This window comes from Ranitomeya imitator, chromosome 10 (assembly GCF_032444005.1).
Source record: "Ranitomeya imitator isolate aRanImi1 chromosome 10, aRanImi1.pri, whole genome shotgun sequence".
Lineage (NCBI taxonomy): Eukaryota > Metazoa > Chordata > Amphibia > Anura > Dendrobatidae > Ranitomeya > Ranitomeya imitator.
The window spans coordinates 4,127,168-4,269,096 of NC_091291.1; the positions used below are offsets into that span (position 1 = coordinate 4,127,168).

The 141,929-nt window shown below is 55.1% G+C and overlaps 11 protein-coding genes and 1 long non-coding RNA gene across 15 annotated transcripts in view; 5 read left to right on the forward strand and 7 right to left on the reverse strand.

Annotated features, from left to right (window-relative positions):
- The first annotated feature begins 3,702 nt into the window (after positions 1–3,702).
- LOC138651575 (claudin-8-like) lies at positions 3,703–4,341 on the forward strand. The gene has a single exon (XM_069741872.1). The coding sequence runs from the start codon at positions 3,703–3,705 to the stop codon at positions 4,339–4,341; it is 639 nt and encodes a 212-aa protein (XP_069597973.1).
- Positions 4,342–12,903: 8,562 nt separating this feature from the next.
- Positions 12,904–15,004, reverse strand: LOC138651576 (multiple epidermal growth factor-like domains protein 10). Its single transcript, XM_069741873.1, has 2 exons — positions 13,886–15,004; positions 12,904–13,814 (listed from the first exon to the last, which is right to left on the reverse strand). Exons 1-2 carry the CDS (start codon positions 13,932–13,934, stop codon positions 12,904–12,906), a joined length of 960 nt encoding a protein of 319 aa, XP_069597974.1. The 5' UTR covers positions 13,935–15,004.
- Positions 14,882–18,173, reverse strand: LOC138651577 (uncharacterized). Its single transcript, XM_069741874.1, has 4 exons — positions 18,169–18,173; positions 17,808–18,026; positions 16,622–17,369; positions 14,882–16,504 (listed from the first exon to the last, which is right to left on the reverse strand). The coding sequence occupies exons 1-4, from the start codon at positions 18,171–18,173 to the stop codon at positions 14,882–14,884; spliced, it is 2,595 nt and encodes an 864-aa protein (XP_069597975.1).
- CPLANE2 (ciliogenesis and planar polarity effector complex subunit 2) lies at positions 18,147–45,740 on the reverse strand. Its single transcript, XM_069742063.1, has 5 exons — positions 45,418–45,740; positions 19,135–19,287; positions 18,740–18,864; positions 18,526–18,662; positions 18,147–18,440 (listed from the first exon to the last, which is right to left on the reverse strand). The coding sequence occupies exons 1-5, from the start codon at positions 45,533–45,535 to the stop codon at positions 18,173–18,175; spliced, it is 801 nt and encodes a 266-aa protein (XP_069598164.1). The 5' UTR covers positions 45,536–45,740; the 3' UTR covers positions 18,147–18,172.
- A 3,391-nt stretch (positions 45,741–49,131) lies between these two features.
- On the reverse strand, positions 49,132–67,459 carry FBXO42 (F-box protein 42). 2 transcript variants are annotated; one of them, XM_069742054.1, is made up of 10 exons: positions 67,326–67,459; positions 62,014–62,262; positions 55,559–55,675; positions 55,130–55,264; positions 53,095–53,248; positions 52,909–53,019; positions 51,586–51,682; positions 51,456–51,512; positions 51,265–51,381; positions 49,132–51,186 (listed from the first exon to the last, which is right to left on the reverse strand). In XM_069742054.1, exons 2-10 carry the CDS (start codon positions 62,252–62,254, stop codon positions 50,143–50,145), a joined length of 2,073 nt encoding a protein of 690 aa, XP_069598155.1. In that variant the 5' UTR covers positions 62,255–62,262; positions 67,326–67,459; the 3' UTR covers positions 49,132–50,142. The 2 variants fall into 2 exon arrangements, with proteins under 2 accessions (XP_069598155.1, XP_069598156.1); XM_069742055.1 differs by having other exon boundaries at positions 62,045–62,262; positions 67,326–67,416.
- LOC138651671 (uncharacterized) lies at positions 56,601–59,602 on the reverse strand. Of its 2 annotated transcripts, none has more exons than XM_069742059.1 (2): positions 58,464–59,602; positions 56,601–58,388 (listed from the first exon to the last, which is right to left on the reverse strand). In XM_069742059.1, exons 1-2 carry the CDS (start codon positions 59,481–59,483, stop codon positions 57,879–57,881), a joined length of 1,530 nt encoding a protein of 509 aa, XP_069598160.1. In that variant the 5' UTR covers positions 59,484–59,602; the 3' UTR covers positions 56,601–57,878. The 2 variants fall into 2 exon arrangements, with proteins under 2 accessions (XP_069598160.1, XP_069598161.1); XM_069742060.1 differs by having other exon boundaries at positions 56,601–58,100; positions 58,314–59,602.
- On the reverse strand, positions 63,133–63,939 carry LOC138651578 (circumsporozoite protein-like). The gene has a single exon (XM_069741875.1). The coding sequence runs from the start codon at positions 63,937–63,939 to the stop codon at positions 63,133–63,135; it is 807 nt and encodes a 268-aa protein (XP_069597976.1).
- Positions 67,460–95,486: 28,027 nt separating the features above from the next.
- On the reverse strand, positions 95,487–99,711 carry LOC138651679 (uncharacterized). The gene is made up of 2 exons (XR_011315515.1): positions 98,114–99,711; positions 95,487–98,057 (listed from the first exon to the last, which is right to left on the reverse strand). It is a non-coding gene; the product is annotated as an uncharacterized lncRNA (long non-coding RNA).
- Positions 99,712–99,910: 199 nt separating this feature from the next.
- Positions 99,911–111,521, forward strand: SZRD1 (SUZ RNA binding domain containing 1). Of its 2 annotated transcripts, none has more exons than XM_069742066.1 (4): positions 99,911–100,063; positions 107,018–107,067; positions 109,713–109,964; positions 110,141–111,521. In XM_069742066.1, exons 1-4 carry the CDS (start codon positions 100,013–100,015, stop codon positions 110,241–110,243), a joined length of 456 nt encoding a protein of 151 aa, XP_069598167.1. In that variant the 5' UTR covers positions 99,911–100,012; the 3' UTR covers positions 110,244–111,521. The 2 variants fall into 2 exon arrangements, with proteins under 2 accessions (XP_069598167.1, XP_069598166.1); XM_069742065.1 differs by having other exon boundaries at positions 99,912–100,063; positions 109,710–109,964.
- Positions 111,522–119,502: 7,981 nt separating this feature from the next.
- NECAP2 (NECAP endocytosis associated 2) lies at positions 119,503–128,484 on the forward strand. The gene is made up of 8 exons (XM_069742064.1): positions 119,503–119,731; positions 119,798–119,898; positions 123,217–123,321; positions 123,406–123,487; positions 124,449–124,557; positions 125,376–125,514; positions 125,599–125,686; positions 125,775–128,484. The coding sequence occupies exons 1-8, from the start codon at positions 119,640–119,642 to the stop codon at positions 125,815–125,817; spliced, it is 759 nt and encodes a 252-aa protein (XP_069598165.1). The 5' UTR covers positions 119,503–119,639; the 3' UTR covers positions 125,818–128,484.
- LOC138651672 (uncharacterized) lies at positions 126,768–128,484 on the forward strand. Its single transcript, XM_069742061.1, has 2 exons — positions 126,768–127,871; positions 127,913–128,484. Exons 1-2 carry the CDS (start codon positions 126,768–126,770, stop codon positions 128,069–128,071), a joined length of 1,263 nt encoding a protein of 420 aa, XP_069598162.1. The 3' UTR covers positions 128,072–128,484.
- Positions 128,485–133,602: 5,118 nt separating this feature from the next.
- CROCC (ciliary rootlet coiled-coil, rootletin) overlaps positions 133,603–141,929 on the forward strand; it is a 49,846-nt gene continuing 41,519 nt past the window's right edge. Inside the window, exon 1 of the mRNA XM_069742044.1 lies at positions 133,603–133,670. The gene's annotated coding sequence lies outside the window, so the exon portion shown is untranslated. The remainder of the gene's footprint in view (positions 133,671–141,929) is intronic.

Here is a 141,929-nt window from a genome sequence, read left to right on the forward strand (position 1 = left end):
GTTATGGAGCAGTGGATGTCGGATTATCGGACATTATGGTGCAGTGGATGTCGGATTATCGGACGTTATGGAGCAGTGGATGCCGGATTATCGGACGTTATGGAGCAGTGGATGTCGGATTATCGGACGTTATGGAGCAGTGGATGCCGGATTATCGGACGTTATGGAGCAGTGGATGTCGGATTATCGGACGTTATGGAGCAGTGGATGCCGGATTATCGGACGTTATGGAGCAGTGGATGTCGGATTATCGGACGTTATGGAGCAGTGGATGCCGGATTATCGGACGTTATGGAGCAGTGGATGCCGGATTATCGGACGTTATGGTGCAGTGGATGCCAGATTATCGGACGTTATGGTGCAGTGGATGCCGGATTATCGGACGTTATGGTGCAGTGGATGCCGGATTTCCGGCGCTGGTGGTGCAGTGACACCCGTTGCCTCTTCTCCGCCCCGTGGCTCGGCGCCTCCATTGTTTCCATATCTGGGTGACTACGCCCGTCGCTGGATTCTCGCCCTCCCGCTGTTGTATGCAGGAATCTGCCGGCAGGAATGTCGTCCTCGTCCTTCACACTAATTGCTGCAAACATCTAAATAAATCTCATAAAACGTGATCAGGCGACGAGCTGCAGATCATTGATGGTTCCGGGCGCCGGCCCACTGATCGCGGGGAGAGGTCACCGGCTGCTTTGTTCTCCCGGAGATAAACTGTCGGCAACGATGTCGGAGTCTCCTCATAGAGAACCCAGGAGCTCGACCAAGCAAGGGAGGCCCAGATGGCGGAGGGCCGGCGGAGGGCCGGTGTGACCGCCGTCCACTGCTGCCTGCACCGCTGGTCCCCGCTCCCTGGATCCCTCCTTACACAGGGAGGACGTTCCCCACTTATCCCATTCTGAGCCTGATGAAGGGTTATGGCCCGAAACGTCCGTAGGGTGTGTGCCCATGATCCGGACCTAGTAGCACATGTCCTTTTGAACGCGGGTGATTCCGCATGGATTCATTGACTCGTGCGGATTCACCAATACATTTCCTGAAATCTCATGCACTGTGCTGTAACATCTGGACCCTGCACAAGTACAGAGCGTCTGACCCGCAGCGCTTCCTCACCGTGTGCACCGACCCTTATACTTCCCCTTGTGGGGTCTGACCCGCAGCGCTTCCTCACCGTGTGCACCGACCCTTATACTTCCCCTTGTGGGGTCTGACCCGCAGCGCTTCCTCACCGTGTGCACCGACCCTTATACTTCCCCTTGTGGGGTCTGACCCGCAGCGCTTCCTCACCGTGTGCACCGACCCTTATACTTCCCCTTGTGGGGTCTGACCCGCAGCGCTTCCTCACCGTGTGCACCGCACCGACCCTTATACTTCCCCTTGTGGGGTCTGACCCGCAGCGCTATCTCACCGTGTGCACCGACCCTTATACTTCCCCTTGTGGGGTCTGACCCGCAGCGCTTCCTCACCGTGTGCACCGACCCTTATACTTCCCCTTGTGGGGTCTGACCCGCAGCGCTTCCTCACCGTGTGCACCGACCCTTATACTTCCCCTTGTGGGGTCTGACCCGCAGCGCTTCCTCACCGTGTGCACCGACCCTTATACTTCCCCTTGTGGGGTCTGACCCACAGCGCTTCCTCACCGTGTGCACCGACCCTTATACTTCCCCTTGTGGGGTCTGACCCGCAGCGCTTCCTCACCGTGTGCACCGACCCTTATACTTCCCCTTGTGGGGGAATAATGGTTTTGGAGATGAGGGAAAAAAATAAAAAACATTCAAAAAGCGTTTCTCTATTCCCAGTGTAATAATCCTTTATCACTATTCATTTTCTGCATGCCGGTCTCAGTCCTTTACTCGAGTGCTCAGGTCAAGGCAAAGGCCGGGATCACACATACGCGAGATACGGCCGAGTCTCGCAGGTGAAAACCCAGCTCTGGTGCCGGTACTCCGGAGCGGAGCGTGCAGCCGCACAGCAATACATGGAGCCGCACGCTCCGCTCCCAAGTGCCAGCGCCAGAGGAGGGTTTTCACCTGCGAGACTCGGCCGTATCTCACATGTGTGATCCCGGCCTAAAGCTTTAGGCCGTAGCCTGAGGATTGGGCCCAAGGACTGAAACTGAGATTAGGATCTGTAGATTGGATCTGACGATGGACCTAAGGAATGGAGCTCAGAACTGCAGATGGGGTTAGGACCTGAAGACTGGACCAAAGAATATACCCAAGGACTAAATGCACTGCCTGGATCTAAGAGAGGGACCTGAGGAATACATGTGAGAACTGGACTTAACCCAATGGGATTCAAACCCTACAGTATAGTTAAAAATTGAACCCTAGGACCAGAGCGGAGAACTGTTACTGAGGACTTGACCTGGGGATCTGACCCAAGGAGTGGGAAGAAGCAGAGCTGAGGACTGGAATTGTAGCATGGACCCAAGGACTGGATCCCTAGATGACTAGACTGAAGCGGAGTACTGGACCCCTGGACGAGATATGAGGGCTGGAATTGTGGCATGGACCCGATAACTAGACTGGAGATAAGGAATGGACCCGTAGACTAGATCTGAGAGATGGAATTATGGCACAGACCCAAGGAGTAGACTGGAGCTGAAGACTGGACCCCTAGACATAATCTGGAGGCTGGAACTGCGGCATGGACCTGAGGATTAGACTGGAGCTGAGGACTGGACCCATAGTCGAGATCTGAGGGCTGGAATTGTGGCATGGACCAGAAGACTAGACTGGAGCTGAGGACTGGACCCCTAGACGATTTCTGGGGGCTGGAATTGTGTCATGGACCTGAGGACTAGACCCCTGGACGAGATCTAAGGGCTGAAATTGTGGTATGGACCCAAGGACTAGACTGGAGCTGAGGACTGGACCCATAGATGAGGTCTGAGGGCTGGAATTGTGGCATGGACCTGAGGACTAGACCCCTGGACAAGATCTAAGGGCTGAAATTGTGGTATGGACCCAAGGACTAGACTGGAGCTGAGGACTGGACCCATAGATGAGGTCTGAGGGCCCGAATTTTGGCATGGACCCGAGGACTAGACTGGAGCTGAGGACTGGACCCCTGGACGAGATTTGAGGGCTGGAATTGTGGCATGGACCCGAGGACTAGACTCAAGTGAGGATTGGAACTGTAGACCAGATCTGAGTGTCATTGATCTAGGAGACCACTTGTGGCTGTGGGGCTGATTTTGGAGCTGCTCCTCTACAATCTGCGGCTACTAATATTCTGCTTCCCTCCCGCTAATTCTGGGGATTATTCATGAGGTTCCCGCCCTGCGTTGCCTGAAGGAAATTCCTGACAATTATCAATTCTCCTAGAGCTGAAGACAAAGAGATGAACAATAGTGAAGACCCTGTGGCCCCTGCACGTGTGATGGGGAACTAAGGGCGATGCTTAGGTCCTGGCCCCTTCTCCCTCTCGTGGATCCTGTCTCCCGTGGCCTCTATTGTGTGAGATAATTGGTGTCCTCATTCTGGAGAGTAGTCATCATCCCGACATTCCTCCCATTGTCTCCAGCACGTGACCTGATGTATAAGTTTGTGGCACTGGACGGAGCAGTTCAGTCGCTTCTGGAAGCTCGAGCTCTGTATCTGAAGGAAAGTCTCCGACTTGACAGCCATGATCTGCTGCCTGCTCCACATTATCGGCCTCCTCTGCGGAGCCATCGGTATGATCCTCACCTGGATCGTGACCATCATGCCTTACTGGAGGCTGGTTGTTCTGGCCGAGAACAACGACCTGATCATTGATGGTGGCCGGATTGACGGTGAGTGGATCAGCCGCTGGGACGGGCTGTGGCTCACGTGTCTGAAGCAGTTCCGGATAAATATGGAATGCAACAACTATGGCTCCATGGTGTCGCTCACCGCCGACCTGAAAGCTGCCCGCATCTTCATGAGCTTCGCCGTTGCCATGTCGGTCCTCGCCTTCATATTCTCCATCGTCGGCTTCATTCTCACCCAGTGCTGCCGATGCGACGACAAAGACAATGAGCGCAATTGCTTCACCCTGACCGCCGGACTCCTGTACTTCCTCAGCACCATCCTCGTCCTCATCCCCGTCATCTGGACTACGGTTAACATCTCGCGCCGCGCCTATGACGCTTCATTTACCCGGGGGGCAGTGCGGATCGAGATCGGACAAGCTCTGCTGCTGGCCTGGCCCAATATCATCTTCCTCCTGGGCGGAGGGATAATGCTGAGCTGCCTCTGCTGCTTCTGCGCAATGAGCACCTGCTGCACCAGGGAACCCTACAAACAAGGGACCGCTGCATGCAAGCCGTACGCAGCCAAAGAGGAGCGAGTCAGCTGCAGCCCCCGCATGGAGTATATATAAGGACAGCAGAAAACGCAGCCTTGGACCCACTGAAGTCATCTGTCAGCTGTACAGGTGGAGCAGAATGGATTGCATCTCTGCTAAGTCAATGCACGGGTTGGACTCAAATTTGGACTGCAGCGGGTGGTTGGGCCCAAGGGTCTTATGGGCTCCGAATATCCCCTCGTACGGCGGCAGAGACGGTTCTGGACCAGCCGCCATTGTGACATGTCATGTATTCAGTACCTGTGCGGCGATTACCATCTTTCCACCCATAACACTGTGGACTATAGATGTGGCCCCTCGGGGCCCAGGACCCGCACTGTGTATTCCCATCATGTGATTACATGGACTGACCCCAGATTTTATTATCATGTCTTATGGCGGACAGCAGGGGGCGCAATGCTCATGACCATCACCCCCACTGTGACCAGGGTCAGCAGCCTGGAGCCGCGGCATCGACGCGTCACTACATTTCTCTATTCTGTAAAACATCTGCTGCTTCCTGGAAACCATCAACAAGTAGGTGACTGGCTGATACCTGCAACATCTCAGTACAGCCACATGGTAAGGCCAGCCGCTGACGGCCTCCCGTCTGCTACTGCCCCGTCAGAAGTGGCTGATAACAGGAAGCAATAGACGTTATCTCTAATCATTATTACTGACCCCCCATCATGTAATTATTTATTTATTTCTGTGATTATTATGTACCGGAATGTAATAGCATTAAAGTTGATGAGAGTAGTAGTCCTGTGTCCGGTGGAGTTGTTCTTATGTCCCAACAAGCTACATGATTAAAGAAAGACATCAGACAATATTCCCTGATCACCGCCGTATTCTGGGAGTCACTCTCCGTTTTAGGCCACGTTCACACGTTCAGTCTTTTACATCAGTATTTGTAAGCAGGAGAACAATCAGGACCAGTAGAAAAGAAACCCGTCACCACTCCTGTAGTATCTCACAGCTACAAATAATTATGTAAAATACTGAACGTGTGAACGTGGCCTTAGTCATATACTCTGCAAATCTGACCTTCATGGAAGAGCGGCAAGACGGAAGAAAGCCATAAGAAGTCCCACGTGGGGGGCACAGCAAGGATGTAGAGGAAGGGGCTCTGGTCAGATGAGACCAAAATGCTATGTATGGTGGAAGACTAACCCTGCACAAAAACCTGAAAAAAAAACATCCCCACCGTCACACATGGTGGGTGCAACATCTTGCTGTGGGGAGGCTTTTCTTCAGCAGGGGCAGGGAAGCTGGTCAGAGGTGACGGGAGGATGGATGGAGATAAATATAGGACAATCCTCGAGAAAAACCTGATAGAGACTGCAGAAGACATGACACACGGGTGTAGGTTCACTTGGCAGCAGGACAACGACCCTCAACATCCTGGCGAGCTACAATGGAGGGTGTAGATCAGAGCATATTCCTGTGTGTGAACAGCGCAGTCACCGTCCAGACCCAAATTCCAGAGAATCTGTGACAAGACGTGAAAATGACTGATCACAGAGGTCTCCATACAATGTCACGGAGCGAGGGGGCAAAAACGTCACCTCTAGATGTGCAAGAGACAGACCCCACAGACTGCAGCAAAGAAAGGAGCGGTACTGTGCAATATATATATACAGGACAGGAGGAGTGGTACTGTGCAATATATATATACAGGACAGGAGGAGTGGTGCTGTGCAGTGTATATATACAGGAGGAGCGGTACTGTGCAATATATATATACAGGACAGGAGGAGTGGTGCTGTGCAGTGTATACAGGAGGAGCGGTACTGTGCAGTGTATATATACAGGAGGAGAGGTACTGTGCAGTGTATATATACAGGAGGAGTGGTACTGTGCAGTGTATATATACAGGACAGGAGGAGTGGTGCTGTGCAGTGTATATATACAGGAGGAGCGGTACTGTGCAGTGTATATATACAGGACAGGAGGAGTGGTGCTGTGCAGTGTATATATACAGGAGGAGCGGTACTGTGCAATATATATATACAGGACAGGAGGAGTGGTGCTGTGCAGTGTATATATACAGGAGGAGCGGTACTGTGCAGTGTATATATACAGGACAGGAGGAGTGGTACTGTGCAGTGTATATATACAGGAGGAGCGGTACTGTGCAGTGTATATATACAGGACAGGAGGAGCGGTACTGTGCAGTGTATATATACAGGACAGGAGGAGTGGTACTGTGCAATATATATATACAGGACAGGAGGAGTGGTGCTGTGCAGTGTATATATACAGGAGGAGCGGTACTGTGCAGTGTATATATACAGGAGGAGAGGTACTGTGCAGTGTATATATACAGGACAGGAGGAGTGGTGCTGTGCAGTGTATATATACAGGAGGAGCGGTACTGTGCAATATATATATACAGGACAGGAGGAGTGGTGCTGTGCAGTGTATATATACAGGAGGAGCGGTACTGTGCAGTGTATATATACAGGACAGGAGGAGTGGTACTGTGCAGTGTATATATACAGGAGGAGCGGTACTGTGCAGTGTATATATACAGGACAGGAGGAGTGGTACTGTGCAGTGTATATATACAGGAGGAGCGGTACTGTGCAGTGTATATATACAGGACAGGAGGAGTGGTACTGTACAGTGTATATATACAGGAGGAGTGGTACTGTGCAGTGTATATATACAGGAGGAGTGGTACTGTGCAGTGTATATATACAGGAGGAGTGGTACTGTGCAGTGTATATATACAGGAGGAGTGGTACTGTGCAGTGTATATATACAGGACAGGAGGAGGGGTACTGTGCAGTGTATATATACAGGAGGAGCGGTACTGTGCAGTGTATATATACAGGACAGGAGGAGTGGTACTGTACAGTGTATATATACAGGAGGAGTGGTACTGTGCAGTGTATATATACAGGAGGAGCGGTACTGTGCAGTGTATATATACAGGAGGAGCGGTACTGTGCAGTGTATATACAGGAGGAGTGGTGCTGTGCAGTATATATATACAGGAGGAGTGGTACTGTGCAGTGTATATATACAGGAGGAGTGGTACTGTGCAGTGTATATATATACAGGAGGAGCGGTACTGTGCAGTGTATATATACAGGAGGAGTGGTACTGTGCAGTGTATATATATACAGGAGGAGCGGTACTGTGCAGTGTATATATACAGGACAGGAGGAGCGGTGCTGTGCAGTGTATATATACAGGACAGGAGGAGCGGTACTGTGCAGTGTATATATACAGGACAGGAGGAGTGGTACTGTGCAGTGTATATATACAGGAGGAGTGGTACTGTGCAGTGTATATATACAGGAGGAGCGGTACTGTGCAATGTATATATACAGGACAGGAGGAGAGGTACTGTGCAGTGTATATATACAGGACAGGAGGAGCGGTACTGTGCAGTGTATATATACAGGAGGAGTGGTACTGTGCAGTGTATATATACAGGAGGAGTGGTGCTGTGCAGTGTATATATACAGGAGGAGTGGTGCTGTGCAGTGTATATATACAGGACAGGAGGAGTGGTACTGTGCAGTGTATATATACAGGACAGGAGGAGTGGTACTGTGCAGTGTATATATACAGGACAGGAGGAGTGGTACTGTGCAGGGTATATATACAGGAGGAGCGGTACTGTGCAGTGTATATATACAGGAGGAGCGGTACTGTGCAGTGTATATATATATACAGGACAGGAGGAGAGGTACTGTGCAATGTATATATACAGGAGGAGCGGTACTGTGCAGTGTATATATACAGGACAGGAGGAGTGGTACTGTGCAGTGTATATATACAGGACAGGAGGAGTGGTACTGTGCAGTGTATATATACAGGACAGGAGGAGTGGTACTGTGCAGTGTATATATACAGGAGGAGTGGTACTGTGCAGTGTATATATACAGGACAGGAGGAGTGGTACTGTGCAGTGTATATATACAGGAGGAGAGGTACTGTGCAGTGTATATATACAGGAGGAGCGGTACTGTGCAGTGTATATATATATATACTGTATATACAGGACAGGAGGAGAGGTACTGTGCAATGTATATATACAGGAGGAGCGGTACTGTGCAGTGTATATATACAGGACAGGAGGAGTGGTACTGTGCAGTGTATATATACAGGACAGGAGGAGTGGTACTGTGCAGTGTATATATACAGGAGGAGTGGTACTGTGCAGTGTATATATACAGGAGGAGTGGTACTGTGCAGTGTATATATACAGGAGGAGTGGTACTGTGCAGTGTATATATACAGGAGGAGTGGTACTGTGCAGTGTATATATACAGGAGGAGTGGTACTGTGCAGTGTATATATACAGGAGGAGTGGTACTGTGCAGTGTATATATACAGGAGGAGAGGTACTGTGCAGTGTATATATACAGGAGGAGTGGTACTGTGCAATGTATATATACAGGAGGAGTGGTACTGTGCAGTGTATATATATACAGGAGGAGAGGTACTGTGCAATGTATATATACAGGAGGAGCGGTACTGTGCAGTGTATATATACAGGACAGGAGGAGTGGTACTGTGCAGTGTATATATACAGGACAGGAGGAGTGGTACTGTGCAGTGTATATATACAGGACAGGAGGAGTGGTACTGTGCAGTGTATATATACAGGAGGAGAGGTACTGTGCAGAGAATATATACAGGAGGAGTGGTACTGTGCAGTGTATATATACAGGAGGAGCGGTACTGTGCAGTGTATATATACAGGAGGAGCGGTACTGTGCAGTGTATATATACAGGAGGAGTGGTACTGTGCAGTGTATATATACAGGAGGAGTGGTGCTGTGCAGTGTATATATACAGGACAGGAGGAGTGGTACTGTGCAGTGTATATATACAGGAGGAGTGGTGCTGTGCAGTGTATATATACAGGACAGGAGGAGTGGTACTGTGCAGTGTATATATACAGGAGGAGTGGTACTGTACAGTGTATATATACAGGAGGAGGGGTACTGTGCAGTGTATATATACAGGAGGAGGGGTACTGTGCAGTGTATATATACAGGAGGAGGGGTACTGTGCAGGGTATATATACAGGACAGGAGGAGCGGTACTGTGCAGTGTATATATACAGGAGGAGTGGTACTGTGCAGTGTATATATACAGGAGGGGTACTGTGCAGTGTATATATACAGGAGGAGGGGTACTGTGCAGTGTATATATACAGGAGGAGTGGTACTGTGCAGTGTATATATACAGGAGGAGCGGTACTGTGCAGTGTATATATACAGGAGGAGCGGTACTGTGCAGTGTATATATACAGGACAGGAGGAGTGGTACTGTGCAGTGTATATATACAGGACAGGAGGAGTGGTACTGTGCAGTGTATATATACAGGACAGGAGGAGCGGTACTGTGCAGTGTATATATACAGGACAGGAGGAGCGGTACTGTGCAGTGTATATATACAGGAGGAGCGGTACTGTGCAGTGTATATATATACAGGAGGAGTGGTACTGTGCAGTGTATATATACAGGAGGAGTGGTACTGTGCAGTGTATATATACAGGAGGAGTGGTAGTGTGTAGTGTATATATACAGGAGGAGTGGTACTGTGCAGTGTATATATACAGGAGGAGTGGTACTGTGCAGTGTATATATACAGGAGGAGTGGTGCTGTGCAGTGTATATATACAGGAGGAGTGGTGCTGTGTAGTGTATATATACAGGAGGAGTGGTACTGTGCAGTGTATATATACAGGAGGAGTGGTACTGTGCAGTGTATATATACAGGAGGAGTGGTGCTGTGCAGTGTACATATACAGGACAGGAGGAGAGGTACTGTGCAATGTATATATACAGGAGGAGCGGTACTGTGCAGTGTATATATACAGGAGGAGTGGTACTGTGCAGTGTATATATACAGGAGGAGTGGTGCTGTGCAGTGTATATATACAGGACAGGAGGAGTGGTACTGTGCAGTGTATATATACAGGAGGAGTGGTACTGTGCAGTGTATATATACAGGAGGAGTGGTACTGTGTAGTGTATATATACAGGAGGAGTGGTACTGTGCAGTGTATATATACAGGAGGAGTGGTACTGTGCAGTGTATATATACAGGAGGAGTGGTGCTGTGCAGTGTACATATACAGGACAGGAGGAGAGGTACTGTGCAATGTATATATACAGGAGGAGCGGTACTGTGCAGTGTATATATACAGGAGGAGCGGTACTGTGCAGTGTATATATACAGGACAGGAGGAGTGGTACTGTGCAGTGTATATATACAGGAGGAGTGGTACTGTGCAGTGTATATATACAGGAGGAGTGGTGCTGTGCAGTGTATATATACAGGACAGGAGGAGTGGTACTGTGCAGTGTATATATACAGGAGGAGTGGTGCTGTGCAGTGTATATATACAGGACAGGAGGAGTGGTACTGTGCAGTGTGTATATACAGGAGGAGCGGTACTGTGCAGGGTATATATACAGGAGGAGCGGTACTGTGCAGTGTATATAGGCATGGTCAAAAGTATTGGCACCCTTGAAATTTTCCCAATAAAATTTTTAGAATTACACATTTTGTTATACTCCGGTTTATTTCCTTTATGTGTATTGGAACACACAAAAAAAGAAAAGAAAAAATGACAAATTGGACATAGTTTCATCTAAAATCCCCAAAAAGGGCCGGACAAAATTGTTGTCACCTTTCCAAAATTGTGGGTACTCAACTTTGTTTCAAGCTTGTGATGCTCGTTCACCCTCTCCTGTGGCAAGTAACAGGTGCGGGCAATATGAAAATCACACCTGAAACCAGATAAAAAGGGGAGAAGTTGCCTCAATCTTTGCATTGTGTGTCACGCGAAGCGCGGAGAACAGAAACAGGAGAAGAGGACTCTCTGAGGACCAAAAGTCTTGAACAATATCAGCAATCTCCAGAGATCTTGATGTTCCTTTGTCCCCTGTGCACATAATCCAGATGTTTACAACCCATGACGCTGCAGCTAATCTCCCTGGACGTGACGGCAGAGAATAATTGATGAAAGGTTGCAACGCAGGATAGTCCGGATGGTGAATAAGCAGCCACAGTCAAGAAATTCCAGCTTTCCTGCAGGCTCAGGGTGCATCACAGTCAGCACGAACTATCCATCCGCATGTGAATCAAAAGAAAAGCTATGGGAGGAGACCCCACTGCTGACACAGAGACATAAAGCTAGACTAAAATTTGCCAAAATGTACGCAAGTCAAAATCCTTCTGGGAAAGCATCTTGTGGACAGATGAGACCAAGATAAAGCTTTTTGGTAAAGCACATCATTCTACAGTTTATTGAAAACGGAATGAGGTCTACAAAGAAAAGAACACAGTACCTACAGTCAGACATAGTGGAGATGTGTTGGTGTCTTGGCTGTGTGCAAGGCATCATGAAATCTGAAGATTACCACATAATTTTGTGTGGCCCTGTAGTGCCCAGTGTCAGAATGCTGGGTTTGTGTTCTAGGTCATGGGTGTTCCAGCAGGACAATGACCCCAAACATACTTCAAGAAGCCCCCAGAAATAGACGAAAACAAAATGCTGGAGAGTCCTTAAGTGGCAGCAATGATCTAAATCCTATTGGGGGGTTGGTGTGAAATTACATTTTGCCTTTTCTCTCAGTTTTCTTTGTGTTTTTACAATACACAGAAAGGAAATAAACCTGAGAATAAGTAAGTGTGCGGAACTGGGAGAATGTTCTGGGGGAAACACGTCATTTTCCTGAAGAATTTCAAGGGTGCCAACACTGTAGTCCCTGACTGCACACATGGAGGTGCCAACACTGTCGTCCCTGACTGCACACATGGAGGTGCCAACACTGTCGTCCCTGACTGCACACATGGAGGTGCCAACACTGTCGCCCCTGACTGCACACATGGAGGTGCCAACACTGTCGCCCCTGACTGTACACATGGAGGTGCCAACACTGTCGCCCCTGACTGCACACATGGAGGTGCCAACACTGTCGCCCCTGACTGCACACATGGAGGTGCCAACACTGTCGTCCCTGACTGCACACATGGAGGTGCCAACACTGTCGTCCCTGACTGCACACATGGAGGTGCCAACACTGTCGCCCCTGACTGCACACATGGAGGTGCCAACACTGTCGCCCCTGACTGCACACATGGAGGTGCCAACACTGTCGCCCCTGACTGCACACATGGAGGTGCCAACACTGTCGCCCCTGACTGCACACATGGAGGTGCCAACACTGTCGTCCCTGACTGCACACATGGAGGTGCCAACACTGGCGTCCCTGACTGCACACATGGAGGTGCCAACACTGTCGTCCCTGACTGCACACATGGAGGTGCCAACACTGTCCTCCCTGACTGCACACATGGAGGTGCCAACACTGTCCTCCCTGACTGCACACATGGAGGTGCCAACACTGTCGCCCCTGACTGCACACATGGAGGTGCCAACACTGTCCTCCCTGACTGCACACATGGAGGTGCCAACACTGTCCTCCCTGACTGCACACATGGAGGTGCCAACACTGTCCTCCCTGACTGCACACATGGAGGTGCCATCACTGTCCTCCCTGACTGCACACATGGAGGTGCCAACACTGTCCTCCCTGACTGCACACATGGAGGTGCCATCACTGTCCTCCCTGACTGCACACATGGAGGTGCCAACACTGTCCTCCCTGACTGCACACATGGAGGTGCCAACACTGTCCTCCCTGACTGCACACATGGAGGTGCCAACACTGTCGCCCCTGACTGCACACATGGAGGTGCCAACACTGTCCTCCCTGACTGCACACATGGAGGTGCCAACACTGTCGCCCCTGACTGTACACATGTAGGTGCCAACACTGTCGCCCCTGACTGCACACATGGAGGTGCCAACACTGTCCTCCCTGACTGCACACATGGAGGTGCCAACACTGTCGCCCCTGACTGCACACATGGAGGTGCCAACACTGTCGCCCCTGACTGCACACATGGAGGTGCCAACACTGTCCTCCCTGACTGCACACATGGAGGTGCCAACACTGTCGCCCCTGACTGCACACATGGAGGTGCCAACACTGTCGCCCCTGACTGCACACATGGAGGTGCCAACACTGTCGCCCCTGACTGCACACATGGAGGTGCCAACACTGTCGCCCCTGACTGCACACATGGAGGTGCCAACACTGTCCTCCCTGACTGCACACATGGAGGTGCCAACACTGTCCTCCCTGACTGCACACATGGAGGTGCCAACACTGTCCTCCCTGACTGCACACATGGAGGTGCCAACACTGTCCTCCCTGACTGCACACATGGAGGTGCCAACACTGTCCTCCCTGACTGCACACATGGAGGTGCCAACACTGTCCTCCCTGACTGCACACATGGAGGTGCCAACACTGTCCTCCCTGACTGCACACATGGAGGTGCCAACACTGTCCTACCTGACTGTACACATGTAGGTGCCAACACTGTCCTACCTGACTATACAAATGTAGGTGCCAACACTGTCCTACCTGACTATACAAATGTAGGTGCCAACACTGTCCTCCTGACTGCACACATGGAGGTGCCAACACTGTCCTCCTAACTGCACACATGTAGGTGCCAACACTGTCCTACCTGACTGCACACATGGAGGTGCCAACACTGTCCTCCTAACTGCACACATGTAGGTCAGTGAGATCGCTATGTGGATCACATTCCGGTCAGACGTCTCAGCTGATAGAAATGTCGTCTTTCCACTAATAATTAGATGTTGTTCCTCCTGATACAGAAGATTCCGGCTCTGAGTCACGCCTGTAATGGCCGAGTCACCCGCGGGCCCACGGCGGCTCCTGTGTACACAGACGTGATATCCTCCATTGTTCCCAGCAGATAATGATCTGTTTATGTGAAAACAATCACAGCAGCACAGAGGATTTCTGGAGACACGGAGCCAACGCAGCGGTGATCACATCTGCAGATGATTGAGGCGGCGTCCTCACCTCCAGGATGCTGCATAGCGGCATACACAGAATGGAGGTCACAGCAGGGGTTAACGATGCCTGAGTCACAGCAGGGGTTAATGACCCGTCAGTCACAGCAGGGGTTAACGATGCCTCAGTCACAGCGGAGGTTAACGATGCCTCAGTCACAGCGGAGGTTAACGATGCCTCAGTCACAGCAGGAGTTAATGATGCCTGAGTCACAGCAGGGGTTAATGACCAGTCAGTCACAGCAGGGGTTAATGACCTGTCAGTCACAGCAGGGGTTAACGATGCCTCAGTCACAGCGGAGGTTAACGATGCCTCAGTCACAGCAGGGGTTAATGATCCGTCAGTCACAGCAGGGGTTAATGACCTGTCAGTCACAGCAGGGGTTAACGATGCCTCAGTCACAGCAGGGGTTAATGATCCGTCAGTCACAGCAGGGGTTAATGACCTGTCAGTCACAGCAGGGGTTAACGATGCCTCAGTCACAGCGGAGGTTAACGATGCCTCAGTCACAGCAGGGGTTAACGACGCCTCAGTCACGGGATCCTGAAGCCTCTGATCGACGTCTGTAATTCTGAATAAAATGCTAAAACTACAGTGAAGACTGACACAAAGCAGCTGAGAAGAAAGCGGCGACGGCCACTCAAAGGAGAGCAGAATACTGGGGGTCCCTCTGAGCTGGTGGAGGGCTCGGGGTGGGTGCAGAATACTGGGGGTCCCTCTGAGCTGGTGGAGGGCTCGGGGTGGGTGCAGAGTACTGGAGGTCCCTCTGAGCTGGTGGAGGGCTCGGGGTGGGTGCAGAATACTGGGGGTCCCTCTGAGCTGGTGGAGGGCTCGGGGTGGGTGCAGAGTACTGGGGGTCCCTCTCAGCTGGGGGAGGGCTCGGGGTGGGTGCAGAGTACTGGGGGTCCCTCTGAGCTGGTGGAGGGCTCGGGGTGGGTGCAGAGTACTGGGGGTCCCTCTCAGCTGGGGGAGGGCTCGGGGTGGGTGCAGAGTACTGGGGGTCCCTCTGAGCTGGTGGAGGGCTCGGGGTGGGTGCAGAATACTGGGGGTCCCTCTGAGCTGGTGGAGGGCTCAGGGGTGCAGAGTACTGGGGGTCCCTCTCAGCTGGTGGAGGGCTCGGGGTGGGTGCAGAGTACTGGTGGTCCCTCTGAGCTGGTGGAGGGCTCGGGGTGGGTGCAGAGTACTGGGGGTCCCTCTGAGCTGGTGGAGGGCTCGGGGTGGGTGCAGAGTACTGGGGGTCCCTCTGAGCTGGTGGAGGGCTCGGGGTGGGTGCAGAGTACTGGGGGTCCCTCTGAGCTGGTGGAGGGCTCGGGGTGGGTGCAGAGTACTGGGGGTCCCTCTGAGCTGGTGGAGGGCTCGGGGTGGGTGCAGAGTACTGGGGGTCCCTCTGAGCTGGTGGAGGGCTCGGGGTGGGTGCAGAATACTGGGGGTCACTCAGAGCTGGGGGAGGGCTCAGGGTGGGTGCAGAGTACTGGGGGTCCCTCTGAGCTGGTGGAGGGCTCGGGGTGGGTGCAGAGTACTGGGGGTCCCTCTGAGCTGGTGGAGGGCTTGGGGTGGGTGCAGAGTACAGGGGGTCCCTCTCAGCTGGTGGAGGGCTCGGGGTGGGTGCAGAATACTGGGGGTCACTCAGAGCTGGTGGAGGGCTCAGGGTGGGTGCAGAGTACTGGGGGTCCCTCTGAGCTGGTGGAGGGCTTGGGGTGCATGCAGAGTACAGGGGGTCCCTCTGAGCTGGTGGAGGGCTCGGGGTGGGTGCAGAATACTGGGGGTCCCTCTGAGCTGGTGGAGGGCTCGGGGTGGGTGCAGAGTACTGGGGGTCCCTCTCAGCTGGGGGAGGGCTCGGGGTGGGTGCAGAGTACTGGGGGTCCCTCTGAGCTGGTGGAGGGCTTGGGGTGGGTGCAGAATACTGGGGGTCCCTCTGAGCTGGTGGAGGGCTCAGGGGTGCAGAGTACTGGGGGTCCCTCTCAGCTGGTGGAGGGCTCGGGGTGGGTGCAGAGTACTGGTGGTCCCTCTGAGCTGGTGGAGGGCTCGGGGTGGGTGCAGAGTACTGGGGGTCCCTCTGAGCTGGTGGAGGGCTCGGGGTGGGTGCAGAGTACTGGGGGTCCCTCTGAGCTGGTGGAGGGCTCGGGGTGGGTGCAGAATACTGGGGGTCACTCAGAGCTGGGGGAGGGCTCAGGGTGGGTGCAGAGTACTGGGGGTCCCTCTGAGCTGGTGGAGGGCTTGGGGTGGGTGCAGAGTACTGGGGTCCCTCTGAGCTGGTGGAGGGCTTGGGGTGGGTGCAGAGTACAGGGGGTCCCTCTCAGCTGGTGGAGGGCTCGGGGTGGGTGCAGAATACTGGGGGTCACTCAGAGCTGGGGGAGGGCTCAGGGTGGGTGCAGAGTACTGGGGGTCCCTCTGAGCTGGTGGAGGGCTTGGGGTGGGTGCAGAGTACTGGGGGTCCCTCTGAGCTGGTGGAGGGCTTGGGGTGCGTGCAGAGTACAGGGGGTCCCTCTGAGCTGGTGGAGGGCTCGGGGTGGGTGCAGAATACGGTGGGGTCCCTCTGAGCTGGTGGAGGGCTCGGGGTCGGTGTAGAGTACTGGGGGTCCCTCTGAGCTGGTGGAGGGCTCAGGGTGGGAGCAGAGTACTGGGGGTCCCTCTGAGCTGGTGGAGGGCTCGGGGTGGGTGCAGAGTACTGGGGGTCCCTCTCAGCTGGGGGAGGGCTCAGGGTGGGAGCAGAGTACTGGGGGTCCCTCTGAGCTGGTGGAGGGCTCGGGGTGGGTGCAGAGTACTGGGGATCCCTCTCAGCTGGTGGAGGGCTCGGGGTGGGTGCAGAATACTGGGGGTCCCTCTGAGCTGGTGGAGGGCTCAGGGTGGGTGCAGAGTACTGGGGGTCCCTCTGAGCTGGTGGAGGGCTTGGGGTGGGTGCAGAGTACAGGGGGTCCCTCTCAGCTGGTGGAGGGCTCGGGGTGGGTGCAGAGTACTGGGGGTCCCTCTCAGCTGGTGGAGGGCTCGGGGTGGGTGCAGAGTACTGGGGGTCCCTCTCAGCTGGTGGAGGGCTTGGGGTGGGTGCAGAGTACTGGGGGTCCCTCTCAGCTGGTGGAGGGCTCGGGGTGGGTGCAGAGTACAGGGGGTCCCTCTCAGCTGGTGGAGGGCTTGGGGTGCAGAGTACAGGGGGTCCCTCTGAGCTGGTGGAGGGCTCGGGGTGGGTGCAGAGTACTGGGGGTCCCTCTCAGCTGGTGGAGGGCTCGGGGTGGGTGCAGAGTACTGGGGGTCCCTCAGCTGGTGGAGGGCTTGGGGTGGGTGCAGAGTACAGGGGGTCCCTCTCAGCTGGTGGAGGGCTCAGGGTGGGTACTGGGGGTCCCTCTCAGCTGGTGGAGGGCTCGGGGTGGGTGCAGAGTACTGGGGGTCCCTCTCAGCTGGTGGAGGGCTCGGGGTGGGTGCAGAGTACAGGGGGTCCCTCTCAGCTGGTGGAGGGCTCGGGGTGGGTGCAGAGTACTGGGGGTCCCTCTCAGCTGGTGGAGGGCTCGGGGTGGGTGCAGAGTACTGGGGGTCCCTCAGCTGGTGGAGGGCTCAGGGTGGGTGCAGAGTACTGGGGGTCCCTCTCAGCTGGTGGAGGGCTCGGGGTGGGTGCAGAGTACTGGGGGTCCCTCTCAGCTGGTGGAGGGCTTGGGGTGGGTGCAGAGTACAGGGGGTCCCTCTCAGCTGGTGGAGGGCTCGGGGTGGGTGCAGAGTACTGGGGGTCCCTCTCAGCTGGTGGAGGGCTCGGGGTGGGTGCAGAGTACTGGGGGTCCCTCTCAGCTGGTGGAGGGCTCCAATATCATGTAACAATCAGGATTTATGTCAGGAGAACGACACGAGCGGCTGATGACACAAACATGGAGGTGCGGAGCCGCAGAGAACATTGCCAGAATGATGGACACCAGACAATCTCGCAGGAGAAGGATCTATTACAGCATCAGTCACATCCTCCACGGCCGCCATCACTACCGCCGGCCGCCATCCTGCAATCCCCAATGTCGACCAGTCCCGCCGTCATCTGGTCTCTGCGCCAAAGGACCTCCGCCAACCCGTCCAGCACGGGAGCAGCGTCTGCCAGCTCTGCCCACCCATCACCGGCCCGAGCACCACGGACGCTTCTCACCCGCATGACCGGCAGCTGCCACGTCTGCTGGAAGTCCCGGATGTCCTGCTCGGTCACGTCCGTGTGCATGAACTGGTCCAGTCTGGCGGGTGGAGGGTTAAGGAATAAACCTGTGCCCCCGGGTGTGGTGAATTGTGCCCGCGCCTCGCGGCTGTGTGGAAGGATACTTGGTGCCGATCACCACGCGCGCCGCCTTCTCTTCGGGGCTCAGCGTCCGGGAGATCAGGGCCGGCACATCCTCGAACGAGGAGCGGTCGGTGAAGGAGAAGAGGAAGAGGACGGCGTCGGCATTCTCCTTACAGGCCTGCAGAGACAGAACCGGATCATCAGTCGGACACAGCGGAGCATAACCCTCATCATCCGCTCGGCAGCGCCACCTACAGGCAGAATGTGGTCAAACTTCTTCAGCGCAGACTCCCCACAATCCCAGAAGTGGAAGGCGAAAACGATGGGACGATCGCTGTCTGCAGGACGCACCGGCCAGAACACACAGGACGTCTGGATCCCTGAGACGAAACGATGATAGATCAGGATCAATCTGAACAAGCTAAGCTGCAGTGTAAAGCACGGAGGACGGACAGGCCAGCGCCCACGGCCTCTGAGGAAGCAGAAGGTGAATTTCACACTTTAAAGATGGCCCAAAAATGCACACTGGAGACAACGGAGCTCGCATGTTTTATCAATGGGGCCAGGGGAGTGCGAGACCCCTCTGACCAGAGACAGCAATGATCGTCAGCGTCCCTGATCCATCACCTTCTGTGCAGTCCAGACCTCACCTGTGGTCTCATGGTGCATGGGGGTCACCTCCAATCCGCAGAGTTTAGCAACCAGGGACGTCTTCCCGACACCACTTTTACCACAGACGAAGATTTTGTAGCTGGCGACATCAGCGGGAAACTGCGGGGGAAGAACCGGCCGCTCGATCAGCCCTGTGCAAATACACGGATCACAATGGTGTCACCTAAAGAAACCACACGGACCAGCAGAGGGCGGTGCAGGGATAATACAGGAGATGTAATGTCACACAGGGACCAGCAGAGGGCGGTGCGGGGATAATACAGGAGATGTAATGTCACACACGGACCAGCAGAGGGCGGTGCAGGGATAATACAGGAGATGTAATGTCACACAGGGACCAGCAGAGGGCGGTGCAGGGATAATACAGGAGATGTAATGTCACACAGGGACCAGCAGAGGGCGGTGCGGGGATAATACAGGAGATGTAATGTCACACAGGGACCAGCAGAGGGCGGTGCGGAGATAATACAGATGTAATGTCACACAGGGACCAGCAGAGGGCAGTGCGGGGATAATACAGGAGATGTAATGTCACACAGGGACCAGCAGAGGGCGGTGCGGGGATAATACAGGAGATGTAATGTCACACAGGGACCAGCAGAGGGCAGTGCGGGGATAATACAGGAGATGTAATGTCACACAGGGACCAGCAGAGGGCGGTGCAGGGATAATACAGGAGATGTAATGTCACACAGGGACCAGCAGAGGGCGGTGCGGGGATAATACAGGAGATGTAATGTCACACAGGGACCAGCAGAGGGCGGTGCAGGGATAATACAGGAGATGTAATGTCACACACGGACCAGCAGAGGGCGGTGCGGGGATAATACAGGAGATGTAATGTCACACAGGGACCAGCAGAGGGCAGTACGGGGATAATACAGGAGATGTAATGTCACACAGGGACCAGCAGAGGGCGGTGCAGGGATAATACAGGAGATGTAATGTCACACAGGGACCAGCAGAGGGCAGTGCGGGGATAATACAGGAGATGTAATGTCACACATGGACCAGCAGAGGGCGGTGCGGGGATAATACAGGAGGTGTAATGTCACACAGGGACCAGCAGAGGGCAGTGCGGGGATAATACAGGAGATGTAATGTCACACAGTGACCAGCAGAGGGCGGTGCAGGGATAATACAGGAGATGTAATGTCACACAGGGACCAGCAGAGGGCGGTGCGGGGATAATACAGGAGATGTAATGTCACACAGGGACCAGCAGAGGGCAGTGCGGGGATAATACAGGAGATGTAATGTCACACAGGGACCAGCAGAGGGCAGTGCGGGGATAATACAGGAGGTGTAATGTCACACAGGGACCAGCAGAGGGCGGTGCAGGGATAATACAGGAGATGTAATGTCACACAGGGACCAGCAGAGGGCAGTGCGGGGATAATACAGGAGATGTAATGTCACACAGTGACCAGCAGAGGGCAGTGCGGGGATAATACAGGAGATGTAATGTCACACAGGGACCAGCAGAGGGCAGTGCGGGGATAATACAGGAGATGTAATGTCACACAGTGACCAGCAGAGGGCGGTGCGGGATAATACAGGAGGTGTAATGTCACACAGGGACCAGCAGAGGGCGGTGCAGGGATAATACAGGAGATGTAATGTCACACAGGGACCAGCAGAGGGCGGTGCGGGGATAATACAGGAGATGTAATGTCACACAGGGACCAGCAGAGGGCGGTGCGGGGATAATACAGGAGATGTAATGTCACACAGGGACCAGCAGAGGGCAGTGCGGGGATAATACAGGAGGTGTAATGTCACACAGGGACCAGCAGAGGGCGGTGCGGGATAATACAGGAGGTGTAATGTCACACAGGGACCAGCAGAGGGCAGTGCGGGGATAATACAGGAGATGTAATGTCACACAGTGACCAGCAGAGGGCAGTGCGGGGATAATACAGGAGGTGTAATGTCACACAGGGACCAGCAGAGGGCGGTGCGGGATAATACAGGAGGTGTAATGTCACACAGGGACCAGCAGAGGGCGGTGCGGGGATAATACAGGAGATGTAATGTCACACAGGGACCAGCAGAGGGCAGTGCGGGGATAATACAGGAGATGTAATGTCACACAGTGACCAGCAGAGGGCAGTGCGGGGATAATACAGGAGGTGTAATGTCACACAGGGACCAGCAGAGGGCGGTGCAGGGATAATACAGGAGATGTAATATCACACAGTGAGCAGCAGAGGGCGGTGCGGGGATAATACAGGAGATGTAATATCACACAGGAACCAGCAGAGGGCGGTGCGGGGATAATACAGGAGATGTAATGTCACACAGGGACCAGCAGAGGGCGGTGCGGGGATAATACAGGAGATGTAATGTCACACAGGGACCAGCAGAGGGCGGTGCGGGGATAATACAGGAGATGTAATGTCACACACGGACCAGCAGAGGGCGGTGCAGAAATAATACAGGAGATGTAATGTCACACAGGGACCAGCAGAGGGCAGTGCAGAAATAATACAGGAGATGTAATGTCACACAGGGACCAGCAGAGGGCAGTGCAGAAATAATACAGGAGGTGTAATGTCACACAGGGACCAGCAGAGGGCGGTGCGGGGATAATACAGGAGATGTAATGTCACACAGGGACCAGCAGAGGGCGGTGCGGGGATAATACAGGAGATGTAATGTCACACAGTGACCAGCAGAGGGCAGTGCGGGGATAATACAGGAGATGTAATGTCACACAGGGACCAGCAGAGGGCGGTGCGGGGATAATACAGGAGATGTAATATCACACAGGGACCAGCAGAGGGCGGTGCGGAGATAATACAGGAGATGTAATGTCACACAGGGACCAGCAGAGGGCGGTGCGGGGATAATACAGGAGATGTAATGTCACACAGGGACCAGCAGAGGGCGGTGCGGGGATAATACAGGAGGTGTAATGTCACACAGGGACCAGCAGAGGGCGGTGCAGGGATAATACAGGAGGTGTAATGTCACACAGGGACCAGCAGAGGGCGGTGCAGGGATAATACAGGAGATGTAATGTCACACAGGGACCAGCAGAGGGCAGTGCAGGGATAATACAGGAGGTGTAATGTCACACAGGGACCAGCAGAGGGCGGTGCAGGGATAATACAGGAGGTGTAATGTCACACACGGACCAGCAGAGGGCGGTGCGGGGATAATACAGGAGATGTAATGTCACACAGTGACCAGCAGAGGGCGGTGCAGGGATAATACAGGAGATGTAATGTCACACACGGACCAGCAGAGGGCGGTGCGGGGATAATACAGGAGATGTAATGTCACACAGGGACCAGCAGAGGGCAGTGCGGGGATAATACAGGAGATGTAATGTCACACAGTGACCAGCAGAGGGCAGTGCGGGGATAATACAGGAGATGTAATGTCACACAGGGACCAGCAGAGGGCGGTGCGGGGATAATACAGGAGATGTAATGTCACACAGTGACCAGCAGAGGGCGGTGCAGGGATAATACAGGAGATGTAATGTCACACACGGACCAGCAGAGGGCGGTGCGGGGATAATACAGGAGATGTAATGTCACACAGGGACCAGCAGAGGGCAGTGCGGGGATAATACAGGAGATGTAATGTCACACAGTGACCAGCAGAGGGCAGTGCGGGGATAATACAGGAGATGTAATGTCACACAGGGACCAGCAGAGGGCAGTGCAGAAATAATACAGGAGATGTAATGTCACACAGGGACCAGCAGAGGGCGGTGCGGGGATAATACAGGAGATGTAATGTCACACAGGGACCAGCAGAGGGCGGTGCGGGGATAATACAGGAGGTGTAATGTCACACAGGGACCAGCAGAGGGCGGTGCAGAAATAATACAGGAGATGTAATGTCACACAGGGACCAGCAGAGGGCGGTGCGGGGATAATACAGGAGGTGTAATGTCACACAGGGACCAGCAGAGGGCGGTGCAGAAATAATACAGGAGATGTAATGTCACACAGGGACCAGCAGAGGGCGGTGCGGGGATAATACAGGAGGTGTAATGTCACACAGGGACCAGCAGAGGGCGGTGCGGGGATAATACAGGAGATGTAATGTCACACAGGGACCAGCAGAGGGCAGTGCGGGGATAATACAGGAGATGTAATGTCACACAGGGACCAGCAGAGGGCGGTGCGGGGATAATACAGGAGGTGTAATGTCACACAGGGACCAGCAGAGGGCGGTGCGGGGATAATACAGGAGATGTAATGTCACACAGGGACCAGCAGAGAGCAGTGCGGGGATAATACAGGAGATGTAATGTCACACAGGGACCAGCAGAGGGCGGTGCGGGGATAATACAGGAGATGTAATGTCACACAGGGACCAGCAGAGGGCAGTGCAGAAATAATACAGGAGGTGTAATGTCACACAGGGACCAGCAGAGGGCGGTGCGGGGATAATACAGGAGATGTAATGTCACACAGTGACCAGCAGAGGGCAGTGCGGGGATAATACAGGAGATGTAATGTCACACAGGGACCAGCAGAGGGCGGTGCGGAGATAATACAGGAGATGTAATGTCACACAGGGACCAGCAGAGGGCGGTGCGGGGATAATACAGGAGATGTAATGTCACACAGGGACCAGCAGAGGGCGGTGCGGGGATAATACAGGAGATGTAATGTCACACAGGGACCAGCAGAGGGCGGTGCAGGGATAATACAGGAGGTGTAATGTCACACAGGGACCAGCAGAGGGCGGTGCAGGGATAATACAGGAGATGTAATGTCACACAGGGACCAGCAGAGGGCGGTGCAGGGATAATACAGGAGGTGTAATGTCACACAGGGACCAGCAGAGGGCGGTGCAGGGATAATACAGGAGGTGTAATGTCACACACGGACCAGCAGAGGGCGGTGCGGGGATAATACAGGAGATGTAATGTCACACAGTGACCAGCAGAGGGCGGTGCAGGGATAATACAGGAGATGTAATGTCACACAGGGACCAGCAGAGGGCGGTGCGGGGATAATACAGGAGGTGTAATGTCACACAGGGACCAGCAGAGGGCGGTGCGGGGATAATACAGGAGATGTAATGTCACACACGGACCAGCAGAGGGCGGTGCAGGGATAATACAGGAGATGTAATGTCACACACGGACCAGCAGAGGGCGGTGCGGGGATAATACAGGAGATGTAATGTCACACAGGGACCAGCAGAGGGCGGTGCGGGGATAATACAGGAGATGTCATGTCACACAGGGACCAGCAGAGGGCGGTGCGGGGATAATACAGGAGGTGTAATGTCACACAGTGACCAGCAGAGGGCAGTGCGGGGATAATACAGGAGATGTAATGTCACACAGTGACCAGCAGAGGGCAGTGCAGAAATAATACAGGAGATGTAATGTCACACAGGGACCAGCAGAGGGCGGTGTGGGGATAATACAGGAGGTGTAATGTCACACAGGGACCAGCAGAGGGCGGTGCAGAAATAATACAAGAGATGTAATGTCACACAGGGACCAGCAGAGGGCGGTGCGGGGATAATACAGGAGATGTAATGTCACACAGGGACCAGCAGATGGCGGTGCGGGGATAATACAGGAGGTGTAATGTCACACAGGGACCAGCAGAGGGCGGTGCGGGGATAATACAGGAGATGTAATGTCACACAGGGACCAGCAGAGGGCGGTGCGGGGATAATACAGGAGATGTAATGTCACACAGGGACCAGCAGAGGGCGGTGCAGGGATAATACAGGAGATGTAATGTCACACAGGGACCAGCAGAGGGCGGTGCGGGGATAATACAGGAGGTGTAATGTCACACAGGGACCAGCAGAGGGCGGTGCGGGGATAATACAGGAGATGTAATGTCACACAGGGACCAGCAGAGGGCGGTGCGGGGATAATACAGGAGATGTAATGTCACACAGGGACCAGCAGAGGGCAGTGCAGAAATAATACAGGAGGTGTAATGTCACACAGGGACCAGCAGAGGGCGGTGCGGGGATAATACAGGAGACGTAATGTCACACAGGGACCAGCAGAGGGCGGTGCAGAAATAATACAGGAGATGTAATGTCACACAGGGACCAGCAGAGGGCGGTGCAGAAATAATACAGGAGATGTAATGTCACACAGGGACCAGCAGAGGGCGGTGCGGGGATAATACAGGAGGTGTAATGTCACACAGGGACCAGCAGAGGGCGGTGCGGGGATAATACAGGAGATGTAATGTCACACAGGGACCAGCAGAGGGCAGTGCAGAAATAATACAGGAGGTGTAATGTCACACAGGGACCAGCAGAGGGCGGTGCGGGGATAATACAGGAGGTGTAATGTCACACAGGGACCAGCAGAGGGCGGTGCGGGGATAATACAGGAGATGTAATGAAACACAGGGACCAGCAGAGGGCGGTGCGGGGATAATACAGGAGATGTAATGTCACACAGGGACCAGCAGAGGGCAGTGCAGAAATAATACAGGAGATGTAATGTCACACACGGACCAGCAGAGGGCAGTGCGGGGATAATACAGGAGGTGTAATGTCACACAGGGACCAGCAGAGGGCGGTGCAGAAATAATACAGGAGATGTAATGTCACACAGGGACCAGAAGAGGGCGGTGCGGGGATAATACAGGAGATGTAATGTCACACAGGGACCAGCAGAGGGCGGTGCGGGGATAATACAGGAGATGTAATGTCACACAGGGACCAGCAGAGGGCGGTGCGGGGATAATACAGGAGGTGTAATGTCACACAGGGACCAGCAGAGGGCGGTGCGGGGATAATACAGGAGGTGTAATGTCACACAGGGACCAGCAGAGGGCGGTGCAGAAATAATACAGGAGATGTAATGTCACACAGGGACCAGCAGAGGGCGGTGCGGGGATAATACAGGAGATGTAATGTCACACAGGGACCAGCAGATGGCGGTGCGGGGATAATACAGGAGGTGTAATGTCACACAGGGACCAGCAGAGGGAGGTGCGGGGATAATACAGGAGATGTAATGTCACACAGGGACCAGCAGAGGGCGGTGCGGGGATAATACAGGAGATGTAATGTCACACAGGGACCAGCAGAGGGCGGTGCAGGGATAATACAGGAGATGTAATGTCACACAGGGACCAGCAGAGGGCGGTGCGGGGATAATACAGGAGATGTAATGTCACACAGGGACCAGCAGAGGGCGGTGCGGGGATAATACAGGAGGTGTAATGTCACACAGGGACCAGCAGAGGGCGGTGCGGGGATAATACAGGAGATGTAATGTCACACAGGGACCAGCAGAGGGCGGTGCGGGGATAATACAGGAGGTGTAATGTCACACAGGGACCAGCAGAGGGCGGTGCAGAAATAATACAGGAGATGTAATGTCACACAGGGACCAGCAGAGGGCGGTGCGGGGATAATACAGGAGATGTAATGTCACACAGGGACCAGCAGATGGCGGTGCGGGGATAATACAGGAGGTGTAATGTCACACAGGGACCAGCAGAGGGAGGTGCGGGGATAATACAGGAGATGTAATGTCACACAGGGACCAGCAGAGGGCGGTGCGGGGATAATACAGGAGATGTAATGTCACACAGGGACCAGCAGAGGGCGGTGCAGGGATAATACAGGAGATGTAATGTCACACAGGGACCAGCAGAGGGCGGTGCGGGGATAATACAGGAGATGTAATGTCACACAGGGACCAGCAGAGGGCGGTGCGGGGATAATACAGGAGGTGTAATGTCACACAGGGACCAGCAGAGGGCGGTGCGGGGATAATACAGGAGATGTAATGTCACACAGGGACCAGCAGAGGGCGGTGCGGGGATAATACAGGAGATGTAATGTCACACAGGGACCAGCAGAGGGCGGTGCGGGGATAATACAGGAGGTGTAATGTCACACAGGGACCAGCAGAGGGCGGTGCAGGGATAATACAGGAGGTGTAATGTCACACAGGGACCAGCAGAGGGCGGTGCAGGGATAATACAGGAGATGTAATGTCACACAGGGACCAGCAGAGGGCGGTGCAGGGATAATACAGGAGGTGTAATGTCACACACGGACCAGCAGAGGGCGGTGCGGGGATAATACAGGAGATGTAATGTCACACAGGGACCAGCAGAGGGCGGTGCGGGGATAATACAGGAGGTGTAATGTCACACAGTGACCAGCAGAGGGCGGTGCAGGGATAATACAGGAGATGTAATGTCACACACGGACCAGCAGAGGGCGGTGCGGGGATAATACAGGAGATGTAATGTCACACAGGGACCAGCAGAGGGCAGTGCGGGGATAATACAGGAGATGTAATGTCACACAGTGACCAGCAGAGGGCAGTGCGGGGATAATACAGGAGATGTAATGTCACACAGGGACCAGCAGAGGGCGGTGCGGGGATAATACAGGAGATGTAATGTCACACAGTGACCAGCAGAGGGCGGTGCAGGGATAATACAGGAGATGTAATGTCACACACGGACCAGCAGAGGGCGGTGCGGGGATAATACAGGAGATGTAATGTCACACAGGGACCAGCAGAGGGCAGTGCGGGGATAATACAGGAGATGTAATGTCACACAGTGACCAGCAGAGGGCAGTGCGGGGATAATACAGGAGATGTAATGTCACACAGGGACCAGCAGAGGGCAGTGCAGAAATAATACAGGAGATGTAATGTCACACAGGGACCAGCAGAGGGCGGTGCGGGGATAATACAGATGTAATGTCACACAGGGACCAGCAGAGGGCGGTGCGGGGATAATACAGGAGATGTAATGTCACACAGGGACCAGCAGAGGGCGGTGCGGGGATAATACAGGAGGTGTAATGTCACACAGGGACCAGCAGAGGGCGGTGCAGAAATAATACAGGAGATGTAATGTCACACAGGGACCAGCAGAGGGCGGTGCGGGGATAATACAGGAGGTGTAATGTCACACAGGGACCAGCAGAGGGCGGTGCAGAAATAATACAGGAGATGTAATGTCACACAGGGACCAGCAGAGGGCGGTGCGGGGATAATACAGGAGGTGTAATGTCACACAGGGACCAGCAGAGGGCGGTGCGGGGATAATACAGGAGATGTAATGTCACACAGGGACCAGCAGAGGGCAGTGCGGGGATAATACAGGAGATGTAATGTCACACAGGGACCAGCAGAGGGCGGTGCGGGGATAATACAGGAGGTGTAATGTCACACAGGGACCAGCAGAGGGCGGTGCGGGGATAATACAGGAGATGTAATGTCACACAGGGACCAGCAGAGAGCAGTGCGGGGATAATACAGGAGATGTAATGTCACACAGGGACCAGCAGAGGGCGGTGCGGGGATAATACAGGAGATGTAATGTCACACAGGGACCAGCAGAGGGCAGTGCAGAAATAATACAGGAGGTGTAATGTCACACAGGGACCAGCAGAGGGCGGTGCGGGGATAATACAGGAGATGTAATGTCACACAGTGACCAGCAGAGGGCAGTGCGGGGATAATACAGGAGATGTAATGTCACACAGGGACCAGCAGAGGGCGGTGCGGAGATAATACAGGAGATGTAATGTCACACAGGGACCAGCAGAGGGCGGTGCGGGGATAATACAGGAGATGTAATGTCACACAGGGACCAGCAGAGGGCGGTGCGGGGATAATACAGGAGATGTAATGTCACACAGGGACCAGCAGAGGGCGGTGCAGGGATAATACAGGAGGTGTAATGTCACACAGGGACCAGCAGAGGGCGGTGCAGGGATAATACAGGAGATGTAATGTCACACAGGGACCAGCAGAGGGCGGTGCAGGGATAATACAGGAGGTGTAATGTCACACAGGGACCAGCAGAGGGCGGTGCAGGGATAATACAGGAGGTGTAATGTCACACACGGACCAGCAGAGGGCGGTGCGGGGATAATACAGGAGATGTAATGTCACACAGTGACCAGCAGAGGGCGGTGCAGGGATAATACAGGAGATGTAATGTCACACAGGGACCAGCAGAGGGCGGTGCGGGGATAATACAGGAGGTGTAATGTCACACAGGGACCAGCAGAGGGCGGTGCGGGGATAATACAGGAGATGTAATGTCACACACGGACCAGCAGAGGGCGGTGCAGGGATAATACAGGAGATGTAATGTCACACACGGACCAGCAGAGGGCGGTGCGGGGATAATACAGGAGATGTAATGTCACACAGGGACCAGCAGAGGGCGGTGCGGGGATAATACAGGAGATGTCATGTCACACAGGGACCAGCAGAGGGCGGTGCGGGGATAATACAGGAGGTGTAATGTCACACAGTGACCAGCAGAGGGCAGTGCGGGGATAATACAGGAGATGTAATGTCACACAGTGACCAGCAGAGGGCAGTGCAGAAATAATACAGGAGATGTAATGTCACACAGGGACCAGCAGAGGGCGGTGCGGGGATAATACAGGAGGTGTAATGTCACACAGGGACCAGCAGAGGGCGGTGCAGAAATAATACAAGAGATGTAATGTCACACAGGGACCAGCAGAGGGCGGTGCGGGGATAATACAGGAGATGTAATGTCACACAGGGACCAGCAGATGGCGGTGCGGGGATAATACAGGAGGTGTAATGTCACACAGGGACCAGCAGAGGGCGGTGCGGGGATAATACAGGAGATGTAATGTCACACAGGGACCAGCAGAGGGCGGTGCGGGGATAATACAGGAGATGTAATGTCACACAGTGACCAGCAGAGGGCGGTGCGGGGATAATACAGGAGGTGTAATGTCACACAGGGACCAGCAGAGGGCAGTGCGGGGATAATACAGGAGACGTAATGTCACACAGGGACCAGCAGAGGGCGGTGCAGAAATAATACAGGAGATGTAATGTCACACAGGGACCAGCAGAGGGCGGTGCAGGGATAATACAGGAGATGTAATGTCACACAGGGACCAGCAGAGGGCGGTGCGGGGATAATACAGGAGGTGTAATGTCACACAGGGACCAGCAGAGGGCGGTGCGGGGATAATACAGGAGATGTAATGTCACACAGGGACCAGCAGAGGGCGGTGCGGGGATAATACAGGAGATGTAATGTCACACAGGGACCAGCAGAGGGCAGTGCAGAAATAATACAGGAGGTGTAATGTCACACAGGGACCAGCAGAGGGCGGTGCGGGGATAATACAGGAGACGTAATGTCACACAGGGACCAGCAGAGGGCGGTGCAGAAATAATACAGGAGATGTAATGTCACACAGGGACCAGCAGAGGGCGGTGCAGAAATAATACAGGAGATGTAATGTCACACAGGGACCAGCAGAGGGCGGTGCGGGGATAATACAGGAGGTGTAATGTCACACAGGGACCAGCAGAGGGCGGTGCGGGGATAATACAGGAGATGTAATGTCACACAGGGACCAGCAGAGGGCAGTGCAGAAATAATACAGGAGGTGTAATGTCACACAGGGACCAGCAGAGGGCGGTGCGGGGATAATACAGGAGGTGTAATGTCACACAGGGACCAGCAGAGGGCGGTGCGGGGATAATACAGGAGATGTAATGTCACACAGGGACCAGCAGAGGGCGGTGCGGGGATAATACAGGAGATGTAATGTCACACAGGGACCAGCAGAGGGCAGTGCAGAAATAATACAGGAGATGTAATGTCACACACGGACCAGCAGAGGGCAGTGCGGGGATAATACAGGAGGTGTAATGTCACACAGGGACCAGCAGAGGGCGGTGCAGAAATAATACAGGAGATGTAATGTCACACAGGGACCAGAAGAGGGCGGTGCGGGGATAATACAGGAGATGTAATGTCACACAGGGACCAGCAGAGGGCGGTGCGGGGATAATACAGGAGATGTAATGTCACACAGGGACCAGCAGAGGGCGGTGCGGAGATAATACAGATGTAATGTCACACAGGGACCAGCAGAGGGCAGTGCAGAAATAATACAGGAGGTGTAATGTCACACAGGGACCAGCAGAGGGCGGTGCGGGGATAATACAGGAGGTGTAATGTCACACAGGGACCAGCAGAGGGCGGTGCGGGGATAATACAGGAGGTGTAATGTCACACAGGGACCAGCAGAGGGCGGTGCAGAAATAATACAGGAGATGTAATGTCACACAGGGACCAGCAGAGGGCGGTGCGGGGATAATACAGGAGATGTAATGTCACACAGGGACCAGCAGATGGCGGTGCGGGGATAATACAGGAGGTGTAATGTCACACAGGGACCAGCAGAGGGAGGTGCGGGGATAATACAGGAGATGTAATGTCACACAGGGACCAGCAGAGGGCGGTGCGGGGATAATACAGGAGATGTAATGTCACACAGGGACCAGCAGAGGGCGGTGCAGGGATAATACAGGAGATGTAATGTCACACAGGGACCAGCAGAGGGCGGTGCGGGGATAATACAGGAGATGTAATGTCACACAGGGACCAGCAGAGGGCGGTGCGGGGATAATACAGGAGATGTAATGTCACACAGGGACCAGCAGAGGGCGGTGCGGGGATAATACAGGAGGTGTAATGTCACACAGGGACCAGCAGAGGGCGGTGCGGGGATAATACAGGAGATGTAATGTCACACAGGGACCAGCAGAGGGCGGTGCGGGGATAATACAGGAGATGTAATGTCACACAGGGACCAGCAGAGGGCGGTGCGGGGATAATACAGGAGATGTAATGTCACACAGGGACCAGCAGAGGGCGGTGCGGGGATAATACAGGAGATGTAATGTCACACAGGGACCAGCAGAGGGCGGTGCAGAAATAATACAGGAGATGTAATGTCACACAGGGACCAGCAGAGGGCAGTGCAGAAATAATACAGGAGGTGTAATGTCACACAGGGACCAGCAGAGGGCGGTGCGGGGATAATACAGGAGACGTAATGTCACACAGGGACCAGCAGAGGGCGGTGCAGAAATAATACAGGAGATGTAATGTCACACAGGGACCAGCAGAGGGCAGTGCAGAAATAATACAGGAGGTGTAATGTCACACAGGGACCAGCAGAGGGCGGTGCGGGGATAATACAGGAGGTGTAATGTCACACAGGGACCAGCAGAGGGCGGTGCGGGGATAATACAGGAGATGTAATGTCACACAGGGACCAGCAGAGGGCAGTGCAGAAATAATACAGGAGATGTAATGTCACACAGGGACCAGCAGAGGGCGGTGCGGGGATAATACAGGAGATGTAATGTCACACAGGGACCAGCAGAGGGCGGTGCGGGGATAATACAGGAGGTGTAATGTCACACAGGGACCAGCAGAGGGCGGTGCGGGGATAATACAGGAGATGTAATGTCACACAGGGACCAGCAGAGGGCGGTGCGGGGATAATACAGGAGATGTAATGTCACACAGGGACCAGCAGAGGGCAGTGCAGAAATAATACAGGAGATGTAATGTCACACAGGGACCAGCAGAGGGCAGTGCAGAAATAATACAGGAGATGTAATGTCACACAGGGACCAGCAGAGGGCAGTGCAGAAATAATACAGGAGATGTAATGTCACACAGGGACCAGCAGAGGGCGGTGCGGGGATAATACAGGAGGTGTAATGTCACACAGGGACCAGCAGAGGGCAGTGCGGGGATAATACAGGAGATGTAATGTCACACAGGGACCAGCAGAGGGCAGTGCAGAAATAATACAGGAGATGTAATGTCACACAGGGACCAGCAGAGGGCGGTGCGGAGATAATACAGATGTAATGTCACACAGGGACCAGCAGAGGGCAGTGCAGAAATAATACAGGAGATGTAATGTCACACAGGGACCAGCAGAGGGCGGTGCGGGGATAATACAGGAGGTGTAATGTCACACAGGGACCAGCAGAGGGCGGTGCGGGGATAATACAGGAGATGTAATGTCACACAGGGACCAGCAGAGGGCAGTGCAGAAATAATACAGGAGATGTAATGTCACACAGGGACCAGCAGAGGGCGGTGCAGAAATAATACAGGAGATGTAATGTCACACAGGGACCAGCAGAGGGCGGTGCAGAAATAATACAGGAGGTGTAATGTCACACAGGGACCAGCAGAGGGCGGTGCGGGGATAATACAGGAGATGTAATGTCACACAGGGACCAGCAGAGGGCGGTGCGGGGATAATACAGGAGATGTAATGTCACACAGGGACCAGCAGAGGGCGGTGCGGGGATAATACAGGAGATGTAATGTCACACACGGACCAGCAGAAGGCGGTGCAGAAATAATACAGGAGATGTAATGTCACACAGGGACCAGCAGAGGGCGGTGCGGAGATAATACAGGAGGTGTAATGTCACACAGGGACCAGCAGAGGGCGGTGCAGAAATAATACAGGAGATGTAATGTCACACAGGGACCAGCAGAGGGCGGTGCGGGGATAATACAGGAGGAGTAATGTCACACAGGGACCAGCAGAGGGCGGTGCAGAAATAATACAGGAGGTGTAATGTCACACAGGGACCAGCAGAGGGCGGTGCGGGGATAATACAGGAGATGTAATGTCACACAGGGACCAGCAGAGGGCAGTGCGGGGATAATACAGGAGGTGTAATGTCACACAGGGACCAGCAGAGGGCGGTGCGGGGATAATACAGGAGATGTAATGTCACACAGGGACCAGCAGAGGGCAGTGCGGGGATAATACAGGAGATGTAATGTCACACAGGGACCAGCAGAGGGCAGTGCGGGGATAATACAGGAGGTGTAATGTCACACAGGGACCAGCAGAGGGCGGTGCGGGGATAATACAGGAGATGTAATGTCACACAGGGACCAGCAGAGGGCGGTGCGGGGATAATACAGGAGACGTAATGTCACACAGGGACCAGCAGAGGGCGGTGCAGAAATAATACAGGAGATGTAATGTCACACACGGACCAGCAGAGGGTGGTGCAGAAATAATACAGGAGATGTAATGTCACACACGGACCAGCAGAGGGTGGTGCAGAAATAATACAGGAGATGTAATGTCACACAGGGACCAGCAGAGGGCGGTGCGGGATAATACAGGAGGTGTAATGTCACACAGGGACCAGCAGAGGGCAGTGCAGAAATAATACAGGAGATGTAATGTCACACAGGGACCAGAAGAGGGCGGTGCGGGGATAATACAGGAGATGTAATGTCACACAGGGACCATCAGAGGGCGGTGCGGGGATAATACAGGAGATGTAATGTCACACAGGGACCAGCAGAGGGCGGTGCAGGGATAATACAGGAGATATAATGTCACACAGGGACCAGCAGAGGGCAGTGCGGGGATAATACAGGAGATGTAATGTCACACAGGGACCAGCAGAGGGCGGTGCGGGGATAATACAGGAGATGTAATGTCACACAGGGACCAGCAGAGGGCGGTGCAGAAATAATACAGGAGGTGTAATGTCACACAGGGACCAGCAGAGGGCGGTGCGGGGATAATACAGGAGATGTAATGTCACACAGGGACCAGCAGAGGGCGGTGCGGGGATAATACAGGAGACGTAATGTCACACAGGGACCAGCAGAGGGCGGTGCAGAAATAATACAGGAGATGTAATGTCACACAGGGACCAGCAGAGGGCAGTGCAGAAATAATACAGGAGATGTAATGTCACACAGGGACCAGCAGAGGGCGGTGCGGGGATAATACAGGAGATGTAATGTCACACAGGGACCAGCAGAGGGCAGTGCGGGGATAATACAGGAGATGTAATGTCACACAGGGACCAGCAGAGGGCGGTGCGGGGATAATACAGGAGATGTAATGTCACACAGTGACCAGCAGAGGGCGGTGCGGGGATAATACAGGAGATGTAATGTCACACAGGGACCAGCAGAGGGCGGTGCGGGGATAATACAGGAGGTGTAATGTCACACAGGGACCAGCAGAGGGCGGTGCGGGGATAATACAGGAGATGTAATGTCACACAGGGACCAGCAGAGGGCGGTGCGGGGATAATACAGGAGATGTAATGTCAAACACGGACCAGCAGAGGGCGGTGCAGAAATAATACAGGAGATGTAATGTCACACAGGGACCAGCAGAGGGCAGTGCAGAAATAATACAGGAGATGTAATGTCACACAGGGACCAGCAGAGGGCGGTGCGGGGATAATACAGGAGATGTAATGTCACACAGGGACCAGCAGAGGGCGGTGCAGAAATAATACAGGAGGTGTAATGTCACACAGGGACCAGCAGAGGGCGGTGCGGGGATAATACAGGAGATGTAATGTCACACAGGGACCAGCAGAGGGCGGTGCGGGGATAATACAGGAGACGTAATGTCACACAGGGACCAGCAGAGGGCGGTGCAGAAATAATACAGGAGATGTAATGTCACACAGGGACCAGCAGAGGGCAGTGCAGAAATAATACAGGAGATGTAATGTCACACAGGGACCAGCAGAGGGCGGTGCGGGGATAATACAGGAGATGTAATGTCACACAGGGACCAGCAGAGGGCGGTGCGGGGATAATACAGGAGGTGTAATGTCACACAGGGACCAGCAGAGGGCGGTGCGGGGATAATACAGGAGATGTAATGTCACACAGGGACCAGCAGAGGGCGGTGCGGGGATAATACAGGAGATGTAATGTCACACACGGACCAGCAGAGGGCGGTGCAGAAATAATACAGGAGATGTAATGTCACACAGGGACCAGCAGAGGGCGGTGCGGGGATAATACAGGAGATGTAATGTCACACACGGACCAGCAGAGGGTGGTGCAGAAATAATACAGGAGATGTAATGTCACACAGGGACCAGCAGAGGGCGGTGCGGGGATAATACAGGAGATGTAATGTCACACAGGGACCAGCAGAGGGCGGTGCGGGAATAATACAGGAGATGTAATGTCACACAGGGACCAGCAGAGGGCGGTGCAGAAATAATACAGGAGATGTAATGTCACACAGGGACCAGCAGAGGGCAGTGCAGAAATAATACAGGAGATGTAATGTCACACAGGGACCAGCAGAGGGCGGTGCGGGGATAATACAGGAGATGTAATGTCACACAGGGACCAGCAGAGGGCGGTGCGGGGATAATACAGGAGGTGTAATGTCACACAGGGACCAGCAGAGGGCGGTGCGGGGATAATACAGGAGATGTAATGTCACACAGGGACCAGCAGAGGGCGGTGCGGGGATAATACAGGAGATGTAATGTCACACACGGACCAGCAGAGGGCGGTGCAGAAATAATACAGGAGATGTAATGTCACACAGGGACCAGCAGAGGGCGGTGCGGGGATAATACAGGAGATGTAATGTCACACAGGGACCAGCAGAGGGCGGTGCAGAAATAATACAGGAGATGTAATGTCACACAGGGACCAGCAGAGGGCAGTGCAGGGATAATACAGGATATATAATGTCACACAGGGACCAGCAGAGGGCGGTGCAGAAATAATACAGGAGATGTAATGTCACACACGGACCAGCAGAGGGCGGTGCAGAAATAATACAGGAGATGTAATGTCACACAGGGACCAGCAGAGGGCGGTGCGGGGATAATACAGGAGATGTAATGTCACACAGGGACCAGCAGAGGGCGGTGCAGGGATAATACAGGAGATGTAATGTCACACAGGGACCAGCAGAGGGCGGTGCGGGGATAATACAGGAGATGTAATGTCACACAGGGACCAGCAGAGGGCGGTGCAGGGATAATACAGGAGATATAATGTCACACAGGGACCAGCAGAGGGCGGTGCAGAAATAATACAGGAGATGTAATGTCACACACGGACCAGCAGAGGGCGGTGCAGAAATAATACAGGAGATGTAATGTCACACAGGGACCAGCAGAGGGCGGTGCGGAGATAATACAGGAGGTGTAATGTCACACAGGGACCAGCAGAGGGCGGTGCGGGGATAATACAGGAGATGTAATGTCACACAGGGACCAGCAGAGGGCGGTGCGGGGATAATACAGGAGACGTAATGTCACACAGGGACCAGCAGAGGGCGGTGCAGAAATAATACAGGAGATGTAATGTCACACACGGACCAGCAGAGGGCGGTGCAGAAATAATACAGGAGATGTAATGTCACACAGGGACCAGCAGAGGGCGGTGCAGAAATAATACAGGAGATGTAATGTCACACAGGGACCAGCAGAGGGCGGTGCGGGGATAATACAGGAGATGTAATGTCACACAGGGACCAGCAGAGGGCGGTGCGGGGATAATACAGGAGGTGTAATGTCACACAGGGACCAGCAGAGGGCGGTGCGGGGATAATACAGGAGACGTAATGTCACACAGGGACCAGCAGAGGGCGGTGCAGAAATAATACAGGAGATGTAATGTCACACACGGACCAGCAGAGGGCGGTGCAGAAATAATACAGGAGATGTAATGTCACACAGGGACCAGCAGAGGGCGGTGCGGGGATAATACAGGAGATGTAATGTCACACAGGGACCAGCAGAGGGCGGTGCAGAAATAATACAGGAGATGTAATGTCACACAGGGACCAGCAGAGGGCAGTGCAGAAATAATACAGGAGATGTAATGTCACACAGGGACCAGCAGAGGGCGGTGCGGGGATAATACAGGAGGTGTAATGTCACACAGGGACCATCAGAGGGCGGTGCGGGGATAATACAGGAGATGTAATGTCACACAGGGACCAGCAGAGGGCGGTGCGGGGATAATACAGGAGATGTAATGTCACACAGGGACCAGCAGAGGGCGGTGCGGGGATAATACAGGAGATGTAATGTCACACAGGGACCAGCAGAGGGCAGTGCAGAAATAATACAGGAGGTGTAATGTCACACAGGGACCAGCAGAGGGCGGTGCGGGGATAATACAGGAGGTGTAATGTCACACAGGGACCAGCAGAGGGCGGTGCGGGGATAATACAGGAGATGTAATGTCACACAGGGACCAGCAGAGGGCGGTGCGGGGATAATACAGGGGATGTAATGTCACACAGGGACCAGCAGAGGGCGGTGCGGGGATAATACAGGAGATGTAATGTCACACAGGGACCAGCAGAGGGCGGTGCGGGGATAATACAGGAGATGTAATGTCACACAGGGACCAGCAGAGGGCGGTGCAGAAATAATACAGGAGGTGTAACGTCACACAGGGACCAGCAGAGGGCGGTGCGGGGATAATACAGGAGGTGTAATGTCACACAGGGACCAGCAGAGGGCGGTGCGGGGATAATACAGGAGATGTAATGTCACACAGGGACCAGCAGAGGGCGGTGCGGGGATAATACAGGAGGTGTAATGTCACACAGGGACCAGCAGAGGGCAGTGCGGGGATAATACAGGAGATGTAATGTCACACAGGGACCAGCAGAGGGCGGTGCAGGGATAATACAGGAGATATAATGTCACACAGGGACCAGCAGAGGGCGGTGCGGGGATAATACAGGAGATGTAATATCACACAGGGACCAGCAGAGGGCGGTGCAGAAATAATACAGGAGATGTAATGTCACACAGGGACCAGCAGAGGGCGGTGCAGGGATAATACAGGAGATATAATGTCACACAGGGACCAGCAGAGGGCGGTGCGGGGATAATACAGGAGATGTAATGTCACACAGGGACCAGCAGAGGGCGGTGCAGAAATAATACAGGAGGTGTAATGTCACACAGGGACCAGCAGAGGGCGGTGCAGAAATAATACAGGAGATGTAATGTCACACAGGGACCAGCAGAGGGCGGTGCAGGGATAATACAGGAGATATAATGTCACACAGGGACCAGCAGAGGGCAGTGCGGGGATAATACAGGAGATGTAATGTCACACACGGACCAGCAGAGGGCGGTGCGGGGATAATACAGATGTAATGTCACACAGGGACCAGCAGAGGGCGGTGCAGAAATAATACAGGAGGTGTAATATCACACAGGGACCAGCAGAGGGCGGTGCAGAAATAATACAGGAGATGTAATGTCACACAGGGACCAGCAGAGGGCGGTGCAGGGATAATACAGGAGATATAATGTCACACAGGGACCAGCAGAGGGCAGTGCGGGGATAATACAGGAGATGTAATGTCACACACGGACCAGCAGAGGGCGGTGCGGGGATAATACAGGAGGTGTAATGTCAGACAGGGACCAGCAGAGGGCGGTGCGGGGATAATACAGGAGATGTAATGTCACACAGGGACCAGCAGAGGGCGGTGCGGGGATAATACAGGAGATGTAATGTCACACAGGGACCAGCAGAGGGCGGTGCGGGGATAATACAGGAGATGTAATGTCACACAGGGACCAGCAGAGGGCGGGGATAATACAGGAGATGTAATGTCACACAGGGACCAGCTGAGGGCGGTGCAGAAATAATACAGGAGATGTAATGTCACACAGTGACCAGCAGAGGGCGGTGCGGGGATAATACAGATGTAATGTCACACAGGGACCAGCAGAGGGCGGTGCGGGGATAATACAGGAGATGTAATGTCACACAGGGACCAGCAGAGGGCGGTGCGGGGATAAAACAGGAGATGTAATGTCACACATGGACCAGCAGAGGGCAGTGCGGGGATAATACAGGAGGTGTAATGTCACACAGGGACCAGCAGAGGGCGGTGCGGGGATAATACAGGAGGTGTAATGTCACACAGGGACCAGCAGAGGGCGGTGCGGGGATAAAACAGGAGGTGTAATGTCACACAGGGACCAGCAGAGGGCGGTGCGGGGATAATACAGGAGATGTAATGTCACATAGGGACCAGCAGAGGGCGGTGCGGGGATAATACAGGAGATGTAATGTCACACAGGGACCAGCAGAGGGCGGTGCGGGGATAATACAGGAGATGTAATGTCACACAGGGACCAGCAGAGGGCGGTGCAGGGATAATACAGGAGGTGTAATGTCACACAGGGACCAGCAGAGGGCGGTGCGGGGATAATACAGGAGATGTAATGTCACACAGTGAGCAGCAGAGGGCGGTGCGGGGATAATACAGATGTAATATCACACAGGGACCAGCAGAGGGCGGTGCGGGGATAATACAGGAGATGTAATGTCACACAGGGACCAGCAGAGGGCGGTGCAGGGATAATACAGGAGGTGTAATATCACACAGGGACCAGCAGAGGGCGGTGCGGGGATAATACAGATGTAATGTCACACAGGGACCAGCAGAGGGCGGTGCGGGGATAATACAGATGTAATGTCACACAGGGACCAGCAGAGGGCAGTGCAGGGATAATACAGGAGATGTAATGTCACACAGGGACCAGCAGAGGGCAGTGCAGGGATAATACAGGAGATGTAATGTCACACAGTGACCAGCAGAGGGCGGTGCAGGGATAATACAGGAGATGTAATGTCACACAGTGACCAGCAGAGGGCGGTGCAGGGATAATACAGGAGATGTAATGTCACACACGGACCAGCAGAGGGCGGTGCGGGGATAATACAGGAGATATAATGTCACACAGGGACCAGCAGAGGGCGGTGCAGAAATAATACAGGAGATGTAATGTCACACAGGGACCAGCAGAGGGCGGTGCAGAAATAATACAGGAGATGTAATGTCACACAGGGACCAGCAAAGGGCGGTGCGGAGATAATACAGGAGGTGTAATGTCACACAGGGACCAGCAGAGGGCGGTGCGGAGATAATACAGGAGGTGTAATGTCACACAGGGACCAGCAGAGGGCGGTGCAGAAATAATACAGGAGGTGTAATGTCACACAGGGACCAGCAGAGGGCGGTGCGGGGATAATACAGGAGATGTAATGTCACACAGGGACCAGCAGAGGGCGGTGCAGAAATAATACAGGAGGTGTAATGTCACACAGGGACCAGCAGAGGGCGGTGCGGGGATAATACAGGAGATGTAATGTCACACAGGGACCAGCAGAGGGCGGTGCAGGGATAATACAGGAGATGTAATGTCACACAGGGACCAGCAGAGGGCGGTGCGGGGATAATACAGGAGATGTAATGTCACACAGGGACCAGCAGAGGGCGGTGCGGGGATAATACAGGAGGTGTAATGTCACACAGGGACCAGCAGAGGGCGGTGCGGGGATAATACAGGAGATATAATGTCACACAGGGACCAGCAGAGGGCGGTGCAGAAATAATACAGGAGATGTAATGTCACACACGGACCAGCAGAGGGCGGTGCAGAAATAATACAGGAGATGTAATGTCACACAGGGACCAGCAGAGGGCGGTGCGGAGATAATACAGGAGGTGTAATGTCACACAGGGACCAGCAGAGGGCGGTGCGGAGATAATACAGGAGGTGTAATGTCACACAGGGACCAGCAGAGGGCGGTGCAGAAATAATACAGGAGATGTAATGTCACACACGGACCAGCAGAGGGCGGTGCAGAAATAATACAGGAGATGTAATGTCACACACGGACCAGCAGAGGGCGGTGCAGAAATAATACAGGAGATGTAATGTCACACAGGGACCAGCAGAGGGCGGTGCGGAGATAATACAGGAGGTGTAATGTCACACAGGGACCAGCAGAGGGCGGTGCGGAGATAATACAGGAGGTGTAATGTCACACAGGGACCAGCAGAGGGCGGTGCGGAGATAATACAGGAGGTGTAATGTCACACAGGGACCAGCAGAGGGCGGTGCGGGGATAATACAGGAGATGTAATGTCACACAGGGACCAGCAGACGGCGGTGCGGAGATAATACAGATGTAATGTCACACAGGGACCAGCAGAGGGCGGTGCGGGGATAATACAGGAGGTGTAATGTCACACAGGGACCAGCAGAGGGCGGTGCAGAAATAATACAGGAGGTGTAATGTCACACAGGGACCAGCAGAGGGCGGTGCGGGGATAATACAGGAGATGTAATGTCACACAGGGACCAGCAGAGGGCGGTGCGGGGATAATACAGGAGATGTAATGTCACACAGGGACCAGCAGAGGGCGGTGCAGAAATAATACAGGAGGTGTAATGTCACACAGGGACCAGCAGAGGGCGGTGCGGGGATAATACAGGAGATGTAATGTCACACAGGGACCAGCAGAGGGCGGTGCGGGGATAATACAGGAGATGTAATGTCACACAGGGACCAGCAGAGGGCGGTGCGGGGATAATACAGGAGGTGTAATGTCACACAGGGACCAGCAGAGGGCAGTGCGGGGATAATACAGGAGATGTAATGTCACACAGGGACCAGCAGAGGGCGGTGCAGAAATAATACAGGAGGTGTAATGTCACACAGGGACCAGCAGAGGGCGGTGCGGGGATAATACAGGAGATGTAATGTCACACAGGGACCAGCAGAGGGCGGTGCGGGGATAATACAGGAGGTGTAATGTCACACAGGGACCAGCAGAGGGCGGTGCAGAAATAATACAGGAGGTGTAATGTCACACAGGGACCAGCAGAGGGCGGTGCGGGGATAATACAGGAGATGTAATGTCACACAGGGACCAGCAGAGGGCGGTGCGGGGATAATACAGGAGATGTAATGTCACACAGGGACCAGCAGAGGGCGGTGCAGGGATAATACAGGAGGTGTAATATCACACAGGGACCAGCAGAGGGCGGTGCGGGGATAATACAGGAGATGTAATGTCACACAGGGACCAGCAGAGGGCAGTGCGGGGATAATACAGGAGATGTAATGTCACACAGGGACCAGCAGAGGGCGGTGCGGGGATAATACAGGAGATGTAATGTCACACAGGGACCAGCAGAGGGCGGTGCAGGGATAATACAGGAGGTGTAATGTCACACAGGGACCAGCAGAGGGCGGTGCAGAAATAATACAGGAGGTGTAATGTCACACAGCGACCAGCAGAGGGCGGTGCGGGGATAATACAGGAGATGTAATGTCACACAGGGACCAGCAGAGGGCGGTGCAGAAATAATACAGGAGGTGTAATGTCACACAGGGACCAGCAGAGGGCGGTGCGGGGATAATACAGGAGATGTAATGTCACACAGGGACCAGCAGAGGGCGGTGCAGGGATAATACAGGAGATGTAATGTCACACAGGGACCAGCAGAGGGCGGTGCAGGGATAATACAGGAGATGTAATGTCACACAGGGACCAGCAGAGGGCGGTGCGGGGATAATACAGGAGGTGTAATGTCACACAGGGACCAGCAGAGGGCGGTGCAGAAATAATACAGGAGGTGTAATGTCACACAGGGACCAGCAGAGGGCGGTGCGGGGATAATACAGGAGATGTAATGTCACACAGGGACCAGCAGAGGGCGGTGCAGAAATAATACAGGAGGTGTAATGTCACACAGGGACCAGCAGAGGGCGGTGCGGGGATAATACAGGAGATGTAATGTCACACAGGGACCAGCAGAGGGCGGTGCAGGGATAATACAGGAGGTGTAATATCACACAGGGACCAGCAGAGGGCGGTGCGGGGATAATACAGGAGATGTAATGTCACACAGGGACCAGCAGAGGGCAGTGCGGGGATAATACAGGAGATGTAATGTCACACAGGGACCAGCAGAGGGCAGTGCGGGGATAATACAGGAGATGTAATGTCACACAGGGACCAGCAGAGGGCGGTGCGGGGATAATACAGGAGATGTAATGTCACACAGGGACCAGCAGAGGGCGGTGCGGGGATAATACAGGAGGTGTAATGTCACACAGGGACCAGCAGAGGGCGGTGCGGGGATAATACAGGAGATGTAATGTCACACAGGGACCAGCAGAGGGCAGTGCGGAGATAATACAGGAGATGTAATGTCACACAGGGACCAGCAGAGGGCGGTGCGGGGATAATACAGGAGATGTAATGTCACACAGGGACCAGCAGAGGGCGGTGCGGGGATAATACAGGAGATGTAATGTCACACAGGGACCAGCAGAGGGCGGTGCGGGGATAATACAGGAGATGTAATGTCACACAGGGACCAGCAGAGGGCGGTGCGGGGATAATACAGGAGATGTAATGTCACACAGGGACCAGCAGAGGGCGGTGCAGAAATAATACAGGAGATATAATGTCACACAGGGACCAGCAGAGGGCAGTGCGGGGATAATACAGGAGGTGTAATGTCACACAGAGACCAGCAGAGGGCAGTGCAGAAATAATACAGGAGGTGTAATGTCACACAGGGACCAGCAGAGGGCAGTGCGGGGATAATACAGGAGGTGTAATATCACACAGGGACCAGCAGAGGGCGGTGCGGGGATAATACAGGAGGTGTAATGTCACACAGGGACCAGCAGAGGGCGGTGCGGGGATAATACAGGAGGTGTAATGTCACACAGGGACCAGCAGAGGGCGGTGCGGGGATAATACAGGAGATATAATGTCACACAGGGACCAGCAGAGGGCAGTGCGGGGATAATACAGGAGGTGTAATGTCACACAGAGACCAGCAGAGGGCGGTGCGGGGATAATACAGGAGATGTAATGTCACACAGGGACCAGCAGAGGGCGGTGCGGGGATAATACAGGAGATGTAATGTCACACAGAGACCAGCAGAGGGCGGTGCGGGGATAATACAGGAGATGTAATGTCACACAGTGACCAGCAGAGGGCAGTGCGGGGATAATACAGGAGATGTAATGTCACACAGGGACCAGCAGAGGGCGGTGCAGAAATAATACAGGAGGTGTAATGTCACACAGGGACCAGCAGAGGGCGGTGCAGGGATAATACAGGAGGTGTAATGTCACACAGAGACCAGCAGAGGGCGGTGCGGGGATAATACAGGAGATGTAATGTCACACAGGGACCAGCAGAGGGCGGTGCGGGGATAATACAGGAGATGTAATGTCACACAGGGACCAGCAGAGGGCGGTGCGGGGATAATACAGGAGGTGTAATGTCACACATGGACCAGCAGAGGGCGGTGCGGGGATAATACAGGAGATGTAATGTCACACAGGGACCAGCAGAGGGCGGTGCGGGGATAATACAGGAGATGTAATGTCACACAGGGACCAGCAGAGGGCGGTGCGGGGATAATACAGATGTAATGTCACACAGGGACCAGCAGAGGGCGGTGCGGGGATAATACAGGAGATGTAATGTCACACAGGGACCAGCAGAGGGCGGTGCGGGGATAATACAGGAGATGTAATGTCACACAGGGACCAGCAGAGGGCGGTGCGGGGATAATACAGGAGATGTAATGTCACACAGGGACCAGCAGAGGGCGGGGATAATACAGGAGATGTAATGTCACACAGGGACCAGCAGAGGGCGGTGCGGGGATAATACAGGAGATGTAATGTCACACAGGGACCAGCAGAGGGCGGTGCGGGGATAATACAGGAGGTGTAATATCACACAGGGACCAGCAGAGGGCGGTGCGGGGATAATACAGATGTAATATCACACAGTGAGCAGCAGAGGGCGGTGTCTTAGTTACCGTACGTTCTCCGCTTCCTCTTGCGCAGGACACAGGTCAGATAGTCGCGGCCTTCCGGTGACTGCAGCCAGTCCGGTGTGATCAGACTGTCGGGTTTGCGCACAGGAATCTTGGACATGTTACCGTTCACACATCCGAGACGCTGCTGTATAAGGACTAGGAGAGCTGTCGCAGGAAAATGACGTCAGCAGTAAGACTCACGTGAATAAGCTGCACGAGTCACGTGATACGCAGTTGTCCGTTACGGCCACGCCCATTAAAGTAAACGAGCGTTACGTCAGGCGTCCTGTGTCACCTCCATGTTTTTGCTCCCGCTGTCACCTCATGTCTCCGCACTGGGAGCCGCTAGTAATGTGACCGCCGTGCAGAAATAATGGAGACCACACGCCGCTGGCCCCTCCCCCCATACTCTACTGCCCGTCACCCCACAGGCTTATGACACACACACCCTGCACCTAACCTCCCGCTATTCCCCCCCCCCCTCACACAGTCGATCCTCACAGTCCCCCCTTCACCCACAGACACACCCTCCCCCTTGCCACACACATACTCCCCCCCACACACCGTCCCATCGCCACACACACCCCCCACAGTCCCCCCTCGACCCAAACCGCCCCCTCCTCGCCCAACACACTCCCCCTTCACCCCACACACACCGTCCCATACAGTCCCTCCCTCGCCCCACACACACAGTCCCCCTTCACCCCACACACACTGTCCCATCGGCCCACACAGTCCCTCCCTCGCCCCACACACATCGTCCCCCCCTCGCCCCACACACACAGTCCCATCGCCACATCCTGTTCGACCCACACACACTCCCCCTTCCCACACTCACCCCTTACACACGTCCCCCCCACACCTTCCCCCTTTGCCCTGCACACTCCCCCCTCGCCCCACACACACGGTCCCATTGCCACATCCTGTTCGACCCACACACACTCCCCCTTCCCACACTCACCCCTTACACACAACGTCCCCCCCACACCTTCCCCCTTTGCCCTGCACACTCCCCCCTCACACACTGTCCCCCCCTCGCCCCGCACACACACACCCCGCACCCCTCGCCACACACCGTCCCCCCCTCACCTCACAAACACTGCCCCTCACACACCATCCCCCTCGCCCCGCACTCTCACCCCCTCATCCCACACACTCAACCCTTACACATCATCCCCTCGCCACACCCCCCCCCACACAGTCCCCCCTTGATCCAAACTGCCCCCTCCTTGCCCAACACACTCCTCCCTCGCCCCACACCCCTTACACACACCGTCCCCCCCTCGCCCACACACACCGTCCTCCCTCACCTACACACACGCCATCCTCCCTCACCCTACACACACTGTTCCCCTCACGCCACACCCCTTACACACATCATCCCCCCTCGCCACTCACCCTTTACACACAACGTCCCCCCACCCCATCCCCCTGCACACTCTGTCACACACACTGCCCCCTCACACACCATCTCCTCGCTCCGCACACTCCCCCCTCACACACCGTCCACCCCTCGTCCCACAGTCCCTTCACACACCGTCCCCCTCACAATACCTTCTCACACACCGTCCCCCCTCACAATACCTTCTCACACACCGTCCCCCCTCGCCCCGCACTCCCCTCACAATCGCTTCTCACACCGTCCACCCCTGCCCCACACTCCCCCCTCACACCATCCTTCCTCGTCCAGCACACTCCCCCCTCACACACCGTCCCCCCTCGTCCCACACAAACACCATCCCCCTCGCCCCCACACACACCGTCCCCCCTTGCCCCACAATCACCCCTTACATACACACCATCATCCCTCACAGTCCCCCCCTCGCCACACACCATCCCATCGCCCCACACCATCCCCCCTTGCCCCGTACATACTCCGTCCCACACACTCCCCCTCACCGTCCCATCGCGACACACCCTCTTCGACCCACACACGTCCCCCCTCGCCCCGCACACTGTCCCACCTCGCCCCACACTCCCTCACTGTCCCCCTCGCCCTGTACATACTCCATCCCACACACATCATCCCCCCTTACCCTCACACACACTTCCCCCCGCCACACTCACCCCTTACACACGTCACCCCACACTTCCCCCCCCCCTTGCCCCACACTCCCCCTCGCCCCGCACACTCCCCCGACAAACACCCCGTGCCCCACACTGTCCAATCACCACACCGTCCCCTCGCCCCACACACTGCCCACTCACACACCATCTCCTTGCCCCGCACACTCCCCCTCACACCATGTCCCCCTCACAATCCCTTCTCACACACCGTCCACCCCTGCCCCACACACCATCCCCCTCGTCCCACACACACACTCAGTCACCCCTTGCCCAACACACCCCCCCTCACATACACACCGTCCCCCCCCTAGCTCCTCACACACTTGACTCACGTGAATAAGCTGCACGAGTCACGTGATACGCAGGTGTCCGTTACGGTCACGCCCATTAAAGTAAACGAGCGTTACGTCAGGCGTCCTGTGTCACCTCCATGTTTCTTCTCCCGCTGTCACCTAATGTCTCCGCACTGGGAGCCGCTAGTAATGTGACCGCCGTGGCAGAACTAATGGAGACCACACGCCGCTGGCCCCTCCCCCCATACTCTACTGCCCGTCACCCCACAGGCTTATGACACACACACACCCCTGCACATAACCTCCCACTATTTTGCCCCCGCCCCCCCACACATACGCTGCCACCCCCTACACAGACACTGCCCCTTCCCACCACACACACTGTTACCACACCGTTCCCCCTCACACCCCCCTTGCATATGCTGTCCCCCCTTGCCCCGCACACACACCATCCCCCCTCGGCCCGCACCCCTTACACACCGTCCCCCCTCTCCTGCACACACTCCCCTCCATCACACACTCCCCCCTCACCCCACACGTTCCCCCTCACCCACCGCCCCCTTGCCACTCACCCCTTACACACACACCGCCCCCCCCTCGCCACACCCCCTTTGAGCCACACACCGCCCCCTCACTCCCCCCGCACTCACCCCCTTGCCCCGTACACACTCCCCCCTCACACGATCCCCCCCTCGCCCCACACACACACCCCCTCTCGCCCAACACTCCCACCCTAACACTCTCCCCCGCCACACTCACCCCTCACACACACCGTCCCTTCGCCCTGCAAACTCTCCCCCCTCACACACTGTCCCCCCCTCACCCCACACAAACCCCTTTCACACACTCCCCCCCCCCTTGCCCGGCACACGCCATCTTCTCGCCCCGCACACTCCCCCCTCATTTACAACATCCCCCCCTCGCACCGTCCCGCCCTCACCCCACACACACACCCCCCACACACACCGTCCAACCCCCAGCCCCTCACACTCCCCCCTCGTCCCACACACCATCCCCCCTTGCCCAACACCCCCCCCTTGCCCCAAACAGTCCCCCCTCTTCGCCCCACACACCCCTCTCACACACCGTCCCCTCACAGACGGTCCCCCCCCCCCCTTGCCGCACACTCCCTCCTCACACACACATACACCGTCCCCCCTCACACACACTCTCCCCCGCTCCTCTGCCTCCTTTGGTTCATCTTCCCCTGAGAACTGAGGGATGTGGTGTTTTTAGTCTGTTGGGGGCGGCCGCTCCCCTCCGCGGATGTTATTCGGGGGTCTTCGCCTTCCGCCTCCTCAGGGGTCGGCGTTTGTGCTGTTATTTAGACTCATGAAGCAGTGACTGACGGCCGCAGGAGACAATCGGAACTTTATTGCGATCCGTCCCCTAATTCAGGGGCAGATACCAAGTGTGATAAAGACGCCCCCGAATCCAGGGCTGGCAGCTGCGCTGGGGGGAGCGGAGACCGGATGGTGGGGGAGGGGCGGACCATGCGGATTGTAGAAAAGAACGTAGCAATAATTTAATGAGCAGCTGGAAAGCGTCTCCCCCCAATGATCCGGCTGCAGACCCCCGCAGCATCCAGATGCAAAAGTCGCCGGCCACCGCTGCTCCCGACCACCTCCTCTCTGCAGTTAGAGGCTGCTACACTGCAAGCGCTGCAGCTGCACGGCGCCGGACAGGACGAGTGGGGGGTTATAGTTTAGGTTTGCGGTGTGGTTACCCACCCCCCTCACCACCTCCAGCCCCCCCTCACGACCACCGGCCCCCCTCACTGAGAAGCTTTCACCGCTACCAAAATAAACAAATTGTTTTTCCTCAATTTTATGCAACGAAAAACACGGCTCAGATTAGACACGAAAAATAAAAATTAAAAACAAAATTCTTCCTCCTTCGTTTCCCCAATCGCTTGTATAATGCACGGCAGGGTGGTCCGGGATTAACCCTACAACACCCAGGCCCTTCCGTACAGAGGCGATGGCCGAGCTGTGCCCCTTCTGCTCAGCCCCAGCAGCCCCTCAGCACTTGAGCCCCCTGCGCCCAACACCGGCCCCTCCATCCTCTCTAGGGACAATGGGCTCCGTAGTTTTAGAATCGGTCGTGAGTTGCTGAATATGGGGGGCTGCACCACGATTAGGAGGGTCCCTGGAGGATTTAGCACGATGCCCCGATGGCTCCCAGAATACCCCGGGCCCGTAGAGTGGTGTCCATCATAGATTGGGGCTTTGCGCGTGTTGCAGACCATTGCAGAGAGGGGGTCACATCAGGATGGAGCCGGGGGGCCGCGCGCGCTCATATTATTGGGCACATGGTGTAAAGAGGGGGCAGGAGGGGAACATCTCCGTGAAAAGTGGCGGCCAGATTATCTCTTGGCTCTTACGAAATACAAGGCGTTGGTTTTGGGGTAATATTTCATGTTCTGTTTTTTGTCCATGAGACCCCCAAAAATAATGAGTTCCCCTCGGCCTTGCACGACCGTGTGCAGACTGGTCTCGGGGGGTCCCACCACAGAGCTATTGCTGAACACCTTCCATTTTACTCGGCCCCGTTCGCGGGGCCCCTGAATGTCCAAGGCGTACATCTGCATGGGTTTGCAGTTCATGCTCTGATATAAGGGCTTCCCCACATTCAGCGACTGGGGCGGGTGATGTCCTAGACGACGGGCGATGGTAGGCAGGGAATGGCCGTCACTCTGGGCCGGGGCGGGCCGTGCTGAGGCGGCTTCCGAGCCGCTGCTGGGAGATCCTGGGGAGGTGAGGGTGGGAGGGCTGACGGGGTTAGCGGCCACCTGGGATGAGGATGTGACCAGGGCACGAACAGCTTCCAGACCCCGCCGAAGGGCCCCAGGCGACACCGCTCCAGACAGCGTGGACGTAATGTGCGGGGGCGTGTGCACGCCATTGGTCAGTTCAGGGGGGTTTCTACTTGCAGGGTCCAGATCTAAGTCCCCCCGTTTCCATGTGCAATCCTCCGCACCGAGACATAAATCCTTCTGCTCCGGCAGAGACCCCCGGCGTGGAGGAGGAATGGGGGCTGCCTTATGTTCACAGCTGTCAGCAGCAGAGGGAGAAGTCACCGGCAAGGGGCTGTCCATGGCTGCCGCCGGTGATATACTGCCCCCATTAAGGACAGGAGACAGACCATCGCTCCTGGCGGGGGAGAGGCTGCCCTCGCGGGAACTACCTCCGGTCTGCCGTGGGGGCCGGGGCCTGAGAGTTCCCCAGCGGCCATTCACACAAGGGGCTTCATCAGGCGCTCGCACCGGGGAGTGTGATCGGTATTCTCTGGTCTCCGGTGCCAGGGCAGGTGGAGTCGCACTGATCGGGGACGGACGGGAATTCAAGCTTGGACTGAGAGGAGCGCGGCCGCTGGGCGCCTGGCTGAACACCACCACACACTGGCCGACCTGTGAGGGATGGAGGAAACGTGGTCACCATTCTGGGCTCAGCGAGCGAGACGTCCTGCAGGCCTCAGGGGCACTTACCCTACAAGCCGGGTGGCACCACAGCTCCGGGGCTCCGTGCTCCTCATTTTCCACCTTCAGCTGCTGCCAGGTCCAGGGGCTCGTGTTCATGTGCAGGAGCCAGGCGTCCTTAAAGAGCTGAAACCAGAAACGTTCCTGCAGTCAGTGACACGGACACGGGGTGCTACACGGGCCGGGACACGGCCACTCACCGCATTGGGTCCTCCGCAGCCGCCCAGGATCAGGATCGTCTCGCTGTCAATCACTATCTGTACGAGGGACAGAATCAGGTTATGTTCCCGCGTGACCCAATGTGAGGGGAGGACATGACGCCGAGCGTACCTGGGACTGTCCTCCGCGGGGGTGCGGGCAGGGACCCGAGATGTTGGGCTTGGACCACGACCACTGCTCCATGTCGAGCACCCAGACATCACTACTCCTGGAAGGCAAGATCATTCTTATGCATCTACGGGTGACATCTTGGGCCACATTCACACTAGTGAAGAGCTCCGGTGAGGTCTAATGGACAAACGTCCGACCACTTTCCATCTGTGTCCTTCAGACTTCTCTATTGTGTCCAGTAAAGAAGGACTGATGGTAATGAGTGCGCACGTCTCCATCATGGGACCTGGTCGCGGGTGACGTGTACTGGACACCGGCTCCAGGAATGAAGAGAATGGCCCCGTGACGAGATTCCCAGCGCTCTGCTGCAGTGTGAACGTGGCCTTCCTGTCGCCTCTTTCACCTCCGATCCGTCCTCTGCGAAGAGCCGCTCTTCCCCGGTGAGTCGTCTCCCTGGAGAGCAGCGGACGGATCGCAGGGGAAAGAACTAAAAGATAAAAACCACGAGAAGCCGTCACATTATGGCCTCCGGTCACATAACAGAGCGCAACTGGGTGGCTAATGGGGCGAGACAATGTTTGATGGTACGAAGACCACCCATGCAGCCAGGGCCCATGAGGTCTAGGGGGCAAAAGGGCCGACAAATTGGGGTATCTAAATCCAACAGTATTAAGACAAAGCTAGCAGCGAAAAGGTCCTAAAAACACATGTAGAGGACACCATGGAGGAGGCCTCATGGGCATCGCCAACATCCGAGGCCCGGTGACGCGGCTGCTCTGGGCAGGTGTGTGGCGCCGGGGCAGTCACGGCGGCTCTGGGTCAGTCAGGTGGTGGCGCTGGGGCAGTCACAGTGGCTCTGGGTCAGTCAGGTGGTGGCGCTGGGCAGGTGCGTGGCCCTGGGAAGGTCACTGCGGCTCTAAATGCGATTGTTCGTGTGGCCGTGGTCTATACCAGAGGTCCCCAACTCCAGTCCTCAAGGCCCACCAACAGGTCATGTTTTCAGGATTTCCTTTGCATTGCACAGGTGATGCAATTATTACCTGGGCAAGACTAAGGAAATCCTGAAAACATGACATGTTGGTGGGCCTTGAGGACTGGAGTTGGGGACCCCTGGTCTATACTATGAAGACGCCGTCTGGTACAAACTATGTGTGTTTTATCCATTAAACCCTATCCACCTACTAGTCCATCCTGATTGTGCGGACCCCTGCGGACCCCACCAGGGAGGGATTTCTGTATGCGCCTCTCTTGTTTATGTGTCTCCCCCATGCTGTTGGCCACACCCCGACATTGGTATCGTAGGTGAACACAAAGTCATCTTACATTTGTCGAGAACCTAGAGATCCCCCGAAGACGATCATCTTGTCTCCAATCACACAGGACGAATGGCCGGCCATCGGTGGGGGGCCGTGGGTGGTCACAATGCAGTTCCACCTGGAAAGACGACATGCGGTTATTGCAGAAAAGCTGTGAAGAGATGGGGGCCATGATGGGGGGATCACATCTTACCAGTTCTTAGATGGGGAGTACGTATGGATTTCATCAAAGAAGCGTTCGGGCTGATGTAAGGGGTACGGGCTGGGCCGCGTCCAGCCCCCGAACAGAACCAGCAGCTCCTTGTACACGACCAGTGTGGCCCCGGCCTTGGGGGACGGATAGGAACCTGGGAACCAGAGAGGAGTCAGATCAGTGCGGCCAGCGACGCGAGGGTGAATGTGGCTGGGATTAACCCTTTCCTGCCATGTTTATTTTTTTTCCCTCCCTGCAGTCATGGGAACCCTGGGTTTGAATTTATGACAATTCTGGGGTTTTAATTTCGTTCCGGCGTCAGATGTTCTGTCGGAGGACCGGACTTTTGCTCAGAGATTATTTTTGGGGATTTGGAATAAGGGGAACAAACCTTCGTCCATGGGGGAAACCTGAACCTGAGATCATCTGATCACTCGTCCTATTGCCATACTTCAGTAAGTGGAAGAAATGTCCATCTGCTGCACAGGAGCCCCAGGATAGCGGGGGGATTCAGAGACCCCAGCAGCGATGGCAACCACTGCACGATCGAGTCATGGAAAAGAGGGGCGCTGGGCACCTTAATGAACCCTCCATTGTGTCTGCAGCACTTAAGTGACGCTGTCCATGATTGCTAGTGGCATTTAAGGGGTTACCAGCAGTGAACGGAGCCCGTACTGGTCACAGTCGGCCCCCGCTACACACCTGCACCAGACATCGTACGTCCTGTCAGAGACATCGGCGGGATGATTTCTGCACGTAGGTGCGGTATACGCTCCCATAATGTATAAATATAGGCGCCCCTCCCCAGCACCGTGTTACCATCGCCCAGACAGGAATCCAGGTCTGATGCCAGAGACTGGTGGGAAAAATTGCTGCCAAATTCCCGAGGGAATCCCGGGCAGAGAAGGGGAAGGGTCACATCTACAGACGCCCAGAAGACTGGGGAGACCACGGGGTCACGGCACAGCCGGGCGTGCGGGATCTGAGGGGACCATGCATTCAGCAGACCGAGCGATGACGACAGGCGCAGTGTTCACGGCGTGGACGCTCCAGGCAGATTTCACCAGTGACTGGGAGCCACCACTATGAAATCGCAGGGCTACAGGTCTGACACTTCACATGGCTGCGCTGCAATCAATGCCTGGTCCCATCACATTCTGGGCGATCGTCCCGTCAGGTCCCTACACGGCGAGTGCCGGCTGCGCTGTACTGCCTGCGAGTGACGCCAGCGCTCAGGGTGTGCGCGATCCGAACACGGTCGGCAGTAACATCCGCAGCCCGACCTGCACCGCGCGCCCACAGCCGGCAGAGAAGAGGCCGGACTCTCAGGAAATGGGGGGGCTCTTTTTCGCCAATTCACTGGACTTGAATTTTCCCCTGTTTTCAGTACAATATTTGATGAAATGAATGGCGACACCCGTCTGGCAACAAACACGCCCCAATACGGCCACATCGATGGGAAAACACAAACGTAAGTGGAGAAAAACAAAAATCTTCTGTTAGGAAAGGGTTAACGACGCCAGAATCACAGCACCGCGAGCAGCTGAGCGAAGGCAATTACATCTACACATCGTGTCCAAGGGAAATCCGGAGCCCACCCACGGCCGGAGCCCACCCGCGGCCGGAGCCCACCCACGGCACCTCACCTAGGCACAAGTTGCGACAGCGCCTGGGCAGCTTTCCAGAGACAATGAGCTGATGCCTGCGAACCTGCCGGCCGAGTGCTGCCAGCGGAGCAGGGTGGGACTGTGGCGCTGCCCCTCCCGTGGGATACTGCTCCGCAGCACATTCCCAGGGAGCAGCTCCCTGCTGTAGGGGAAGGGTTAATACTGAAATCTGCCATCCTGATCCCAGGGGTGTGCACGAGGCCATGTCTGTTCCTGCAATTAGGGTCACCCACAGATTACGCCCCCATTACAGAGGAGCGCGCGGGTGTCAGACCTCGGAGGATCGCCTCCTACCCTGCTGCTGATGGTCTCCAGCGTCTACATCCCCAGCTCCCATAGACGGACCCCCAGAAGCAGGGGGCACCCACCTGACGCCAGAGGACGGATCCACTCTTTGCTGTTCAGGTCCAGTCGCCACAAGTCATTGAAGGCGGCGTTACAGCTACTCTGCGTGCAGCCGCCGAACACGTACATGGACTGGTTGGGGTCGTAGTAACAAGAACCTGGGGGACAAAGCCTCATAAGTGTGACACCTGGACATTCATCCACAGCAAGAGCAGGAATACTCCCATCATCCAGCACGGAGGCCGAGCAGAGGACCCCGACCAATAGTCTCATCCTAACAACCAGCGATGACAGCAGTGGATGGCACATAGTGACGGGGGTCCGGAGACCCTCACTGCTGGCAGTGCGATACGGGCTGATCACTGGTCAGATTGCAGTGGTACAGAAGGGACCCTTTAAGAGCAGGAATGTTTAGTTCCCCCGCAGCCCGGTAGTGTTCCTGCTGTACTCACTGTGCGAGAAGCGTTGGGTTATCGGGGTCCCGGGGTACGGGTAGGTGCGGCTTTCCCACTGGATATTTCCATCATGAATGGCTTTAATGAATCCGTGATAACACTGGTGAGCGACTCCTGGAGGAAGAGGAAAAGGAAAAAAAATATATAAATATATATATATACACACACGCACAGAGTATATGCGGCGACAGGCACCAGTGTATCCCTCAGGACCGATGCAGACGGCCCCCCGTGCACAGAGAGGCACCAACCTGACACTGCCTGTAGTCACTGAGCACAATGCTGATCACAGGTATCAGTGTAATCAGTATAACGGCACCGACCTGACACGGTCTGTAGTCACTGAGCACAATCCTGATCACAGGTATCAGTGTAATCAGTATAACTGCACCGACCTGACACTGCCTGTAGTCACTGAGCACAATCCTGATCACAGGTATCAGTGTAATCAGTATAACTGCACCGACCTGACACTGTCTGTAGTCACTGAGCACAATCCTGATCACAGGTATCAGTGTAATCAGTATAACTGCACCGACCTGACACTGCCTGTAGTCACTGAGCACAATCCTGATCACAGGTATCAGTGTAATCAGTATAACTGCACCGACCTGACACTGCCTGTAGTCACTGAGCACAATCCTGATCACAGGTATCAGTGTAATCAGTATAACGGCACCGACCTGACACTGTCTGTAGTCACTGAGCACAATCCTGATCACATGTATCAGTGTAATCAGTATAACGGCACCGACCTGACACTGTCTGTAGTCACTGAGCACAATCCTGATCACATGTATCAGTGTAATCAGTATAACGGCACCGACCTGACACTGCCTGTAGTCACTGAGCACAATCCTGATCACATGTATCAGTGTAATCAGTATAACGGCACCGACCTGACACTGCCTGTAGTCACTGAGCACAATCCTGATCACAGGTATCAGTGTAATCAGTATAACGGCACCGACCTGACACTGTCTGTAGTCACTGAGCACAATCCTGATCACATGTATCAGTGTAATCAGTATAACGGCACCGACCTGACACTGTCTGTAGTCACTGAGCACATTCCTGATCACAGGTATCAGTGTAATCAGTATAACTGCACCGACCTGACACTGCCTGTAGTCACTGAGCACAATCCTGATCACAGGTATCAGTGTAATCAGTATAACGGCACCGACCTGACACTGTCTGTAGTCACTGAGCACAATCTGCCTAGACACAGACGGTGTCGGCACATCTCACCCACGCTGGCTCTGCTCCCCAGGATCTGCTACCTCCAGGATGTAAGACACCATTGTCCTTCCAGATAAGTAGTGGCTCTGTTTACCCTGATCCTCAATCTCACCTTCCTTTTCACAGCGCTAACAATTGCGGATCTCCCAGGGACACTTTACATTACACAGGGACCTTGTAACCTGACATGCTCATAGGCTTAAACAGGAACTACACTCATCCTTTCTAGTTATATGTAGGCATTCGGCGACACCTTATTACTGGTGTCTTACCCTCTGCTTTCCTCTACAGCCATACGCAATTACCATTCCCAAGCCGGGACTACGCTCACAATACCTTGGCAGGTATAACTGTTAGACCACGTCATTTCTACCATGTCTGTAGTAACCTATATTCCAAAATCAAACATAGGAGATAAACCTCTTGCCCCAGGGTCCACTAATTATGTGTATTCACACCGCATAGTACCATATTGCTCCTATATAGCCTCTGTTTTTTGTCGTACCTTACATTATATTGTTCCTTTCAGGTACCTCCGACTGGGTCCCCCATCTTAATTTTCCTAACCATCCAACATATTAAGCTATTTACCACAAGTATATCCTCTGGGTATGTTCATTGTTCTTATCCGTCGGCATGCTTTATACTTTACCTTTGCCCATCCTGACTTGTAAGGACCGCAGGGTTGATACACCCTCCTCTTGCTCCATTGGCGAAAATTCGGTCTATGTCTTTATGTTGTTGATCGGACCTTCTCAGCAAAACTCCGATGACATGCATTCGTAAAAATGTATATATGCTCTTGTGTCTTGTACATATCTATATTTGTATATTTCCTGATTGTTTCCTTTTTTTCTTGATTTACCGCAGCGATATTGTGAACAAGGCCACGAGTTGGCCGAAACGTTATTTTGCCTATCGCTTCAGCATGAATTTTCACTTGTGAATAAAACTTTACACTTATTCAAGCAACTTCAATATACGAGTGCAGTGATTACTTCATTATATGGTTTATGGGACTTTTATGACCCGTTCACTAGCACCGTGACTCACAACTGTCGAGTGCTAGCTTTCGTTATCTACTGTAGTCACTGAGCACAATCCTGACCACAGGTATCAGTGTAATCATCGGTATAACGGCACCGACCTGACACTGCCTGTAGTCACTGAGCACAATCCTGATCACAGGTATCAGTGTAATCATCGGTATAACGGCACCAACCTGACACTGTCTGTAGTCACTGAGCACAATCCTGATCACAGGTATCAGTGTAATCATCAGTATAACGGCACCGACCTGACACTGCCTGTAGTCACTGAGCACAATCCTGATCACAGGTATCAGTATAACGGCACCGACCTGACACTGCCTGTAGTCACTGAGCACAATCCTGATCACAGGTATCAGTGTAATCATCGGTATAACGGCACCGACCTGACACTGTCTGTAGTCACTGAGCACAATCCTGACCACAGGTATCAGTGTAATCATCGGTATAACGGCACTGACCTGACACTGCCTGTAGTCACTGAGCACAATCCTGATCACAGGTATCAGTGTAATCATCAGTATAACGGCACCGACCTGACACTGCCTGTAGTCACTGAGCACAATCCTGATCACAGGTATCAGTGTAATCATCGGTATAACGGCACCGACCTGACACTGCCTGTAGTCACTGAGCACAATCCTGATCACAGGTATCAGTGTAATCATCAGTATAACGGCACCGACCTGACACTGCCTGTAGTCACTGAGCACAATCCTGATCACAGGTATCAGTGTAATCAGTATAACGGCACCGACTTGACACTGCCTGTAGTCACTGAGCACAATCCTGATCACAGGTATCAGTGTAATCAGTATAACGGCACCGACTTGACACTGCCTGTAGTCACTGAGCACAATCCTGACCACAGGTATCAGTGTAATCATCAGTATAACGGCACCGACCTGACACTGCCTGTAGTCACTGAGCACAATCCTGATCACAGGTATCAGTGTAATCATCGGTATAACGGCACCGACCTGACACTGCCTGTAGTCACTGAGCACAATCCTGATCACAGGTATCAGTGTAATCATCGGTATAACGGCACCGACCTGACACTGTCTGTAGTCACTGAGCACAATCCTGACCACAGGTATCAGTGTAATCATCGGTATAACGGCACTGACCTGACACTGCCTGTAGTCACTGAGCACAATCCTGATCACAGGTATCAGTGTAATCATCAGTATAACGGCACCGACCTGACACTGCCTGTAGTCACTGAGCACAATCCTGATCACAGGTATCAGTGTAATCATCGGTATAACGGCACCGACCTGACACTGCCTGTAGTCACTGAGCACAATCCTGATCACAGGTATCAGTGTAATCATCAGTATAACGGCACCGACCTGACACTGCCTGTAGTCACTGAGCACAATCCTGATCACAGGTATCAGTGTAATCAGTATAACGGCACCGACTTGACACTGCCTGTAGTCACTGAGCACAATCCTGATCACAGGTATCAGTGTAATCAGTATAACGGCACCGACTTGACACTGCCTGTAGTCACTGAGCACAATCCTGACCACAGGTATCAGTGTAATCATCAGTATAACGGCACCGACCTGACACTGCCTGTAGTCACTGAGCACAATCCTGATCACAGGTATCAGTGTAATCATCGGTATAACGGCACCGACCTGACACTGTCTGTAGTCACTGAGCACAATCCTGATCACAGGTATCAGTGTAATCAGTATAACGGCACCGACCTGACACTGTCTGTAGTCACTGAGCACAATCCTGATCACAGGTATCAGTGTAATCAGTATAACGGCACCGACTTGACACTGCCTGTAGTCACTGAGCACAATCCTGATCACAGGTATCAGTGTAATCAGTATAACGGCACCGACTTGACACTACCTGTAGTCACTGAGCACAATCCTGACCACAGGTATCAGTGTAATCATCAGTATAACGGCACCGACCTGACACTGCCTGTAGTCACTGAGCACAATCCTGATCACAGGTATCAGTGTAATCATCGGTATAACGGCACCGACCTGACACTGTCTGTAGTCACTGAGCACAATCCTGATCACAGGTATCAGTGTAATCAGTATAACGGCACCGACCTGACACTGTCTGTAGTCACTGAGCACAATCCTGATCACAGGTATCAGTGTAATCAGTATAACGGCACCGACTTGACACTGCCTGTAGTCACTGAGCACAATCCTGACCACAGGTATCAGTGTAATCATCAGTATAACGGCACCGACCTGACACTGCCTGTAGTCACTGAGCACAATCCTGATCACAGGTATCAGTGTAATCATCGGTATAACGGCACCGACCTGACACTGTCTGTAGTCACTGAGCACAATCCTGACCACAGGTATCAGTGTAATCATCAGTATAACGGCACCGACCTGACACTGCCTGTAGTCACTGAGCACAATCCTGATCACAGGTATCAGTGTAATCATCGGTATAACGGCACCGACCTGACACTGCCTGTAGTCACTGAGCACAATCCTGATCACAGGTATCAGTGTAATCATCAGTATAACAGCACTGACCTGACACTGCCTGTAGTCACTGAGCACAATCCTGACCACAGGTATCAGTGTAATCATCGGTATAACTGCACCGACCTGACACGGTCTGTAGTCACTGAGCACAATCCTGATCACAGGTATCAGTGTAATCATCAGTATAACGGCACCGACCTGACACTGCCTGTAGTCACTGAGCACAATCCTGATCACAGGTATCAGTGTAATCATCGGTATAACGGCACCGACCTGACACTGCCTGTAGTCACTGAGCACAATCCTGATCACAGGTATCAGTGTAATCAGTATAACGGCACCGACCTGACACTGTCTGTAGTCACTGAGCACAATCCTGACCACAGGTATCAGTATAATCATCGGTATAACGGCACTGACCTGACACTGTCTGTAGTCACTGAGCACAATCCTGATCACAGGTATCAGTGTAATCATCAGTATAACGGCACTGACCTGACACTGCCTGTAGTCACTGAGCACAATCCTGACCACAGGTATCAGTGTAATCATCGGTATAACGGCACCGACCTGACACTGTCTGTAGTCACTGAGCACAATCCTGATCACAGGTATCAGTGTAATCATCAGTATAACGGCACCGACCTGACACTGTCTGTAGTCACTGAGCACAATCCTGATCACAGGTATCAGTGTAATCAGTATAACGGCACCGACCTGACACTGTCTGTAGTCACTGAGCACAATCCTGATCACAGGTATCAGTGTAATCAGTATAACGGCACCGACCTGACACTGTCTGTAGTCACTGAGCACAATCCTGATCACAGGTATCAGTGTAATCAGTACAACGGCACCGACCTGACACTGCCTGTAGTCACTGAGCATAATCCTGATCACAGGTATCAGTGTAATCAGTATAACGGCACCGACCTGACACTGTCTGTAGTCACTGAGCACAATCCTGACCACAGGTATCAGTGTAATCAGTACAACGGCACCGACCTGACACTGCCTGTAGTCACTGAGCACAATCCTGATCACAGGTATCAGTGTAATCAGTACAACGGCACCGACCTGACACTGCCTGTAGTCACTGAGCACAATCCTGATCACAGGTATCAGTGTAATCAGTATAACGGCACCGACCTGACACTGTCTGTAGTCACTGAGCACAATCCTGACCACAGGTATCAGTGTAATCATCGGTATAACGGCACTGACCTGACACTGCCTGTAGTCACTGAGCACAATCCTGATCACAGGTATCAGACGTTGAGTCTGGATGACGAGCAGAAAAGATCTTCTCAATTACTATCAATGGTAATGAGCGGGCAGACACCGGACCTGGAAACCAACCGTCTGCGAGGAGCAATCAGGGAGACGCCGCCACGACAGAGACATTTCAGGAAGTTCGGGGTGTGTAAACTTTTGCATCATATCCTTCTATTGTGCTAGATCATCCAGTGGAGAAAATGGAAGGAATTTTACAAAGTGTCTGGATCAAGCAAAGCTGCCTCTGTCCTGCGCCCGTGCAGAGCTGCGTCTCCATAATGACAGACCACACAAGCCCAGTATGGACCCCTCCCGGCGGTCCGTCCACACACGGCAGGCACCGACCGGACCCCATTATCACTAGCACAGAGGACATGGCGGCTGCAGGGCTGCACCTTACCCTTGATGAGCCGGTACCACTGCTTACACACCAGGGCGGCTGTCTTGTGCTCCTGGTACGGAGACAGGAAGGACAGGATGTATTCCAGGACCTCCTCCGGCAGCTCGCACATGGACCGCTTGTGCTTGGTCCCCCCAGACGTGGCCTGCGACTCCTCGTCCTGCTCCATGGTCCCGTCTACTGCGTCCTCTCCATCTATGGCCATGAACGCGTCATCTTCACTCTCAGAGGAGCCGGCCATGGCACGTCCTGCAAGAGAGCGGACGTCAGAGGGTTAATGGGAGAGTGACAGGGGGCAAGAAAAAGGTAAAGCTACAGCTCAGACCAGTGCAGGGGTCTCCGGACCCGTCCGCCTGAGCAGACCAGGGGCCGACCGCAGGTTGGGGGATCCGGAAGGCTCCATGCCAGACACAGAGCAGCCCCACACAAAGCCTCATGTGAGGGGACGTCCGACCACCACAGGACAGATGAGAAACAGGCGAGTGGGGGGACAAGAATGGACGGCCTGAAGCCCCCTGTGGATGGAGCAGTGGAGACCACCACACCTACAGTGTATGGAGAGAGGTCACACAGGGGACATGGGGGGCCAGCAAGTCACTCGGCTCATCTGTGCCAAAGCTGTGATACACGTTTGTGGGACAACCCCTTTAATGGAAGCCATGGCTAACAGCCGCACACCAGAGCCAATATCCCATGATGCTCTGCAAGACACAGACGTCATCTCTACAGGCCGCAGAGAGGGTCACAGGACAGGGGCCGCGTGTGACGTAAAGAGGCTCAGTACCACAGCCACAGGCCCGTTGTGCTGCGGACGATCGCCCTGGTTGGGTGAAGCCACTGCACAGCTGCAGACAATCAGCGGCGTGTGAAAGGAGGCCGAGCCGCTGGTCAGGACGATAATTAACCCTGATGCTAATGAGAGCCGCAACATTCACAGCAAACAGAAGCTCGAAAGAGGGGCACAAAGAAAGCCCCCGAGAGTCCCGACAATGACACCTCAATATCCCTGCAACACCGAATCAGGGGATCTAATACAACGAGAAGCCCCTCAGACGGGGGTCCGCGCCCCATACACCGCACTGGACAAGGAAAACCTGCGGCAAAATGAGAAGAAGATTCTCAAACAAAGTAACACTGATCAGTCCCAAAACACAGGGTGAACGAAGAAAAGAAAAATGTACATTCCATCAATAGCCGGCGACCGCCCGTCGGCCCCTTCCTCGGTAGCCGGGACCGCCCGTCGGCCCCTTCCTCGGTAGCCGGCGGCCGCCCGTCGGCCCCTTCCTCGGTAGCCGGCGGCCGCCCGTCGGCTCCTTCCTCGGTAGCCGGCGGCCGCCCGTCGGCCCCTTCCTCGGTAGCCGGCGGCCGCCCGTCGGCCCCTTCCTCGGTAGCCGGCGGCCGCCCGTCGGCCCCTTCCTCGGTAGCCGGCGGCCGCCCGTCGGCCCCTTCCTCGGTAGCCGGCGGCCGCCCGTCGGCCCCTTCCTCGGTAGCCGGCGGCCGCCCGTCGGCCCCTTCCTCGGTAGCCGGCGGCCGCCCGTCGGCCCCTTCCTCGGTAGCCGGCGGCCGCCCGTCGGCCCCTTCCTCGGTAGCCGGCGGCCGCCCGTCGGCCCCTTCCTCGGTAGCCGGAGACCGCCCGGCGGCCCCATCCTCGGCAGCCGGGAACCGCCCGTCGGCTCCATCCTCGGTAGCCGGTGACCGCCCGTCGGCTCCATCCTCGGTAGCCGGGGACCGCCCGTCGTCTCCATCCTCGGTAGCCGGGGACCGCCCGTCGGCCCCTTCCTCGGTAGCTGGGGACCGCCCGTCGGCTCCATCCTCGGTAGCCGGGGACCGCCCGTCGGCCCCTTCCTCGGTAGCTGGGGACCGCCCGTCGGCTCCATCCTCGGTAGCCGGCGAACTCAGGGATCTAAGACGTTTTCTCTCCGTCATTGTTCACATTTGTGTAGATCTGAGCTGTGAGATCATCCGTCCACATCACAGGCGCCTCCTACTGACGCCATTGTGGATGCTCAGATACCGCGACGAGATCCTGGGGCCACTCATTCACCATCATCACCTCATGTTACAGCAACGGGATGCACGGTCCCTGCACCCCCCATTGCAGAGAAATGATGCATGGCCCACCATGGTGACCCGGCCCGCTCCCCCCATACACACTGAGGGGCACCAGGCCCACTCCCCCCATTACCACACACTGAGGGGCACCAGGCCCACTCCCCCCATTACCACACACTGAGGGGCACCAGGCCCACTCCCCCCATTACCACACACTGAGGGGCACCAGGCCCACTCCCCCCATTACCACACACTGAGGGGCACCAGGCCCACTCCCCCCATTACCACACACTGAGGGGCACCAGGCCCACTCCCCCCATTACCACACACTGAGGGGCACCAGGCCCACTCCCCCCATTACCACACACTGAGGGGCACCGGGCCCACTCCCCCAGGCCCACTCCCCCTTACCACACAATGAGGGGCATCGGGCCCACTCCCCCCCTTACCACACACTGAGGGGCACCGGGCCCACTCCCCCAGGCCCACTCCCCCTTACCACACAATGAGGGGCACCGGGCCCACTCCCCCCCTTACCACACACTGAGGGGCACCAGGCCCACTCTCCCCTTACCACACACTGAGGGGCACCAGGCCCACTCCCCCTTACCACACACTGAGGGGGGCACCAGGCCCACTCCCCCTTACCACACACTGAGGGGGGCACCAGGCCCACTCCCCCCTTACCACACACTGAGGGGCACCAGGCCCACTCCCCCCATTACCACACACTGAGGGGCACCAGGCCCACTCCCCCCATTACCACACACTGAGGGGCACCAGGCCCACTCCCCCCATTACCACACACTGAGGGGCACCAGGCCCACTCCCCCTTACCACACACTGAGGGGGGCACCAGGCCCACTCCCCCCATTACCACACACTGAGGGGCACCAGGCCCACTCCCCCCTTACCACACACTGAGGGGCACCAGGCCCACTCCCCCCTTACCACACACTGAGGGGCACCAGGCCCACTCCCCCCTTACCACACACTGAGGGGCACCAGGCCCACTCCCCCCCTTACCACACACTGAGGGGCACCGGGCCCACTCCCCCCCCCTTTACCACACACTGAGGGGCACCAGGCCCACTCCCCCCTTACCACACACTGAGGGGCACCAGGCCCACTCCCCCCCTTACCACATACTGAGGGGCACCGGGCCCAATTCCCCCCCCCCCTTACCACACACTGAGGGGCACCAGGCCCACACCCCCCTTACCACACACTGAGGGGCACCAGGCCCACACCCCCCCCTTACCACACTGAGGGGCACCAGGCCCACACCCCCCCCCTTACCACACACTGAGGGGCACCGGGCCCACTCCCCCCTTACCACACACTGAGGGGCACCAGGCCCACTCCCCCTTACCACACAATGAGGGGCACCGGGCCCACTCCCCCAGGCCCACTCCCCCTTACCACACAATGAGGGGCACCGGGCCCACTCCCCCCCTTACCACACACTGAGGGGCACCAGGCCCACTCCCCCCCTTACCACACACTGAGGGGCACCGGGCCCACTCCCCCCTTACCACACACTGAGGGGCACCGGGCCCACTCCCCCCCTTACCACACACTGAGGGGCACCAGGCCCACTCCCCCCTTACCACACACTGAGGGGCACCAGGCCCACTCCCCCCTTACCACACACTGAGGGGCACCAGGCCCACTCCCCCCCTTACCACACACTGAGGGGCACCGGGCCCACTCCCCCCCCCTTTACCACACACTGAGGGGCACCAGGCCCACTCCCCCCTTACCACACACTGAGGGGCACCAGGCCCACTCCCCCCCTTACCACATACTGAGGGGCACCGGGCCCAATTCCCCCCCCCCCCCTTACCACACACTGAGGGGCACCAGGCCCACACCCCCCTTACCACACACTGAGGGGCACCAGGCCCACACCCCCCCCTTACCACACTGAGGGGCACCAGGCCCACACCCCCCCCCTTACCACACACTGAGGGGCACCGGGCCCACTCCCCCCTTACCACACACTGAGGGGCACCAGGCCCACTCCCCCTTACCACACAATGAGGGGCACCGGGCCCACTCCCCCAGGCCCACTCCCCCTTACCACACAATGAGGGGCACCGGGCCCACTCCCCCCCTTACCACACACTGAGGGGCACCGGGCCCACTCCCCCCCTTACCACACACTGAGGGGCACCGGGCCCACTCCCCCCTTACCACACACTGAGGGGCACCGGGCCCACTCCCCCCCTTACCACACACTGAGGGGCACCGGGCCCACTCCCCCCCTTACCACACACTGAGGGGCACCGGGCCCACTCCCCCCTTACCACACAATGAGGGGCACCGGGCCCACTCCCCCTTACCACACAATGAGGGGCACCGGGCCCACTCCCCCTTACCACACAATGAGGGGCACCGGGCCCACTCCCCCCCTTACCACACACTGAGGGGCACCGGGCCCACTCCCCCCCTTACCACACACTGAGGGGCACCGGGCCCACTCCCCCCCCCTTACTACACACTGAGGGGCACCGGGCCCACTCCCCCCCTTACCACACACTGAGGGGCACCGGGCCCACTCCCCCCCTTACTACACACTGAGGGGCACCGGGCCCACTCCCCCCCCTTACCACACACTGAGGGGCACCGGGCCCACTCCCCCCCCTTACCACACACTGAGGGGCACCGGGCCCACTCCCCCCCCTTACCACACACTGAGGGGCACCGGGCCCACTCCCCCCATTACCACACACTGAGGGGCACCAGGCCCACTCCCCCCATTACCACACACTGAGGGGCACCGGGCCCACTCCCCCCCCTTACCACACACTGAGGGGCACCGGGCCCACTCCCCCCCCTTACCACACACTGAGGGGCACCGGGCCCACTCCCCCCCCTTACCACACACTGAGGGGCACCAGGCCCACTCCCCCCATTACCACACACTGAGGGGCACCGGGCCCACTCCCCCCCCTTACCACACACTGAGGGGCACCGGGCCCACTCCCCCCCCTTACCACACACTGAGGGGCACCGGGCCCACTCCCCCCCTTACCACACACTGAGGGGCACCGGGCCCACTCCCCCCCCTTACCACACACTGAGGGGCACCGTTATGGCAACATTAAGTCATGGAACAATCAACCACAGGCTGAAACCAGAGACAACAGCGAGTGCAGCAAAGACATCTGACAACTGCCGGCCTGCAGCACGGAGGAGACCGTCAGCACGGAGGCGGCGCAGAGGATGACACGTCCATAACAACACTCAGCTCTCACCCGGTGAGACCGCTCTCTCCCACAGCGCGGCCGGTTCTCCCCGGTCACGGAGCCGCCATCTTCACAAGCAGCGACAGAAGAGGAAGGGCCCGAGCCGACGGGGGCGCGCACGTATACGACGATGATCACACGCACGTACTACACGCACGACACAAGCCACACGCCATGATGAGAAGGTCATTCTCCTAAAGCGCAGGCGCAGTGCAACCGTCGTGACCCGAGACGCCATATTGGGAAGGGAAGAAACAAAAACAGGAAGAGAAACACAACTGATCACATCATGCACTGACATATCCACAGTGCCCCCATAATAACAGCCTCAGAGCCCCCAACATATCCACAGTGCCCCATAATAACAGCCTCAGAGCCCCCAACATATCCACAGTGCCCCCATAATAACAGCCTCAGTGCCCCCAACATATCCACAGTGCCCCAACATATCCACAGTGCCCCCATAATAACAGCCTCAGAGCCCCCAACATATCCACAGTGCCCCATAATAACAGCCTCAGAGCCCCCAACATATCCACAGTGCCCCATAATAACAGCCTCAGTGCCCCCAACATATCCACAGTGCCCCATAATAACAGCCTCAGAGCCCCCAACATATCCACAGTGCCCCATAATAACAGCCTCAGAGCCCCCAACATATCCACAGTGCCCCATAATAACAGCCTCAGTGCCCCAACATATCCACAGTGCCCCCATAATAACAGCCTCAGTGCCCCCAACATATCCACAGTGCCCCCATAATAACAGCCTCAGTGCCCCCAACATATCCACAGTGCCCCATAATAACAGCCTCAGTGCCCCCAACATATCCACAGTGCCCCCATAATAACAGCCTCAGTGCCCCCAACATATCCACAGTGCCCCATAATAACAGCCTCAGTGCCCCCAACATATCCACAGTGCCCCATAATAACAGCCTCAGTGCCCCAACATATCCACAGTGCCCCCATAATAACAGCCTCAGTGCCCCCAACATATCCACAGTGCCCCATAATAACAGCCTCAGTGCCCCCAACATATCCACAGTGCCCCATAATAACAGCCTCAGTGCCCCAACATATCCACAGTGCCCCATAATAACAGCCTCAGTGCCCCCAACATATCCACAGTGCCCCCATAATAACAGCCTCAGTGCCCCCAACATATCCACAGTGCCCCATAATAACAGCCTCAGTGCCCCCAACATATCCACAGTGCCCCCATAATAACAGCCTCAGTGCCCCCAACATATCCACAGTGCCCCCATAATAACAGCCTCAGTGCCCCCAACATATCCACAGTGCCCCATAATAACAGCCTCAGTGCCCCCAACATATCCACAGTGCCCCATAATAACAGCCTCAGTGCCCCCAACATATCCACAGTGCCCCATAATAACAGCCTCAGAGCCCCCAACATATCCACAGTGTCCCATAATAACAGCCTCAGAGCCCCAACATATCCACAGTGCCCCATAATAACAGCCTCAGTGCCCCAACATATCCACAGTGTCCCATAATAACAGCCTCAGTGCCCCAACATATCCACAGTGCCCCCATAATAACAGCCTCAGTGCCTCCAACATATCCACAGTGCCCCATAATAACAGCCACAGTGCCCCAACATATCCACAGTGCCCCCATAATAACAGCCACAGTGCCCCAACATATCCACAGTGCCTCCATAATAACAGCCTCAGTGCCCCCAACATATCCACAGTGCCCCATAATAACAGCCTCAGAGCCCCAACATATCCACAGTGCCCCATAATAACAGCCTCAGTGCCCCAACATATCCACAGTGCCTCCATAATAACAGCCTCAGTGCCCCCAACATATCCACAGTGCCCCATAATAACAGCCTCAGTGCCCCAACATATCCACAGTGCCCCCATAATAACAGCCACAGTGCCCCAACATATCCACAGTGCCTCCATAATAACAGCCTCAGTGCCCCCAACATATCCACAGTGCCCCATAATAACAGCCACAGTGCCCCAACATATCCACAGTGCCCCATAATAACAGCCTCAGTGCCCCAACATATCCACAGTGCCTCCATAATAACAGCCTCAGTGCCCCCAACATATCCACAGTGCCCCATAATAACAGCCTCAGTGCCCCCAACATATCCACAGTGCCCCATAATAACAGCCTCAGTGCCCCAACATATCCACAGTGCCCCATAATAACAGCCTCAGTGCCCCAACATATCCACAGTGCCTCCATAATAACAGCCTCAGTGCCCCCAACATATCCACAGTGCCCCATAATAACAGCCTCAGTGCCCCCAACATATCCACAGTGCCCCATAATAACAGCCTCAGTGCCCCCAACATATCCACAGTGCCCCATAATAACAGCCTCAGTGCCCCCAACATATCCACAGTGCCCCATAATAACAGCCTCAGTGCCCCAACATATCCACAGTGCCCCCATAATAACAGCCTCAGTGCCCCCAACATATCCACAGTGCCCCCATAATAACAGCCTCAGAGCCCCCAACATATCCACAGTGCCCCATAATAACAGCCTCAGAGCCCCCAACATATCCACAGTGCCCCATAATAACAGCCTCAGTGCCCCCAACATATCCACAGTGCCCCATAATAACAGCCTCAGTGCCCCAACATATCCACAGTGCCTCCATAATAACAGCCTCAGTGCCCCCAACATATCCACAGTTCCCCATAATAACAGCCTCAGTGCCCCCAACATATCCACAGTGCCCCATAATAACAGCCTCAGTGCCCCCAACATATCCACAGTGCCTCCATAATAACAGCCTCAGTGCCCCCAACATATCCACAGTGCCCCATAATAACAGCCTCAGTGCCCCCAACATATCCACAGTGCCCCCATAATAACAGCCTCAGTGCCCCCAACATATCCACAGTGCCCCATAATAACAGCCTCAGTGCCCCCAACATATCCACAGTGCCTCCATAATAACAGCCTCAGTGCCCCCAACATATCCACAGTGCCCCATAATAACAGCCTCAGTGCCCCAACATATCCACAGTGCCTCCATAATAACAGCCTCAGTGCCCCCAACATATCCACAGTGCCCCATAATAACAGCCTCAGTGCCCCCAACATATCCACAGTGCCCCATAATAACAGCCTCAGTGCCCCCAACATATCCACAGTGCCCCCATAATAACAGCCTCAGTGCCCCAACATATCCACAGTGCCCCCATAATAACAGCCTCAGTGCCCCCAACATATCCACAGTGCCCCCATAATAACAGCCTCAGAGCCCCAACATATCCACAGTGCCCCATAATAACAGCCTCAGTGCCCCAACATATCCACAGTGCCCCCATAATAACAGCCTCAGTGCCCCCAACATATCCACAGTGCCCCATAATAACAGCCACAGTGCCCCAACATATCCACAGTGCCCCCATAATAACAGCCACAGTGCCCCAACATATCCACAGTGCCTCCATAATAACAGCCTCAGTGCCCCCAACATATCCACAGTGCCCCATAATAACAGCCTCAGTGCCCCCAACATATCCACAGTGCCCCCATAATAACAGCCACAGTGCCCCAACATATCCACAGTGCCTCCATAATAACAGCCTCAGTGCCCCCAACATATCCACAGTGCCCCATAATAACAGCCACAGTGCCCCAACATATCCACAGTGCCCCCATAATAACAGCCACAGTGCCCCAACATATCCACAGTGCCTCCATAATAACAGCCTCAGTGCCCCCAACATATCCACAGTGCCCCATAATAACAGCCTCAGAGCCCCAACATATCCACAGTGCCCCATAATAACAGCCTCAGTGCCCCAACATATCCACAGTGCCTCCATAATAACAGCCTCAGTGCCCCCAACATATCCACAGTGCCCCATAATAACAGCCTCAGTGCCCCAACATATCCACAGTGCCCCCATAATAACAGCCACAGTGCCCCAACATATCCACAGTGCCTCCATAATAACAGCCTCAGTGCCCCCAACATATCCACAGTGCCCCATAATAACAGCCACAGTGCCCCAACATATCCACAGTGCCCCCATAATAACAGCCACAGTGCCCCAACATATCCACAGTGCCTCCATAATAACAGCCTCAGTGCCCCCAACATATCCACAGTGCCCCATAATAACAGCCACAGTGCCCCAACATATCCACAGTGCCCCCATAATAACAGCCACAGTGCCCCAACATATCCACAGTGCCTCCATAATAACAGCCTCAGTGCCCCCAACATATCCACAGTGCCCCATAATAACAGCCTCAGAGCCCCAACATATCCACAGTGCCCCATAATAACAGCCTCAGTGCCCCAACATATCCACAGTGCCTCCATAATAACAGCCTCAGTGCCCCCAACATATCCACAGTGCCCCATAATAACAGCCTCAGTGCCCCAACATATCCACAGTGCCCCCATAATAACAGCCACAGTGCCCCAACATATCCACAGTGCCTCCATAATAACAGCCTCAGTGCCCCCAACATATCCACAGTGCCCCATAATAACAGCCACAGTGCCCCAACATATCCACAGTGCCCCATAATAACAGCCTCAGTGCCCCAACATATCCACAGTGCCTCCATAATAACAGCCTCAGTGCCCCCAACATATCCACAGTGCCCCATAATAACAGCCTCAGTGCCCCCAACATATCCACAGTGCCCCATAATAACAGCCTCAGTGCCCCAACATATCCACAGTGCCCCATAATAACAGCCTCAGTGCCCCAACATATCCACAGTGCCTCCATAATAACAGCCTCAGTGCCCCCAACATATCCACAGTGCCCCATAATAACAGCCTCAGTGCCCCCAACATATCCACAGTGCCCCATAATAACAGCCTCAGTGCCCCCAACATATCCACAGTGCCCCATAATAACAGCCTCAGTGCCCCCAACATATCCACAGTGCCCCCATAATAACAGCCTCAGTGCCCCAACATATCCACAGTGCCCCCATAATAACAGCCTCAGTGCCCCCAACATATCCACAGTGCCCCCATAATAACAGCCTCAGAGCCCCCAACATATCCACAGTGCCCCATAATAACAGCCTCAGAGCCCCCAACATATCCACAGTGCCCCATAATAACAGCCTCAGTGCCCCCAACATATCCACAGTGCCCCATAATAACAGCCTCAGTGCCCCAACATATCCACAGTGCCTCCATAATAACAGCCTCAGTGCCCCCAACATATCCACAGTTCCCCATAATAACAGCCTCAGTGCCCCCAACATATCCACAGTGCCCCATAACAGCCTCAGTGCCCCCAACATATCCACAGTGCCTCCATAATAACAGCCTCAGTGCCCCCAACATATCCACAGTGCCCCATAATAACAGCCTCAGTGCCCCCAACATATCCACAGTGCCCCCATAATAACAGCCTCAGTGCCCCCAACATATCCACAGTGCCCCATAATAACAGCCTCAGTGCCCCCAACATATCCACAGTGCCTCCATAATAACAGCCTCAGTGCCCCCAACATATCCACAGTGCCCCATAATAACAGCCTCAGTGCCCCAACATATCCACAGTGCCTCCATAATAACAGCCTCAGTGCCCCCAACATATCCACAGTGCCCCATAATAACAGCCTCAGTGCCCCCAACATATCCACAGTGCCCCATAATAACAGCCTCAGTGCCCCCAACATATCCACAGTGCCCCCATAATAACAGCCTCAGTGCCCCAACATATCCACAGTGCCCCCATAATAACAGCCTCAGTGCCCCCAACATATCCACAGTGCCCCCATAATAACAGCCTCAGAGCCCCCAACATATCCACAGTGCCCCATAATAACAGCCTCAGAGCCCCCAACATATCCACAGTGCCCCATAATAACAGCCTCAGTGCCCCCAACATATCCACAGTGCCCCATAATAACAGCCTCAGTGCCCCCAACATATCCACAGTGCCTCCATAATAACAGCCTCAGTGCCCCCAACATATCCACAGTGCCCCATAATAACAGCCTCAGTGCCCCCAACATATCCACAGTGCCCCCATAATAACAGCCTCAGAGCCCCCAACATATCCACAGTGCCTCCATAATAACAGCCTCAGTGCCCCCAACATATCCACAGTGCCCCATAATAACAGCCTCAGAGCCCCCAACATATCCACAGTGCCCCATAATAACAGCCTCAGAGCCCCCAACATATCCACAGTGCCCCCATAATAACAGCCTCAGAGCCCCCAACATATCCACAGTGCCCCATAATAACAGCCTCAGAGCCCCCAACATATCCACAGTGCCCCATAATAACAGCCTCAGTGCCCCCAACATATCCACAGTGCCCCATAATAACAGCCTCAGAGCCCCCAACATATCCACAGTGCCCCCATAATAACAGCCTCAGAGCCCCCAACATATCCACAGTGCCCCATAATAACAGCCTCAGTGCCCCCAACATATCCACAGTGCCCCATAATAACAGCCTCAGTGCCCCAACATATCCACAGTGCCCCATAATAACAGCCTCAGTGCCCCCAACATATCCACAGTGCCCCATAATAACAGCCTCAGTGCCCCAACATATCCACAGTGCCCCCATAATAACAGCCTCAGAGCCCCCAACATATCCACAGTGCCCCCATAATAACAGCCTCAGAGCCCCCAACATATCCACAGTGCCCCATAATAACAGCCTCAGTGCCCCCAACATATCCACAGTGCCCCCATAATAACAGCCTCAGAGCCCCCAACATATCCACAGTGCCCCCATAATAACAGCCTCAGTGCCCCAACATATCCACAGTGCCCCCATAATAACAGCCTCAGTGCCCCCATAATAACAGCCTCAGTGCCTCCATAATAACAGCCTCAGTGCCCCCAACATATCCACAGTGCCCCCATAATAACAGCCTCAGAGCCCCCAACATATCCACAGTGCCTCCATAATAACAGCCTCAGTGCCCCCAACATATCCACAGTGCCCCCATAATAACAGCCTCAGTGCCCCCATAATAACAGCCTCAGTGCCTCCATAATAACAGCCTCAGTGCCCCCAACATATCCACAGTGCCCCCATAATAACAGCCTCAGTGCACCAACATATCCACAGTGCCCCATAATAACAGCCTCAGTGCCCCCAACATATCCACAGTGCCCCCATAATAACAGCCTCAGTGCCCCCAACATATCCACAGTGCCCCATAATAACAGCCTCAGTGCCCCAACATATCCACAGTGCCCCATAATAACAGCCACAGTGCCCCCAACATATCCACAGTGCCCCATAATAACAGCCTCAGTGCCCCAACATATCCACAGTGCCTCCATAATAACAGCCTCAGTGCCCCCAACATATCCACAGTGCCCCATAATAACAGCCTCAGTGCCCCAACATATCCACAGTGCCTCCATAATAACAGCCTCAGTGCCCCCAACATATCCACAGTGCCCCATAATAACAGCCTCAGTGCCCCCAACATATCCACAGTGCCCCCATAATAACAGCCTCAGTGCCCCCAACATATCCACAGTGCCCCATAATAACAGCCTCAGTGCCCCCAACATATCCACAGTGCCCCATAATAACAGCCTCAGTGCCCCAACATATCCACAGTGCCCCCATAATAACAGCCTCAGTGCCCCCAACATATCCACAGTGCCCCATAATAACAGCCTCAGTGCCCCCAACATATCCACAGTGCCCCCATAATAACAGCCTCAGAGCCCCCAACATATCTACAGTGCCCCATAATAACAGCCTCAGTGCCCCCAACATATCCACAGTGCCCCATAATAACAGCCTCAGTGCCCCAACATATCCACAGTGCCCCCATAATAACAGCCTCAGTGCCCCCAACATATCCACAGTGCCCCCATAATAACAGCCTCAGTGCCCCCAACATATCCACAGTGCCCCATAATAACAGCCTCAGTGCCCCAACATATCCACAGTGCCCCCATAATAACAGCCTCAGTGCCCCCAACATATCCACAGTGCCCCCATAATAACAGCCTCAGTGCCCCCAACATATCCACAGTGCCCCATAATAACAGCCTCAGTGCCCCCAACATATCCACAGTGCCTCCATAATAACAGCCTCAGTGCCCCCAACATATCCACAGTGCCCCCATAATAACAGCCTCAGTGCCCCCAACATATCCACAGTGCCCCCATAATAACAGCCTCAGTGCCCCCAACATATCCACAGTGCCCCATAATAACAGCCTCAGTGCCCCCAACATATCCACAGTGCCCCATAATAACAGCCTCAGTGCCCCCAACATATCCACAGTGCCCCATAATAACAGCCTCAGTGCCCCCAACATATCCACAGTGCCCCATAATAACAGCCTCAGTGCCCCCAACATATCCACAGTGCCCCCATAATAACAGCCTCAGTGCCCCAACATATCCACAGTGCCCCCATAATAACAGCCTCAGTGCCCCCAATATATCCACAGTGCCCCATAATAACAGCCCCAGTGCCCCCAACATATCCACAGTGCCCCATAATAACAGCCTCAGTGCCCCCAACATATCCACAGTGCCCCCATAATAACAGCCTCAGTGCCCCAACATATCCAGTGCCCCCATAGTAACAGCCTCAGTGCCCCCAATATATCCACAGTGCCCCATAATAACAGCCTCAGTGCCCCCAACATATCCACAGTGCCCCATAATAACAGCCTCAGTGCCCCCAACATATCCACAGTGCCCCCATAATAACAGCCTCAGTGCCCCAACATATCCACAGTGCCCCCATAATAACAGCCTCAGTGCCCCCAACATATCCACAGTGCCCCATAATAACAGCCTCAGTGCCCCCAACATATCCACAGTGCCCCCATAATAACAGCCTCAGTGCCCCAACATATCCACAGTGCCCCCATAATAACAGCCTCAGTGCCCCCAACATATCCACAGTGCCCCCATAATAACAGCCTCAGTGCCCCCAACATATCCACAGTGCCCCATTATAACAGCCTCAGTGCCCCCAACATATCCACAGTGCCCCATAATAACAGCCTCAGTGCCCCCAACATATCCACAGTGCCCCATAATAACAGCCTCAGTGCCCCCAACATATCCACAGTGCCCCATAATAACAGCCTCAGTGCCCCAACATATCCACAGTGCCCCCATAATAACAGCCTCAGTGCCCCCAACATATCCACAGTGCCCCATAATAACAGCCTCAGTGCCCCCAACATATCCACAGTGCCCCCATAATAACAGCCTCAGTGCCCCAACATATCCACAGTGCCCCCATAATAACAGCCTCAGTGCCCCCAACATATCCATAGTGCCCCCATAATAAGAGCCTCAGTGCCCCCATAATAAGAGCCTCAGTGCCCCCATAATAACAGCCTCAGTGCCCCCAACATATCCATAGTGCCCCCATAATAACAGCCTCAGTGCCCCCATAATAAGAGCCTCAGTGCCCCCATAATAACAGCCTCAGTGCCCCCAACATATCCGCAGTGCCCCCATAATAACAGCCTCAGTGCCCCCAACATATCCACAGTGCCCCCATAATAACAGCCTCAGTGCCCCCAACATATCCACAGTGCCCCATAATAACAGCCTCAGTGCCCCCAACATATCCACAGTGCCCCCATAATAACAGCCTCAGTGCCCCCAACATATCCACAGTGCCCCATAATAACAGCCTCAGTGCCCCCAACATATCCACAGTGCCCCCATAATAACAGCCTCAGTGCCCCCAACATATCCACAGTGCCCCCATGATAACAGCCTCAGTGCCCCCAACATATCCACAGTGCCCCATAATAACAGCCTCAGTGCCCCCAACATATCCACAGTGCCCCATAATAACAGCCTCAGTGCCCCCAACATATCCACAGTGCCCCAATGATAACAGCCTCAGTGCCCCCAACATATCCACAGTGCCCCATAATAACAGCCTCAGTGCCCCCAACATATCCACAGTGCCCCATAATAACAGCCTCAGTGCCCCAACATATCCACAGTGCCCCCATGATAACAGCCTCAGTGCCCCCAACATATCCACAGTGCCCCATAATAACAGCCTCAGTGCCCCCAACATATCCACAGTGCCCCATAATAACAGCCTCAGTGCCCCAACATATCCACAGTGCCCCCATGATAACAGCCTCAGTGCCCCCAACATATCCACAGTGCCCCCATAATAACAGCCTCAGTGCACCAACATATCCACAGTGCCCCATAACAGCCTCAGTGCCCCCAAAATATCCACAGTGCCCCATAACAGCCTCAGTGCCCCCAAAATATCCACAGTGCCCCCATAATAACAGCCTCACTGCCCCCAACATGCCCACAGTGCCCCATAATAACAGCCTCAGTGCCCCCAACATATCCACAATGCCCCATAATAACAGCCTCAGTGCCCCCAACATATCCACAATGCCCCATAACAGCCTCAGTGCCCCAACATATCCACAGTGCCCCCATAATAACAGCCTCAGTGCCCCCAACATATCCACAGTGCCCCCATAATAACAGCCTCAGTGCCCCCAACATATCCACAATGCCCCATAATAACAGCCTCAGTGCCCCCAACATATCCACAATGCCCCATAACAGCCTCAGTGCCCCAACATATCCACAGTGCCCCCATAATAACAGCCTCAGTGCCCCCAACATATCCACAGTGCCCCATAATAACAGTCTCAGTGCCCCAACATATCCACAGTGCCCCCATAATAACAGCCTCAGTGCCCCAACATATCTACAGTGCCCCCATAATAACAGTCTCAGTGCCCCCAACATATCCACAGTGCCCCATAATAACAGCCTCAGTGCCCCAACATATCCACACTGCCCCATAATAACAGCCTCAGTGCCCCAACATATCCACAGTGCCCCCATAATAACAGCCTCAGTGCCCCAACATATCCACACTGCCCCATAATAACAGCCTCAGTGCCCCAACATATCTACAGTGCCCCATAATAACAGCCTCAGTGCCCCAACATATCCACAGTGCCCCATAATAACAGCCTCACTGCCCCCATGTCCACAGTGCCCCATAATAACAGCCTCAGTGCCCCAACATATACACAGTGCCCCCATGATAACAGCCTCAGTGCCCCAACACATCCACAGTGCCCCATAATAACAGCCTCAGTGCCCCAACATATCCATAGTGCCCCATAATAACAGCCTCAGTGCCCCCAACATATCCACAGTGCCCCATAATAACAGCCTCAGTGCCCCAACATATCCACAGTGCCCCCATAATTTCAGCCTCAGTGCCCCAACATATCCACAGTGCCCCATAATAACAGCCTCAGTGCCCCAACATATCCACAGTGCCCCCATGATAACAGCCTCAGTGCCCCAACATATCCACAGTGCCCCATAATAACAGCCTCAGTGCCCCCAACATATCCACAGTGCCCCATAACAGCCTCAGTGCCCCAACATATCCACAGTGCCCCATAATAACAGCCTCAGTGCCCCCATAATAACAGCCTCAGAGCCCCCAACATATCCACAGTGCCCCCATAATAACAGCCTCAGTGCCCCCAACATATCCACAGTGCCCCCATAATAACAGCCTCAGTGCCCCCAACATATCCACAGTGCCCCCATAATAACAGCCTCAGTGCCCCCAACATATCCACAGTGCCCCATAATAACAGCCTCAGTGTCCCCAACATATCCACAGTGCCCCCATAATAACAGCCTCAGTGCCCCCATAATAACAGCCTCAGTGCCCCCATAATAACAGCCTCAGTGCCCCCAACATATCCGCAGTGCCCCCATAACAGCCTCAGTGCCCCCAACATATCCACAGTGCCCCATAATAACAGCCTCAGTGCCCCCAACATATCCACAGTGCCCCCATAATAACAGCCTCAGTGCCCCCAACATATCCACAGTGCCCCCATAATAACAGCCTCAGTGCCCCCATAATAACAGCCTCAGTGCCCCCATAATAACAGCCTCAGTGCCCCCAACATATCCGCAGTGCCCCCATAATAACAGCCTCAGTGCCCCCAACATATCCACAGTGCCCCCATAATAACAGCCTCAGTGCCCCCAACATATCCACAGTGCCCCATAACAGCCTCAGTGCCCCCAACATATCCACAGTGCCCCATAATAACAGCCTCAGTGCCCCCAACATATCCACAGTGCCCCCATAATAACAGCCTCAGTGCCCCAACATATCCACAGTGCCCCCATAATAACAGCCTCAGTGCCCCAACATATCCACAGTGCCCCCATGATAACAGCCTCAGTGCCCCCAACATATCCACAGTGCCCCCATAATAACAGCCTCAGTGCCCCCAACATATCCACAGTGCCCCATAATAACAGCCTCAGAGCCCCCAACATATCCACAGTGCCCCATAATAACAGCCTCAGTGCCCCCAAGATATCCACAGTGCCCCATATTAACAGCCTCAGTGCCTCCAACATATCCACAGTGCCCCCATAATAACAGCCTCAGTGCCCCCAAGATATCCACAGTGCCCCATAATAACAGCCTCAGTGCCCCCAACATATCCACAGTGCCCCATAATAACAGCCACAGTGCCCCCAAGATATCCACAGTGCCCCATATTAACAGCCTCAGTGCCCCCAACATATCCACAGTGCCCCATAATAACAGCCTCAGAGCCCCAACATATCCACAGTGCCCCATAATAACAGCCTCAGTGCCCCCAACATATCCACAGTGCCCCATAATAACAGCCTCAGTGCCCCCAAGATATCCACAGTGCCCCCATAATAACAGCCTCAGTGCCCCAACATATCCACAGTGCCCCCATGATAACAGCCTCAGTGCCCCCAACATATCCACAGTGCCCCATAATAACAGCCTCAGTGCCCCCAACATATCCACAGTGCCCCATAATAACAGCCTCAGTGCCCCCAACATATCCACAGTGCCCCATAATAACAGCCTGAGTGCCCCAACATATCCACAGTGCCCCCATAATAACAGCCTCAGTGCCCCCAACATATCCACAGTGCCCCCATAATAACAGCCTCAGAGCCCCCAACATATCCACAGTGCCCCATAATAACAGCCTCAGAGCCCCCAACATATCCACAGTGCCCCATAATAACAGCCTCAGTGCCCCCAACATATCCACAGTGCCCCATAATAACAGCCTCAGTGCCCCAACATATCCACAGTGCCTCCATAATAACAGCCTCAGTGCCCCCAACATATCCACAGTTCCCCATAATAACAGCCTCAGTGCCCCCAACATATCCACAGTGCCCCATAATAACAGCCTCAGTGCCCCCAACATATCCACAGTGCCTCCATAATAACAGCCTCAGTGCCCCCAACATATCCACAGTGCCCCATAATAACAGCCTCAGTGCCCCCAACATATCCACAGTGCCCCCATAATAACAGCCTCAGTGCCCCCAACATATCCACAGTGCCCCATAATAACAGCCTCAGTGCCCCCAACATATCCACAGTGCCTCCATAATAACAGCCTCAGTGCCCCCAACATATCCACAGTGCCCCATAATAACAGCCTCAGTGCCCCAACATATCCACAGTGCCTCCATAATAACAGCCTCAGTGCCCCCAACATATCCACAGTGCCCCATAATAACAGCCTCAGTGCCCCCAACATATCCACAGTGCCCCATAATAACAGCCTCAGTGCCCCCAACATATCCACAGTGCCCCCATAATAACAGCCTCAGTGCCCCAACATATCCACAGTGCCCCCATAATAACAGCCTCAGTGCCCCCAACATATCCACAGTGCCCCCATAATAACAGCCTCAGAGCCCCAACATATCCACAGTGCCCCATAATAACAGCCTCAGTGCCCCAACATATCCACAGTGCCCCCATAATAACAGCCTCAGTGCCCCCAACATATCCACAGTGCCCCATAATAACAGCCACAGTGCCCCAACATATCCACAGTGCCCCCATAATAACAGCCACAGTGCCCCAACATATCCACAGTGCCTCCATAATAACAGCCTCAGTGCCCCCAACATATCCACAGTGCCCCATAATAACAGCCTCAGTGCCCCCAACATATCCACAGTGCCCCCATAATAACAGCCACAGTGCCCCAACATATCCACAGTGCCTCCATAATAACAGCCTCAGTGCCCCCAACATATCCACAGTGCCCCATAATAACAGCCACAGTGCCCCAACATATCCACAGTGCCCCCATAATAACAGCCACAGTGCCCCAACATATCCACAGTGCCTCCATAATAACAGCCTCAGTGCCCCCAACATATCCACAGTGCCCCATAATAACAGCCTCAGAGCCCCAACATATCCACAGTGCCCCATAATAACAGCCTCAGTGCCCCAACATATCCACAGTGCCTCCATAATAACAGCCTCAGTGCCCCCAACATATCCACAGTGCCCCATAATAACAGCCTCAGTGCCCCAACATATCCACAGTGCCCCCATAATAACAGCCACAGTGCCCCAACATATCCACAGTGCCTCCATAATAACAGCCTCAGTGCCCCCAACATATCCACAGTGCCCCATAATAACAGCCACAGTGCCCCAACATATCCACAGTGCCCCCATAATAACAGCCACAGTGCCCCAACATATCCACAGTGCCTCCATAATAACAGCCTCAGTGCCCCCAACATATCCACAGTGCCCCATAATAACAGCCACAGTGCCCCAACATATCCACAGTGCCCCCATAATAACAGCCACAGTGCCCCAACATATCCACAGTGCCTCCATAATAACAGCCTCAGTGCCCCCAACATATCCACAGTGCCCCATAATAACAGCCTCAGAGCCCCAACATATCCACAGTGCCCCATAATAACAGCCTCAGTGCCCCAACATATCCACAGTGCCTCCATAATAACAGCCTCAGTGCCCCCAACATATCCACAGTGCCCCATAATAACAGCCTCAGTGCCCCAACATATCCACAGTGCCCCCATAATAACAGCCACAGTGCCCCAACATATCCACAGTGCCTCCATAATAACAGCCTCAGTGCCCCCAACATATCCACAGTGCCCCATAATAACAGCCACAGTGCCCCAACATATCCACAGTGCCCCATAATAACAGCCTCAGTGCCCCAACATATCCACAGTGCCTCCATAATAACAGCCTCAGTGCCCCCAACATATCCACAGTGCCCCATAATAACAGCCTCAGTGCCCCCAACATATCCACAGTGCCCCATAATAACAGCCTCAGTGCCCCAACATATCCACAGTGCCCCATAATAACAGCCTCAGTGCCCCAACATATCCACAGTGCCTCCATAATAACAGCCTCAGTGCCCCCAACATATCCACAGTGCCCCATAATAACAGCCTCAGTGCCCCCAACATATCCACAGTGCCCCATAATAACAGCCTCAGTGCCCCCAACATATCCACAGTGCCCCATAATAACAGCCTCAGTGCCCCCAACATATCCACAGTGCCCCCATAATAACAGCCTCAGTGCCCCAACATATCCACAGTGCCCCCATAATAACAGCCTCAGTGCCCCCAACATATCCACAGTGCCCCCATAATAACAGCCTCAGAGCCCCCAACATATCCACAGTGCCCCATAATAACAGCCTCAGAGCCCCCAACATATCCACAGTGCCCCATAATAACAGCCTCAGTGCCCCCAACATATCCACAGTGCCCCATAATAACAGCCTCAGTGCCCCAACATATCCACAGTGCCTCCATAATAACAGCCTCAGTGCCCCCAACATATCCACAGTTCCCCATAATAACAGCCTCAGTGCCCCCAACATATCCACAGTGCCCCATAACAGCCTCAGTGCCCCCAACATATCCACAGTGCCTCCATAATAACAGCCTCAGTGCCCCCAACATATCCACAGTGCCCCATAATAACAGCCTCAGTGCCCCCAACATATCCACAGTGCCCCCATAATAACAGCCTCAGTGCCCCCAACATATCCACAGTGCCCCATAATAACAGCCTCAGTGCCCCCAACATATCCACAGTGCCTCCATAATAACAGCCTCAGTGCCCCCAACATATCCACAGTGCCCCATAATAACAGCCTCAGTGCCCCAACATATCCACAGTGCCTCCATAATAACAGCCTCAGTGCCCCCAACATATCCACAGTGCCCCATAATAACAGCCTCAGTGCCCCCAACATATCCACAGTGCCCCATAATAACAGCCTCAGTGCCCCCAACATATCCACAGTGCCCCCATAATAACAGCCTCAGTGCCCCAACATATCCACAGTGCCCCCATAATAACAGCCTCAGTGCCCCCAACATATCCACAGTGCCCCCATAATAACAGCCTCAGAGCCCCCAACATATCCACAGTGCCCCATAATAACAGCCTCAGAGCCCCCAACATATCCACAGTGCCCCATAATAACAGCCTCAGTGCCCCCAACATATCCACAGTGCCCCATAATAACAGCCTCAGTGCCCCCAACATATCCACAGTGCCTCCATAATAACAGCCTCAGTGCCCCCAACATATCCACAGTGCCCCATAATAACAGCCTCAGTGCCCCCAACATATCCACAGTGCCCCCATAATAACAGCCTCAGAGCCCCCAACATATCCACAGTGCCTCCATAATAACAGCCTCAGTGCCCCCAACATATCCACAGTGCCCCATAATAACAGCCTCAGAGCCCCCAACATATCCACAGTGCCCCATAATAACAGCCTCAGAGCCCCCAACATATCCACAGTGCCCCCATAATAACAGCCTCAGAGCCCCCAACATATCCACAGTGCCCCATAATAACAGCCTCAGAGCCCCCAACATATCCACAGTGCCCCATAATAACAGCCTCAGTGCCCCCAACATATCCACAGTGCCCCATAATAACAGCCTCAGAGCCCCCAACATATCCACAGTGCCCCCATAATAACAGCCTCAGAGCCCCCAACATATCCACAGTGCCCCATAATAACAGCCTCAGTGCCCCCAACATATCCACAGTGCCCCATAATAACAGCCTCAGTGCCCCAACATATCCACAGTGCCCCATAATAACAGCCTCAGTGCCCCCAACATATCCACAGTGCCCCATAATAACAGCCTCAGTGCCCCAACATATCCACAGTGCCCCCATAATAACAGCCTCAGAGCCCCCAACATATCCACAGTGCCCCCATAATAACAGCCTCAGAGCCCCCAACATATCCACAGTGCCCCATAATAACAGCCTCAGTGCCCCCAACATATCCACAGTGCCCCCATAATAACAGCCTCAGAGCCCCCAACATATCCACAGTGCCCCCATAATAACAGCCTCAGTGCCCCAACATATCCACAGTGCCCCCATAATAACAGCCTCAGTGCCCCCATAATAACAGCCTCAGTGCCTCCATAATAACAGCCTCAGTGCCCCCAACATATCCACAGTGCCCCCATAATAACAGCCTCAGAGCCCCCAACATATCCACAGTGCCTCCATAATAACAGCCTCAGTGCCCCCAACATATCCACAGTGCCCCCATAATAACAGCCTCAGTGCCCCCATAATAACAGCCTCAGTGCCTCCATAATAACAGCCTCAGTGCCCCCAACATATCCACAGTGCCCCCATAATAACAGCCTCAGTGCACCAACATATCCACAGTGCCCCATAATAACAGCCTCAGTGCCCCCAACATATCCACAGTGCCCCCATAATAACAGCCTCAGTGCCCCCAACATATCCACAGTGCCCCATAATAACAGCCTCAGTGCCCCAACATATCCACAGTGCCCCATAATAACAGCCACAGTGCCCCCAACATATCCACAGTGCCCCATAATAACAGCCTCAGTGCCCCAACATATCCACAGTGCCTCCATAATAACAGCCTCAGTGCCCCCAACATATCCACAGTGCCCCATAATAACAGCCTCAGTGCCCCAACATATCCACAGTGCCTCCATAATAACAGCCTCAGTGCCCCCAACATATCCACAGTGCCCCATAATAACAGCCTCAGTGCCCCCAACATATCCACAGTGCCCCCATAATAACAGCCTCAGTGCCCCCAACATATCCACAGTGCCCCATAATAACAGCCTCAGTGCCCCCAACATATCCACAGTGCCCCATAATAACAGCCTCAGTGCCCCAACATATCCACAGTGCCCCCATAATAACAGCCTCAGTGCCCCCAACATATCCACAGTGCCCCATAATAACAGCCTCAGTGCCCCCAACATATCCACAGTGCCCCCATAATAACAGCCTCAGAGCCCCCAACATATCTACAGTGCCCCATAATAACAGCCTCAGTGCCCCCAACATATCCACAGTGCCCCATAATAACAGCCTCAGTGCCCCAACATATCCACAGTGCCCCCATAATAACAGCCTCAGTGCCCCCAACATATCCACAGTGCCCCCATAATAACAGCCTCAGTGCCCCCAACATATCCACAGTGCCCCATAATAACAGCCTCAGTGCCCCAACATATCCACAGTGCCCCCATAATAACAGCCTCAGTGCCCCCAACATATCCACAGTGCCCCCATAATAACAGCCTCAGTGCCCCCAACATATCCACAGTGCCCCATAATAACAGCCTCAGTGCCCCCAACATATCCACAGTGCCTCCATAATAACAGCCTCAGTGCCCCCAACATATCCACAGTGCCCCCATAATAACAGCCTCAGTGCCCCCAACATATCCACAGTGCCCCCATAATAACAGCCTCAGTGCCCCCAACATATCCACAGTGCCCCATAATAACAGCCTCAGTGCCCCCAACATATCCACAGTGCCCCATAATAACAGCCTCAGTGCCCCCAACATATCCACAGTGCCCCATAATAACAGCCTCAGTGCCCCCAACATATCCACAGTGCCCCATAATAACAGCCTCAGTGCCCCCAACATATCCACAGTGCCCCCATAATAACAGCCTCAGTGCCCCAACATATCCACAGTGCCCCCATAATAACAGCCTCAGTGCCCCCAATATATCCACAGTGCCCCATAATAACAGCCCCAGTGCCCCCAACATATCCACAGTGCCCCATAATAACAGCCTCAGTGCCCCCAACATATCCACAGTGCCCCCATAATAACAGCCTCAGTGCCCCAACATATCCAGTGCCCCCATAGTAACAGCCTCAGTGCCCCCAATATATCCACAGTGCCCCATAATAACAGCCTCAGTGCCCCCAACATATCCACAGTGCCCCATAATAACAGCCTCAGTGCCCCCAACATATCCACAGTGCCCCCATAATAACAGCCTCAGTGCCCCAACATATCCACAGTGCCCCCATAATAACAGCCTCAGTGCCCCCAACATATCCACAGTGCCCCATAATAACAGCCTCAGTGCCCCCAACATATCCACAGTGCCCCCATAATAACAGCCTCAGTGCCCCAACATATCCACAGTGCCCCCATAATAACAGCCTCAGTGCCCCCAACATATCCACAGTGCCCCCATAATAACAGCCTCAGTGCCCCCAACATATCCACAGTGCCCCATTATAACAGCCTCAGTGCCCCCAACATATCCACAGTGCCCCATAATAACAGCCTCAGTGCCCCCAACATATCCACAGTGCCCCATAATAACAGCCTCAGTGCCCCCAACATATCCACAGTGCCCCATAATAACAGCCTCAGTGCCCCAACATATCCACAGTGCCCCCATAATAACAGCCTCAGTGCCCCCAACATATCCACAGTGCCCCATAATAACAGCCTCAGTGCCCCCAACATATCCACAGTGCCCCCATAATAACAGCCTCAGTGCCCCAACATATCCACAGTGCCCCCATAATAACAGCCTCAGTGCCCCCAACATATCCATAGTGCCCCCATAATAAGAGCCTCAGTGCCCCCATAATAAGAGCCTCAGTGCCCCCATAATAACAGCCTCAGTGCCCCCAACATATCCATAGTGCCCCCATAATAACAGCCTCAGTGCCCCCATAATAAGAGCCTCAGTGCCCCCATAATAACAGCCTCAGTGCCCCCAACATATCCGCAGTGCCCCCATAATAACAGCCTCAGTGCCCCCAACATATCCACAGTGCCCCCATAATAACAGCCTCAGTGCCCCCAACATATCCACAGTGCCCCATAATAACAGCCTCAGTGCCCCCAACATATCCACAGTGCCCCCATAATAACAGCCTCAGTGCCCCCAACATATCCACAGTGCCCCATAATAACAGCCTCAGTGCCCCCAACATATCCACAGTGCCCCCATAATAACAGCCTCAGTGCCCCCAACATATCCACAGTGCCCCCATGATAACAGCCTCAGTGCCCCCAACATATCCACAGTGCCCCATAATAACAGCCTCAGTGCCCCCAACATATCCACAGTGCCCCATAATAACAGCCTCAGTGCCCCCAACATATCCACAGTGCCCCAATGATAACAGCCTCAGTGCCCCCAACATATCCACAGTGCCCCATAATAACAGCCTCAGTGCCCCCAACATATCCACAGTGCCCCATAATAACAGCCTCAGTGCCCCAACATATCCACAGTGCCCCCATGATAACAGCCTCAGTGCCCCCAACATATCCACAGTGCCCCATAATAACAGCCTCAGTGCCCCCAACATATCCACAGTGCCCCATAATAACAGCCTCAGTGCCCCAACATATCCACAGTGCCCCCATGATAACAGCCTCAGTGCCCCCAACATATCCACAGTGCCCCCATAATAACAGCCTCAGTGCACCAACATATCCACAGTGCCCCATAACAGCCTCAGTGCCCCCAAAATATCCACAGTGCCCCATAACAGCCTCAGTGCCCCCAAAATATCCACAGTGCCCCCATAATAACAGCCTCACTGCCCCCAACATGCCCACAGTGCCCCATAATAACAGCCTCAGTGCCCCCAACATATCCACAATGCCCCATAATAACAGCCTCAGTGCCCCCAACATATCCACAATGCCCCATAACAGCCTCAGTGCCCCAACATATCCACAGTGCCCCCATAATAACAGCCTCAGTGCCCCCAACATATCCACAGTGCCCCCATAATAACAGCCTCAGTGCCCCCAACATATCCACAATGCCCCATAATAACAGCCTCAGTGCCCCCAACATATCCACAATGCCCCATAACAGCCTCAGTGCCCCAACATATCCACAGTGCCCCCATAATAACAGCCTCAGTGCCCCCAACATATCCACAGTGCCCCATAATAACAGTCTCAGTGCCCCAACATATCCACAGTGCCCCCATAATAACAGCCTCAGTGCCCCAACATATCTACAGTGCCCCCATAATAACAGTCTCAGTGCCCCCAACATATCCACAGTGCCCCATAATAACAGCCTCAGTGCCCCAACATATCCACACTGCCCCATAATAACAGCCTCAGTGCCCCAACATATCCACAGTGCCCCCATAATAACAGCCTCAGTGCCCCAACATATCCACACTGCCCCATAATAACAGCCTCAGTGCCCCAACATATCTACAGTGCCCCATAATAACAGCCTCAGTGCCCCAACATATCCACAGTGCCCCATAATAACAGCCTCACTGCCCCCATGTCCACAGTGCCCCATAATAACAGCCTCAGTGCCCCAACATATACACAGTGCCCCCATGATAACAGCCTCAGTGCCCCAACACATCCACAGTGCCCCATAATAACAGCCTCAGTGCCCCAACATATCCATAGTGCCCCATAATAACAGCCTCAGTGCCCCCAACATATCCACAGTGCCCCATAATAACAGCCTCAGTGCCCCAACATATCCACAGTGCCCCCATAATTTCAGCCTCAGTGCCCCAACATATCCACAGTGCCCCATAATAACAGCCTCAGTGCCCCAACATATCCACAGTGCCCCCATGATAACAGCCTCAGTGCCCCAACATATCCACAGTGCCCCATAATAACAGCCTCAGTGCCCCCAACATATCCACAGTGCCCCATAACAGCCTCAGTGCCCCAACATATCCACAGTGCCCCATAATAACAGCCTCAGTGCCCCCATAATAACAGCCTCAGAGCCCCCAACATATCCACAGTGCCCCCATAATAACAGCCTCAGTGCCCCCAACATATCCACAGTGCCCCCATAATAACAGCCTCAGTGCCCCCAACATATCCACAGTGCCCCCATAATAACAGCCTCAGTGCCCCCAACATATCCACAGTGCCCCATAATAACAGCCTCAGTGTCCCCAACATATCCACAGTGCCCCCATAATAACAGCCTCAGTGCCCCCATAATAACAGCCTCAGTGCCCCCATAATAACAGCCTCAGTGCCCCCAACATATCCGCAGTGCCCCCATAACAGCCTCAGTGCCCCCAACATATCCACAGTGCCCCATAATAACAGCCTCAGTGCCCCCAACATATCCACAGTGCCCCCATAATAACAGCCTCAGTGCCCCCAACATATCCACAGTGCCCCCATAATAACAGCCTCAGTGCCCCCATAATAACAGCCTCAGTGCCCCCATAATAACAGCCTCAGTGCCCCCAACATATCCGCAGTGCCCCCATAATAACAGCCTCAGTGCCCCCAACATATCCACAGTGCCCCCATAATAACAGCCTCAGTGCCCCCAACATATCCACAGTGCCCCATAACAGCCTCAGTGCCCCCAACATATCCACAGTGCCCCATAATAACAGCCTCAGTGCCCCCAACATATCCACAGTGCCCCCATAATAACAGCCTCAGTGCCCCAACATATCCACAGTGCCCCCATAATAACAGCCTCAGTGCCCCAACATATCCACAGTGCCCCCATGATAACAGCCTCAGTGCCCCCAACATATCCACAGTGCCCCCATAATAACAGCCTCAGTGCCCCCAACATATCCACAGTGCCCCATAATAACAGCCTCAGAGCCCCCAACATATCCACAGTGCCCCATAATAACAGCCTCAGTGCCCCCAAGATATCCACAGTGCCCCATATTAACAGCCTCAGTGCCTCCAACATATCCACAGTGCCCCCATAATAACAGCCTCAGTGCCCCCAAGATATCCACAGTGCCCCATAATAACAGCCTCAGTGCCCCCAACATATCCACAGTGCCCCATAATAACAGCCACAGTGCCCCCAAGATATCCACAGTGCCCCATATTAACAGCCTCAGTGCCCCCAACATATCCACAGTGCCCCATAATAACAGCCTCAGAGCCCCAACATATCCACAGTGCCCCATAATAACAGCCTCAGTGCCCCCAACATATCCACAGTGCCCCATAATAACAGCCTCAGTGCCCCCAAGATATCCACAGTGCCCCCATAATAACAGCCTCAGTGCCCCAACATATCCACAGTGCCCCCATGATAACAGCCTCAGTGCCCCCAACATATCCACAGTGCCCCATAATAACAGCCTCAGTGCCCCCAACATATCCACAGTGCCCCATAATAACAGCCTCAGTGCCCCCAACATATCCACAGTGCCCCATAATAACAGCCTGAGTGCCCGCAACATATCCATAGTGCCCCCATAATAACAGCCTCAGTGCACCCAACATATCCACAGTGCCCCCATAATAACAGCCTCAGTGCCCCCAACATATCCATAGTGCCCCCATAATAACAGCCTCAGTGCACCCAACATATCCACAGTGCCCCCATAACAGCCTCAGTGCCCCCAACATATCCACAGTGCCCCCATAATAACAGCCTCAGTGCCCCAACATATCCACAGTGCCCCATAATAACAGCCTCAGTGCCCCCAACATATCCACAGTGCCCCATAATAACAGCCTCAGTGCCCTCAACATATCCACAGTGCCCCATAACAGCCTCAGTGCCCCCAACATATCCACAGTGCCCCATAATAACAGCCTCAGTGCCCCCAACATATCCACAGTGCCCCATAATAACAGCCTCAGTGCCCCCAAAATATCCACAGTGCCCCCATAATAACAGCCTCAGTGCCCCCAACATATCCACAGTGCCCCCATAATAACAGCCTCAGTGCCCCCAACATATCCACAGTGCCCCCATAATAACAGCCTCAGTGCCCCCAACATATCCACAGTGCCCCATAATAACAGCCTCAGAGCCCCCAACATATCCACAGTGCCCCATAATAACAGCCTCAGTGCCCCCAACATATCCACAGTGCCCCATAATAACAGCCTCAGTGCCCCCAACATATCCACAGTGCCCCATAATAACAGCCTCAGTGCCCCCAACATATCCACAGTGCCCCATAATAACAGCCTCAGTGCCCCAAACATATCCACAGTGCCCCATAATAACAGCCTGAGTGCCCGCAACATATCCATAGTGCCCCCATAATAACAGCCTCAGTGCACCCAACATATCCACAGTGCCCCCATAATAACAGCCTCAGTGCCCCCAACATATCCACAGTGCCCCCATAACAGCCTCAGTGCCCCCAACATATCCACAGTGCCCCATAATAACAGCTACAGTGCCCAAACATATCCACAGTGCCCCCATAACAGCCTCAGTGCCCCCAACATATCCACAGTGCCCCCATAATAACAGCCACAGTGCCCCAACATATCCACAGTGCCCCATAATAACAGCCTCAGTGCCCCCAACATATCCACAGTGCCCCATAATAACAGCCTCAGTGCCCCCAACATATCCACAGTGCCCCATAATAACAGCCTCAGTGCCCCCAACATATCCACAGTGCCCCATAATAACAGCCTCACTGCCCCCAACATATCCACAGTGCCCCCATAATAACAGCCTCAGTGCACCAACATATCCACAGTGCCCCCATAATAACAGCCTCAGTGCCCCCAATATATCCACAGTGCCCCCATAATAACAGCCTCAGTGCCCCCAACATATCCACAGTGCCCCCATAATAACAGCCTCAGTGCCCCCAACATATCCACAGTGCCCCCATAATAACAGCCTCAGTGCCCCCAACATATCCACAGTGCCCCATAATAACAGCCTCAGTGCCCGCAACATATCCATAGTGCCCCCATAATAACAGCCTCAGTGCACCAACATATCCACAGTGCCCCATAATAACAGCCTCAGTGCCCCCAACATATCCACAGTGCCCCATAATAACAGCCTCAGTGCCCCCAACATATCCACAGTGCCCCCATAATAACAGCCTCAGTGCCCCCAACATATCCACAGTGCCCCCATAATAACAGCCTCAGTGCCCCAACATATCCACAGTGCCCCCATGATAACAGCCTCAGTGCCCCCAACATATCCACAGTGCCCCCATAATAACAGCCTCAGTGCCCCCAACATATCCACAGTGCCCCCATAATAACAGCCTCAGTGCCCCAACATATCCACAGTGCCCCCATAATAACAGCCTCAGTGCCCCCAACATATCCAGTGCCCAATAATAACAGCCTCAGTGCCCCAAACATATCCACAGTGCCCCCATAATAACAGCCTCAGTGCGCCCAACATATCCACAGTGCCCCCATAATAACAGCCCCAGTGCCCCCAACATATCCACAGTGCCCCCATAATAACAGCCTCAGTGCGCCCAACATATCCACAGTGCCCCCATAATAACAGCCCCAGTGCCCCCAACATATCCACAGTGCCCCATAATAACAGCCTCAGTGCACCAACATATCCACAGTGCCCCCATAATAACAGCCTCAGTGCCCCCAACATATCCACAGTGCCCCATAATAACAGCCTCAGTGCCCCCAACATATCCACAGTGCCCCATAACAGCCTCAGTGCCCCCAAAATATCCACAGTGCCCCCATAATAACAGCCTCACTGCCCCAACATATCCACAGTGCCCCCATAATAACAGCCTCACTGCCCTCAACATGCCCACAGTGCCCCATAATAACAGCCTCAGTGCCCCCAACATATCCACAGTGCCCCATAATAACAGCCTCAGTGCCCCAACATATCCACAGTGCCCCCATAATAACAGCCTCAGTGCCCCAACATATCCACAGTGTCCCATAATAACAGCCTCAGTGCCCCAACATATCCACAGTGCCCCCATGATAACAGCCTCAGTGCCCCAACATATCCACAGTGCCCCATAATAACAGCCTCACTGCCCCCATGTCCACAGTGCCCCCATAATAACAGCCTCAGTGCCCCAACATATCCACAGTGCCCCCATAATAACAGCCTCACTGCCCCTAACATATCCACAGTGCCCCATAATAACAGCCTCAGTGTCCCCAACATATCCACAGTGCCCCATAATAACAGCCTCAGTGCCCCCAACATCATCCTTAGTTACATAGTTTCCTCTTTTGTTATGTATAACACCATCCCTTATTACGTACCTTCCTCTCTAGTTATATATGATGCCCCCCCTCATTATATAGCTTCCTCTGCTGTTATGCACAATGCTGTCTCTTACAGTGTATTCTTGTTATTTTTGTTATTCCCAGCACCCTCTTTTATTACATAGTCCCCTCACTTCTTAGATATTAAATTACGGCTGATGGAGGAGCCAGTGAACAGACTACCAGTCCATCAGCCCCTCCATTACAAAGAAGCTTTCTCATGCTCCATCACCCGTCATTACATTATACAGCTAACAAGACAGGACGGTATGTAATAAAAAACAGGGCTCTATATAATCCAATATGTAAGGGATGGTGCTGTACACAATAAGGGAGGGCACTGTGTAATAAGGGATGGCAATATACATAATAAAGGAGACTATGTAATATATACATGTACAGTCGTGGTCAAAAGTATTCACACCCCTGCAATTCTGTCAGATAATACTCAGTTTCTTCCTGAAATGATTGTGTGAAGTAACACAATAAAGGAACATTTTGATTGAACTTGTTTGGGTCACTGCGTACGGTGCTACTGCTGCCTCACAATATACACTGCTCAAAAAAATAAAGGGAACACAAACAGCAGAATATAACTCCAAGTAAATCAAACTTCTGTGAAATCAAACTGTCCACTTAGGAAGCCACACTGATTGACAATCAATTATTGGCAATTATCAAGACCCCCTCAATAAAGGAGTGGTTCTGCAGGTGGGGACCACAGACCTCATCTCAGCACCAATGCTTTCTGGCTGATGTTTTGGTCACTTTTGAATGTTGGTTGTGCTTTCACACTCGTGGTAGCATGAGACGGACGCTACAACCCACACAAGTGGCTCAGATAGTGCAGCTCATCCAGGATGGCACATCAATGCGAGCTGTGGCAAGAAGGTTTGCTGTGTCTGTCAGCGTAGTGTCCAGAGGCTGGAGGCGCTACCAGGAGACAGGCCAGTACACCAGGAGACGTGGAGGGGGTCGTAGGAGGGCAACAACCCAGCAGCAGGACCGCTACCTCAGCCTATGTGCAAGGAGGAGCACTGTCAGAGCCCTGCAAAATGACCTCCAGCAGGCCACAAATGTGTCTGTGCAAACGGTTAGAAACCGACTCCATGAGGATGGTCTGAGTGCCCGACGTCCACAGATGGGGGTTGTGCTCACAGCCCAACACCGTGCAGGACGCTTGGCATTTGCCACAGAACACCAGGATTGGTAAATTCACCACTGGCGCCCTGTGCTCTTCACAGATGAAAGCAGGTTCACACTGAGCACATGTGACAAACGTGACAGAGTCTGGAGACGCCGTGGAGAGCGAGTTAGTAATGGTGTGGGGTGGCATTTCTTTGGGGGCCGCACAGCCCTCCATGCGCTCGCCAGAGGCAGCCTGACTGTCATTAGGTACCGAGATGAGATCCTCAGACCCCTTGTGAGACCATATGCTGGTGCGGTTGGCCCTGGGTTCCTCCTAATGCAGGACAATGCCAGACCTCATGTGGCTGGAGTGTGTCAGCAGTTCCTGCAAGATGAAGGCATTGAAGCTATGGACTGGCCGCCCGTTCCCCACACCTGAATCCGATGGAGCACATCTGGGACCTCATGTCTCGCTCCATCCACCGTCACATTGCACCACAGACTGTCCAGGAGTTGGCGGATGCTTTAGTCCAGGTCTGGGAGGAGATCCCTCAGGAGACCATCCGCCGCCTCATCAGGAGCATGCCCAGGCGTTGTAGGGAGGTCATACAGGCACGTGGAGGCCACACACACTACTGAGCATCATTTCCTTGTCTTGAGGCATTTCCACTGAAGTTGGATCAGCCTGTAACTTCATTTTCCACTTTGATTTTGAGCATCATTAGGTTTTATTGTTCTCAACACATTCCACTATGTAATGAATATTTACACCTGGAATATTTCATTCAGTGATATTCAGGATGTGGGATTTTAGTGTTCCCTTTATTTTTTTGAGCAGTGTGTGTAAAGGGGAAATGGCACAGCAGACTTCCAAAAAAGTGATGTTTATTGCCCAAACGGCGTGGCGACGTTTCGGATACAATCCTTTGTGAAGCAATGAATATTATCAAAGTGCAGGTACATATGGGTGCTCAATTCAGTACATCAATTAGTTACAAAATATTAAAAAGTATATAATGTATACAGAAAATATACAAAGTGCTCAGTGCGAAGTGACCATTCATAAAATATCATTATTACAATGACATAGCTCAGATATTGTGCACAATACAAGGAAATAGCAGAAATAAAGGAGGGGCCCAGACACATCTCCTGCACAGGGGCCCCAAGCTCGATCAGATGATTGTCTGCAGCGGTGACTGTAGGATGGGTCTGTTACCGCTGTGTCCACCCCTGGATCAGATGATTGTCTGCAGCGGTGACTGTAGGATGGGTCTGGTACCGCTGTGTCCGCCCCTGGATCAGATGATTGTCTGCAACGGTGACTGTAGGATGGGTCTGCTCTGTTACCGCTGTGTCCACCCCTGGATCAGATGATTGTCTGCAGCGGTGACTGTAGGATGGGTCTGTTACCGCTGTGTCCACCCCTGGATCAGATGATTGTCTGCAGCGGTGACTGTAGGATGGGCCTGGTCTGTTTACCGCTGTGTCCGCCCCTGGATCAGATGATTGTCTGCGGCGGTGACTGTAGGATGGGTCAGGTACCGTGTCCGACCCTGGATCAGATGATTGTCTGCAGCGGTGGCTGTGGGATGGGTCTGGTCTGTTACCGCTGTGTCCGCCCCTGGATTAGATGATTGTCTGCAGCGGTGACTGTAGGATGGGTCTGGTCTGTTACCGCTGTGTCCGCCCCTGGATCAGATGATTGTCTGCAGCGGTGACTGTAGGATGGGTCAGGTACCACTGTGTCCGCCCCTGGATCAGATGATTGTCTGCAGCAGTGGCTGTGGGATGGGTCTGGTCTGTTACCGCTGTGTCCGCCCCTGGATTAGATGATTGTCTGCAGCGGTGACTGTAGGATGAGTCTGGTCTGTTACCGCTGTGTCCGCCCCTGGATCAGATGATTGTCTGCAGCGGTGACTGTAGGATGAGTCTGGTCTGTTACCGCTGTGTCCACCCCTGGATCAGATGATTGTCTGCAGCGGTGACTGTAGGATGGCTCTGTGTTTCTGCACCTGGATCAGATGATTGTCTGCAGCGGTGACTGTAGGATGGTTCCGTGTTTCTGCACCTGGATCAGATGATTGTCTGCAGCGGTGACTGTAGGATGGGTCTGGTCTGTTTCCGCCCCTGGATCAGATGATTGTCTGCAGCGGTGACTGTAGGATGGGTCTGGTCTGTTACCGCTGTGTCCGCCCCTGGATCAGATGATTGTCTGCAGCGGTGACTGTAGGATGGGTCTGGTCTGTTATCGCTGTGTCTGCCCCTGGATCAGATGATTGTCTGCAGCGGTGACTGTAGGATGGGTCTGGTCTGTTATCGCTGTGTCTGCCCCTGGATCAGATGATTGTCTGCAGCGGTGACTGTAGGATGGGTCTGGTCTGTTATCGCTGTGTCTGCCCCTGGATCAGATGATTGTCTGCAGCGGTGACTGTAGGATGACTCTGGTCTGTTACAGCTGTGTCCGCCCCTGGATCAGATGATTGTCTGCAGCCGTGACTGTAGGATGGCTCTGGTCTGTTACCGCTGTGTCCACCCCTGGATCAAATGATTGTCTGTAGCGGTGACTGTAGGATGGCTCTGTGTTTCTGCACCTGGATCAGATGATTGTCTGCAGCGGTGACTGTAGGATGGCTCTGTTTCTGCACCTGGATCAGATGATTGTCTGCAGCGGTAACTGTAGGATGGGTCTGGTCTGTTTCCGCCCCTGGATCAGATGATTGTCTGCAGCGGTGACTGTAGGATGGGTCTGGTCTGTTACCGCTGTGTCCGCCCCTGGATCAGATGATTGTCTGCAGCGGTGACTGTAGGATGGGTCTGGTCTGGTCTGTTATCGCTGTGTCTGCCCCTGGATCAGATGATTGTCTGCAGCGGTGACTGTAGGATGGGTCTGGTCTGTTACCGCTGTGTCCGCCCCTGGATCAGATGATTGTCTGCAGCGGTGACTGTAGGATGACTCTGGTCTGTTACAGCTGTGTCTGCCCCTGGATCAGATGATTGTCTGCAGCGGTGACTGTAGGATGGCTCTGGTCTGTTATCGCTGTGTCTGCCCCTGGATCAGATGATTGTCTGCAGCGGTGACTGTAGGATGGGTCTGGTCTGTTATCGCTGTGTCTGCCCCTGGATCAGATGATTGTCTGCAGCGGTGACTGTAGGATGACTCTGGTCTGTTACAGCTGTGTAAGCCCCTGGATCAGATGATTGTCTGCAGCGGTGACTGTAGGATGGCTCTGGTCTGTGTCCACCCCTGGATCAGATGATTGTCTGCAGCGGTGACTGTAGGATGGGTCTGGTCTGTTACCGCTGTGTCCGCCCCTGGATTAGATGATTGTCTGCAGCGGTGACTGTAGGATGAGTCTGGTCTGTTACCGCTGTGTCCGCCCCTGGATCAGATGATTGTCTGCAGCGGTGACTGTAGGATGGCTCTGTGTTTCTGCACCTGGATCAGATGATGGTCTGCAGCGGTGACTGTAGGATGGCTCTGTGTTTCTGCACCTGGATCAGATGATTGTCTGCAGCGGTGACTGTAGGATGGGTCTGGTCTGTTACCGCTGTGTCCGCCCCTGGATCAGATGATTGTCTGCAGCGGTGACTGTAGGATGGGTCTGGTCTGGTCTGTTATCGCTGTGTCTGCCCCTGGATCAGATGATTGTCTGCAGCGGTGACTGTAGGATGACTCTGGTCTGTTACAGCTGTGTCTGCCCCTGGATCAGATGATTGTCTGCAGCGGTGACTGTAGGATGAGTCTGGTCTGTTACCGCTGTGTAAGCCCCTGGATCAGATGATTGTCTGCAGCGGTGACTGTAGGATGGCTCTGGTCTGTGTCCACCCCTGGATCAGATGATTGTCTGCAGCGGTGACTGTAGGATGGCTCTGGTCTGTGTCCACCCCTGGATCAGATGATTGTCTGCAGCGGTGACTGTAGGATGGGTCTGGTCTGGTCTGTTATCGCTGTGTCTGCCCCTGGATCAGATGATTGTCTGCAGCGGTGACTGTAGGATGGCTCTGTGTTTCTGCACCTGGATCAGATGATGGTCTGCAGCGGTGACTGTAGGATGGCTCTGTGTTTCTGCACCTGGATCAGATGATTGTCTGCAGCGGTGACTGTAGGATGGGTCTGGTCTGTTACCGCTGTGTCCGCCCCTGGATCAGATGATTGTCTGCAGCGGTGACTGTAGGATGGGTCTGGTCTGGTCTGTTATCGCTGTGTCTGCCCCTGGATCAGATGATTGTCTGCAGCGGTGACTGTAGGATGACTCTGGTCTGTTACAGCTGTGTCTGCCCCTGGATCAGATGATTGTCTGCAGCGGTGACTGTAGGATGAGTCTGGTCTGTTACCGCTGTGTAAGCCCCTGGATCAGATGATTGTCTGCAGCGGTGACTGTAGGATGGCTCTGGTCTGTGTCCACCCCTGGATCAGATGATTGTCTGCAGCGGTGACTGTAGGATGGCTCTGGTCTGTGTCCACCCCTGGATCAGATGATTGTCTGCAGCGGTGACTGTAGGATGGCTCTGGTCTGTGTCCACCCCTGGATCAGATGATTGTCTGCAGCGGTGACTGTAGGATGGGTCTGGTCTGGTCTGTTATCGCTGTGTCTGCCCCTGGATCAGATGATTGTCTGCAGCGGTGACTGTAGGATGAGTCTGGTCTGTTACAGCTGTGTAAGCCCCTGGATCAGATGATTGTCTGCAGCGGTGACTGTAGGATGAGTCTGGTCTGTTACCGCTGTGTAAGCCCCTGGATCAGATGATTGTCTGCAGCGGTGACTGTAGGATGGCTCTGGTCTGTGTCCACCCCTGGATCAGATGATTGTCTGCAGCGGTGACTGTAGGATGGCTCTGTGTTTCTGCACCTGGATACCATCATGTATCGCAGCAGTGATCGGAGAATCCCAGGAAACACAATCAGCACAAACCTTCATAAACCGCCCAGATAAATGGTGGAAAATCACGGCTTGGTGGGACCGCTGCAGAAAGCAATAACCGGAGCCATCACCGGAGCCGGGACCCCGGCCGCCCATCACCGGAGCCATCACCGGAGCCGCCTGCAGGTGTCGGGGTCAGCCGTGGACAGAGCGGCGCTGACTGACAGCACAAGGGAGAAAAATAGACTTTGCTGCTCTTAACAACCAATCAGAGCTCAGCTTTTGAACTGCCCCGGTAACATGACACCTGCATTGTGATTGGACACTTCTCAGCTCTACCGCTGGGGTGTACCAATATGGCGTCGGGCCGGTTTCCAGAGCTAGGTGACGAAGGAGGTGTGGTTGTCTGTCACGTGTTATACGCCGGGGCGGGTGCCCGTGTAATGACAAGGGTGCGCGCGATCACGTTTGGCGCGTGCGCTGTAAAGCCCGGCGCTTGGCCTGGTTTCCGGTGGCGGCTGAGCGGAAGATGGAAGAAGATGAGGTCGCGGAGAGCTGGGAGGAAGCGGCCGACAGCGGGGTGAGCGGGGAGCGGGCAGAGGGGTGCGCGGAGCTGTGTGACGGGAGGAGGCGGGCCTGGTGCCGCGGGTGGAGCCTGAGCATCAGTGGCTGTGCGGAGCGGCCCCTCCGGTGTGACTGTGTGCTGCCCGGAGCCGGGTGTGACAGCCCCAATGTCACCGGGAGGCTCAGCCCACAGGGGACAGAACGGGGACAGCTCCTCCTCCTCCCTGTGGCGGTGTCTGTGGTGGTCGCGCTCCTCCTCCCTGTGGCGGTGTCTGTGGCAGTCGCGCTCCTCCTCCCTGTGGCGGTGTCTGTGGCGGTCGCGCTCCTCCTCCCTGTGGCGGTGTCTGTGGTGGTCGTGCTCCTCCTCCCTCCCTGTGGCGGTGTCTGTGGTGGTCGTGCTCCTCCTCCTCCCTCCCTGTGGCGGTGTCTGTGGTGGTCGTGCTCCTCCTCCCTCCCTGTGGCGGTGTCTGTGGTGGTGGTCGTGCTCCTCCTCCCTCCCTGTGGCGGTGTCTGTGGTTGTCGTGCTCCTCCTCCTCCCTCCCTGTGGCGGTGTCTGTGGTGGTCGTGCTCCTCCTCCTCCCTCCCTGTGGCGGTGTCTGTGGTGGTCGTGCTCCTCCTCCTCCCTCCCTGTGGCGGTGTCTGTGGTGGTCGTGCTCCTCCTCCCTCCCTGTGGCGGTGTCTGTGGTGGTCGTGCTCCTCCTCCCTCCCTGTGGCGGTGTCTGTGGTGGTCGTGCTCCTCCTCCCTCCCTGTGGCGGTGTCTGTGGTGGTCGTGCTCCTCCTCCTCCCTCCCTGTGGCGGTGTCTGTGGTGGTCGTGCTCCTCCTCCCTCCCTGTGGCGGTGTCTGTGGTGGTCGTGCTCCTCCTCCCTCCCTGTGGCGGTGTCTATGGTGGTCGTGCTCCTCCCTCCCTGTGGCGGTGTCTGTGGTGGTCGTGCTCCTCCTCCCTCCCTGTGGCGGTGTCTGTGGTGGTCGTGCTCCTCCTCCCTCCCTGTGGCGTTGTCAGTGGTGGTCGTGCTCCTCCTCCCTTCCTGTGGCGGTGTCTGTGGTGGTCGTCCTTCTCCTCCCTCCCTGTGGCGGTGTCTGTGGTGGTCGTGCTCCTCCTCCCTCCCTGTGGCGGTGTCTGTGGTGGTCGTGCTCCTCCTCCTCCCTCCCTGTGGCGGTGTCTGTGGTGGTCGTGCTCCTCCTCCCTCCCTGTGGCGGTGTCTGTGGTGGTCGTGCTCCTCCTCCTCCCTCCCTGTGGCGGTGTCTGTGGTGGTCGTGCTCCTCCTCCTCCCTCCCTGTGGCGGTGTCTGTGGTGGTCGTACTCCTCCTCCTCCCTGTGACGGTGTCTGTGGTGGTCGTGCTCCTCCTCCCTCCCTGTGGCGGTGTCTGTGGTGGTCGTGCTCCTCTTCCCTCCCTGTGGCGGTGTCTGTGGTGGTCGTGCTCCTCTTCCCTGTGGCGGTGTCTGTGGTGGTCGTGCTCCTCCTCCCTCCCTGTGGCGGTGTCATGGTGGTCGTGCTCCTCCCTCCCTGTGGCGGTGTCTGTGGTGGTCGTGCTCCTCCTCCCTCCCTGTGGCGGTGTCTGTGGTGGTCGTGCTCCTCCTCCCTCCCTGTGGCGTTGTCAGTGGTGGTCGTGCTCCTCCTCCCTGTGGCGGTGTCTGTGGTGGTGGTCGTGCTCCTCCTCCCTCCCTGTGGCGGTGTCTGTGGTGGTCGTGCTCCTCCTCCCTCCCTGTGGCGGTGTCTGTGGTGGTCGTGCTCCTCCTCCTCCCTCCCTGTGGCGGTGTCTGTGGTGGTCGTGCTCCTCCTCCTCCCTCCCTGTGGCGGTGTCTGTGGTGGTCGTGCTCCTCCTCCTCCCTCCCTGTGGCGGTGTCTGTGGTGGTCGTGCTCCTCTTCCCTGTGGCGGTGTCTGTGGTGGTCGTGCTCCTCCTCCTCCCTGTGGCGGTCATGCTCCTCCTCCCTCCCTGTGGCGGTGTCTGTGGTGGTCGTGCTCCTCCTCCCTCCCTGTGGCGGTGTCTGTGGTGGTCGTGCTCCTCCTCCTCCCTGTGACGGTGTCTGCGGTGGTCGCGCTCCTCCTCCCTGTGGCGGTGTCTGTGGTGGTCGTGCTCTTCCTCCCTGTGGCGGTGTCTGTGGTGGTCGTGCTCCTCCTCCCTGTGGCGGTGTCTGTGGTGGTCGCGCTCCTCCTCCCTGTGGCGGTGTCTGTGGTGGTCGCGCTCCTCCTCCATGTGGCGGTGTCTGTGGTGGTCGCGCTCCTCCTCCCTCTCTGTGGCGGTGTCTGTGGTGGTCGCGCTCCTCCTCTCTCCCTGTGGCGGTGTCTGTGGTGGTCGCGCTCCTCCTCCCTGTGGTGGTCGCGCTCCTCCTCCCTGTGGCGGTGTCTGTGGTGGTCGCGCTCCTCCTCCCTGTGGCGGTGTCTGTGGTGGTCGCGCTCCTCCTCCCTGTGGCGGTGTCTGTGGTGGTCGCGCTCCTCCTCCCTGTGGCGGTGTCTGGTGGTCGCGCTCCTCCTCCCTGTGGCGGTGTCTGTGGTGGTCGCGCTCCTCCTCCCTCTCTGTGGCGGTGTCTGTGGTGGTCGCGCTCCTCCTCCCTGTGGCGGTGTCTGTGGTGGTCGTGCTCCTCCTCGCTCCCTGTGACGGTGTCTGTGGTGGTCGTGCTCCTCCTCCCTCCCTGTGGCGGTGTCTGTGGTGGTCGTGCTCCTCCTCCCTCCCTGTGGCGGTGTCTGTGGTGGTCGTGCTCCTCCTCCCTCCCTGTGGCGGTGTCTGTGGTGGTCGTGCTCCTCCTCCTCCCTGTGGCGGTGTCTGTGGTGGTCGTGCTCCTCCTCCCTCCCTGTGGCGGTGTCTGTGGTGGTCGTGCTCCTCCTCCCTCCCTGTCGCGGTGTCTGTGGTGGTCGTGCTCCTCCTCCCTCCCTGTGGCGGTGTCTGTGGTGGTCGTGCTCCTCCTCCCTCCCTGTGGCGGTGTCTGTGGTGGTCGTGCTCCTCCTCCCTCCCTGTGGCGGTGTCTGTGGTGGTCGTGCTCCTCCTCCCTCCCTGTGGCGGTGTCTGTGGTGGTCGTGCTCCTCCTCCCTCCCTGTGGCGGTGTCTGTGGTGGTCGTGCTCCTCCTCCCTCCCTGTGGCGGTGTCTGTGGTGGTCGTGCTCCTCCTCCCTCCCTGTGGCGGTGTCTGTGGTGGTCGTGCTCCTCCTCCCTCCCTGTGGCGGTGTCTGTGGTGGTCGTGCTCCTCCTCCCTCCCTGTGGCGGTGTCTGTGGTGGTCGTGCTCCTCCTCCCTCCCTGTGGCGGTGTCTGTGGTGGTCGTGCTCCTCCTCCCTCCCTGTGGCGGTGTCTGTGGTGGTCGTGCTCCTCCTCCTCCCTGTGGCGGTGTCTGTGGTGGTCGTGCTCCTCCTCCCTGTGGCGGTGTCTGTGGTGGTGGTCGTGCTCCTCCTCCCTCCCTGTGGCGGTGTCTGTGGTGGTCGCGCTCCTCCTCCCTCCCTGTGGCGGTGTCTGTGGTGGTCGTGCTCCTCCTCCCTCCCTGTGGCGGTGTCTGTGGTGGTCGTGCTCCTCCTCCTCCCTCCCTGTGGCGGTGTCTGTGGTGGTCGTGCTCCTCCTCCTCCCTCCCTGTGGCGGTGTCTGTGGTGGTCGTGCTCCTCCTCCTCCCTCCCTGTGGCGGTGTCTGTGGTGGTCGTGCTCCTCCTCCTCCCTCCCTGTGGCGGTGTCTGTGGTGGTCGTGCTCCTCCTCCCTGTGGCGGTGTCTGTGGTGGTCGTGCTCCTCCTCCTCCCTGTGGCGGTCGTGCTCCTCCTCCCTCCCTGTGGCGGTGTCTGTGGTGGTCGTGCTCCTCCTCCCTCCTTGTGGCGGTGTCTGTGGTGGTCGTGCTCCTCCTCCTCCCTCCCTGTGGCGGTGTCTGTGGTGGTCGTGCTCCTCCTCCTCCCTCCCTGTGGTGGTCGTGCTCCTCCTCCTCCCTCCCTGTGGCGGTGTCTGTGGTGGTCGTGCTCCTCCTCCTCCCTGTGGCGGTGTCTGTGGTGGTGGTCGTGCTCCTCCTCCCTCCCTGTGGCGGTGTCTGTGGTGGTCGTGCTCCTCCTCCCTCCCTGTGGCGGTGTCTGTGGTGGTCGTGCTCCTCCTCCCTCCCTGTGGCGGTGTCTGTGGTGGTCGTGCTCCTCCTCCCTCCCTGTGGCGGTGTCTGTGGTGGTCGTGCTTCTCCTCCCTGTGGCGGTGTCTGTGGTGGTCGTGCTCCTCCTCCTCCCTGTGGCGGTGTCTGTGGTGGTCGTGCTCCTCCTCCCTGTGGCGGTCGTGCTCCTCCTCCCTGTGGCGGTCGTGCTCCTCCTCCCTGTGGCGGTGTCTGTGGTGGTGGTCGTGCTCCTCCTCCCTCCCTGTGGCGGTGTCTGTGGTGGTCGCGCTCCTCCTCCCTCCCTGTGGCGGTGTCTGTGGTGGTCGTGCTCCTCCTCCCTCCCTGTGGCGGTGTCTGTGGTGGTCGTGCTCCTCCTCCTCCCTCCCTGTGGCGGTGTCTGTGGTGGTCGTGCTCCTCCTCCCTGTGGCTGTGTCTGTAGTGGTCGTGCTCCTCCTCCTCCCTGTGGCGGTGTCTGTGGCGGTCGTGCTCCTCCTCCCTCCCTGTGGTGGTCGTGCTCCTCCTCCCTCCCTGTGTCTGTGGTGGTCGTGCTCCTCCTCCCTCCCTGTGGCGGTGTCTGTGGTGGTCGTGCTCCTCCTCCCTCCCTGTGGCGGTGTCTGTGGTGGTCGTGCTCCTCCTCCCTCCCTGTGGCGGTGTCTGTGGCGGTCGTGCTCCTCCTCCCTCCCTGTGGCGGTGTCTGTGGCGGTCGTGCTCCTCCTCCCTCCCTGTGGCGGTGTCTGTGGTGGTCGTGCTCCTCCTCCCTCCCTGTGGCGGTGTCTGTGGCGGTCGTGCTCCTCCTCCCTCCCTGTGGCGGTCGTGCTCCTCCTCCCTCCCTGTGGCGGTGTCTGTGGTGGTCGTGCTCCTCCTCCCTCCCTGTGGCGGTCGTGCTCATCCTCCCTCCCTGTGGCGGTCGTGCTCCTCCTCCCTCCCTGTGGCGGTCGTGCTCCTCCTCCCTCCCTGTGGCGGTCGTGCTCCTCCTCCCTCCCTGTGGCGGTCGTGCTCCTCCTCCCTCCCTGTGGCGGTCGTGCTCCTCCTCCCTCCCTGTGGCGGTCGTGCTCCTCCTCCCTCCCTGTGGCGGTCGTGCTCCTCCTCCCTCCCTGTGGCGGTCGTGCTCCTCCTCCCTCCCTGTGGCGGTCGTGCTCCTCCTCCCTCCCTGTGGCGGTCGTGCTCCTCCTCCCTCCCTGTGGCGGTCGTGCTCCTCCTCCCTCCCTGTGGCGGTCGTGCTCCTCCTCCCTCCCTGTGGCGGTCGTGCTCCTCCTCCCTCCCTGTGGCGGTCGTGCTCCTCCTCCCTCCCTGTGGCGGTCGTGCTCCTCCTCCCTCCCTGTGGCGGTCGTGCTCCTCCTCCCTCCCTGTGGCGGTCGTGCTCCTCCTCCCTCCCTGTGGCGGTCGTGCTCCTCCTCCCTCCCTGTGGCGGTCGTGCTCCTCCTCCCTCCCTGTGGCGGTCGTGCTCCTCCTCCCTCCCTGTGGCGGTCGTGCTCCTCCTCCCTCCCTGTGGCGGTCGTGCTCCTCCTCCCTCCCTGTGGCGGTCGTGCTCCTCCTCCCTCCCTGTGGCGGTCGTGCTCCTCCTCCCTCCCTGTGGCGGTCGTGCTCCTCCTCCCTCCCTGTGGCGGTCGTGCTCCTCCTCCCTCCCTGTGGCGGTCGTGCTCCTCCTCCCTCCCTGTGGCGGTCGTGCTCCTCCTCCCTCCCTGTGGCGGTCGTGCTCCTCCTCCCTCCCTGTGGCGGTCGTGCTCCTCCTCCCTCCCTGTGGCGGTCGTGCTCCTCCTCCCTCCCTGTGGCGGTCGTGCTCCTCCTCCCTCCCTGTGGCGGTCGTGCTCCTCCTCCCTCCCTGTGGCGGTCGTGCTCCTCCTCCCTCCCTGTGGCGGTCGTGCTCCTCCTCCCTCCCTGTGGCGGTCGTGCTCCTCCTCCCTCCCTGTGGCGGTCGTGCTCCTCCTCCCTCCCTGTGGCGGTCGTGCTCCTCCTCCCTCCCTGTGGCGGTCGTGCTCCTCCTCCCTCCCTGTGGCGGTCGTGCTCCTCCTCCCTCCCTGTGGCGGTCGTGCTCCTCCTCCCTCCCTGTGGCGGTCGTGCTCCTCCTCCCTCCCTGTGGCGGTCGTGCTCCTCCTCCCTCCCTGTGGCGGTCGTGCTCCTCCTCCCTCCCTGTGGCGGTCGTGCTCCTCCTCCCTCCCTGTGGCGGTCGTGCTCCTCCTCCCTCCCTGTGGCGGTCGTGCTCCTCCTCCCTCCCTGTGGCGGTCGTGCTCCTCCTCCCTCCCTGTGGCGGTCGTGCTCCTCCTCCCTCCCTGTGGCGGTGCTTGCGGTGGTCGTGCCGGGCACCCCTCCTCCTCCCTCCCTGCGGCGGTGGTCGTGCGCCCCCTCCTCCTCCCTCTAGCAATCCCTGGGGTTGCGGTGGGTGCGGGTTTTGCCCTTGTCGCCCGGTTTGGGGCGTGCAGGTATCGGGAGATGGCGGCTATTAATAGCGGCTGCGGATATTTATACCTCCACACGTCGCACTGAAGTCCTGCGCTGCAGCGTAGTCATGTGACCGGACACCCTGCGCTGCCCCGTCTGTAACACCTCGAGGTGCTCGTCAGTCAATGCTGGGAGTTGTAGTCTAGCTTAACCCCTTCCTGACATGTATGCGTGCAGTGCCGGCTGTATAGCTGTAGATTAACCTCTTAGATGCCACAACCATTTGTGACTGCAACATTTCAAGGGTTAACTACTACGGGGGGCTCTGAGGTTCCTATAGGTCGTCGTACTGGCCGTGGACCCTCTGCGAGCCCCTGTGGTCGCAGGTACCTGAGTGGCTATAATGCTGGGCAGAAACTCGCTACAGACGGACGGATCTCCCTGCGCTGATCCTGGGCGTTAAGAAACCTGCGAGGAAAGTCAGACGTGCGACACTGGTACACTGAAACGCAGACTCAGCTCACTGCAGCATTTATCTTTTCCAGGAAATAGATCGACGGTTAGAGAAGAAGCTGCGGATAACAGAGAGGGAGAGGTAAGAGGCGAGCGTGAGCGGTGTACAGTGACTGCAGAATAGCGAGTGCAGCTCTGGGGTATAATACAGGATGTAACTCAGGATCAGTAATGTAATGTATGTACACAGTGACTGCACCAGCAGAATAGTGAGTGCAGCTCTGGAGTATAATACAGGAGGTAACTCAGGATCAGTAATGTAATGTATGTACACAGTGACTGCACCAGCAGAATAGTGAGTGCAGCTCTGGAGTATAATACAGGATGTAACTCAGGATCAGTAATGTAATGTATGTACACAGTGACTGCACCGGCAGAATAGTGAGTGCAGCTCTGGAGTATAATACAGGAGGTAACTCAGGATCAGTATTGTAATGTATGTACACAGTGACTGCACCAGCAGAATAGTGAGTGCAGCTCTGGAGTATAATACAGGATGTAACTCAGGATCAGTATTGTAATGTATGTACACAGTGACTGCACCAGCAGAATAGTGAGTGCAGCTCTGGAGTATAATACAGGAGGTAACTCAGGATCAGTAATGTAATGTATGTACACAGTGACTGCACCAGGAGAATAGTGAGTACAGCTCTGGAGGATAATACAGGATGTAACTCAGGATCAGTAATGTAATGTATGTACACAGTGACTGCACCGGCAGAATAGAGAGTGCAGCTCTGTGGTATAATACAGGAGGTAACTCAGGATCAGTAATGTAATGTATGTACACAGTGACTGCACCAGCAGAATAGTGAGTGCAGCTCTGGAGTATAATACAGGATGTAACTCAGGATCAGTAATGTAATGTATGTACACAGTGACTGCACCGGCAGAATAGTGAGTGCAGCTCTGGAGTATAATACAGGAGGTAACTCAGGATCAGTATTGTAATGTATGTACACAGTGACTGCACCAGCAGAATAGTGAGTGCAGCTCTGGAGTATAATACAGGATGTAACTCAGGATCAGTATTGTAATGTATGTACACAGTGACTGCACCAGCAGAATAGTGAGTGCAGCTCTGGAGTATAATACAGGAGGTAACTCAGGATCAGTAATGTAATGTATGTACACAGTGACTGCACCAGGAGAATAGTGAGTACAGCTCTGGAGGATAATACAGGAGGTAACTCAGGATCAGTAATGTAATGTATGTACACAGTGACTGCACCGGCAGAATAGAGAGTGCAGCTCTGGGGTATAATACAGGAGGTAACTCAGGATCAGTAATGTAATGTATGTACACAGTGACTGCACCAGCAGAATAGTGAGTGCAGCTCTGGGGTATAATACAGGATGTAACTCAGGATCAGTAATGTAATGTATGTACACAGTGACTGCACCAGCAGAATAGTGAGTGCAGCTCTGGGGTATAATATAGGATGTAACTCAGGATCAGTAATGTATGTACACAGTGACTGCACCAGCAGAATAGTGAGTGCAGCTCTGGGGTATAATACAGGAGGTAACTCAGGATCAGTAATGTAATGTATGTACACAGTGACTGCACCAGCAGAATAGTGAGTGCAGCTCTGGGGTATAATACAGGATGTAACTCAGGATCAGTAATGTAATGTATGTACACAGTGACTGCACCAGCAGAATAGTGAGTGCAGCTCTGGGTTATAATACAGGATGTAACTCAGGATCAGTAATGTATGTACACAGTGACTGCACCAGCAGAATAGTGAGTGCAGCTCTGGGTTATAATACAGGATGTAACTCAGGATCAGTAATGTAATGTATGTACACAGTGACTGCACCAGCAGAATAGAGAGTGCAGCTCTGGGGTATAATACAGGAGGTAACTCAGGATCAGTAATGTATGTACACAGTGACTGCACCAGCAGAATAGAGTGCAGCTCTGGGGTATAATACAGGAGGTAACTCAGGATCAGTAATGTATGTACACAGTGACTGCACCAGCAGAATAGAGTGCAGCTCTGGGGTATAATACAGGAGGTAACTCAGGGTCAGTAATGTAATGTATGTACACAGTGACTGCACCAACAGAATAGTGAGTGCAGCTCTGGGTTATAATACAGGATGTAACTCAGGATCAGTAATGTAATGTATGTACACAGTGACTGCACCAGCAGAATAGTGAGTGCAGCTCTGGGTTATAATACAGGATGTAACTCAGGATCAGTAATGTAATGTATGTACACAGTGACTGCACCAGCAGAATAGTGAGTGCAGCTCTGGAGTATAATACAGGAGGTAACTCAGGATCAGTAATGTAATGTATGTACACAGTGACTGCAGAATAGAGAGTGCAGCTCTGGGGTATAATACAGGATGTAACTCAGGATCAGTAATGTAATGTATGTACACAGTGACTGCACCAGCAGAATAGTGAGTGCAGCTCTGGAGTATAATACAGGATGTAACTCAGGATCAGTAATGTAATGTATGTACACAGTGACTGCACCAGCAGAATAGTGAGTGCAGCTCTGGAGTATGATCCGGGATGTAACGTATTGGGATCAGTCTTGCACACACTATTGGTCCTCTGACCGCTCCTCCTGGCAGCCAGTTGGGTCAGGCTTACAGTGAAGTGCTGCGTTCTCCTCCAGCCTCGCTCGGTGTTGTGCTGTCGGTCGGGGGGTGCTAGTCCTTTATTTGGAGACTTTCCGGGTCTTTATATTCTCGTTCTTTTTTCAGCAGGAAATCCAAGTCTCCTCCCAAAGCTCCGGTGGTCATTCAGGACGATTCTCTCCCGGCGGGTCCTCCCCCGCAGATCAGGATCCTGAAGAGGCCTACAAGCAACGGATTGTCGAGTAACCCCCATGCCAGCAGCCGGCCGGCCGTCCCTTTGAAGTCGTTGGCTCAGAGGGAGGCGGAGTACGCAGAGGCCAGGAAACGTATCCTCGGCTGCGCCAGTCCGGAGGAGGAGCCGGAGAAGCCAGTAGTGGAGCGGTGAGTGGTCCCGAGGCAGCGCTGCCACCATTAGTGGTCTGCGGACCTGGCCGCGCATTGGATGGCTCTTGGGGTCCCTGCGGACGGTCGGCTTCTTGGGCCGCCCCTGCGTTGGATGTGACTCCTCACTGATGGCATTATGGACGCCGGGCTGACCTTCACCCTTTGTCTTTCAGGCCTGTGCGGATCAACCAGTCGGAGGACAGCAGACCTTCTAATGACGTGATCCGGCAGCCGCTGGGTCCGGACGGTTCACAGGGTTTCAAACAGCGCAGATAGATGTACCTGAAGAATGCCGCCATGGGCCCCACCGGCCCGTCACACCAATGGACACGAGCAGAGGGAGTCGCCTCATTTACTTGCACTTTGATGACCTTTTGCTCCGCCCACTGTGACCTTAAACCCCGTGCACTGTGACCCCCTTTCCGCCACCCCTGTAGCTCCGACCACTGTGACCGGCACATCGCCACGCGCTGCCCTAGGTCTTATCACAAGGGCTAAGCGTGTGCGTGTGCAGTAGATGGGTGGGCAGGGAGCGGGCAGAGTTGGGGGCGCCCTGTGCCTGCAACTGCCACTTCTCTGGAAGTTACCGCCAGCAATAACGTTGTGTCCGTCATGTCTGTGGGGGGCGCTTGTGTCCTCTCCCCTCGTCATGAGTTTCCTTTGAGTGCATGTCTGCCTCCTCGCTGCTGAGGACGTTGTCGGCGGGGACCGGGGCCCCGCTCCTCAGGTGTCGTGTGCATGAGCCAGTTTTAATTCCGAGATGATTTTAGCAGAGGGAATGGAGCGGTGGCATCCAGTGCTGAGGACCGCAGGGTCCGCCTGGTGCCGCGAGGGGTTAACGCCTGTGCTGTCCCCGGAGCACAAGATGTAGAAGAGAGTGGGATTTTTATTTTTTTGCACGGTTTGGGGCTGTATCCCCCGTAGTGACGACGCGGTGGATGGTATGGAAGGCAGCAGTGGGGTCTTTTTTTGATAGTTTTTGGACGTCGTCTTGGTTTTTGTGCACTGAACTGGAGTTAACAATCCAGATCCGCTCCACTTTAAGAGCTGACGTGTCTTTATCTGTCCGATGAGCGGGGCCGCCATGTTGTACAGAGGACTCTGAATGCTCCAGGTGGAGGGATGACACATTCACGTGCACGGACCGTGCGGCTTCCGGCTCGCTGCGCTCTCTTGCTGGTTTGTGTATATATATATTTTTTTTCATTTTGTAATAATCATGGGTTTCATGTCAAATTATCCGAGAAAGTTCAGGTTCCTGCGATGCCAAAATGCCTGTTGGCGGCTGCGTGCCTGCAGGCGCGATGGAGGAGCCTTATATAAGAGGAAGCTACGGCATTCCCCATAGACCGTGATCACGGCCTCATCGGGTGCCCTCCGTGGGTTAATAATGGTGCGGCTCAGGACGTGGGCCTCCGCGTGGGCCGGGTCTGCGGTCAGTACACTTTCCTGGTGTGTGAATGTTGTAGTCGCTCTTTTATATAAGTCAGAGATTTGTAACGATGAATTTCACTGCAGGAGAGACGTCGGCCTTAATAAAGAATGTAAAAAGTCTCCATCCTCGGGAGCGTCTCTACTGCGCCGGGGCTTCAGCCATGTCCGGTCTTCTCCTCCGCTCACATCCAGAGCTGCGGTCATTCTGCTGCTTCCAGGTATTTCATGGTCTCCATCTACCACTTGTGCTGAGCTGACAGCTGCGCAGATCCAGGCAGACTGGACGGGGGCTGCTCTGGATGTGACTGGAGTCCAGGACACGATGGGATCCGTGTAGAGCGGGGTCCTGACACAGGGAGGTTGGGTTCTGCTGCAGTTGATGGAGGTTGTCCAGGACAGGAAGGAATATTTGCTGTTCTTCCAGCGCCTCCTCTGTCCATGTGTGGTATTGCAGACCACCTGATGCTCCCGCTCAGACATGGTGCAGTTTATCGATATATACTTCCTGGACAACTCCTCTAATAGACCCTAGGGTCCCGCTGTGTGTAGTCATGTACCCGCCTTGGGGTGAGTACGGCCCCTGACTGACCCGAATCTTCAGTATTAGTGTTGTCAGCTGTCCTGGGGAGGGGCATTAATCGTGTGTTCAGTCCTGAACTTCCCGTGTTTCTGGAGGGGCAGTGCCGCTCCCGGTTTACAAAATCCGGAAGATTAATATCACTCTTTCTAAATAAACGAGTGTTGTGTGATTTCCACTACTGTCCTCTGCCTATTGTTACTGACTGGGGGAGGGGCGCCCGCCGGGTGCTCTTGCCTGCCTGCTCCCGGGTCCTCTTGCCTGCCTCCTCACCTGGTGCTCTTGCCCGTCCTCCTCGCCTGGTGCTCTTGCCCGTCCTCCTCGCCTGGTGCTCTTGCCCGTCCTCCTCGCCTGGTGCTCTTGCCCGTCCTCCTCGCCTGGTGCTCTTGCCCGTCCTCCTCGCCTGGTGCTCTTGCCTGTCCTCCTCGCCTGGTGCTCTTGTCCGTCCTCCTCGCCTGGTGCTCTTGCCCTCCGGGTGCTTTTGCCTGCATCCTTGCCTGGTGCTCTTGCCTGCCTCCTCTCCTGGTGCTCTTGCCCGTCCTCCTCGCCTGGTGCTCTTGCCCGTCCTCCTCGCCTGGTGCTCTTGCCCGTCCTCCTCGCCTGGTGCTCTTGCCCGTCCTCCTCGCCTGGTGCTCTTGCCCGTCCTCCTCGCCTGGTGCTCTTGCCCGTCCTCCTCGCCTGGTGCTCTTGCCCGTCCTCCTCGCCTGGTGCTCTTGCCCGTCCTCCTCGCCTGGTGCTCTTGCCCGTCCTCCTCGCCTGGTGCTCTTGCCCGTCCTCCTCGCCTGGTGCTCTTGCCCGTCCTCCTCGCCTGGTGCTCTTGCCCGTCCTCCTCGCCTGGTGCTCTTGCCCGTCCTCCTCGCCTGGTGCTCTTGCCCGTCCTCCTCGCCTGGTGCTCTTGCCCGTCCTCCTCGCCTGGTGCTCTTGCCCGTCCTCCTCGCCTGGTGCTCTTGCCCGTCCTCCTCGCCTGGTGCTCTTGCCCGTCCTCCTCGCCTGGTGCTCTTGCCCGTCCTCCTCGCCTGGTGCTCTTGCCCGTCCTCCTCGCCTGGTGCTCTTGCCCGTCCTCCTCGCCTGGTGCTCTTGCCCGTCCTCCTCGCCTGGTGCTCTTGCCCGTCCTCCTCGCCTGGTGCTCTTGCCCGTCCTCCTCGCCTGGTGCTCTTGCCCGTCCTCCTCGCCTGGTGCTCTTGCCCGTCCTCCTCGCCTGGTGCTCTTGCCCGTCCTCCTCGCCTGGTGCTCTTGCCCGTCCTCCTCGCCTGGTGCTCTTGCCCGTCCTCCTCGCCTGGTGCTCTTGCCCGTCCTCCTCGCCTGGTGCTCTTGCCCGTCCTCCTCGCCTGGTGCTCTTGCCCGTCCTCCTCGCCTGGTGCTCTTGCCCGTCCTCCTCGCCTGGTGCTCTTGCCCGTCCTCCTCGCCTGGTGCTCTTGCCCGTCCTCCTCGCCTGGTGCTCTTGCCCGTCCTCCTCGCCTGGTGCTCTTGCCCGTCCTCCTCGCCTGGTGCTCTTGCCCGTCCTCCTCGCCTGGTGCTCTTGCCCGTCCTCCTCGCCTGGTGCTCTTGCCCGTCCTCCTCGCCTGGTGCTCTTGCCCGTCCTCCTCGCCTGGTGCTCTTGCCCGCCTCCTCGCCTGGTGCTCTTGCCCGCCTCCTCGCCTCGTGCTCTTGCCCGCCGGGCCATCAGGTGCTCTTGGCTGTCTGCTGCCCATTGCACCATGTACACTCTGGAGTTGAGCTGGACCTTGTCTCATCCCTAAGACCTGTGTCGGGGGCAGAGACCACAAGATCGGACCCCATGTCCTTTTCTTTGCTCCCTGGCAGATATTGCACTAATTCTTTGATATGAAACGATCTGATGTTGCTCTGATTCATCGCCCGTCCTTTGCGCTAGCGGCTCTGCTCTTCTGATTGTGATGAGACCTGGAGGTGATGATTGCCAGGAGGAGCTTCCTTGTTCCCATTGATCCACTGTGGGCTGAGTCGCCATGTGATTGATCCGGCCCCCACGGGCCGATGATGTGGGCCAGGCGGTGTGCACACAGCTTGGTGGGTGCTGTGGATTTCCCCTTCATATCTGCGGTCAGAGATTCCACGTTGTATCCCAGGAGCCGCAATGTGGAGAACAAGAAAATGTGCTGCCAAGGATCTGCGTAGAAATCCCCAAGCTGCAGCGCCACGTCCACCATCCTCTGCCGATCTCCCCAGTGGATTTTCCTGTCCTGTGTGATTGGAACGGTGAGTGTAAGGTCTTATGATTTCTGTAGGAGCCGCCTGCGTGGGATGGTGTGGTCCTATGTGTCGCCCTGGTGGATCTATTCTTCGTGTTGTGTGCGGCCATGGGATGATGTGCTGATGTTTTGGCACACATACAGATGCTGCGGTTTTGGTGGCGGGAACACCGCTGTCTCCAAGCCTCGGAGATGAGCAGCGCAGGCCGAGAAACCTGTAATAAAACTGCGACCCCCCCCTAACTGGTGATGGTGCAACGCCCCGACGATCCCTCCTCATCTGGAGTCCAGACTTTCCTCCATAGCGGATACAAGTAATGATGTAAAACACGAACCCTGGCAGCGAAACATCCTCATCTACAGCAGAGGAACAGCGAGCGGCTGGTGGGACCGGGGCGGTGAAACATCCTCATCTACTGGAGCAGCAAGCGGCTGGAGGGACCGGGGCGGCGTAACATCCTCATCTACAGCAGAGGAACAGCGAGCGGCTGGAGGGACCGGGGCGGCGAAACATCCTCATCTACAGCAGAGGAACAGCGAGCGGCTGGTGGGACCGGGGCGGTGAAACATCCTCATCTACTGGAGCAGCAAGTGGCTGGAGGGACCGGGGCGGCGTAACATCCTCATCTACAGCAGAGGAACAGCGAGCGGCTGGAGGGACCGGGGCGGCGAAACATCCTCATCTACAGCAGAGGAACAGCGAGCGGCTGGTGGGACCGGGGCGGCGAAACATCCTCATCTACTGGAGCGGCTGGAGGGACCGGGGCGGCGAAACATCCTCATCTACAGCAGAGGAACAGCGAGCGGCTGGTGGGACCGGGGCGGTGAAACATCCTCATCTACAGCAGAGGAACAGCGAGCGGCTGGTGGGACCGGGGCGGCGAAACATCCTCATCTACTGGAGCGGCTGGAGGGACCGGGGCGGCGAAACATCCTCATCTACAGCAGAGGAACAGCGAGCGGCTGGTGGGACCGGGGCGGTGAAACATCCTCATCTACAGCAGAGGAACAGCGAGCGGCTGGTGGGACCGGGGCGGCGAAACATCCTCATCTACTGGAGCGGCTGGAGGGACCGGGGCGGCGAAACATCCTCATCTACAGCAGAGGAACAGCGAGCGGCTGGTGGGACCAGGGCGGTGAAACATCCTCATCTACTGGAGCAGCAAGCGGCTGGAGGGACCGGGGCGGCGTAACATCCTCATCTACAGCAGAGGAACAGCGAGCGGCTGGAGGGACCGGGCGGCGAAACATCCTCATCTACAGCAGAGGAACAGCGAGCGGCTGGTGGGACCGGGGCGACGAAACATCCTCATCTACAGGAGCAGCACGTCCACGCTGAACTTTCCTCCCACCTTTCGCTAACTTGCTCTTTGACAATCTACAATCTGGTTTCCGCCTCTATCACTCAACTGAGACAGCCATGACCAAAATTACTAACAACCTACTTACCGCCAAAGCTAATGGACAATTCTCTGTACTCCTCCTCCTAGACCCGTCCTCTGCTTTCCACACAGTTGACCACTGCCTCCTACTACAGATCCTCTCTTCCTTTGGCATCAAAGACCTCGCCCTATCCTGGATCTCCTCGTACCTTTCCATCCACACATTCAGCGTCTCCCACGCTACCTCCTCATCCCACCCTCTCTGTTGGAGTCCCCCAAGGCTCTGTTCTAGGACCCCTACTCTTCTCAATCTATACACTTGGCCTGGGACAACTCATAACGTCCCATGGATTCCAGTACCACCTTTATGCTGATGACACTCAGATCTACCTCTCTGGCCAAGACGTCACCGCTCTGTCCAGAATCCTGGAGAGTCTATCAGCCATATCCTCCTCCTTCTCCTCTCGCTTCCTCAAACTCAATGTGGACAAATCTGAACTCATCATCTTTCCTCTATCTCATAGATCTTCCTTACCTGACCTGTCTATCACTATTAATGACATCATGCTTTTCCCCCGTACCGGAAGTCCGCTGCCTCGGAGTAACCCTTGACTCTGCCCTGTCATTCAAACCGCACATCCAAGCTCTTTCCACCTCCTGTCGCCTCCAGCTCAAAAATATCTCCAGAATCCGTCCTTTCCTCAACCGTCAATCTACTAAAATGCTTGTGCATGCCCTCATCATCTCCCGCCTCGACTACTGCAACATCCTCCTCTGCGGCCTCCCTGCTAACACCCTTGCACCTCTCCAGTCCATCCTTAACTCTGCTGCCCGACTAATTCATCTCTCTCCTCGCTACTCCTCCGCTTCCCCCCTCTGCAAATCTCTTCACTGGCTCCCAATCCCTCAGCGTATCCAGTTCACACTACTAATACTGACCTACAAAGCCATCCACAACCTGTCTCCTCCATATATCTCTGAACCAATCTCCCGATATCTTCCCTCACGTGATCTCCGGTCCTCCCAAGACCTCCTTCTCTCCTCCACACTTATCCGCTCCTCACCCAACCGCCACCAAGACTTCTCCCGAATATTCCCCATCCTCCGGAATTCTCTACCCCAACACGTCCGACTATCAACCACATTCGGATCCTTCAGACGGAACCTGAAAACCCAACTCTTCAGGAAAGCCTACAGCCTGCACTGACCCCGCTGCTGCCTCATCACTATCGAAGCTACCGCCTCACCGACACCGGAGCTACCGCCTCACCGACACCGGAGCTACCGCCTCACCGACACCGGAGCTACCGCCTCACCGACACCGGAGCTACCGCCTCACCGACACCGGAGCTACCGCCTCACCGACACCGGAGCTACCGCCTCACCGACACCGGAGCTACCGCCTCACCGACACCGGAGCTACCGCCTCACCGACACCGGAGCTACCGCCTCACCGACACCGGAGCTACCGCCTCACCGACACCGGAGCTACCGCCTCACCGACACCGGAGCTACCGCCTCACCACTACCGGAGCTACCGCCTCACCACTACCGGAGCTACCGCCTCACCAACACCGGAGCTACCGCCTCACCAACACCGGAGCTACCGCCTACCGCCTCACCACTACTGGAGCTACCGCCTCACCGACACCGGAGCTACCGCCTCACCGACACCGGAGCTACCGCCTCATCACTACCGGAGCTACCGCCTCACCAACGCCGGAGCTACCGCCTCACCAACACCGGAGCTACCGCCTCACCAACACCGGAGCTACCGCCTACCGCCTCACCACTACTGGAGCTACCGCCTCACCGACACCGGAGCTACCGCCTCACCACTACCGGAGCTACCGCCTCACCAACACCGGAGCTACCGCCTCACCAACACCGGAGCTACCGCCTACCGCCTCACCACTACTGGAGCTACCGCCTCACCGACACCGGAGCTACCGCCTCACCGACGCCGGAGCTACCGCCTCACCGACACCGGAGCTACCGCCTCACCGACACCGGAGCTACCGCCTCACCGACACCGGAGCTACCGCCTCATCACTACCGGAGCTACCGCCTCACCAACGCCGGAGCTACCGCCTCACCAACACCGGAGCTACCGCCTCACCAACACCGGAGCTACCGCCTCACCAACACCGGAGCTACCGCCTACCGCCTCACCACTACTGGAGCTACCGCCTCACCGACACCGGAGCTACCGCCTCACCAACACCGGAGCTACCGCCTACCGCCTCACCACTACCGGAGCTACCGCCTCACCGACACCGGAGCTACCGCCTCACCAACACCGGAGCTACCGCCTACCGCCTCACCACTACTGGAGCTACCGCCTCACCGACACCGGAGCTACTGCCTCACCGACGCCGGAGCTACCGCCTCACCGACACCGGAGCTACCGCCTCCTCACTACCGGAGCTACCGCCTCACCAACGCCGGAGCTACCGCCTCACCAACACCGGAGCTACCGCCTACCGCCTCACCACTACTGGAGCTACCGCCTCACCGACACCGGAGCTACCGCCTCACCACCGCCGGAGCTACCGCCTCACCACCGCCGGAGCTACCGCCTCACCACCGCCGGAGCTACCGCCTCACCACCGCCGGAGCTACCGCCTCACCACCGCCGGAGCTACCGCCTCACCACCGCCGGAGCTACCGCCTCACCACCGCCGGAGCTACCGCCTCACCACCGCCGGAGCTCCTACAACCTACTGTCTCCTTCCCCACCGTCCTGTAGAATGTAAGCCCCCCAGGGCCGGGTCCTCGCCCCTCCGTATCAGTCCTTTACTGTAAGTGATATCTGTAATTTGTATGTGACCCCTTCTCATGTTTAGACCATGGATTCAATGGTGCTATAGAAATAATAACACTGGCCAACGTAATTTTTCCGGCAAAAGTTTTTAAAACCTATTTCAAGTCAGTTTTGGCTGCTGATTACGAATGTGAGCTCCGTTTTTGGCCATCACGTCAGGATTACGGGATATTTTCAGTTTTTGATGAAAATGACTCCTAATGTTTTATGATAAAAACACATGATTTTCGGTACTACATTGTATATTTTTAATCAAGGAATAACAAAGATTACAAAGTCCATGTGCAGCAAATCACATATCCTTACAGAATTAAACTACAGAATATAAACACATCTATATGGCGCACAGATGAATGAGACATGGCCGTTATGTGAACTTTCTTTTCTCGGCTGATCGGTGATGTTCGGCTTCTGTCGTCTCTCATCACCAGCAATAGTCGCCATCATACGTGGGTCCCACCGGCCCTGATACCGTTCTTCCATTGGTTTAATGTCCTGATGAAATCGCTCCTTGTTCCTCGCTCACATCCCCTCTCATACGTGTTCTTATTTCAGGTCCATATATAGTTACTGCATCCTCCACGGTGATTGAGAGCTCTGACCACTGCTTCATCCATCCAAGATTATGTGTAATGGAGGAAAGACAATGTCCGTCCTATAGAGGATGATGGAGGACATTCTTATCGCTCTGCCGCTGAGGCCGTGCAGTGTTCGCCCAACGCTCTGCTGTAGCTCTACTGTCCCAGCAGCCCAAAAAACAAGGTGTCATCATAACAAATGGGAATTCTGCAAGTTCAAAGGAAAGATATTCTCACATTTATCGGGAGACGACATGAAAACTATATTTCCCTTAGTGAACCGTATAAACCAGCACTTTTCATACACTACTTATATTTATCATGGAATTCATGAAAATGGGCGATATACCTATAGCGATAGAGAAATTATAAGATCAGATTTGAAGTCAGCGCCCTCAGATTAGTCTAAAACTGTTCCTAAAGTCCATGCCAGAATTTTTTTTTTTTGTAGACCAGTGTAATAATCTACAGCAGAGAAACAATGTGACAGGAAGTGTTGTCATAGGGCCGCGGCTCCAGTCACAGCTGACAGGACCATGCGCAGTGCAGCGGCCGCTGGGGTTTCCCTGCAGTACCGGGGGCGCCCGCCTGGAGGTGCCAGGCTGCTGTGACGACGCTCTGCCTCCCCCAGTGATCATAGAGCTGGCGGAAGTCCGGGTGTAGTAAGATGGCGGACGGCGATTACGAGTCGGTGTTGTGTGTGAAGCCGGAAGTTCACGTTTACCGGATTCCTCCCCGATCGTCCAACCGGGGATACAGGTGAGTGCGGGGCGGGGACTCCGGGAAGGAGCCGCTGTTCTCGGGTAACCCGTGTCCTCTCCACAGAGCGGCGGAATGGCAGCTGGACCAACCGGCCTGGAGCGGCCGCCTCCGCATCACCGCCAGGGGGAAGATGGCGTACATCAAGCTGGAGGACCGGAGCTCCGGTGAGGAGGGGGAGACTGGGGAGCGTGATAATGGAGAGAGGAGCGTGAGAGGGTGACCGTGAGGGGAGAGGAGCGTAATAATGTGACCGTGAGGGGAAAGGAGCGTAATAATGTGACCGTGAGGGGAGAGGAGCGTAATAATGTGACCGTGAGGGGAAAGGAGCGTAATAATGTGACCGTGAGGGGAGAGGAGCGTAATAATGTGACCGTGAGGGGAGAGGAGCGTAATAATGTGACCGTGAGGGGAGAGGAGCGTAATAATGTGACCGTGAGGGGAGAGGAGCGTAATAATGTGACCGTGAGGGGAGAGGAGCGTAATAATGTGACGGTGAGGGGAGAGGAGTGTAATAATGCGACCGTGAGGGGAGAGGAGCGTAATAATGTGACGGTGAAGGGAGAGGAGTGTAATAATGTGACGGTGAAGGGAGAGGAGCGTAATAATGTGACGGTTGAGGGAGAGGAGCGTAAGAACGTGACGGTGAGGGGAGAGGAGCGTAAGAACGCGACGGTGAGGGGAGAGGAGCGTAATAATGTGACGGTGAGGGGAGAGAAGCGTGAGAACGTGACGGTGAGGGGAGAGGAGCGTAATAATGTGAGTGAGGGGAGAGGAGCGTAATAATGTGAGTGAGGGGAGAGGAGCGTAATAAAGTGACGGTGAGGGGAGAGGAGCGTAATAATGTGACGGTGAGGGGAGAGGAGCGTAATAATGTGACCGTGAGGGGAAAGGAGCGTAATAATGTGACCGTGAGGGGAGAGGAGCGTAATAATGTGACGGTGAGGGGAGAGGAGCGTAATAATGTGACCGTGAGGGGAGAGGAGCGTAATAATGTGACCGTGAGGGGAGAGGAGCGTAATAATGTGACCGTGAGGGGAGAGGAGCGTAATAATGTGACGGTGAGGGGAGAGGAGTGTAATAATGCGACCGTGAGGGGAGAGGAGCGTAATAATGTGACGGTGAAGGGAGAGGAGTGTAATAATGTGACGGTGAAGGGAGAGGAGCGTAATAATGTGACGGTTGAGGGAGAGGAGCGTAAGAACGTGACGGTGAGGGGAGAGGAGCGTAAGAACGCGACGGTGAGGGGAGAGGAGCGTAATAATGTGACGGTGAGGGGAGAGAAGCGTGAGAACGTGACGGTGAGGGGAGAGGAGCGTAATAATGTGAGTGAGGGGAGAGGAGCGTAATAATGTGAGTGAGGGGAGAGGAGCGTAATAAAGTGACGGTGAGGGGAGAGGAGCGTAATAATGTGACGGTGAGGGGAGAGGAGCGTAAGAACGTGACGGTGAGGGGAGAGGAGCGTAAGAACGTGACGGTGAAGGGAGAGGAGCGTAAGAACGTGACGGTGAGGGGAGAGGAGCGTAAGAACGCGACGGTGAGGGGAGAGGAGCGTAAGAACGCGACGGTGAGGGGAGAGGAGCGTAAGAACGTGACGGTGAGGGGAGAGGAGCGTAAGAACGTGACGGTGAGGGGAGAGGAGCGTAAGAACGTGACGGTGAGGGGAGAGGAGCGTAAGAACGTGACGGTGAGGGGAGAGGAGCGTAAGAACGTGACGGTGAGGGGAGAGGAGCGTAAGAACGTGACGGTGAGGGGAGAGGAGCGTAAGAACGTGACGGTGAGGGGAGAGGAGCGTAAGAACGTGACGGTGAGGGGAGAGGAGCGTAAGAACGTGACGGTGAGGGGAGAGGAGTGTAAGAACGCGACGGTGAGGGGAGAGGAGCGTAAGAGCGTGACGGTGAGGGGAGAGGAGTGTAAGAATGCGACGCTAATGGGAGAGGAGCGTAATTGAACAACGGCGACAGGAGAGGAGTGTAAGAATGCGACGGTGAGGGGAGAGGAGTGTAAGAGCGTGATGCTGGGAGAGGAGCGTAAAAGCGTGACGGTTAAGGGAGAGGAGTGTAGTAACACGACGCTGAGGGGAGAGGAGCGTAATAAAACGACGCCGAGGGGAGAGGAGTGTAATAACACGACGCTAAGGGGAGAGGAGCGTAATAGAACAACAGTGAGGGGAGAGGAGTGTAATAACACGACGCTAAAGGGAGAGGAGCTTAATAGAACGACGGTGAGGGGAAAGGAGTTTAATAACGCGACGCTGAGGGGAGGAGCGTAATAGCACGACGGCGAGGGGAGAGGAGCGTGATAGCACAATGGCGAGGGGAGAGGAGCGTAATAGCACGACGGGGAGGCGAGAGGAGCGTAATAGCACGATGGCGAGGGAGGAGCGTAATAGCACGACGGCGAGGGGAGAGGAGCGTGATAGCACGACGGGGAGGCGAGAGGAGCGTAATAGCACGATGGCGAGGGGAGAGAAGCGTAATAGCACGACGGGGAGAGGAGTGTAAGAGCGCGACGCTGAGGGGAGGAGCGTAATAGCACGACAGCGAGGGGAGAGAAGCGTAATAGCACGACGGCGAGGGGAGAGAAGCGTAATAGCACGACGGCGAGGGGAGAGAAGCGTAATAGCACGACGGGGAGAGGAGTGTAAGAGCGCGACGCTGAGGGGAGGAGCGTAATAGCACGACAGCGAGGGGAGAGAAGCGTAATAGCACGACGGCGAGGGGAGAGAAGCGTAATAGCACGACGGCGAGGGGAGAGAAGCGTAATAGCACGACGGCGAGGGGAGAGGAGCGTAATAGCACGGCGGTGAGGGGAGAGGAGCGTAATAGCACGACGGCGAGGGGAGAGGAGCGTAATAGCACGGCGGTGAGGGGAGAGGAGCGTAATAGCACGACGGCGAGGGGAGAGAAGCGTAATAGCACGGCGGTGAGGGGAGAGAAGCGTAATAGCACGACGGCGAGGGGAGAGGAGCGTAATAGCATGGCGGTGAGGGGAGAGGAGCGTAAGAACGCGACAGTGAGGGGAGAGGAGTGTAAGAGCGCGACGGTCGGGAGAGGAGCATAATAGCATGACGCTGAGGGGAGAGGAGTGTAAGAGCGTGATATATACTTGTGGCAGTAATGTCTCATCAGTCTGAACTCCCTGTAGTTCGAGGCGACGTCTCTTTGCTCTGTTTCTCCCGGGAGTTGAGGTTGTGGCCGCTGTTTGCGGTTTGCACTGACCGTACAGACGGCGGCTCAGATCCTCGATGTGTCGGCTGCAGATGCCCGATGTCATCTGTAGTGTTAGGTGGTTACAGCTGCAGCTCTGCGCCTTGTATGAACCCTTCCCCCTCTGTGAGCCGTGCCGTCTCTCTGTGTGCCGCGCCGTCTCTCTGTGTGCCGCGCCGTCTCTCTGTGAGCCGTGCCGTCTCTCTGTGTGCCGCGCCGTCTCTCTGTGTGCCGCGCTGGCTCTCTGCCATGTTGGTCACCCGCCTCTCTCCACAGGGGAGCTCTTCGCTCAGGCGTCGGTGGAGCAGTTTCCAGGAATCGCTGTGGAAAATGTTGTTGATTCAAGTCGTTATTTTGTGATTTGCATTGAGGACGGGACTGGTGAGTGGCCGCGGGGTGCCCATAGAGATGTGCCCATAGGGATGTGCCCCCCACCTGTGTGTCCAACCTGTTCTTCTCCTGCAGGCCGGCGGGCTTTCATCGGGGTGGGATTTGCTGACCGCGGAGATGCCTTTGACTTCAATGTTGCTCTGCAGGATCACTTCAAGTAAGTCCCTCCGAGGAGGTGCCTGTCTGTCTACTGTGTAAATGTCTCTATATGTCATGATTTCCGGGCCGCCTGTTACTGTCGTGGCTGCTAATGTTTGGGCCGCCTGTGGCGGTCGCGGCTGATAATTTCTGGGCCGCCTGTGACTGTCGCGGCTGATGATTTCCAGGCCGCCTGTGACGGTCGTGGCTGCTGATTTCTGGGCCGCCTGTGACGGTTGCGGCTGCTGATTTCCGGGCCGCCTGTGGCGGTCGTGGCTGCTGATTTCCGGGTCGCCTGTGGCGGTCGTGGCTGCTGATTTCTGGGCCGCCTGTGGCGGTCGCGGCTGCTGATTTCCGGGCCGCCTGTGGCGGTCGCGGCTGCTGATTTCTGGGCCGCCTGTGGCGGTCGCGGCTGCTGATTTCTGGGCCGCCTGTGACGGTCGTGGCTGCTGATTTCCGGGCCGCCTGTGGCGGTCGTGGCTGCTGATTTCCGGGTCGCCTGTGGCGGTCGTGGCTGCTGATTTCTGGGCCGCCTGTGGCGGTCGCGGCTGCTGATTTTCGGGCCGCCTGTGGCGGTCGCGGCTGCTGATTTCTGGGCCGCCTGTGGCGGTCGCGGCTGCTGATTTCTGGGCCGCCTGTGACGGTCGCGGCTGCTGATTTCCGGGCCGCCTGTTGCGGTCGTGGCTGCTGATTTCCGGGTCGCCTGTGGCGGTCGTGGCTGCTGATTTCTGGGCCGCCTGTGGCGGTCGCGGCTGCTGATTTCCGGGCCGCCTGTGGCGGTCGCGGCTGCTGATTTCTGGGCCGCCTGTGGCGGTCGCGGCTGCTGATTTCTGGGCCGCCTGTGACGGTCGTGGCTGCTGATTTCCGGGCCGCCTGTGGCGGTCGCGGCTGATGATTTTCGGGCCGCCTGCGGCGGTCGCGGCTGATGATTTCCGGTTATCTCAGTTTTGTGACTCCTGTCTCCATCTTTCCGCCTCCAGGTGGGTGAAGCAACAGTCAGAATTTGCAAAACAAGCTCAGAACCCGAATCCGGGACCGAAACTGGACCTCGGCTTCAAGGAGGGACAGACGATCAAGATCAACATAGCTGTAGGTGGAGGGCGGTCACACCCGCCGGGACCGTACTTCTCTGGTGACGGGCCAGGATTGTCTTGTGTGTGTGGTTGGAGTCCGGCGAGCTGTGGGCTCTGCTACTTGTATCAGTAGTGTAACAGGAGAATAAAATCGCAAAAGGCATAAAATATCAAAGCAGCAGAAATAATCGGGGTGTCTCCGATGAATGTAAAGGGGTCTCCCAAGAATCTGGCGAGAGACATTTCTATAGTTTTGACTTGTCATCATTAAATGGAACAATCTTCCCCTTTTCTTGTGGTTTCTAGGTTACATCTTTGTCCTAAACCTTTGTGTGGTTATTGTTCCTGCAGTCATCAGGGGAAGCTTGTGGCTCCTCTGCCGCTATCCGGACAGTTAGACTTATTCTATTGAATTGTGGTGTCTTTTCCTTAATCTCCGGGTGATTAATATGAAGCGTGTGAAACCTTCCCTGGAAACCAATAATCCCAATAGCTGTATATTGGGGGCTCTGTCGGCCGTGCCCAGAGGGGCAATATTTAGCGACACCTGTTTATCCAGTATTTGACTACCATCACTGCCTGATATACATTTTGGGCCAGTTGTCCATATTGTGTAATCAGGGCATGGGTGGTCCGGTGAGGACGCCTGTAATGGGATGATTCTCGGGGAGACCCCCCGCTTTTATCTGCTGCTTTGATATTTTATTCCTTTTGAGATAAAGTTTTTAATGAACCATTACAAGTTATATTTTATTTCTGCTGCTGCTATGTCTGATTCTTTGGTGGGCACCTGGCTATGGATTCTTCTGCAGCATGTACCCCCTCTCCCCTCAGAACATGAAGAAAAAAGATGGCGCCCCTACTGCTGCTAAACCGCGACCACTGAGCTCCGGACCCAGCCTGCTGCCCCCACCGCCCGGCACCAGGACCACCTCTCAGCAGAGCGCCCCCCAGCCGACCGCAGCCTCAGCAGGTAGGGTATGATTACTGGTGCACCCCCAGGATTCCTGTGTAGAGACGAGCGGCGCCCTGACCCCTCTGATCTCTCCTGATCCAGGGCTGCTCTTGGATATCGGAAGCTTTTCCTCCAGCGCGGAACCAGCGGCTTCTACAGACGCGTGGGGCGACTTCACGAAGGCTGCGGGGTGAGTTGGGGTCATAGCAGATTCTCCTTGCCCTGGGCGGGGGTCTCGTTCAGGTGTTACACCATCTCTCCTGCATTGCTCTTCACAGTTCAGCCTCTGGACAGCCGAGCTCCGGGTGGGTGCAGTTCTGATGGTCCCGACCTCTGTGCCCCGCGGGGTTTCTATCTGATGGACCAGAGCAGCACTGGACACTCTTGGATCTGGCGGACAATGATGGTGGTTCTGTTGTTGCTCCTTTGACGGCGTCTGATGAAGGTTTCCTGTTCTCGTCTTGGGTTGGGGGTCTCCCATACAGACCTACGTTCTTCTGCTGCTGGGATCAGCTTCTTCAGAACCTCACGGACCTTTCTGGTGGATTGCGGTGGGCCGATCTATTACAGGACGTCTGAAGCCTCCTGGAAATCCTCAGGAGCCCTGAAAACTGTTTACTGAAAATGGCGCCACTAAATGGTCGCCGACTAAACCGGTCACCAAAGATCTAATCCCAAAACGTGACCTCACATGAGGCGGCCAGTCTGCCATTCTGCATCAGGGAAAGCTGGGTGCCCCCAATATTATTTCCAAGACCCCTTAGCCTTTTCTGCAGGTATGGAGGCTTTTCCACAATCCTGAGGATCGGCTGCCGCTTTCTGTCCCTGCGGCCGGGTCTAGACTTGTGCTCCCCCACCTAAGTGCCTTATGGTGGCGCCCCCATGGGGGGTCCTAACCTGAGTAAGTGTAGCTTGGGGTCTTCAGCCTTCCCCTCCGCCTCCATGTTTATATATTTTCTTGTCAGATTTTTGGTGCAATTAAAATTTCTAAAGATTTTAAATGATTTTATACAAGAAGCCGAATGTGAAGAGGAAAACGAGCGAGAGATGCTGGGGGTCCGGCCGAGCACGGGCTCCGTACACAGTCACGGGGTATCCTACACTCCAGTCACCTCCAGAGCTGCAGTCACCACGTCTGTACTCCAGTCACCACGTCTTGTTTTCATTCACAGCCAGCGCTGCAGTCACTTTGTCTCATATTCCAGTCACCTCCGGAGCTGCAGTCACCTTATGTCTCATACTCCAGTCACCTCCGGAGCTGCAGTCACCTTATGTCTCATACTCCAGTCACTTCCGGAGCTGCAGTCACCTTATGTCTCCTACTCCAGTCGCCTCCGGAGCTGCAGTCACCTTATGTCTCCTACTCCAGTCGCCTCCGGAGCTGCAGTCACCTTATGTCTCATACTCCAGTCGCCTCCAGAGTTGCAGTCACCTTATGTCTCCTACTCCAGTCGCCTCCGGAGCTGCAGTCACCTTATGACTCATACTCCAGTCGCCTTTGGAGCTGCAGTCACCTTATGTCTCATACTTCATTCACCTCCGGAGCTGCAGTCACCTTATGTCTCATACTTCATTCGCCTCCGGAGCTGCAGTCACCTTATGTCTCATACTCCAGTCGCCTCCAGAGTTGTAGTCACCTTATGACTCATACTCCAGTCGCCTTTGGAGCTGCAGTCACCTTATGTCTCATACTTCATTCACCTCCGGAGCTGCAGTCACCTTATGTCTCATACTTCATTCGCCTCCGGAGCTGCAGTCACCTTATGTCTCATACTCCAGTCGCCTCCAGAGTTGTAGTCACCTTATGTCTCCTACTCCAGTCGCCTCCGGAGCTGCAGTCACCTTATGACTCATACTCCAGTCGCCTTTGGAGCTGCAGTCACCTTATGTCTCATACTTCATTCGCCTCCGGAGCTGCAGTCACCTTATGTCTCATACTCCAGTCACCTCCGGAGCTGCAGTCACCTTATGTCTCATACTTCATTCGCCTCCGGAGCTGCAGTCACCTTATGTCTCATACTCCAGTCGCCTCCAGAGTTGTAGTCACCTTATGTCTCCTACTCCAGTCGCCTCCGGAGCTGCAGTCACCTTATGACTCATACTCCAGTCGCCTTTGGAGCTGCAGTCACCTTATGTCTCATACTTCATTCGCCTCCGGAGCTGCAGTCACCTTATGTCTCATACTCCAGTCACCTCCGGAGCTGCAGTCACCTTATGTCTCATACTTCATTCGCCTCCGGAGCTGCAGTCACCTTATGTCTCATACTCCAGTCGCCTCCAGAGTTGCAGTCACCTTATGTCTCCTACTCCAGTCGCCTCCGGAGCTGCAGTCACCTTATGACTCATACTCCAGTCGCCTTTGGAGCTGCAGTCACCTTATGTCTCATACTTCATTCACCTCCGGAGCTTCAGTCACCTTATGTCTCATACTTCATTCGCCTCCGGAGCTGCAGTCACCTTATGTTTCATACCCCACTCACAGCCACAGTTGCAGTCACTTTACGTCTCATACTCTAGTCACAGCCAGAGCTGCAGGCATCATTCCATAGTTTTCCGTGCTGCCCCCCGGTGGTGACTGTGTGAACCCTGTAGGACAAGGTGCAGCACACGATCCATCCCCCACAATGCAGGCCAGCCAGTGTGAGCTCATTATCAGGAGTGATTGTGATGAGTGCAGCTCTGGATGTGACTGCGGCATATGTGCAGTGCACATGATGTCACTCGAGAAGTAATGAAACCTTTCCAGAGTGACTTTGCTGCAGCTTTACCTGTGATTGGAGCTGAGGAGCGCGGCTGCAGAGCTGACAATCTGCTCCGTTCTGGAACATTCCCGTCTGGGCCATTATTTCTTTGACCAATCGGCCTCTTTTCTGTTTTCGGCTTTTACTAATAACCGCGTGATTTTCTGGTTTTTGGGCTTTTTGTGTTTTAATATTTGTAAAATTCTTTGAAGATTTCTAACAGTGGAATAAAGATTTATTTCAGTAACTAGAAGTCTCATTGTCGTTCTCCGATCACCGCCATCTTGGTTCTGCAGGGTGACGCCATTACTGCGCCCACATCTACAGGTTTCCTTTTACCGCTGTCACGGATCCCACCAATCTGTCACAGTTCACGGGCAGGATGCCTTTATCATCCCCACGGCTGACACCAATTTGTCACGAACCGGGGTTGTTTGCCCCTGGTTCTTTCTGTAGGGGATTTATCTATATCCCAGTTCCGGTTTGGAACTTGCAGCTCTCCAGCACCCCCCCCCCCCCCCTTACCCTCAGGTCAGTCAGGGTACTGCACCTGGGATAATTAGTCGCCAGAAAGGCTGCCTGCTATGTACTGGCTACTGGGCACGCTGCAGCGAGGCGATATAACTACTTCCGCACAGGCGGGAACGATAATATCAACGCCGCCGGTCGCTGCAAAGACGCCCGATTGCACAGGACAAAGTATGCTGCCACCAGCTCCGATTTCCTAAGGATTAACGGATCCGGAGCCAACCAAAATCAGTAGTGTAGTTCACCTCAGAGGACACGACAGTTCGTTATAGAACAAGGAGAGACAAGCTAGTAAATTATATATTTTACTCCAAAAAAAGGTAGGCAGTATTTACAAAGTATAAAAAGCTATTATAATGAAGACAAATCATGTGTACAATACAATTACAAATATAAAAAGGATTAAAATTGAAAAAAAAAAAACTTACATAGCGTTCAGATCATTTCATATCATCATGGCTGGGTGTGTGCTGAGGATGAGGAGGGGCCACATCTAGATGCATGTCACACATCTGTATAGCAACTAGCCCCCGGACAAAAAGACTCTGCAAGAATAGTGTCTCACTAACTTATTCCCTAGCCTAAAACCAAAGCCCTTCCCCTGTGGTGACATCACTTAGAGACTGACACCTCCCCTTTACTTAGAATATGAAAACTTTTTACGCATGTCTCGCTGTATAAACCTCGTATAAGAAAGACACGATGATCAGAGTGTGCCCCACATCATGGAGATTTTTTTTTAAGTGTACACACGGAGTAATTACCTGCGGAGAAATTCACGCTTTGCACTCGTGTTTAGCTGCTAGTGTTTTCAGTGAGTGATAGATCTATCGATGGACATCCGGAATATATAATCCTTATATCCCTAGCCCGGATCGGTGTCGCTATAGATAACCTTAAAAGAACAAAGAATCTCATGGTGGCTACACCAGTTTCAACTAGTACCATGTGGGAGGGTGAATGAGTAGTTTTAGGGAAACTGGTCTGCCTGAGCATAGAATCATAAAAATTCTTCAGGAAGGGGTGAAATGAGGGGTTCTGAATTACACACAAGCAGCAGGCAGAGTGAGAAGCGGGGGGTTGGAATGGCCCACAGTGTGTCTGCCCTTGGATGTAGCAGAGCTCAGTGTGCGCGATAATACACAATCAAATACCTCATGTTCCTGACAACCGTCATTTCGATTTTTTTGTACGGTATCATTTCTGTACCACACGACTAGCTGCTGTATAATGAAGGGGCGCGTGGGGTTCGTACACTGTCAGGATCGAGAAGTGAGCGAACAGGCACCGCTCCAGTACGAGGGCCGTGGATACGCCGGGTACAGATGTGCAGGATCCTGGGTGACGTGGATACAAGTACATTGGCAGTGCCCTCACGAGGTATGTGCCATCTCCCAGGGTGTGTGCCACCCTATGTGACCATGTGAGTTGTCACCTGCCCCCATCGCATAATCCTGTGAGTCGGCCTGTGCTCCCCCCCCCTGCGTACCCTTGTTAGGCAATGCCACCAACTGGCATGCTGTGCCCCTATTGTGAGTTGGACCCTCTGGGTAGGTGAAGGCCGTGCTCCCATTGTGAGTCGGACCCTCTGGGTAGGTGAAGGCTGTGCTACCATTGTGAGTCGGACCCTCTGGGTAGGTGCGGGCTGTGCCCCCATTGTGAGTCGGACCCTCTGGGTAGGTGCGGGCCGTGCCCCCATTGTGAGTCGGACCCTCTGGGTAGGTGCGGGCCGTGCCCCCATTGTGAGTCGGACCCTCTGGGTAGGTGCGGGCCGTGCCCCCATTGTGAGTCGGACCCTCTGGGTAGGTGCGGGCCGTGCCCCCATTGTGAGTCGGACCCTCTGGGTAGGTGCGGGCCGTGCCCCCATTGTGAGTCGGACCCTCTGGGTAGGTGCGGGCCGTGCCCCCATTGTGAGTCGGACCCTCTGGGTAGGTGCGGGCCGTGCCCCCATTGTGAGTCGGACCCTCTGGGTAGGTGCGGGCCGTGCCCCCATTGTGAGTCGGACCCTCTGGGTAGGTGCGGGCCGTGCCCCCATTGTGAGTCGGACCCTCTGGGTAGGTGCGGGCCGTGCCCCCATTGTGAGTCGGACCCTCTGGGTAGGTGCGGGCCGTGCCCCCATTGTGAGTCGGACCCTCTGGGTAGGTGCGGGCCGTGCCCCCATTGTGAGTCGGACCCTCTGGGTAGGTGCGGGCCGTGCCCCCATTGTGAGTCGGACCCTCTGGGTAGGTGCGGGCCGTGCCCCCATTGTGAGTCGGACCCTCTGGGTAGGTGCGGGCCGTGCCCCCATTGTGAGTCGGACCCTCTGGGTAGGTGCGGGCCGTGCCCCCATTGTGAGTCGGACCCTCTGGGTAGGTGCGGGCCGTGCCCCCATTGTGAGTCGGACCCTCTGGGTAGGTGCGGGCCGTGCCCCCATTGTGAGTCGGACCCTCTGGGTAGGTGCGGGCCGTGCCCCCATTGTGAGTCGTATACAATATAAAGTGACTGTCACGATATGGTATGAAATATCATGAGTAGTTCTCTTGCTAGCCTGCATGGGCTAAGCCCCCTTCGTGGAGTAACAGTTTGTAGCTGCAAATTCCTGGCTTTCCTTCTCTGAGAGTATGGGGGAAGAGAGGTTTTATTGCCGCATGGAATTTACAACTGGCATTTCCTGTGTAAGCTCTTGTTCAGCTATAAGGGAAGTAGAAACTTCAAGAATCCATGAAAGATTCTTTGTTTAGTTTTTGTTAGATGTTAGGCAAACGATTTAAGCTAGGAACATGAAAATATATATTCGTAGTCTCACTCGGTGTATCTACACATCCCATGAAACTCGGGCTTCTAACTCCATCTGGTAAAGAAGTAGGGTTTTATCTGGAAAAATGTATCCCAGATAGGACATATTTGATCTCATTAGAATGCTCACGTTAATCCGAGATGAATTATGAGTATGTTAGGACTCTGACATGTTTTGTAGTGAAGTTATAGAAATCTGAGGAAATAGTTTAAAGTTTACTCAGAATGTAGAGAGAGGAGGGTCTGGATAAGCCAGCCCTTCTGTGATGTCAAAGCCTTAAGGTATTAAGTTTGTGGCAGGAGCCCCAGCTGACTCTCTTCTGCTGATTTCTCCTTCTGGACTGCTTGTCTTCTGAAGCCAGCAGCACGTCCAAATGAGCTGGGACATATGGAAAAACTCCACTAGCCTGGATGCCTGTCATGCTTTAAACATGTGAGTGTTGCTTTTCTCATTTATTCCCTTTATGTTATAATTACCCATGTACATATTTGCAATTGTCTCATTTGTAACTTCTTTATAAAATATTTTTGATAAAGCACTGCCTAATTAATTTTTTATGGGATATAATATTATATATTAGTCCGTTCTCCTGCTCTAACCTTACCCTGTCTTCTGAAGGGAAATACGCTACTGTTACTGTTGTGTTGGGTTAGCTTCGGACCTGTTTAATCGAAGCTGGTGGCAGCGAGAAGTGTGCAGACTTTTGGGTTATGTTGTAGCGGCTGCGGCGTTAATAATTATTGTTCCTGCCTGAGTGGGAGTAGTTATCGCGTCGCTGCAGCGTGCCCAATAGCCAGTACATAGCAGGCAGCCTTTCTGGCGACTAATTACCCAGGGTGCAGTACCTAATCTGACCTGAGAGTAAGGGGGCGCCAGAGAGCTGCAAGTGTTAAGTGGAACTGTAAGCGGGATATACATAAATCCCTGCAGTTTGTGGTATATTGAAAGCAGTGGGATACCTAGAATAAGCCCCTGCTGTAAACTAAGAGGTCAATAGCCTTGTGTGTGGTTTTTCATCACATCGTGGAGTGGAGGGATAACTAAGATAAGCCCCCCTGCACATGTGATAGCCGTCTGTTGGCCTAAAGTCACCTCAATCCGTGACGTAGGGGTGACTGTCACGGTGTGACTCCTGACCCATTGGTGGCAGCGGTCAGGGGAATCGTGACAGTGACTAGCACACTCCAGGGTGTTGTGATGCAAAAAAGTGGGGATTTATTACATACAGTAAATCACAAACGTTTCGGTCGATACTGGACCTTCATCAGTGTGCTAGGTATAATTGTATACTTGTATGGCCCCAAAACAATAGAATACTCGGATTTGCATCAACTGACGGTGAGTCAGAATAATAGGTGGCGCTGAGGCTTAAGAGCTGTCAGTACGCCGGGACACTAGGGATAAATGCGGTATCCACCGCTAATAGAGAGTGTCACACTATTAGCGGTGGATACCGCATTTATCCCTAGTGTCCCGGCGTACTGACAGCTCTTTTAAGCCTCAGCGCCACCTATTATTCTGACTCACCGTCAGTTGATGCAAATCCGAGTATTCTATTGTTTTGGGGCCATACAAGTATACAATTATACCTAGCACACTGATGAAGGTCCAGTATCGACCGAAACGTTTGTGATTTACTGTATGTAATAAATCCCCACTTTTTTGCATCACAACACCCTGGAGTGTGCTAGTCACTTTATATTGTATATGTTCAGGTTTGGGCACCTATGACTGTGCACCTCCCCTATTTAGGCTGTGCTTAGCATCTTCTATATCACAGTATCTTCCCATTGTGAGTCGGACCCTCTGGGTAGGTGCGGGCTGTGATGGAGACGGTGAGGGGTTTTGTGCAGGAGCAGAGTCACCTGAATTCCGGCCGTTCTCCCGTGACAACCCCTCCACCCTGACAACCTCACAGGTTGTGTTTACCAGCCACACACACGCTAATAAGCTTTGGATTAGCGCCGCTGCCTTTCTCCGGCTTCCTACCTGGTAACCAGGGCGCAGAACAAAAGCCCTTTACATTGATTGATTGTGTGCGGGGCGGAGACGGCGGCCACCAAGGAAAGTGACCCGAGAGGACAGAAGCCACCGAGCAGCAGTGAGGACGGCTGCAGCCCCGCACACAGGTGAGCCCGCCGCTCCCAGGGGCCCCCGCACACAGGTGAGCCCGCCGCTCCCAGGGGCCCCGCACATAGGTGAGCCCACCGCTCCCAGGGGCCCCCGCACACAGGTGAGCCCGCCGCTCCCAGGGGCCCCCGCACACAGGTGAGCCCGCCGCTCCCAGGGGCCCCCGCACACAGGTGAGCCCGCCGCTCCCAGGGGCCCCCGCACACAGGTGAGCCCGCCGCTCCCAGGGGCCCCCGCACACAGGTGAGCCCGCCGCTCCCAGGGGCCCCCGCACACAGGTGAGCCCGCCGCTCCCAGGGGCCCCCGCACACAGGTGAGCCTGCCGCTTCAAGGGGTCCCCGCACACAGGTGAACCCGCTGCTCCCAGGGGCCCCCGCACACAGGTGAGCCTGCCGCTTCAAGGGGTCCCCGCACACAGGTGAACCCGCTGCTCCCAGGGGCCCCCGCACACAGGTGAGCCCGCCGCTCCCAGGGGCCCCCGCACACAGGTGAGCCCGCCGCTCCCAGGGGCCCCCGCACACAGGTGAGCCCACCGCTCCAAGGGGTCCCCGCACACAGGTGAACCCGCTGCTCCCAGGGGCCCCCGCACACAGGTGAGCCCGCCGCTCCCAGGGGCCCCGCACACAGGTGAGCCCGCCGCTCCCAGGGGCTCCCACACACAGGTGAGCCCGCCGCTCCTAGGGGCCCCGCACACAGGTGAGCCCGCCGCTCCCAGGGGCCCCCGCACACAGGTGAGCCCGCCGCTCCCAGGGGCCCCCGCACACAGGTGAGCCCGCCGCTCCCAGGGGCCCCCGCACACAGGTGAGCCCGCCGCTCCCAGGGGCCCCCGCACACAGGTGAGCCCGCCGCTCCCAGGGGCCCCCGCACACAGGTGAGCCCGCCGCTCCCAGGGGCCCCCGCACACAGGTGAGCCCGCCGCTCCCAGGGGCCCCCGCACACAGGTGAGCCCGCCGCTCCCAGGGGCCCCCGCACACAGGTGAGCCCGCCGCTCCAAGGGGTCCCCGCACACAGGTGAACCCGCCGCTCCCAGGGGCCCCCGCACACAGGTGAGCCCGCCGCTCCCAGGGGCCCCGCACACAGGTGAGCCCGCCGCTCCCAGGGGCCCCCACACACAGGTGAGCCCGCCGCTCCCAGGGGCCCCGCACACAGGTGAGCCCGCCGCTCCCAGGGGCCCCGCACACAGCTGAGCCCGCCGCTCCCAGGGGCCCCCGCACACAGGTGAGCCCGCCGCTCCCAGGGGCCCCGCACACAGGTGAGCCCGCCGATCCCAGGGGCCCCCACACAGGTGAGCCCGCCGCTCCCAGGGGCCCCGCACACAGGTGAGCCCGCCGCTCCCAGGGGCCCCGCACACAGCTGAGCCCGCCGCTCCCAGGAGCCCCCGCACACAGCTGAGCCCGCCGCTCCCAGGAGCCCCCGCACACAGGTGAGCCCGCCGCTCCCAGGGGCCCCGCACACAGGTGAGCCCGCCGATCCCAGGGGCCCCCACACAGGTGAGCCCGCCGCTCCCAGGGGCCCCGCACACAGGTGAGCCCGCCGCTCCCAGGGGCCCCGCACACAGCTGAGCCCGCCGCTCCCAGGAGCCCCCGCACACAGGTGAGCCCGCCGCTCCCAGGGGCCCCGCACACAGCTGAGCCCGCCGCTCCCAGGGGCCCCCGCACACAGGTGAGCCCGCCGCTCCCAGGGGCCCCCGCACACAGGTGAGCCCGTTGCTCCCAGGGGCCCCGCACACAGATGAGCCCGTTGCTCCCAGGGGCCCCGCACACAGATGAACCCTCCGCTCCCATGGGCCCCGCACACAGGTGAACCCGCCGCTCCCATGGGCCCCGCACACAGGTGAACCCGCCGCTCCCAGAGGCCCCGCACACAGGTGAACCCGCCGCTCCCAGGGGCCCCGCAATACAGGTGAGCCCACCGCTCCCAGGGGCCCCGCACACAGGTGAGTCCGCCGTGCACACAGACGCTTCCAAAGTAAATCCCTGCCATTGGCTACTGAGCCGAGAGTTTGGGCGAGTGATGGAGCAATCGGGGGAGCCTCCATTACTGGGGCCGCGCTTCATGTATCTGTTAAAGGTGGACAAACTGTTGATGCAGCCGCAGGAGGACCCCGAGATCAGGGGCCACGTCCAGCACCAGGCTGCACACGGCACTATGAAGAGAAAAGGTTACTCCAGCATAGGAAAATATAAAACTTCATCTTTAATGGAAAAATTTCATAAAAACAGGCACAATGCGGACAACAGATCCCAGAGAGCGGCCGACACGTTTCGGCACTCTGGTCATCATGGCGGAACGCTATGGGATCTGTTGTCCACATTGTGCCGGTTTTTATGAAATTTTTCCATTAAAGATGAAGTTTTATATTTTCCTACGTTGGAGTAACCTTTTCTCTTCATTCTTTGGAACTTGCGCTTTGGCGTCTCCGTGCGTGGAAAGAGACTGCACATGGTGGGCCGATGTCTCCTGCGCCCCATTCCTTTCTTATACCCACTGCACATGGTGGGCCGACGTCTCCAGCGCTCCATTCCTTTCTTATACGCACAGCACATGGTGGGCCGATGTCTCCTGCGCCCCATTTCTTTCTTATACGCACAGCACATGGTGGGCCGATGTCTCCTGCGCCCCATTTCTTTCTTATACCCACTGCACATGGTGGGCCGACGTCTCCAGCGCTCCATTCCTTTCTTATACGCACAGCACATGGTGGGCCGACGTCTCCCGTGCCCCATTCCTTTCTTATACGCACAGCACATGGTGGGCCGACGTCTCCAGCGCTCCATTCCTTTCTTATACGCACAGCACATGGTGGGCCGACGTCTCCCGCGCTCCATTCCTTTCTTATACACACAGCACATGGTGGGCCGACATCTCCCACGCCCCATTCCTTTCTTTTATGCACAGCACATGGTGGGCCGACGTCTCCCGCGCCCCATTCCTTTCTTATACACACAGCACATGGTGGGCCGACGTCTCCTGCGCCCCATTCCTTTCTTATACCCACAGCACATGGTGGGCCGACGTCTCCTGCGCCCCATTCCTTTCTTATACACACAGCACAGCACAGCTTCGAAAGCATCACCAAACCAGGGATTCAAGCTTCAGGAGGCTAATTTGCATATTCCAGGTGCCTTCTGGGAGAAGCGAAGTCTCCCTAAGCTAGAAGATCGTTGGGTACAGCCGGGACCAGCTGCTTCGAAAGCATCACCAAACCAGGGATTCAAGCTTCAGGAGGCTAATTTGCATATTCCAGGTGCCTTCTGGGAGAAGCGAAGTCTCCCTAAGCTAGAAGATCGTTGGGTACAGCCGGGACCAGCTGCTTCGAAAGCATCACCAAACCAGGGATTCAAGCTTCAGGAGGCTAATTTGCATATTCCAGGTGCCTTCTGGGAGAAGCGAAGTCTCCCTAAGCTAGAAGATCGTTGGGTACAGCCGGGACCAGCTGCTTCGAAAGCATCACCAAACCAGGGATTCAAGCTTCAGGAGGCTAATTTGCATATTCCAGGTGCCTTCTGGGAGAAGCGAAGTCTCCCTAAGCTAGAAGATCGTTGGGTACAGCCGGGACCAGCTGCTTCGAAAGCATCACCAAACCAGGGATTCAAGCTTCAGGAGGCTAATTTGCATATTCCAGGTGCCTTCTGGGAGAAGCGAAGTCTCCCTAAGCTAGAAGATCGTTGGGTACAGCCGGGACCAGCTGCTTCGAAAGCATCACCAAACCAGGGATTCAAGCTTCAGGAGGCTAATTTGCATATTCCAGGTGCCTTCTGGGAGAAGCGAAGTCTCCCTAAGCTAGAAGATCGTTGGGTACAGCCGGGACCAGCTGCTTCGAAAGCATCACCAAACCAGGGATTCAAGCTTCAGGAGGCTAATTTGCATATTCCAGGTGCCTTCTGGGAGAAGCGAAGTCTCCCTAAGCTAGAAGATCGTTGGGTACAGCCGGGACCAGCTGCTTCGAAAGCATCACCAAACCAGGGATTCAAGCTTCAGGAGGCTAATTTGCATATTCCAGGTGCCTTCTGGGAGAAGCGAAGTCTCCCTAAGCTAGAAGATCGTTGGGTACAGCCGGGACCAGCTGCTTCGAAAGCATCACCAAACCAGGGATTCAAGCTTCAGGAGGCTAATTTGCATATTCCAGGTGCCTTCTGGGAGAAGCGAAGTCTCCCTAAGCTAGAAGATCGTTGGGTACAGCCGGGACCAGCTGCTTCGAAAGCATCACCAAACCAGGGATTCAAGCTTCAGGAGGCTAATTTGCATATTCCAGGTGCCTTCTGGGAGAAGCGAAGTCTCCCTAAGCTAGAAGATCGTTGGGTACAGCCGGGACCAGCTGCTTCGAAAGCATCACCAAACCAGGGATTCAAGCTTCAGGAGGCTAATTTGCATATTCCAGGTGCCTTCTGGGAGAAGCGAAGTCTCCCTAAGCTAGAAGATCGTTGGGTACAGCCGGGACCAGCTGCTTCGAAAGCATCACCAAACCAGGGATTCAAGCTTCAGGAGGCTAATTTGCATATTCCAGGTGCCTTCTGGGAGAAGCGAAGTCTCCCTAAGCTAGAAGATCGTTGGGTACAGCCGGGACCAGCTGCTTCGAAAGCATCACCAAACCAGGGATTCAAGCTTCAGGAGGCTAATTTGCATATTCCAGGTGCCTTCTGGGAGAAGCGAAGTCTCCCTAAGCTAGAAGATCGTTGGGTACAGCCGGGACCAGCTGCTTCGAAAGCATCACCAAACCAGGGATTCAAGCTTCAGGAGGCTAATTTGCATATTCCAGGTGCCTTCTGGGAGAAGCGAAGTCTCCCTAAGCTAGAAGATCGTTGGGTACAGCCGGGACCAGCTGCTTCGAAAGCATCACCAAACCAGGGATTCAAGCTTCAGGAGGCTAATTTGCATATTCCAGGTGCCTTCTGGGAGAAGCGAAGTCTCCCTAAGCTAGAAGATCGTTGGGTACAGCCGGGACCAGCTGCTTCGAAAGCATCACCAAACCAGGGATTCAAGCTTCAGGAGGCTAATTTGCATATTCCAGGTGCCTTCTGGGAGAAGCGAAGTCTCCCTAAGCTAGAAGATCGTTGGGTACAGCCGGGACCAGCTGCTTCGAAAGCATCACCAAACCAGGGATTCAAGCTTCAGGAGGCTAATTTGCATATTCCAGGTGCCTTCTGGGAGAAGCGAAGTCTCCCTAAGCTAGAAGATCGTTGGGTACAGCCGGGACCAGCTGCTTCGAAAGCATCACCAAACCAGGGATTCAAGCTTCAGGAGGCTAATTTGCATATTCCAGGTGCCTTCTGGGAGAAGCGAAGTCTCCCTAAGCTAGAAGATCGTTGGGTACAGCCGGGACCAGCTGCTTCGAAAGCATCACCAAACCAGGGATTCAAGCTTCAGGAGGCTAATTTGCATATTCCAGGTGCCTTCTGGGAGAAGCGAAGTCTCCCTAAGCTAGAAGATCGTTGGGTACAGCCGGGACCAGCTGCTTCGAAAGCATCACCAAACCAGGGATTCAAGCTTCAGGAGGCTAATTTGCATATTCCAGGTGCCTTCTGGGAGAAGCGAAGTCTCCCTAAGCTAGAAGATCGTTGGGTACAGCCGGGACCAGCTGCTTCGAAAGCATCACCAAACCAGGGATTCAAGCTTCAGGAGGCTAATTTGCATATTCCAGGTGCCTTCTGGGAGAAGCGAAGTCTCCCTAAGCTAGAAGATCGTTGGGTACAGCCGGGACCAGCTGCTTCGAAAGCATCACCAAACCAGGGATTCAAGCTTCAGGAGGCTAATTTGCATATTCCAGGTGCCTTCTGGGAGAAGCGAAGTCTCCCTAAGCTAGAAGATCGTTGGGTACAGCCGGGACCAGCTGCTTCGAAAGCATCACCAAACCAGGGATTCAAGCTTCAGGAGGCTAATTTGCATATTCCAGGTGCCTTCTGGGAGAAGCGAAGTCTCCCTAAGCTAGAAGATCGTTGGGTACAGCCGGGACCAGCTGCTTCGAAAGCATCACCAAACCAGGGATTCAAGCTTCAGGAGGCTAATTTGCATATTCCAGGTGCCTTCTGGGAGAAGCGAAGTCTCCCTAAGCTAGAAGATCGTTGGGTACAGCCGGGACCAGCTGCTTCGAAAGCATCACCAAACCAGGGATTCAAGCTTCAGGAGGCTAATTTGCATATTCCAGGTGCCTTCTGGGAGAAGCGAAGTCTCCCTAAGCTAGAAGATCGTTGGGTACAGCCGGGACCAGCTGCTTCGAAAGCATCACCAAACCAGGGATTCAAGCTTCAGGAGGCTAATTTGCATATTCCAGGTGCCTTCTGGGAGAAGCGAAGTCTCCCTAAGCTAGAAGATCGTTGGGTACAGCCGGGACCAGCTGCTTCGAAAGCATCACCAAACCAGGGATTCAAGCTTCAGGAGGCTAATTTGCATATTCCAGGTGCCTTCTGGGAGAAGCGAAGTCTCCCTAAGCTAGAAGATCGTTGGGTACAGCCGGGACCAGCTGCTTCGAAAGCATCACCAAACCAGGGATTCAAGCTTCAGGAGGCTAATTTGCATATTCCAGGTGCCTTCTGGGAGAAGCGAAGTCTCCCTAAGCTAGAAGATCGTTGGGTACAGCCGGGACCAGCTGCTTCGAAAGCATCACCAAACCAGGGATTCAAGCTTCAGGAGGCTAATTTGCATATTCCAGGTGCCTTCTGGGAGAAGCGAAGTCTCCCTAAGCTAGAAGATCGTTGGGTACAGCCGGGACCAGCTGCTTCGAAAGCATCACCAAACCAGGGATTCAAGCTTCAGGAGGCTAATTTGCATATTCCAGGTGCCTTCTGGGAGAAGCGAAGTCTCCCTAAGCTAGAAGATCGTTGGGTACAGCCGGGACCAGCTGCTTCGAAAGCATCACCAAACCAGGGATTCAAGCTTCAGGAGGCTAATTTGCATATTCCAGGTGCCTTCTGGGAGAAGCGAAGTCTCCCTAAGCTAGAAGATCGTTGGGTACAGCCGGGACCAGCTGCTTCGAAAGCATCACCAAACCAGGGATTCAAGCTTCAGGAGGCTAATTTGCATATTCCAGGTGCCTTCTGGGAGAAGCGAAGTCTCCCTAAGCTAGAAGATCGTTGGGTACAGCCGGGACCAGCTGCTTCGAAAGCATCACCAAACCAGGGATTCAAGCTTCAGGAGGCTAATTTGCATATTCCAGGTGCCTTCTGGGAGAAGCGAAGTCTCCCTAAGCTAGAAGATCGTTGGGTACAGCCGGGACCAGCTGCTTCGAAAGCATCACCAAACCAGGGATTCAAGCTTCAGGAGGCTAATTTGCATATTCCAGGTGCCTTCTGGGAGAAGCGAAGTCTCCCTAAGCTAGAAGATCGTTGGGTACAGCCGGGACCAGCTGCTTCGAAAGCATCACCAAACCAGGGATTCAAGCTTCAGGAGGCTAATTTGCATATTCCAGGTGCCTTCTGGGAGAAGCGAAGTCTCCCTAAGCTAGAAGATCGTTGGGTACAGCCGGGACCAGCTGCTTCGAAAGCATCACCAAACCAGGGATTCAAGCTTCAGGAGGCTAATTTGCATATTCCAGGTGCCTTCTGGGAGAAGCGAAGTCTCCCTAAGCTAGAAGATCGTTGGGTACAGCCGGGACCAGCTGCTTCGAAAGCATCACCAAACCAGGGATTCAAGCTTCAGGAGGCTAATTTGCATATTCCAGGTGCCTTCTGGGAGAAGCGAAGTCTCCCTAAGCTAGAAGATCGTTGGGTACAGCCGGGACCAGCTGCTTCGAAAGCATCACCAAACCAGGGATTCAAGCTTCAGGAGGCTAATTTGCATATTCCAGGTGCCTTCTGGGAGAAGCGAAGTCTCCCTAAGCTAGAAGATCGTTGGGTACAGCCGGGACCAGCTGCTTCGAAAGCATCACCAAACCAGGGATTCAAGCTTCAGGAGGCTAATTTGCATATTCCAGGTGCCTTCTGGGAGAAGCGAAGTCTCCCTAAGCTAGAAGATCGTTGGGTACAGCCGGGACCAGCTGCTTCGAAAGCATCACCAAACCAGGGATTCAAGCTTCAGGAGGCTAATTTGCATATTCCAGGTGCCTTCTGGGAGAAGCGAAGTCTCCCTAAGCTAGAAGATCGTTGGGTACAGCCGGGACCAGCTGCTTCGAAAGCATCACCAAACCAGGGATTCAAGCTTCAGGAGGCTAATTTGCATATTCCAGGTGCCTTCTGGGAGAAGCGAAGTCTCCCTAAGCTAGAAGATCGTTGGGTACAGCCGGGACCAGCTGCTTCGAAAGCATCACCAAACCGCGCGCCTTA

What these genes read in the sequence shown, in the direction of transcription:
- LOC138651575 (XM_069741872.1), top strand. Translation starts at nt 3,703, where the DNA reads ATGCCTTACTGGAGGCTGGTTGTTCTGGCCGAGAACAACGACCTGATC.
- LOC138651576 (XM_069741873.1), bottom strand. Translation starts at nt 13,934, where the DNA reads ATGTGTGCAGTTAGGAGGACAGTGTTGGCACCTCCATGTGTGCAGTCA. An exon ending in ACCTCCATGTGTGCAGTCAG is followed by an intron (nt 13,815 to 13,885) that starts GTAGGACAGTGT and finishes GTGTGCAGTCAG; the next exon opens with GAGGACAGTGTTGGCACCTA.
- LOC138651577 (XM_069741874.1), bottom strand. An exon ending in CCAGCTGAGAGGGACCCCCA is followed by an intron (nt 17,370 to 17,807) that starts GTACTCTGCACC and finishes CTGCACCCCAAG; the next exon opens with CCCTCCACCAGCTGAGAGGG. An exon ending in CCAGCTCAGAGGGACCCCCA is followed by an intron (nt 16,505 to 16,621) that starts GTACTCTGCACC and finishes ACCCACCCCAAG; the next exon opens with CCCTCCACCAGCTCAGAGGG.
- CPLANE2 (XM_069742063.1), bottom strand. Translation starts at nt 45,535, where the DNA reads ATGTCCAAGATTCCTGTGCGCAAACCCGACAGTCTGATCACACCGGAC. An exon ending in GAGGAAGCGGAGAACGTACG is followed by an intron (nt 19,288 to 45,417) that starts GTAACTAAGACA and finishes GTATTTGCACAG; the next exon opens with GGCTGATCGAGCGGCCGGTT. An exon ending in CATGCACCATGAGACCACAG is followed by an intron (nt 18,865 to 19,134) that starts GTGAGGTCTGGA and finishes GTTTCGTCTCAG; the next exon opens with GGATCCAGACGTCCTGTGTG.
- LOC138651671 (XM_069742059.1), bottom strand. Translation starts at nt 59,483, where the DNA reads ATGATTACACTGATACCTGTGATCAGGATTGTGCTCAGTGACTACAGG. An exon ending in GTGACTACAGGCAGTGTCAG is followed by an intron (nt 58,389 to 58,463) that starts GTCGGTGCCGTT and finishes AGGCAGTGTCAG; the next exon opens with GTCGGTGCCGTTATACTGAT.
- FBXO42 (XM_069742054.1), bottom strand. Translation starts at nt 62,254, where the DNA reads ATGGCCGGCTCCTCTGAGAGTGAAGATGACGCGTTCATGGCCATAGAT. An exon ending in TACTCCCCATCTAAGAACTG is followed by an intron (nt 53,020 to 53,094) that starts GTAAGATGTGAT and finishes TCGTCTTTCCAG; the next exon opens with GTGGAACTGCATTGTGACCA. An exon ending in GGTGCCACCCGGCTTGTAGG is followed by an intron (nt 51,187 to 51,264) that starts GTAAGTGCCCCT and finishes CATCCCTCACAG; the next exon opens with GTCGGCCAGTGTGTGGTGGT.
- LOC138651578 (XM_069741875.1), bottom strand. Translation starts at nt 63,939, where the DNA reads ATGACGGAGAGAAAACGTCTTAGATCCCTGAGTTCGCCGGCTACCGAG.
- SZRD1 (XM_069742065.1), top strand. Translation starts at nt 100,013, where the DNA reads ATGGAAGAAGATGAGGTCGCGGAGAGCTGGGAGGAAGCGGCCGACAGC. An exon ending in AGGAAGCGGCCGACAGCGGG is followed by an intron (nt 100,064 to 107,017) that starts GTGAGCGGGGAG and finishes TATCTTTTCCAG; the next exon opens with GAAATAGATCGACGGTTAGA. An exon ending in GAGAAGCCAGTAGTGGAGCG is followed by an intron (nt 109,965 to 110,140) that starts GTGAGTGGTCCC and finishes TTTGTCTTTCAG; the next exon opens with GCCTGTGCGGATCAACCAGT.
- NECAP2 (XM_069742064.1), top strand. Translation starts at nt 119,640, where the DNA reads ATGGCGGACGGCGATTACGAGTCGGTGTTGTGTGTGAAGCCGGAAGTT. An exon ending in TTGCATTGAGGACGGGACTG is followed by an intron (nt 123,322 to 123,405) that starts GTGAGTGGCCGC and finishes CTTCTCCTGCAG; the next exon opens with GCCGGCGGGCTTTCATCGGG. An exon ending in GCCGACCGCAGCCTCAGCAG is followed by an intron (nt 125,515 to 125,598) that starts GTAGGGTATGAT and finishes CTCCTGATCCAG; the next exon opens with GGCTGCTCTTGGATATCGGA.
- LOC138651672 (XM_069742061.1), top strand. Translation starts at nt 126,768, where the DNA reads ATGTCTCATACTCCAGTCACTTCCGGAGCTGCAGTCACCTTATGTCTC. An exon ending in GCCTTTGGAGCTGCAGTCAC is followed by an intron (nt 127,872 to 127,912) that starts CTTATGTCTCAT and finishes AGCTTCAGTCAC; the next exon opens with CTTATGTCTCATACTTCATT.